This window comes from Anolis carolinensis, chromosome 2, assembly GCF_035594765.1.
Source record: "Anolis carolinensis isolate JA03-04 chromosome 2, rAnoCar3.1.pri, whole genome shotgun sequence".
Classification (NCBI taxonomy): Eukaryota; Metazoa; Chordata; class Lepidosauria; order Squamata; family Dactyloidae; genus Anolis; species Anolis carolinensis.
In genome coordinates, this window is record NC_085842.1 from 170,946,654 (window position 1) to 171,061,669 (window position 115,016).

At 41.4% G+C, this 115,016-nt stretch overlaps 6 protein-coding genes across 9 annotated transcripts; 5 read left to right on the top strand and 1 right to left on the bottom strand.

Moving 5' to 3' along the window:
• Positions 1 to 405: 405 nt before the first annotated feature.
• On the top strand, positions 406 to 5,156 carry LOC100555087 (lysozyme C-1-like). Its single transcript, XM_062969293.1, has 3 exons — positions 406 to 1,426; positions 1,930 to 2,088; positions 3,817 to 5,156. The coding sequence occupies exons 1-3, from the start codon at positions 1,285 to 1,287 to the stop codon at positions 3,900 to 3,902; spliced, it is 387 nt and encodes a 128-aa protein (XP_062825363.1). The 5' UTR covers positions 406 to 1,284; the 3' UTR covers positions 3,903 to 5,156.
• A 4,574-nt stretch (positions 5,157 to 9,730) lies between these two features.
• On the top strand, positions 9,731 to 14,796 carry LOC100558620 (T cell receptor alpha chain MC.7.G5). The gene is made up of 3 exons (XM_003224482.4): positions 9,731 to 9,885; positions 12,537 to 12,899; positions 14,367 to 14,796. The coding sequence occupies exons 1-3, from the start codon at positions 9,834 to 9,836 to the stop codon at positions 14,693 to 14,695; spliced, it is 744 nt and encodes a 247-aa protein (XP_003224530.2). The 5' UTR covers positions 9,731 to 9,833; the 3' UTR covers positions 14,696 to 14,796.
• Positions 14,797 to 16,783: 1,987 nt separating this feature from the next.
• LOC100558421 (lysozyme C) lies at positions 16,784 to 37,691 on the bottom strand. The gene is made up of 5 exons (XM_008116415.3): positions 37,389 to 37,691; positions 33,120 to 33,273; positions 23,153 to 23,317; positions 20,286 to 20,364; positions 16,784 to 17,002 (listed from the first exon to the last, which is right to left on the bottom strand). The coding sequence occupies exons 2-5, from the start codon at positions 33,259 to 33,261 to the stop codon at positions 16,936 to 16,938; spliced, it is 453 nt and encodes a 150-aa protein (XP_008114622.2). The 5' UTR covers positions 33,262 to 33,273; positions 37,389 to 37,691; the 3' UTR covers positions 16,784 to 16,935.
• An 8,506-nt stretch (positions 37,692 to 46,197) lies between these two features.
• On the top strand, positions 46,198 to 57,120 carry LOC107983222 (homeobox protein prophet of Pit-1). Its single transcript, XM_062969385.1, has 3 exons — positions 46,198 to 46,297; positions 50,863 to 51,110; positions 53,620 to 57,120. Exons 1-3 carry the CDS (start codon positions 46,198 to 46,200, stop codon positions 53,962 to 53,964), a joined length of 693 nt encoding a protein of 230 aa, XP_062825455.1. The 3' UTR covers positions 53,965 to 57,120.
• An 8,402-nt stretch (positions 57,121 to 65,522) lies between these two features.
• On the top strand, positions 65,523 to 73,922 carry LOC100554762 (RNA-binding protein 3). Of its 4 annotated transcripts, none has more exons than XR_010003084.1 (9): positions 65,523 to 65,678; positions 67,706 to 67,827; positions 67,926 to 68,032; positions 69,458 to 69,563; positions 69,657 to 69,732; positions 69,879 to 69,946; positions 72,645 to 72,754; positions 73,289 to 73,325; positions 73,489 to 73,922. XR_010003084.1 is itself a non-coding variant. In XM_062971078.1 (7 exons), exons 2-6 carry the CDS (start codon positions 67,725 to 67,727, stop codon positions 69,943 to 69,945), a joined length of 459 nt encoding a protein of 152 aa, XP_062827148.1. In that variant the 5' UTR covers positions 65,523 to 65,678; positions 67,706 to 67,724; the 3' UTR covers position 69,946; positions 70,327 to 70,965. The 4 variants fall into 4 exon arrangements, 2 of the variants coding, with proteins under 2 accessions (XP_062827148.1, XP_062827149.1); XR_010003086.1 differs by having other exon boundaries at positions 69,882 to 69,946; XM_062971078.1 differs by lacking the exons at positions 72,645 to 72,754; positions 73,289 to 73,325; positions 73,489 to 73,922 and adding an exon at positions 70,327 to 70,965.
• Positions 73,923 to 75,990: 2,068 nt separating this feature from the next.
• On the top strand, positions 75,991 to 86,175 carry LOC100554570 (cold-inducible RNA-binding protein). The gene is made up of 7 exons (XM_003224461.4): positions 75,991 to 76,147; positions 79,565 to 79,679; positions 81,027 to 81,133; positions 82,676 to 82,769; positions 82,854 to 82,932; positions 85,458 to 85,521; positions 86,093 to 86,175. The coding sequence occupies exons 2-6, from the start codon at positions 79,577 to 79,579 to the stop codon at positions 85,519 to 85,521; spliced, it is 447 nt and encodes a 148-aa protein (XP_003224509.1). The 5' UTR covers positions 75,991 to 76,147; positions 79,565 to 79,576; the 3' UTR covers positions 86,093 to 86,175.
• Positions 86,176 to 115,016: the final 28,841 nt, after the last annotated feature.

Here is a 115,016-nt window from a genome sequence, read left to right on the forward strand (position 1 = left end):
ATTACTTGGCATTCTCAACCATAGAGCTGCTCTGGTGCCTCTGACCTAGCTTTTGAGGTTTCACAATAATGGTTTTGATTATTCACAAGCTTGTGCCACTGAGCCTATCTCACAAAGTTGGGGCTGCTGTGTGAATATGCACACACACACACACATACACACGCCATCCTTGCATATGGGATGTGTTCCTCATCCTGTGTGTCTATTTCACTCAGTACCTCCTCCGTCCTCTGACCAGGCAAAACAGACATATGTAACACAGCAAAAGAGCAAAGGCGTCAGGATGTGCAGGGTAAATGAAGTGGCCAAGGTGTGCAGGATCTGCTGTTCTTCCTCTTTCTCCTAGGACCCCCCCCCCCCCCCCCAGGGCAGCAGTGCTCACATCCTATTCACTTAAAGAATGGGAGGAAATAACAAAACATATACTAGATGCAATTAAAGCCTCCGTTGCCTTAGGATGGAAGGACTAAAAAAAATGGGATACAAAAATTTGGTATAAATATTTAGCTGACTACCTACTTCAAGACTATATTAGTGAGAGGAAAAGCTACTATAAGTTGGGCCAAACCAAAAAGACCTGAGAGGCAAAATGGAAGGGCCTCATTTCCAGGATAAAGGGGAAAGATAAATATAAGGAATTAAATAAGATTATCCTCATGATTGAACAACAGAAATAAGCGTAGTAAGAGTAATAAACTGTTCCCGGGGGAAGAGGGAGGGAGGGAGAAAGAGGGGGACGTATACATGCTCAATTATACTTGAATATTTATACCTAAGTATAATTGAGCATGTATACGTCCCGCTCTTAGTATTTTTGCACCCTCGTACTACGTAAGGATAAGTTCATAGGTGATAATGGGGAGGTGGCGGGATTGAGGAAAAATACTGGTATTTTGATTGTGGAATATCATGATTGCATGTTTCTATGTGTGTGTGTGTGTGTGTGTGTGTGTGTACCCCACAATAAAAAAACAAAAAAAAACCCTAGAGATATCCATTGTTTTCTCACTCATGGGGGTTAGGGGTGTCTATATAACCCCCAGGAATCCACACAACTGGTCAGATCATTTAGGTCGTAACAAAGGACACTGGTCCCTTCCTTGTGTTTTCAAGGACTATAGGTTTGTTGATACACTAACCAAGGGGAAGGTTTGCCTCCTGAAGGTTATCTCAAAGGTGTGTTGACTGTGGTATGACCTTTCCAGAGGCGTGCAGGGAGCCTGTTATAAAAAGCAGGTGAGCACAGTGCCCTCTTCCTAACAACTTGGCTTTCCAAGACAAGTTATGATGAGGTCTCTCTGGTCACTCGTGCTCCTTGCCTGCCTCCTGGTCACAGGACAAGGAGAGTACCTCTCACGATGTGAGGTGGCCCAGCAGCTCCAGCAATTGGGGATGGATGGCTATGCTGGCTACAGCCTGGCCAATTGTAAGTGGGATGAAATGCCATCGGTTGGCAAGCATTTATGGAAATGCCAGGTATTGCTTGTAAATAGCCAAGACTGAGCATTATGTTTTGGGGGAGTGTTGATCTTCCATATTTATCTGCCAAGGTATCAGGCCAGAGTTATGGAGGAAGGCAGACTCTGTCTTTCTAGAGTGGATTGGCAGCAGGAGCATCATGATTGTGAACCCAGTGACATCGTAATAGTATCTTCTGATTTGCTATATTTATAGTCAACCTTTCCTCCAATCAGGGTACCATTTCCTTCCCCTTCCCACTCCATCTTTATCTTCCTATATCTTCTGATCTTTTTGAAAATCCATATTTGTGTCATGTGCAGATATGGCCGGCTAAAATGGCCTAATAGTGTCTCCATACTTGGGCTAACTGGCCAAGGATTTTGGAATAGTCTCATGCTCTTAAAAGGGTGAGTCCCCAATGATAGCAAATTATGCTTCCTTCCCACCTCACTCTGTTACATTTGCCAGGGGTCTGCACGGCATTCCACGAGAGCAGCTTCAACACTCAGGCCATGCACTATGACAGTGATGGTAGCATTGACTTCGGCATCTTCCAGATCAACAGTCGCTACTGGTGCCAGTATGGCAACGAGAAAAGCTCCAACGCCTGCGGGATTCAATGCTCTGGTGAGAACTGGCTTCCAAGGACAGGACTTGGTCAAAGTCCAAATGGCACTCCAGAGATTCCTGGATGGCATATCCTGCCACCCGTCACTGTTGCTCCCATTGGCCATGGCTAAGCTAGTCTACAGGGCTAGTCACTACCTTAATCCTATCAAGGGGGGCACAAACATGTCTCTTCTCATTGTGGAACACTTTCACCAGTACTTTTGAGCAGCTCAGAGGTTGCATTCCCCAAAAGCTGAATTGTGGGATAGTAATGTGCTGGTAATGATGATGATGATGATGATGATGATAATAATAATAATAATAATAATAATAATAATAATAATAATAATAATAATACACTTGGGAAGTGTTTGACTTGTGATTTTGTGATATGAAATCCAGCATATCTATCTTGTTTGCTGTGTCATAATAAAATAATAATAATAATAATAATAATAATAATAATCTGCGCGCATCATCCGAAAATACATCACACAGTCCTAGACACTTGGGAAGTGTTCGACTTGTGATTTTGTGATATCAAATCCAGCATATCTATCTTGTTTGCTGTTTCATAATAAAATAATAATAATAATAATAATAATAATAATAACAACAACAACAACAACAACAACAACGTTATTCTTATATCCCGCCACCATCTCCCCAAAAGGACTCAGGGCGGCTTACAGGTGGCACAAGGTGCCTAAAAACAACATAAAAGTGGTAGGGCAATATGAAGAAGTTCCTCTTGTCTTCTGTAGATCTGGCCATCAACTGAACAGCTCCCCTCTTTTGAAATTCTCTCAAATCATCTATAGACAAGGAACAGCTACATGGGAATTTGGAGCTCTCCTAAGTATCAGATCATATGTTTTGTTTGAACATTGCATGAGGTTTGGGGGAGAAAGATTTCTCCACTATGAAGAGAAATTGATGTTCCCATATTAAAAGGATTAAAAGGCAATATCTTTCAGTGCATGCCAGCTTGGCAAATAAAGTGACAATTAGTATTACATATTTTCAGTGGCTTCCTTTCTACTGGCCCAATCCTATTCTTTCCAGCCTGAGATGTAATGGTTGGGATTTCTCTCCCTCATGCCCAATGTATATAATGTATATAATTCATACTTTCAAAGTTGTATGAGAGCCATTTCCTCCCCCCCCCTCTCTCTCTCTTTCTCACGCACACACACACTTTCACAATCGCATTTCCTTGGACTCACCATCAACACAAATTTTACAAGATTTCAAAATCCCTAAACTCTTCAAAATGTATTTATCAGAGGCATATTATGTATGGAAGGAGTGTGTGTGTGTGTGTGTATAATGAGCCATTGTCCTTCATTTAAGTTGTCTCAAAGCTCCCTTAAAAACTACTGTTCCATGCTTACTTTTCTGACTCCCAAATCTAGTAAAATCTTAGAAAGTGCATTTATGAGACACGTGATGATCCCTAGTTATACCTTGTACCCATATATACCTTCTGTATACAGAAAGTTCAAGTTGCACATAATATTGAAGAGATCTGGATTTGTCTTTTTTTCCCCTTGGTAGACCAATGATTTTGTTGCATTTCAGCCTGACATGCAGCTTTTAGAATTATAGGAATAATGCCAGGAATAAAAGGATATGAAATATAGTTTGGTCTTCTTGAGTCCTCTTTGTTAGCCTGAAACTATTCCAGTCCTATAACATTTTTATAAGGAACCTTGTCGCTCAGTATTCCACTTTCTTCTCTTGCAGAGCTGCTGACAAACAACCTCGCTGTAGACGCGGCTTGTGCTAAGATTGTGGTCTCAAATTCGTGGAATGGAATGGGTGCCTGGTAAGAGGGCATTGATCACGGGGGGGAGGATGATGGGGTACAAACTTATTTGCCTCATTCCTTTGAAGCATTACAAGCCATATACTGTAAAAATAGAATAACTTTAACATGAGTCATTCCCGGGCTGTGTCCTCAAGTGTCAGCACATCACAAGAAATACTTTGACCATTATTCGAAATAGGGCCAATATAGCTACATAAGCTTGACTCTTATTATAATGACAACTAGAATCAATGTTGGATGATGAATTTTGATATAGATAAATCCCATTTGAATCAATGGGATTTATCTACATGTCACCTCACCTTTCAACAACTAATTATGTTGGCTTAACTATAGTACACCCATCAATATTTCAAACTGGGTTGGCATCAATCTATGGATGAGGAACCTCCAGGAATCCCAGTCATCAGTTACCATGGTCAAACCATATAGGTTCAGGATTGCAGCTTCCCTGATTGAGTCAATTCGGCTATAATGTTGTCTTCTTCTTTTCCTACTCCCCTTAATTTTTTGTTCTTGGTGTTGTGTTTCTTCAAGTCATTTTGGACACATGGCATGTTCTCCCTGATCAGTCATTCAGTAATTCAAGCAGGAGGTGAGGGAAGAGGATTGAATGGGGAGAAGGAGGACATGGCCACTCACTTACTTGGGTAGAAGAAGGGGAAAGGGATTGGAGTAAGTGAGGAGAAAGGTTAAGTGGTGCACAAGTCTCCAAGCCACACAAAAGGAGCAGAACCAAGGGAGGTGACAAATAGACAGCCAATAAAGCCCTTTCCCACTGTCCTAATTCATCTTTTAGCCATTGACCCACACATCACACCATCTGCTTTCTATTCCATGTGAGTTTATGTCTATATGTTTGTCTGTCTGTCACACTCCTCATTCAGCAATGGGTCAAACATTTGGCCAGCTGAACTGCTGACCTGAAGGTTGGGTTGCTGACCTGAAGGTTGCTGGTTCGAATCCGCGAGATAACGGGGTGAGCTCCTGTCTGTCAGCTCTAGCTTGCAGGGACATGAGAGAAGCCTCCCAGCAGGATAGTAACACATCCAAGTGTCCCCTGGGCAATGTCTCTGTAGACGGCCAATACTCTCACACCAAAAGCAACCTGCAGTATGTTTTCAAGTCATTTCCGACACGATAAAAAAAACTTGGCAGGACAGGAAATGAAATTAGATGGGGGAATCATCCAATTGGAGTGCTGGTGGGTGGTAAGATTGACATTTTAAAAAAGGAAAGAATGAATACATACACACACACACACACACACACACACACACATGCATGAATGCCAGGAAGAAGAAAAAACTGCAGCCACTGTGGTCCTATGACCTAAAATAATCTGATCTGGCTTTCAAAACCATTTTTATTTGGGATTTTAAAAGGTTGAGTGTGATCTTAATGGGATCAAACCAGTATGGGGTACTGAAGACCAGAGCTATGATATAGCCTTTGTGAAGATTCATTCCAAATGATAGCAACAATGAGATGTGCTGAAAATAATGCCTTAAATTAAAACGTCAATGTTCATTCAAAAACAAAACCCCCAATTAAGTTGTTTTCACCTGTTCTTTGTTCGCAGGGTGGCATGGAGGTTGCATTGCCAAGGCCAAGACCTTTCTAGTTATGTTGAAGGATGTGGTGTGTAGAGAAACATCATTATCTCAAGATCCTGGAAATGTGGTTGTCTCTCACTTACCATCTGACAAAAAGCTCTAATTAAACTTTAAAATGAATGCTTTAAACACAATGGTTTATCTGACAGTTTTATTTTAGTCCTTACATTTGCATGGAGGCCACGTAGGCAGGAGGATTCTGAAAACAGTAATGTTTTTCTCTAAATTCTGGACAGGAACATATTTGAAAGTATTATAGCAAAGGATTTTGAGCAATAGAACCCTTTGGCCCTGCCATCTTGTACAAAACAGGCATGAAGCCTAGATTTCGGAGCAACCTAGAATTACACCCTCTCTGGCATTTCACAGATGAAAAGTGAGACATGTAGTTAAGCAAGGAACATAAGTGGGTGATGTCACATTGCTTTACTCCATTCTACAGGCATACTTTTTAAATTGCTTTGCCATAATTACACAATTGTGCTATGGAGAGGATGGAAAACAGCATGCTGCAATTATGCAATTACGCAAAACAGAAGTACCCCCATTTGCTGCACAACTGTGCATTTGTGGCTTTAAAAGTAGAAATGAAACAGTGCACATAAGCTATGTAGACTGGGCACAGGATGTCAAATGATGCATTGCAGAAGACTTCAAAGTAGCATCACAGAACTATAGAAAGAAGGCATGGAAGCAATTGCTTCCATAGTGGTATGTTTCCATTTGCTTAAACAACACAATTGCAGTGAGACGTCATGCTGGTGTGATAAAGCCCCTAGACCAATGGCTTCCAGAATTAGATCCTCTAAGTCAGGGGTTCTTGAACTTTTTCAGCTACAGAGCCCTTTTTGAAGCAAAAGTTTCTTGTGGATCTCCAAGAAACGTTTATATATTATATTATATATTTTATATAATGTGTGTGTGTATATATCAGGCATGGGCAATATTTTGGACACATTGTTTTTTTTAAATTTGACAGATGGGCTGGGCCAGTGGCAGATGGATGGAAAGTGTTTGTGTGAACTAATTGAAAAAAAAAAACATGAACAAATTCCTATGCAGGAGAAGGAAAGAAAAAGGGAGAGAAGGAAGAAAGCACGGTACCCCTAAGTATGCCTTGCAAAGCCCCAAGGGCTCCACAGAGCACACGTTAAGAACCACTGCTCTAAGTGTTCAACTGCCAGAAGTCGTGGTCAATTTGGACAATCAGAAATTCTTGGAAGTGAAGTCCAAAATATCTGGTGAATCAATGTTTGGACTTAGGCGATCCCTCGTTGTCCAAGTATGATGGTCTTCCAAGTTCTTCAAAGACACCAGTGTGTGAGTTTTTGTAATGTGTGGTATCTCAATCTGTTGCAGCCTTCTTCCGCCTTCACAGCCGTTGTAACATGTACCATGTTATCTTCCACCTGATCCGCCATTGAGGTCTTTGGATTGTGCATAGTCTGGAACCTCCCCTGCAGGCCTCCCTGGGAGTGCATGACTCTGGTGGTTAAGCCTGCAGGTTCATTGGAATACGCAAGCCCCCTCTCCACAACAAGGTGACAGTCCATCGAGGGGGCTTTCCCTGGGCTTTAAATGTTGTTCACTTCTGTTCTGCTCTAAAATGCCATTGGTCATCTCTCTTTTAAACACAGGCTGCTGTTTCACAGCAATAATAGAATTCAGAAAAAATCACGCAGAGTACATCACCCAGTAGAAAATAAATAGTTTTATTCACTCTTACAATAATACGGTTTTATACTATATTAAACAAGAAGGCACATCTCAGAGACTTCGGGCTCTTCCATATTACACGGTTATGGAACTTAAATTCCCATAGTGGATTTCTGGGATTAGCAGGTTGGTGGGCCACGAGCTGTCTAGTAGAAAGTTCTGAATGCTCCCCCCTAAATGACAAATCCCAGGATTCCATAAAATGGAACCATCACAATTGAATTGCAACAATTGATCTATAATTGTGTAGTGTGCAAAGACCCAAGGATAATTAAAGTGGTATGAATATAACATAGTGTGTATATAACCATAAACAAGGTGTTAATTTTGGGTTTCCAGATTGCAACCTAGAGATTCTCACATTGTATTTAAGCTTATTGCTGAATTGATAAAGAGGGCAGCTATCACTTCTGCATATACCCCTTATTTTTTCTCTCCCATTTTTGATCATGCTCAGGAAACTATGGGCTAAAGTAGACATGAGCTGGACAATTTTTTTCGTGATAGGAGCGACTTGAGAAACTGCAAGTGGCTTCTGGTGTGAGAGAATCAGCTGCCTGCAAGGAAGTTGCCTAGGAAACACCCGGATGTTTTGATGTTTTGGCCATCCTTGTAGGAGGCTTCTCTCATGTTCCCACGTGGAGCTGGAGCTGACAGAGAGGAGCTCATCTGCACTCTCCCCAGGTTGGATTCAAACTGGCAACCTTCAAGTCAGCAACCCAACCTTCAAGTCAGAAGGCCTGCCAGGACAAGGGTTTAACCCACTGTGCCACCGGGGGATCAGTGTGACTTCCAATATACAACAAGGTCAGTTGACCTGGCGCCTACAAATCTCACTGGTAATCTGTAGAAGACATATATTCTTGGCTGAAAGTCCAATTCCAAACTGAAAAGCATTCAGTACATGACCGTTGATCGTCCTACTGTTCCCAGAAGCCTTTTGGACAGTCTCATCAGTGTAGCAGTGGTTTGCGGTTAGATGTTTTTCAGATATTGAGAAAAATAAGTTGAGAAAAACAGTGACCAGGTGTGTCTGAATTAGCCATCCCCAGCCTATAATTAGCTCAGATACCTTCCAAAATGATCTCGATTCATTGGGTTAGAGGAACCGAAAAGCAGCTGAGGTTCCATGATGTGGCCGCATGTCCGTCTATTGGATCCGCTCAGCTGTTATGTTGTTTGCCAGTTGAGAGAGGCAGGCTGAGTGGAGTAGGTGACGTGTCACTAGACCAGTGGTCCTGCCATACTCCATCTTGCCATGAGCCAGACAAGATCTCCATTTCATGAAAGATTTGCTCAGTCAGACTCCATTTTGACACCAGCAACTTAGAGATGGCTCACTCATATTTCAATGCCTTTTTTAATCAGGCATGTACTTTGAAAGCTAATATTTGTTGGGAAACTACCAAAAAAGTTAAAATTCACCCAGTCGTAAGCATTTGAGTTAATCCTGTAGGCAGTAACTTCTAAATTCATTAATTTAGCCCAAATTACTGTTTCTCAAATTGGCACCTCTGGTCAGGACAGTGCTGTTCTTGGAAATGAGGAGATTAGCTGATTTTGTGTTTCTAACATCAAGGAAGTTTTGATTCTGCACAAATAGCAATTTTTCCAAATAGCAAGACTAGAAATGTCTAAGTTAGAGTGAAACCAAGCACAGAACTGGACACACATACGTACCAACCATCCAGAAAAAAATAAATATTTTTAATATATGACAAAGGAACTCAAATCCATGTATATATACTACAAACATACACAAGTGTACAAACATACACAAGCCAGTGTAATAAGCCTAGACTGCTGAAAATGTGACACCGAGCAAACTGAATCTATGTTCACTAAAAAAAATGTAATGGAAAGAAATAGTGAGATTTATCCACTGGAGTTGAGCTCCAGAACCCCCTGTAGAAATCAAAATGTGAGGATGTTCAAGTTTCATTATCTGCAATGTTATAGTTAAATGGAATGCCAAAAGTTCCCCAGTTCTACCCCCAAGAATTTACTGTTATAAAACACATAAGTTGAATAAGGAAAGAACAAGAATGAATCAAGAGGAGTAGTTGAATTTGCTGAAGGTGCATTTGGCAGTAAGTAGAAATAATGACGTGTTCTCTCTCCATCTAAAAAAAAACCTGCTTTGGATTCCCTTCTTCTACCCTTGTTGTAAGGATTCTAATAAAACGTTTCCAAATGAAACGTTCTCTTCATATTTGCAAACTGAATAAGATAAATAATTACATCCATACTCAAAATGATCTGACATAACGGACCTCCATCTCTGTTGTTGATGACGTGGACAAATTAGTGGCAGCATTGTAGCCATAATCCTTTTGGGGAGCTAAATTCTCCTTGCTTCGGATAGCAATTTTTCCTCATCCTTTTTGCATATACCCACCTCTAGCCGACTGCTGAGCCATTTCTGAGAAATTCAGAACACTGATAGACTAGTATGCAAATACTTGCAAAATGGCCATGGTGGCCATAAAGCTAGTTGTGCCGTGTGTGTTTGTGTAAGAAGGGTTGGATGCACATGAAAAGGCCTTTCCTCTGAAGTGTGAAGCTGTTTTGTCACAGATCCCACACTGAAGACAAAAACTATGAGTTCCCCAACGATCTTGCTGTGCCTCTTGCTGGCTCTCTCCATCCGTGGTGAGTATCTGCAGGCCTAGATAACAAGTTGACAAAGGCCACTGAAAATGGCTGGGGAAGGAACAGCTTGTGGTTAAGAACTATAAACTGGGGTGGGCAATCACACCATGTCTGAATGCCAGTTTTCTTCCCCTGGCACCCAAGCCGTCTGCCTGAACTACCAGTAATGCCCACCATGTCACAATAGTTCCGAAAGACTGGAATTTTAGGTTGAATGAAAGGGACGATTTACAGCAGTGGTTCTTAACCTATGGGTCACCAGATGTTTTGGCCTTCAACTCCTAGAAATCCTAACAGCTGGTAAACTGGCTGGGATTTCTGGGAGTTGTAGGCTAAAACACCTAGGGACCCACAGGTTGAGAACCACAGATCTATAATTTGTTGAATTGCTGCTCCTGAAAACCTACAAAAGAGAGAGAGAGAGAGAAAGAGAGAGAGAGAGAGAGAGAGATCAAATTTGAAAATAGCAATTGCAGTAAAAATGTGAATAAAAGTTACTGTTGTTGACTGCCATCAACTTGGGGTCATCTATGCTGTAGAATGAATGCAGTTTGGCATCACTTTAACTTCCATGGCACAATGGGTTAAACCCTTGTTAAACCCTGCTGACCTGAAGGTTGGGTTGCTGACTTGAAGGTTGCCGGTTCAAAACAAACCCAAAGAGAGTGCAGATGAGCTCCCTCTATCAGCTCCAGCTCCATGCAGGAATCTGAGCGAAGCCTCCCACCAGGTTGGTAAAAACATCAAAATATTAGAGCGTCTCCTGGGCAACGTCCTTGTAGACGCCCAATTCTCTCATACCAAAAGAGACACGTTGTTTCTCAAGTTGCTCCTGGCACACAAAAAAAAAACCTTCCATGGCTCAACGCTATGGAATTAATGGGAGCTGTAGTTTCACAAGGTATTTAGCTTTCTCTGCCAAAGAATGCTGATGCTTAACCAAACTATAACTCCCATGATTCCATAACATTGAGCTTGTTCCACAGCCTTGGGGGCAATACAGAAAAGACTCTGCTTGTGCAAGTTGGGGTCGAAGTAAGAACATCCTTTCACAGTGAAGGGGGGGTTTATTAGGAGGAATGTTCTGCTTCACATATAATGTGAATTCATTTGAGATGTCAACTCTAGCTGCAAGGTTACTGTAGTAGAGAATTTTTTAATTAAAAAAACCGCAAATATGGGATATCAATCAGCCTTTATTTCTTAGCACTCTGCAGAATGGAGGAAGAAGCCCTTGGGGAAAAAATATCTAAAGTGCAATTTTTTCTAAAGTATAGCAATATGAACAAGAATGTGTAACCTTGAGTGTTTACATAAAAGCTCTGTTGATTGGTTGTGGGACAACAACCCTATTTTTATACGTATTCATCTAGAAATCAAAATAAAAGTAGGTATATATTCTTCTTTGTAATGAAAACCTTGTACTCATATTTATGTCTTTTTCTAATTAGGCTGTACCAGACTGAATTCATTATGAGTTCTTTCAGGCTCTTTGCTCATACATTTTTGCACTTTCTTTATTGCCTTGACCAATTGAGAAAACCGCTTTCTCTTTGGTTCTTACTTTGCCAAATGGGAACCTCATGGATCACCCAGTTTAGCCTTCTTTTTATCACTGGAGCGGTACCTACTGATCTACTCACATTTGCATGTTTTTGAACTGCTAGGTTGGCAGAGCCTGTGGCTAACAGAGGGAGCTCACCCCGCTTCCCAGATTTGAACCACTGACCTTTCAGTCAGCAAGTTCCGCAGCTCAGCAGTTTAACCTGCTGCGCTGCCGGGGTTCCAGAATACTCTATAAACATGTTTCAAAGTAATCTTCATAAAACAACTCTAAAATACAATTTCAAGAGTTTTAAATGGACCATGTAGTTTTGGCTGCCTGATGAAAACTTTAAAAGAGCCTGACTTTGGGCCCTTCCACACAGCCATATAACCCAAAATATCAAGGCAGATAATCCACAATATCTGCTTTGAACTGTATTATCCATGCTGCCATATAATCCAGTTCAATGTGGATTTTATACAGCTGTGTGGAAGGGGTCTTCCTTGGGTTGGGAGCCCCAGAATGGTGCTGCTGCTACAGATGAGGATCCTGGAGTAAAGAAAGAAAGAAAAATCCAAATTCCTAGGGAAGCTCTCATCAGGTCCCGTCTTTGTTACTTGCTGCTGGGCTCAGCTAACTTTGATAAGTACAGTAGTGTTCAATGTTCTAGAGCCCTTTCACACAGCCACATAATCCAGAATATCAAGGCCGAATAACCCACTATATCTACTTTGAACTGGGTTATGCGAATCCACACTGCCATATATCCCAGTTCAAAGCAGATATTGTGGGATGCTATTCAGCTGTGTGGAAGGGCCCAGAGAGAGTCCTGTTATGTGTACATAGCAATCTAACTTCACAAAGTATTTAAACACTCCTCTACAATCTCAATTTTTGGGCAGGCTCATGTGAGAGGAGGCAGTTCATTGAATATCCTGGCCCGAGCTCAAGGCAAGGTGCTGGTTTCTGAGCAAAACAACTTAATGTTTGCTTTAGTAAATCGAAACTAGCACCTTGTCTTGATATTGGAATGAAATTGGAATCCAACGCAGGTTTTGTAATACCAGTGTTATATGATCTCTAGATGCTTACATTTTTTTCCCAGGTGGCTCTTTCCAACCTGTTCCTGCCCAGCCGTCACAAGCCTCATTTGCTGAGGGGGCAACTGCCATCCTAAATTGCCCACTGGAGAAGGGCAAGATCCAAGACTACCATGTTTTCTGGTTCCAGCAAAAGCCCTCCGCTGCACCAGCTTGGGTGCTGAAACATGCCAATGACAATAGGATAGATCGAGGCTCTCAGTTTGACACTCGCTTTGTGCCCATCCGAGATGCTGGTGCCAATGCCTACGTGCTGCAGATCCAGGGAGTGCGCACAGAAGACAGTGCAATGTACTGGTGCGTAGCTGAAGGGAACTATTTCAGTACTTTCGTCTCAGGGAGTGGGACACAGCTCAGCATCAGAGGAGGTGAGTGACAATTATTACATTATAAATATTGAGATGATGTATTATGACCTGTTAGGATCATAACCTATTGGGGATTATGACCTGTTAGGATCATAACCTATTGGGTAGCAGAATTTCAGAAGTGTTCCTTGAGTTTATTGGGTAATGGAAGATCACTGGGCACATAAGTATTGCTGTTTCTATTCGATGCTCTCAGCAGAAAAAGATTCAATCAGACCTCTTTTAAAATAACATATTTGTTTGACCCATGGGTAATCTTGGGCAGATAAATTCTCTCAGCCTCAGAGAAAAGTAAATGATAAACCTCCTCTGAAGAAATCTTGCCAGGTAAATCACAGGAAATACTTGCCATAAATTAGAGTAAACTTGGGCAGGATCTACACTGTCCTATATCCCAGGATCAGATCCCAGATTATCTGCTTTGAACTGGATTATATGATGGTGTAGATTATATAATTCAGTTCAAAGCAGATAATGTGGATTATCTGCTTTGATAATCTGGATTATATGGCAGTGTAGAAGGGGCCTGAGTCCACACTTCAATATAATCCAGTTCAAAGTAGATAATGTGGAGCAGTGTAGGGCACTGCTCTATATCGCAGATTCTGATCCCAGATTATTTTTTTATCCCTGATTATTTGGAAGTGTAGACTCAGGTAATCCAGTTCAAATCAGATAACCTGGGATCAGATCCTGGGATTTTGGGCAATGTAGATCCAGCCTAGATGGGGTTTTGAAGGCACATAACAAGAGATGTGTGTTTGTGAGTGATTGGGAAGAATCTATGGTAACTGGCAGCCAAGGAGATATAAATATCTCAGAACAAAAACAGTTTGAACCATTTGGCTTGAATAGTTTTAAACGTCAGGCTCTCATTTTGGTCCCTCAGATTTACCAGACCAATTTTGCTGACAGATTTTACACTCAATCCTAATTGTTGCTGCTTAGTGTGAAGGAGGAACAAAAAGTCAAGAGATGGGAAATGGAGATCAGGTCACTTTAGCAAACGGTGGTCCATCCACACTATAGAATCGTAGCACTATGATTCCACTTTAACTGCCATTGCTGCATTTTTTTTAGAAATGCCCATTCTTCCCCTGCCAGTCCAAAGGAGAAAACCATGGTAGTTAAAGTGAAGTAATGCCATAGTACAATAGTAGTGTGAAAAGGCAGAAAACATAAAGAAAGACTATCAATTCCATTTCTGGTTTCCAAAAGCCAGAGTGCTTATGGCTCATATTACAAAAGCCATGCTTCAGTCAGCCACACGTGAATAGTATTGCAGGTAGCCATTTAGGCCAGCCAACTGTTCTCCTGTGTCCCTCCACATTTTGTCACAAAAATCTGGTCCCAGCACTGAATCCTAGGACAAGTAGAGCTCAAGAAGCCATAACATTATGGAGGGAATGGCAAAATTCATGGACCCAAAGTGATCCAATCACACCACCTTGCTTTCATTTTTATCAGGAGCATCGGTAAAGGCACCGGCATCAGTCACCCTCTTGTCCGATGTTTCCCAAACATCCAATGCTCCTACGGTCCATGCCTTGTGCGCAGTTGAGCAATTCTACCCAGGGATCCTGGAGATGAAATGGAGCGTGGCTGGAAAAGAGATCACTGAAGGAGTGACCCCTGGCCAAGTGATCTTGAACAAGGATGGCTCTTACAGCGCCCGCAGTATCCTGAACATCTCCCGAGACCTCCTCAACTCTGGAAAACCTGTCAAGTGCATCATACGCCATGAATCCTCAGGTGCGGAGCATGAACAGAGCCTGGAACAATGCCAGGGAGTGTAACCGGAACATATCTCATACCTTGAATTTTTGTCTATTTGAGACCCGCGCAGAACTGTATACCTTCACACCCTTATTACTTAATAAAGTTGCTTTCACATCACCATGGTGTTTGATTTCCATTATATGACAAATTCTGCACTGCCATGAATGGAAACTAGCTGGTTTTTACTTCTCAGAATGTGCCCTGTCAGTGACTAATTCCAATATTGCACGAGGAGGGTAAAATTTGGCTCTCCAGATGTTGTTGGGTAACTAGTCCTATAATCCCTGTGTCATTGAAAGATTAGGTCCAGGATACCTGTAGGCCAAATTTTCCTATCCTTGTGCTTTAGAGAATAGTAATGGTGCTTACCACGTTTAGTAGCTGAGTAGGGCCCTATCTACACTGCCATATACAATCCAGATTATCTGTTTTGAATTGGATTATATGGCAGTCCAGTTCAAAGCAGATACTGTGGATTATCTGCTTTGATAATCTGAATTATATGGCAGTGTAGAAATGGCCTCTAACCCTAGCGAAAGTGGAAACTCTACTGTAAATGTTAATCTAGATTCTAAAGCTAATTGTGTGCAATGGTTTGGGTGCTGGACCTGAACTCTGAGCATCCAGGAATCAAATCCCCATTCAGCCATGAAAACCGACTGGGGCCCCATCTACACTATAATATAATCTGGTTTCTGAATCCAGATTATCTGCTTTGAACTGGATTGTGTGGCAGTGTAGACTCATATAATTCAGTTCAAAGCAGATAATCTGGATTCAGAAACTGAAATATATGGCAGTGTAGATCCCACCTGGGTGACTTCCAGAATTTATTTATTTATTTATTTACAGTATTTATATTCCACCCTTCTCACCCCGAAGGGGACTCAGAGCGGATCACATTATATACATATAGGGCAAACATTCAATGCCCATATACACAGACAGAGACAGATGCAGAGGCAATTTAATGTCACACTCTTTCAGCCTCAGAGGAAGGCACTGGCAAATCTTCTGTGAAGAAATCTTTCTATGAAAACCCCATGGCAGGTTCACTTTAGGGCTGCCAGAAGTTGGAAACAACTGGAACTGGAATGTGTCCAGAGAAGGGAGACTAAAACGATCAAGGATCTGGACAACAAGTCCTATGAGGAGCGGCTTAAAGAGCTGGGCATATTTAGCCTATAGAAGAGAAGGCTGAGAGGAGACATGATGGCCATGTGAGGGGAAGTCATAGGGAGGAGGGAACAAGCTTGTTTTCTGCTGCCCTGGAGACTAGGACACAATGGAACAATGGCTTTAAACTACAGGAAAGGAAATTCCACATAAACATTAGGAAGAACTTCCTAACTGTGAGAGCTGTTCAGCAGTGGAACTCTCTATCCTGGACTGTGGTGGAGGCTCATTCTTTGGAGGCTTTTAAGCAGAGATTGGATGGCCATCTGTCGGGGGTGCTTTGAATGCAATTTCCTCCTTCTTGGCAGGGGGTTGGACTGGATGGCCCGTGAGGTCTCTTCCAACTCTGTGATTCTATTATTCTAACTGTGGATGGCAAGCATAGGATGCTCTCATACCAGATCCGCATGCCTTGGGACAACCCAAAACAAGATCCCCTTAGCTTAGCTCAATGTTGGCATCATGAAAAATTTGGCAACAATAAGTCTGTTAGCAACAGCATGCAGTATTTATAGTGGATTCTGTAGAAAATGCTTTATCCAAACTATTATTTCACAATCTTCTTGGCCCAGGTGATGACATCTTCAATGTCAACAACAATAGTGTTGATCTCCATGAGGTAAGGAAAGCCACACTTGTTTGGGAAAACAGGCAGGGCAGATTGTTTCTTTCATGAGGTTGACATGGACACTCATCGGACACCTATTCACATTAAGGAGTGCCCCATGACCATGGCCTCCCACTAACTCGGGCTGGATCTACACTGACATATAATCCAGATTGCCAAATCAGATAATCCACTTTGAACTGGATTATATGAGTATATACTGCCATATAATCCAGTTCAAGGCAATCTGGATGTTATATGATAGTGTAGATCCAGACTCAATCTGTCATGTAGAAAGAGGACTAGCAGGCATCACAGAGAATGCACAAGAATGAAAACATTTCACTTTAATCAGCGGAATTGAATGAATCATCAGAAATAACACCGAATACAGAAGGCACTTGACAGTGATATTAAAAATAAAATAATCATTTATCATTTTAGGGAGCAGACAGATTGTGGCCAGATTCCTTTTCACAGCTGACAACCCTTCACCCAGCGGAACAGGTCTTGGTCTTTACAATGCATTTTCCACTGATTCCTGCAGGAAGGAGATCAGAGAGAAAATGACTCAGTACAATTCATACTCCTAAGTAGAAATTCATACATTGTGCAGGAATTTCATTGTCCTGCAAATGACTTACAAGGGGAAAACAGTATTATAGCCATCATCCAACCTTCTCACTGAAATCAATGGGAATAGAAAAGCATTTCTCCCAAAGCACTGGGTTTGAATGGGATTTCCTTCTGAGAAAGCATGCATTAGACCAGGGGTACATCTATACTAGACTTAATGCAGCTTGACACCACTTTCACTGCCATGGGAGTTGCAGCTTAGTGAGGCACCATTGCTTTTTGACAGACGAGGCTAAAGACCTTGTAAAACTGTAGTTCCCATGATTCCAAAGCACTGAGCCATAGCAGTTGAAATGGTGCCAAACGACATTAATTCTACAGTACAGATACATCCTTGGAGCAGGGAATTCAAGTGTTTTCTATATTGGAGCTATATTTGCATTTATACTCAAGCCGCAAGGAGAGGCAGGTAAGAAATAAATGTATTATTATTATCATTATCTTTATCATTATTATTATTATTATTATTATTATTATTATTATTATTATTATTATTTAAAAATCTTGTATTTCTAAGCTCTGGCCTTAGCCTCTTGCTTTTGTAAAAGGTAAAGGTTTTCCCCTTACATTAAGTCCAGTCGTGTCTGACTAATCTCCATTTCTAAGCCGAAGAACCGGCGTTATCCGTAGACACCTCCAAGGTCATGTGGCCAGCATGACTGCATGGAGCACCGTTACCTTCCCACCGGAGCGGTACCTATTGATCTACTCACATTGACATGTTTTTGAACTGCTAGGTTGGCAGAAGCTGGAGCTAACAGCGGGTGCTCATTTTGCTCCCGGGATTTGAACCTGCGACCTTTCGGTCTGCAAGTTCAGCAGCTCAGTGCTTTAACACACTTCACCACCGGGGTTCCTTATGTAGTAAAGGACTATTCTGGCCATGCACAGTGTGATCAAGTGCAGAGTAGAGGAAAGGTCTACTCTATCAGCAGATTCTGTCTCTCTGATCACATTTGTGTCTGTGCTTTCAAATCACCTGTGGATTTATGGTGATGCCATGAACTTCAAATTGTTTTCTTAGGCAAGGAGGACCCAGAGGTGACTTTGCCATTTCCTTCCTCTGAAATATAATCTACAGCACCTGATATTCATGGGCAGTCTCCCATCCAAGTACTCTAGGGCGACCTGAAGCAGGACTGAAAGACATTAAAATGCCAGACTTCTGGTCCCAGCATATCATGGAGCCGTCACCTCCATGAATCCTCTCTAAGATTTTGCAAGATCCTTCACTATGGCTCCATCTACACTGCCATATAATGCACTTTCAGAATGCAGATTAACTGTATTGAACTGTATTGTATAGCAGTGTAGAATCTTTCAGTCTGCATTATATAGGTCTACAACGACCCTATATTGCAGTTCAAACTGCATTATATGGTAGTGTAGACAGGATCTTTGAAAATTTCCATGGGAAGCATATCATCAAATTACCTGGAGTACCTAGCAAATTCCTGGAGAGACTATTTTCCCCAGAGCACAGGTAAGTGAAACTCCTGCTTCTGGATTCCACAGTTACAGGACTCTTACTGTAGAAAAATAAGAAGTCCTGGGTTGTTGTATGTTTTCCGGGCTGTATGGCCATGTTCCAGAAGTATTCTCTCCTGACATTTCACCCACATCTATGGTAGGCATCCTCAGAGGTTGTGAGGTATGAAGAAACTAATATATATGGAGAAAATAATATACCTGGACACAGTATATTGAGAAGACAGAAATGCTTGACCACTCCAACAACTATCATGCCGGACTACACAGAGAAGCCATTGAAATTCACAAGCATGTGGACAACTTCAACAGAAAGGAAGAAACCATGAAAATGAACAAAATCTGGCTACCAGTATTAAAAAAAACTCAAAAATCAGAATAGTAAATAAGAAGCAACACCCTGATAATAGAGAAGTTCCAAACATAGGAACCAAGGGCAGCTAATGACTCTGAACAAAGGATGCCCCCAGGCAGGAAAAGCCAGGAGATGAAGCTTTTCAATGCTAATTAAGGTGATTGACTACAACATTCACACTGGCCTCCAACTGACAAAGAGTTCTTCTCTCACCCTGGACTTTCCACAGATATATCCTTGCTTAGTTTCTGCATACCTCACAACCTCTGGGGATGCCTACCATAGATGTGGGTGAAATGTCAGGAGAGAATACTTCTGGAACATGGCCATACAGCCCGGAAAACATACAACACCCCTGTGATGAAAGCCTTCGACAACACATAAGAAGTCCTGTCTGTCATCTATCACAGTAAAAAAAGGTAAAGGTTTTCCCCTGACATTAAGTCCAGTCATGTCTGACTCTGGGGGTTGGTACTCATCTCCATTTCTAAGCCGAAGAGCCGGCATTGTCCGTAGACACCTCCAAGGTTATGTGGCCGGCATGACTGCATGGAGCGCCGTTACCTTCCTGCCGGAGCAGTACCTATTGATCTACTCACATTGACATGTTTTCGAACTGCTAGGTTGGCAGAAGCGGGAGCAACAGCAGGCACTCACTCAGCTCCCGGGATTTGAACCTGGGACCGTTCGGTCTGCAAGTTCAGCAGCTCAGTGCTTTAACACACTTCGCCACCAGGGCTCCTTTCTATCACAGTGCCCTCCTGTAAATATAGCATGCAGGACTGAGATCCTCCAGATGTTGCTGGACTTCAACTCCCATCATCCCTCTTCATTGACAATGTTGCCTAGGGCCGTAGGAGTCACTAGACCAGCAGCATCCAGAAAGCCACCTGTTCTCCAGACCTGGGGTCCTTTTACATTATACATGGCTCCATTCTTTGAAATCCTAGGATTTGTAGTTTGAACTACATCAGAGAAGCATTCTAGCTGAGGATTCCCAATGCTCCCCTCTTGATTAAAATTCCCAGGAGCCCACAAGATGTTGACATGACAATTAAAGTGGGATCATTGCACTCTAATGTGCAATGCAAAAGGGAAAATATTTCTAAAGTCTGTCCTTGCGTCTGTGTCTTTCACAGCTGCCTGAGCGAGAGGCGAAGAAAGCTTTGGCAAACTAATAGCAGTGTGTTTAGCTGCCACAAAAGGCACAGGACCAGGGCTACAGAGAAACATTTTGATCCTTTTGTGAACATAGAAGAGAGGGAGCCATTGGGATAATGAAAGTTGTGCCAATTAGGGCAAATTGGGATAATTTGTGGGTGGCAAGCATAGGATGCCCTCATACCAAGCCCCCATGCTTTGGGGATCTTGCACGATCCTCTTGGCACAGTTGATGTCATCTGTAATGTCATCATCTAATAAATCTGGAAAGGAAAAGAAAAAAGAAAGGCAAGGCATCGATATTGGGCATAGTTCCTGTTGCATAAGTCGGTACGAACTTTGTTTTAAGACTACCCCGGATTCGAGAAGCTTAATCAGGACATTCCCTACCAAACTGTGACAGTTGGAGGGAATGCTAATCTTTTTTTCCCCCTCTCCAAAAACCAAAGCCCTTTCAAGTTCAAAATGTGTTCTTTCCTTGTCAAAAGTTAGGATCATAAAGCAAGAACTGCAATACAATTTCAATGAAATCCCTTGTACAGTAATAAAAGTTTAATCTGTAGTATCAATGATAACTTCCATTGGGAAGCATATCATCGAATTACCTGGACCACACCTGGAATACTGTGTCCAATTCTGGGCATCACAATTTAAGGGAGATGTTGACAAGCTGTAATGTGTCCAGAGGAGGGCGACCAAAATGATCAAAGGTCTGGACAACATGCCCTATGAAGAGCAGCTTAAAGAGCTGGGCATGTTTAGCCTGCAGAAGAGAAGGCTGAGAGGAGACATGATGGCCATGTATAAATACGTGTGGGGAAGTCATAGGGAGGAGGGAGCAAGCTTGTTTTATACTTCCCTGGAGACTAGGATGCGGAACAATGGCTTCAAACTACAGGAAAGGAGATTCCACCTGGACATTAGGAAGAACTTCCTAATTGTGAGAACTGTTCAGCAGTGGAACTCTCTGGCTGGAGTGTGGTGAAGGCTCCTTCTTTGGAAACTTTCAAACAGAAGCTGGATGGCAATTTCTTGGGGGTGCTTTGAATCTGATTTTTCTGCTTCTTGGCAGGAGTTGGACTGGATGGCCCATGAAGTCTCTTCCAACTCTATGATTATATGATTCTAATGCACCGAAACCATAGATGACAGAGACATTTTGACTAAACGTAGGCTGGAAGCATGCCATAGAGGCTCACAAACACTTCTGGAACAGAATATTTTTCAGACCGTGTGTAAATGAAATCACGGATATTGAGTCCATGGATAAGGGAGTCACATTGTAGATGTATTTCTTTGATTCATTTCCCATTTTTCTCTGAAAACTAGGCCCCCTTCTACACTGCCATATAATCCAGATGATCAAATCAGATAATCTGGATTTTTATATGGAAATTTCAAAGGGGCCTAGGATTCAAAGAATCAGTTGTCCTGCTACAAATGCTCATTTTTTTCCAACATTTCACAGATGAAAACCAGAACATATGTGACTAAGCAAAATCAGAACACTGCCAATATGTTGTTGTGTGCTTTCAAGTCATGTATAATTTTTTCCCCAGCAAGATTTATTCAGAGGAGCTTTGTCTTTGCCTTCTTCTGAGGTTGTGACTTGTGCCATCAAGACAGCAGAGGTTATTAATGAGGAAGAACATACAAATCAAGAAAAGTTGTTTATTTTGCCATCCCTGCTAAATCAGGGCAGTGGGAGAGTTGGAATACTGGATTTTATGGGGTAGATACACCTGTTATAATCATAGGTTTTATTACTTCCTCTTTAATCAAGGAAGAAAAGATTGAATTGAGGTAGCAAAACCTGTGAAAAGCATGTACAGTACTGAAGGCAAAGAGCCAGCAGATGGCGGTGTTGTACCATAATTTCTCTTTCCGTTCATGATGGGTGAAGGAAGGTCCCTAAAAAGTCAAGATGCATATTATATGCAATTAGCAATAAGATCTATCATGAACAAAAAATAAAACAAAAATGAAATGATAGGGGAATTGAAATGTAAGCACAAGAAGCCCAGTACTTTTGAGTCATATAGAACCAGCTTCCAGACCTTTAAATGACTGTCATTTTTATTGTGAACTGAGTTTGGAAAAATCTCTTCCCTCTTTTTCTTTTGCTCCCTTTCTTCCCTCCTTCTTTGGATTACACTTCCAAGAATCCTCTAATCAAAACTTGGGTCAAAACTAGAGAGGATTCACCACTGCATAAAAAATAAATAGTGACCCTTTGAGTTGCTGTGAGCTTTCCAGGCTGTATGACCATGTTCCAGAAGCATTCTCTCCTGATGTTTTGCCCACATCTATGGCAGGCATCCTCAGAGGGTGCCTGCCATAGATGTGGGCAAAACATCAGGAGAGAATGCTTCTGGAACATGGCCATACAGACCAGAAAACTCACATGAATCCAGTAATTTTGGCCATGAAAGCCTTTGATAACATAGTGACCCTTTGTATTCACCAAATTTCCATTCATGGATTCAATGGCCCTTTGAAGACAACCAAAAGACTTATGTGGCCCTTGATGAAAATGAATTTGACAACCCTGCTTTAGACTTTTGTATTTGGTGTAGCTTTTAAAACATGGACTTTATCACATGGAGGTGGAGAACAGCACACTAGCAGAACCATCCCCAGTGTTGATAGTCCCTATCACACAACATCATTGCTGGTCTGCCACCTCCCTGAGATGTAGCCGTCAGGGGCTATTGATGGTCAAAGCCTCTGATCATCCAGTGGTGGTGGACTATACCTTCTGCAATGATGTTCTTCAGGTTTTGTGCAATGCCACTCATCATCAGGACAGTAAGTTGATGCCGTCTCACAGTGAGGTAGTAGCAAGTGTACAATAATATATTATGTCTCTTTTAACTTTGAGTCCCATACCAGGAGAAATATGGGATTTAAATAAAGAAGCAACTATCCCGTGTGCACAACATACACCACTGTCAATGGGATTTGATTACCAAGCAAAATTACATCCCTGCATAAGGTGATGTTTGTGTAATGCCACTAACAGGAGACCGGCCAATGACCAGAGACACTGACCTTTACAATTCATGGAGCAAAGGTTCTCTGATGAACTGTCAAGAGATTCATCTTTGCACCACCAGCCGCTGTTGATGTGGAAGATACCGTAGTCTTTAGTGCCATCATTGTGCCAATCAATGGCCTCAGTGTCAAAGCCAGACTCAAAAAACGCCATACAGATCCCTGTAGAGAATGCAATGGGGGAGGGGGTCATTTTATCAGGTCCAACACCTAATACACTGGGCCCCAGTAACTCCTTGAGTATTAAGTGAGCACAGCACACTATGCAGCTAGCAACTCAGGGTTCATCTACACTGTAGTATTACTCCAGTTTGACACCACTTTAACTGCCATTGTGTAATCCTGGGATTTGTAGTTTGATGAGGCTCCAATATTCTTTGACAGAAAAAACCTTGAAAAACTATGAGTTCACGATTCCAAAGTATTGAGCCATGGCACTTAAAGTAGTGTCAAACTGGATGAATACTATAGTGTAATATTAACTCTCTAATAACAGCAGGGGGGAAATATGTACCATAATCTCACTTTCATCACAGTATGGTTGGTGACATACTGTACAGACTCTGGTTACACTGAGGATATAAAGATGGCCTCTAGGGAAGGATGGAGGAACAAGGGTGAACTTCTGGCACTTATTTGGCCAACCAGTGACTATTGAGATTGAAGGGGATGAACTTGAGTCACAGTGCCATTCTACTGCTGTTATGTGGCCCAGGTAAAGCATTGTGTAAGGAGGCACTGGGCAGCTCCTTGCTCAATGCCATAAAAAGAGTTTGCACAACTCTTGGTTGTGTGAGCATATGTTTCTCCAGGTTGGCGACCCCATGAATTTCATAGTGCTTTCTTAGGTAAGAAATACTCAGAAGTGGTTTTGCCAGTTCCTTGTTATGAAATAGCCTACAGCACCTGATATCCGCTGGTAGTCTCCCATCCAAGTACTAACTAAGGTGACCTTGCTTAGCTTCCAGAACCAATCACGAAGTGGATTCCAGCCCAAGACCCCTTTCATATCTACTTAGGACACTATTATGTGTATGTGAAAGAGGGGGAGGTCTTCCGGTCCATGACCTTGCTCTTCAAAACCACTTGAATCCCTGACTAACTAGCTGTTTTTCCACATGACCAACTGCTGAACATAGGCCCTACCAAGTGCAGCTGGTGGGGACGAGGGGACGAGCCTTCTCGGCAGTGGCCCCCCGGCTCTGGAATGCATTGCCAAAAGAGATCAGGCAATCCCCTACATTATCCAATTTCCGTAAGGAACTGAAGACCTGGTGGTGTCGGCAGGTTTTTCAGTAATTACATTGGAATACCGCCAATTTCTGGGCCTGAATATATTGCACAAGATTTCTCTAACTTAAAATGATATATTTTAATATATTGGGTTTATGGTTCCCGTCCCCTTGATCAGGTCATGTAAGTGTTATTTATTTCTATAATTGTATTTTTACTTTGCTTAATAATGTGTTATTATGTTGTTATGTAATGTTTGTGTTGTTTTTATGACTGGAAACCGCCCTGAGTCCCATCCGGGAGATAGGGTGGTATATAAATAAAGTATTATTATTATTATTATTATTATTATTATTATTATTATTATTATTATTATTATATTAAATATGTTCTGTTTGTACAATTGGATCTTCACATCTGCAGAACTGACTTTGGCAGATTTGTTTATTCATAGATTAGATTCCGCTGGAAGTTGATCGTGGAGTCATGTCTGCAGTCCTAAAGAGAATACATCTGTGAATTTCTAGGTCCTTCGGTGTGGCTCTGTGATTAATTTCTGGTGGAAGGTGAGAGGTGTTCTTGTAGGTTGAAGGGGGAGGGAACTCCAGTGCTGTGAACTCCAGAGATTCCCTGTTCCGTCCCCCAGGACGATGGTTTGCCTTACCTATTGGTCGTTTGTTTGTTTTCCCTCCTTTACATTTTGTTTGAGCCTCTGGCTGCAAAAGCCTAGGAAAAATGGCTTGGAATCTGCAAGAGCTGGCTGCAGTTTTCTTTGCAGTGATTGGTCAAAGAATGCAACATCTTAGGACCGCCCTTTTTACCAGGGTCTAGTCTCCATTTTGGAGCTTCATTCTGGCTATAGTCTTCCAACGTGCTGGAGCTGTGCAAGGCTAACTGGGACAAATCATCCTCAAAACCAGGCCAATCTAAGCCTATCCAAATTAGATAAGTATTGAATTATATTGATCTGGAATAGGAAATCTAGTTAGAGGAGCAAAGTTATTCCATCGCTTCTAGAACTAATCTTTGCTGTAAAGATAGGGAAGGAAAGAGTTTCTCCTTCTAATATAGGCAGCGAGATTAGGGTATAGTGGTTTTATAATCACTTTTGCCTTCTGGAACCAGGGATAATTCTGCAACTAAAACCTATGGAAATTTGTTTCATTTTCTGCAACTTTAAGATCTGTGCCAGGTTTACAACCTTGTATGAATAAACATCCTTTTTTGAAGTTATCCAGACTCAGTCGTTCAATATCTATAGGACAGCTTATAGGGATTTGCAGTTCGCCCGGATAAAGGACAGCACGTTTCAGTTTTATAGTTTTTTATTGTCCGGCGGACGGCACAGTTTTGAGGTAGATCAGCGGTTTTTCCGCTTGAGCTAGCTTGCACGGCTTATAGTTTTTTATAGTTTAGGAAGTTTAGTTTAGGCCGCGGCTTTTCCGCCTGAGCTCAGTCTGCATACCTAAAGACTCTACCAGCGTCTGAGGCAGTGGAGCCCGCTCTCAGACCTGAAGGAGTCAAATAGTGGGGCTCTATTTCCTTGCTATTTGGCTCGCGTGTGCGCACGTGGCCCAGTGGCTTTCTGGGTTTGCACAGGCTGTGCAGTTCCCAGCAACGTCCAGGGCTCCCTCGGCGGTAGACCTCGAGCCGCGGAGCACCAGCGACAGTTCTTTGGCTGGCTCTGAGGCGTGAAGCCCACCAGAACCAGGCTAGAACCTGGACAGGCCTGGCAACGCTGCTGCGAGTTCGGCCGGAGCACTCGGCCGGCTTCGACCTGCCTCATCGTCCTGCGGTGGTGACCTGCCTCATCGCCTGGCGGTGGTGACCTGCCTCATCGTCCTGCGGTGGTGACCTGCCTCATCGTCCTGCGGTGGTGACCTGCCTCATCGTCCTGCGGTGGTGACCTGCTTCATCGTCCTGCGGTGGTGACCTCCCTTCACAGCGGGGAGGAGGCGTCTTTTCTCTCCTCCTTTCCAAAGCCAGCCTCGGTGCTCCTTCGGCGGCAGGCTTCGAGCCGCAGAGCACGAGGTGCTTGAAAATTTGGCGAAGTCGCCATTTTGGCAGTTTACGTCACTCGGGCAAGGGAGGTATCAAGTGGCAAGTCGCTGTCAGTTGGCATTTTGCAGCTTGCCCACTAAAATCTGGCGCCAAAGGTCACAATCTTTGTAAAGTATAGTTACTTAGTGATATATATTGCTATGGTTAAGTGTTGTGCATTGTATTATATATTGCATTTGCTTTTATTGTAAATTTACTTGCTGGTATGTTGTATTTGCTTTTGTTGTAAATTTACTTGCTATTAAGAATACATAATGTCTATGCAATTTCAAGATGATACAGATGGTATACCTCCTTCTGAGGCTGAAAGTAGGAATGAAAGGCCCCAAAGGATAAAGCACCCTTCAGCCAAGATGCTAGCCCATCTAATAGGTGAAAAGGAGCTCCTCCATGTGAGGTTAGGTTCGGCATGGGAGCGAATTGTAACATTGATGGACAGAATTGAGAGCTTGGGTATTACAAGGGTGCCATCCATATTACAGACCGACCTTGAAGAGACCTTCGGTATTTGGAGGGGTTTGGTGTCTAAGATAGTCCAGGTCCTCGAGCGCATTAACGCCAAGGATTCAGAGTTAGAAATAGTGAGTGTCTTAGCTGACACTAATGAGAAAGAAAATAAGGTGAGGGCAATTCTAGATGCCTTGGAATTTAGTTCTCCACCTGTTAATCTAAGGTCTGAGCCAAAAGGAAATCAGTCTTCCTTATGCAGCCATGAGACCAATCTTTTAAAATCACCTGCTGTGGCACTTAGTCTTAAGTCCAACCGCTCTAGCCAGGTATCTAAGCTAAGGGAATGTGCATCATCTAAACATAGCCACTCTAGCAAGTCTTCTGCTGCTGGGAGTGCCATCTCTTCCCTAGCTGCCTTGCACATTAAGGAGGCTGCACGTCTGAAGCTAAAGAGCAAGGTAGCGGGGGCGGAGGCTGATGCTAAGGCAGCTGATCTCACCCTTCCCTTTAAAGAAGAAGAGCAACGACTGCAAATAGAACAGGCCCGTAGACAAAGCGAAATGCAAATAGAACAGGCCCGTAGACAAAGCGAAATGCAAATGGAACAGGCCCAAAGGCAAGGTGAAATAGAAATGCTTAGAATAAGGATGGATGCTACTGCCAAAAAGGTAAGGGCTGAGACTTTGGCCAAGGCCCTAATTGAGCCACTCACAGAAGAAAATGTAAGTCAGTTGCCGAAGCAGGACCCTTCTTCCAAGGTGCTTGTGCATCTTAATAGCTTAAACAGCCAGTTTTCGGATGAGGAACAGGAAGACTTCTCTCCTTACCCAGAGCAGGGCCCCAAAGTCACTTTTGAGTTTCCTGCAGAGCAGAGCGTCATAGCGGGGAGCTCACCCTTGCCCGAGCTACCTGTGCCTCCTGCTAAATCCCTAGGTCAGTCAATCAGGGCCTCAAGGCCAAGTGCTAGTTGGCCCTTACAGACAGCTGCACAGGGAGCCACCGATTCGTCAGTGGTCGATGTCATCCCTCCAAGAGGCCAAAGGTTGACGCAAGGTGCACGGTGGGAGTCCACTCCACAACAGCAAACTCCTCAATTGTTCCCTTCGACGCCAGAGTCCCAGCTTGTCTCCATCATCAGAAGCCCCAGAAGAGATCTTAAGGACAAGGGTGTCGAAAAGTTTTCGGACAAGCCTGAGGAATTTCTTCTCTGGAAGGCCACCTTCCAGAGAGCAATCAGAGACTTAAAGTTATTGCCTGAGGAAGAACTGACTCTTCTGGCTGCATGGTTGGGCCCAGCCTCATCCTCACAAGTTAAGAAGATCTACGCAGCCCACGTAGCCGATCCCGACAAAGCCCTGGAAAAGGCCTGGGCCAGGTTGCAGCAGAGGTATGGGGCCAGCACAGAGATTGAAGCATCTCTTATGGACAAGCTCCAAAGGTTCCCAGCTTTAAAACTCAAAGACTTCAAACTCTTGTGGGACCTTAGCGATCTCCTTATGGAATTAGAGTCGGCCAAGGAGAATCCAGAACTGCCCGGTTTGAAGTGCCTCGATCAGCACCTGTCCCAGAGGCAGATCTTGACCAAGCTGCCCTTCACTTTGCAAGAACGCTGGGGACAGGAGGTCTTCAACTACAAGGAGGCCCACTCCCAGGCATACCCTCCATTTTCTCATTTGGTCCAGTTCATCACCAGGGCAGCCAGAGAAAGGAATGATCCGCAGACGGGCCTCCCCACCTTATACCAAGGGACCCATCCAGGGAAGGCATCTGAAGTGGACAAGAAACCACCTAGAGAGGCCAATAGACCTGTCAGCGTAAAGGCAGTCGAAACTCAACACAAGACTGATGAACCCAGGTCGGAGGTAAAAGAGTTGCTTTGCCCTATCCACCAAAAGCCTCACAGCTTGGCCAACTGCAGGGAGTTTAGTAGAAAGTCATACAAAGAGAGGCAACAGCTAGTTCAAAAGCAGGGAATCTGCTTTAGATGCTGTGGAGCAACTCCACACTTTGCGTCCAACTGCAAAGAAAACGTCAAGTGTGAGAAATGCAACAGCCTCAAGCATTGCACCGCAATGCACAACTCCAGTGTCATCTCCCACCCCAAAGGGAACGTTTCACCAAAAGAAAAGTCAGCAGTCGAAGACACCGACAAGCCAGTTGTACCAGAGATGCAGGTGGAGGTTTCAGCAGTCGCCTGTACAGAGCTGTGTTCTGACTCGCACCAGTACAGAGTTTGTCATCCTATCTGCCTAGCGGATGTATATCCAGCCAAGAGCCCTTGGCTTAGAAAGAGACTCTATGTGGCCCTGGATTCACAGAGCGACGCCTCCCTGGCTACTCCAGAGTTCTTCCGCATGTTTGACCTTAAAACCAAGATGGTTGACTACACTATGACTACGTGTGCAGGAAAAAAGAAGTTGCAGGGTCGCATAGCATCTGGCTTTGTTGTCTCCTCTTGCGACCAGAAGAGGCAGTTCAAGTTGCCAGACCTGATTGAGTGTTCCTCCATCCCTCGGAACAAAAAACAAATTGTAACTAGAGAAGTTGTGGAGGCTCATCCACATTTGCGACGATTAAAGAATGCCATACCTGCTTTCCGTCCAGATGTGGACATTGCCCTTCTGCTTGGTGCGGACTGTCCGAACTTGTTCTATGTGAACGACCAAGTTAAGGGACCTCCAGGGGCGCCCATTGCTCAGCTGCTACCACTAGGCTGGACAGTTACAGGCCCAGTGTGCATAAACAAGATGCACCCACCATCGTCGTTGGACTCCAATCAAGCACAGGTGCTTAAAGGTGGACGTCCTACACTTGTGCGCAGTTGCCTAAGTCACATCTCAGTCTACTGCCAAGCAATAACTCCAGAGTATTCCTCCATCTTCAAAGTCTCTGAGAGAGACGAAGCCACAGCGCTCTCGAAAGATGAGCAAAGGTTTTCGGACATTATGAATGCTCAAGTCTCACGAAGTGCAGAGGTGAAAGCCTGCAAATCAACCACAGAAATCAAGATGGGCCAAAGATCTTGCCTGGAACCACACCGTTTTGAATGTTTTTCGGAGTGGCACAGTCTTCTTAGAGCAGTAGCTAGGCTTATACATCGTTTAGCTTGCAAAGATAGTGAGCCTTTACAGGTCCAGGATATGATAAAGGCTAAGAGCGTCATATTCAAGTCAGTGCAGAGATCTGCTTTCAAGCAGGAAATAGCTAGGCTAGAGCAAGGGCTCAACATCCCTAATCAAAGTCTTCTAAATGAGTTAAACCCATTTCTAGACAAGGAGGGTATTTTGAGAGTTGGAGGAAGGTTAGCCAAAGCTAAACTCAAGGCGTGCATAAAAAACCCCATCATCATACCCCCTAATAGTCACACTGCATTGCTGCTCGTTCGGCATCACCATGAAAGGATCCATCATCAGGGTAGAACTCTAACTGAGGCAGCCCTTAGAAATGAAGGTCTGTGGGTAGTTAATGCCAAAAGGTTGGTCAACAGTTGTATTTTCAAATGTGTTAAATGCAGGCGCCTTAGGCGAAACTGTCAAAGTCAGTTGATGGCAGAACTACCTCAGGATAGGACTTTGACAGACCCACCCTTTTCCCATGTGGGAATCGATGTGTTTGGTCCTTGGGAGGTTGTCACTAGGAAAACCAGGGGTGGTGTTGTAAATAACAAGAGGTGGGCAGTTTTGTTTACTTGTTTAGTAATACGAGCTGTCCATATAGAAGTCATAGAAGGGATGGACACTTCATCATTTTTAAACGCATTAAAAAGGTTCATAGCCCTCAGAGGGCCAATTAAGTCAATTCGGTCGGACTGTGGCACCAATTTTGTAGGTGCGACCAAAGAACTCAATTGTGTGTCTAGGTTTGGGAGAGACCCAAAGGTTCAGAACTTTACGAATACTGAACAAATTATGTGGACTTTCAATGTTCCTCACGCCTCCCACATGGGTGGTGTTTGGGAGAGGATGATTGGTATTAGTCGCAAAATCCTTAATGCCATGTTTTTGAGTCATAGGTCATTGACGCATGATGTTTTGGTGACACTTATGGCGGAAGTTACCGCAATTATCAACAACCGGCCGCTGGTTCCCCTTACCAGTGACCCTGAGAACTTACAACCACTGACTCCTGCACTTATTTTGACACAAAAGGTGCCAGGATGGAAGGACGTCATGTTGCCAGTTCCGGACGGAACTCACCGTGCCCTGTGGAAACAGGTGCAGTCCTTGGCCAACCACTTTTGGAAAAGGTGGAAAGCTGAGTACTTAAGCCAGCTTCAAGCTAGAAGAATCTGGCAAAGCCCACAGGACAACATTGAGGTTAACAACGTTGTGTTGTTAAAGGACAAAGACCTGCCCCGCCATGCGTGGCCCATGGGCATTGTATTAAAGACCTTTCCTTGCCCGGACGGTAAGGTCAGGAAAGTTCAATTAAAGACTTGCAACAGAGACAAAGTGTCCATTTTGGACAGACCAATTAGTGACCTCGTGTTGCTTATTGGAGATGTTTAAAGTTCTAGTGTTTGTATTGTTGTGTATACAAAGGTGTTTGTATGTTTTTGATTGGTAAATTCCCACATCCTGGGAATTTAGCGGGGAGTGTTCCGTCCCCCAGGACGATGGTTTGCCTTACCTATTGGTCGTTTGTTTGTTTTCCCTCCTTTACATTTTGTTTGAGCCTCTGGCTGCAAAAGCCTAGGAAAAATGGTTTGGAATCTGCAAGAGCTGGCTGCAGTTTTCTTTGCAGTGATTGGTCAAAGAATGCAACATCTTAGGACCGCCCTTTTTACCAGGGTCTAGTCTCCATTTTGGAGCTTCATTCTGGCTATAGTCTTCCAACGTGCTGGAGCTGTGCAAGGCTAACTGGGACAAATCATCCTCAAAACCAGGCCAATCTAAGCCTATCCAAATTAGATAAGTATTGAATTATATTGATCTGGAATAGGAAATCTAGTTAGAGGAGCAAAGTTATTCCATCGCTTCTAGAACTAATCTTTGCTGTAAAGATAGGGAAGGAAAGAGTTTCTCCTTCTAATATAGGCAGCGAGATTAGGGTATAGTGGTTTTATAATCACTTTTGCCTTCTGGAACCAGGGATAATTCTGCAACTAAAACCTATGGAAATTTGTTTCATTTTCTGCAACTTTAAGATCTGTGCCAGGTTTACAACCTTGTATGAATAAACATCCTTTTTTGAAGTTATCCAGACTCAGTCGTTCAATATCTATAGGACAGCTTATAGGGATTTGCAGTTCGCCCGGATAAAGGACAGCACGTTTCAGTTTTATAGTTTTTTATTGTCCGGCGGACGGCACATTCCCCCAAACCCTAAAGGAATAATTTGACCATAAAATAGGAATGAGCAACCCACAGGGATTGCGAAGTTATGCTGGTTTCCAAGTGGACCAGGACTGCATGAACCAACTAGCCTCTTTCTCCAATAAATGTCTACTAGACTTATTGCATTTTTAAAAAGGCAATTCCTGGGCTAAAATGGTCTGAAAACATAACAAAATTGTTCCTACACCCTGGAGGAAGGTGGGGTTGATTAGATTCCCTTGGAGACAATACGCTTTTTCCAAATTATATATTTCTAAAAATAGGAATGTTGCCTAGGATCAAAAATGCTATTGGGGCTGAAGATGGTCTATGTATCACTCTTTCCATCCTTCCCTTGAAATAAAATGGGTTGATGGGTTGATAACATTACTACAGGGGTACTTTGATGGTACTTTTCTTGCATGGCAGGGGGTTGGACAAGATGGCCCATGTAGTTTCTTCCAACTCTATTATTTTATGATTCTATGCAGAGACCCAACATAGCCAGTCAGCCCTCCACTTGATTATTCTCAAATTTGATTAAAATGTTCTAAGAAATTCTTAGAAACTCTTTGGCCCTCCAGTGTAAGTCTATGGTCAACTTCCAACAGATATTTGTGCTGAAGGAGCTAGAGATGTATAGAAAGATATTCTGTGTGTATGTATATTATGTTCATATGTTTTTGACTTTATTGTACCCCACCTCGAGCCATCAGCAAAGGTGGGCAATAAATAAAATGTATTATTACTATTATCATTCTCTGAGGTTAAAAACATGTTTTTAATTTGTGTTTTTTCCATTTTTGCATGGGTCCTGTGCCTCTAACCCCAGTGAATATGAGAGGTTGACTCTACCCATACCCTGTGCCCTTCAATTTGGTCCTCTGCCGAGGAGCAGCACTCACAGTCAGCCAGGCTAATCCCCTCGAATGCATCCAACCCGTTGTCCTTCAGCACATGGGCCAGCTGACAGCGATCAAAAATTTTGGCTTGGGTTGCTTCCACAAAGCAGGCGAGGAGGAGGAGGGTCTGGAGCAAAGGAGCCATGGTCTCGGCCACCTGGGAGGAGGGGAAGGAAGTCACATTGACTTCAATGTGAAAACATTTAAATGTGCCCACCCTCACTCCCAACCTTCCCTTCAACATGGATTGAAGATTCCTCATTAGGGTTTACGGCGTAACTTTACATTTAGGTAGTCCAAAAAGAAAGCAAGTTGGAACTTGTAAAATATTTCAGGTTGTGGCCCATGTCCTTCCTGAATACATTGATTGACCATTTCATGAAAAGAATCTCTAACAAACCTGGATATTGTTCTTGGGAATATTATTTAATTTCCTTTGTGGAATAAGGGAGGTACAGGTAGGCTTCTTGTTCGCCCAGGAGTTAAGAAGGACATTGTCATTTTAAAGAGTTGGGAAGAGGGTGAAAGCAGCAATTACAGTAGAGTCTCGCTTATCCAACGTAAACGGGCTGGCAGAACGTTGGATAAGCGAATATGTTGGATAATAAGGAGAGATTAAGGAAAAGCCTATTAAACATCAAATTAGATTATGATTTTGCAAATTAAGCACCAAAACATCATGTTATAAAACAAATTTGACAGAAAAAGTAGTTCAATACACAGTGATGCTATGTAGTAATTACTGTATTTATGAATTTAGCACCAAAATATCACGATGTATTGAAAACATTGACTACAAAAATGTGTTGGATAATCCAGAATGTTGGATAAGCGAGTGTTGGATAAGTGAGACTCTACTGTAGTAAAGTCAGTCCTCCACAATTGCTGGAGTTAGGGGTGTAGGGCCCCCATGAAAGCAAATAATCATGATTTTCTTTTTAAAAATCTAATTTTTATTTTGTTTCTTATCAATTGATATTCTAGAAATCTCAATAAATATATTTTAAATACTTTTTAAATCAAGAGAACACTTCTTTAGGAATTTCTACTTCCTCCAGCATGAGTCTATAATCAGTGACCTCCGGAAGATGACCATGGAATCAGACTGGAGAAACTAGACCAAAGGTCTAACACCTGCTGTCCAGATGTGGCCCTCCAAAGTTATTTACCTGCCCCCTGCCCTAAACTTTAGACTTAGGGTCACCCTAAGTCTGAAATGACTTGAAGGCACACAACAACAACAACAATCCTAATTACAGTAGAGTCTCACTTATCCAACACTCGCTTATCCAACGTTCTGGATTATCCAATGCATTTTTGTAGTCAATGTTTTCAATGCATTGTGATATTTTGGTGCTAAATTCGTAAATACAGTAATTACTACATAGCATTACTGTGTAATGAACTACTTTGTCTGTCAAATTTGTTGTAAAACATGATGTTTTGGTGCTTAATTTGTAAAATCATAACCTAATTTGATGTTTAATAGGTTTTTCCTTAATCTCTCCTTATTATCCAACATATTCACTTATCCAACGTTCTGCCGGCCCGTTTATGTTGGATAAGTGAGACTCTACTGTAACTTGACTATTTCATCAGCCAAAGGCAGGCCTACATTTCCCATTGAAATACTGGTAAATTTGTGTTGGCTAAAAGTGTTATTCATTTTAGATATTGTTTGGCTCTTTCACATTTTTTTCAAACTATAGCCGCGCCTCCCCCCCCCCCCCAAAACAGTCTGGGCCCCTCTACTTAAAAAGATTGAGGATCCCTGATCTAGAGATTTCTCAAAATGACATTTAAATTAAATTGATGAATAGCAACATCCACAAAATTCAAAACCATAAAGTGGAGGACTGAATATACACCACTCTGTCCTTGATCAGTTCTGGAAGACCTTTTCAGCAGGGATCACTGCACACTCTACATAGGGCTGCCTTCAAAGAGTGTTTGGAAACTTTAGTTAGTCCAACTTCAGATGCATCTAGATCAATTGCAGCTGGGTATAGGGACCAGAAACAGTGACTTCATTTCCTTCTTTGGTGCCATTTAAACTGTACAATTCTTAGCCTTGTTTTTTTTTGTTTTTTTGCAGACACCAGTGATTCCAAACTTCATTACCTGGAGATGTTTTCCAATGTTTTTTTAAGCATGGGGGAAGCATGGTTGATTGAGATAGAGGATGCATTTAGCTCCTTATTCTTGATTTGCTATTATGAGCCTTGATTTGCTATTATAAGTCACTTCACTTATGGGGACTCTTTCCTAGAGCTCCCTTGGTCAGATTTTTACAAATGTCATTTGTCATTGCCTTCCTCTGAGCCTGAGAGGACTTGCCCAAAATTACCCATGTTGGGCCCTTCCACACAGCCACGTAACCCAGAATATCAAGGCAGAAAATCCCACAATATCTGCTTTGAGCTGTTATCTGAGTCCACACTGCCAAATATTCCAGTTCAAAACAGATATTGTGGGATTTTTCATCTTTTCTGGGTTATATGACTGTGTGGAAGGGCCCTGGATTCCCATGAATGAACAGGGATTTTAACCCTGGCTTCTAAGAGCCGTAGTCCAACATTCAAACCACTATAGAATTTACTCCAAAAGTAGACAACCCCATCATAAGTAGAAGGATGTCCATTTTCTAATGTTCTACATCATCTATAGGTTCAATAGTAAAATAATCAGAAGGTGGGTTATGGACTTCATCCCAGCTCCTTTCTCTCATGCAATGAGAATGGAACTGTCTTCTATCGAGACATGAGGTGGTTTGAGGGCAAACCTGTCCCCTTGATGTGGGTACAAATAGTATTCAGAACACAACATAGTTTTGATTGGGGGCTATGTTCATACAGCTTCCATACATCCACAGTGTTTGGGTGCAAATAAGAATTTCTTTGGAGACTCTGCTCTCACAGCTGACAGGGCCCCAAACTCATGTTAGCTGGATAGCTGGAACATATAGGAATGAGATGAGTTATTTACAATTTAAAAAGCAGCAAGATGAACAGCAGAAGTGCTGAACCTTTCCTGGGCACTGCTTTTATTTGTTTCTTTTCTCTCCAACCTCATTTAGAGAAGTTAGCAAGAGAGATATAAAGCTAAAAGAAATACACTTGGTGGGTGGAATTGTAAGGAAATGTAGGCATTTAAACAGAGGGTAGTGGACTATCTATCGGGAGTGCTTTGTGTTTTCTTGTATGGCAAGGGGTTAGAATGGATGGCTCTTGTCGTCTCACCCAACTCTTTGACTCTATTATTCTAATATAGAGAAAAATTTAGCATCAACCCTTGTTTAGGGTGCTGGAAGCACAATCTGGAGAGCAACATTTTCCCCAATCCATGGCTAGGAATGGCGTCAAAGCAGAGAAAGAATAATGAATGGGATGGGGATGGTTAATAATTTTATGACCTCCAGTTTCCCCCTGAACCATTCCCCACATCAACTGCTTTTTCCCACACGCCAACAAAGAATGGCAAGTAGGTGCTTCCATGAAATGGTGAAATTTATTTTAAACTTTAAAGGAGCTCTCCGTGGTGCTGGCACCAATTGGGGGTAAGGTTCAGAACCTTGGCTAGTTCTTGCAAAACTCAGGCTAAAATTTGGAGTGGATTTACTGCCCCCACACTGACTCCAGCCATTATTAGTGGCCAAGATGTATAGGGTAATACTTATGAGAGCAATACTGCCGGGAAGATCAGGCTGCATGGGAAAGAAAACTAAGAACCAACTCGCTATCATCTATGCTGGATGTTAGTGGGGCAATGAATGCATGTCAGATTTTCAGCAAGCTTTGAAGGAGCTCTCCAAAATAGATCAGAATCTTGGACAATGCCTTCAAAATGAGCCAAAACCTAGCATGGATTCCCAGTGTCATGGGACCCACTCTCCCCAGGCTGTTTTGCAGATGTTATATGGTGATCCAGAGTCCAACACTTAGCCCAAACATTCATTGCATCCTAAAGGAATAAACCCAAGACTGACTGTGTTTTCCCCTCCTTAACTCCCTATAAAATAAGCGGGTTAGCATGCATTTTCCTGTGTGAAATGAAATCAAAAGCCTGGTGCATTCCAATCATAGATTGCATTTCTATAGCTAACTGTGCTTATCCTGAGTTTTATTATTGATATGGACATGTAAGGCTGTCTTCTTAATGTATTTGTATTGAAATATGGGGTGAAATACTTTTTAATTAGTTTTTTAAAGTTCCCTTTAAATAAATCAGCACAAGTGGCACATGGCAGCCCATGGATGGCTTGACTGAGCTCACCGTCTGTAAGAAAAGGATGAAATCCAGCCAGGCTGGTCACAGGGGGCCGCAGGATGTGTTTCAAAAGTGAAGGCAGTGCTGAAAAGCCTGGGGTCACCGTTGCTTTTGCATGAACCCTGCTGCTGCCATGAGCTTCCAGCATTCTTCTTCTTCCTTGGAGAAATTCCATGAAATTCTAGAACGTGAGTTGAACTGTGACATCATTTTCCCCAAGGATGCTGAAGCAGACCTCTGAGGAATCCTCCTTTGCCTTCACATATAGGAATCCACTCAGAGATCCTGAGTAAACCACGGAAAAACCCCAGGGTGGTCCCATGTGTGCTGTAGACCCCCCTTTGGAGAAATCCTGAGAACTCTGTGGTGACAAGGAAGCCCCAAAAAGAACATTAGTTCTGCACAGAAATCTAAGAAAGAACCAGAGAATACTATTAAAAATACTTTCAGAAAGTTCTTTTCATTCCTAGAACTGATTCAACTGATGGTTTTTAGCCTTTCCTAGCAAGATCCTATAGGCTACATTGACTTTTCCTCACACAGAGAAAAGGCAAAGCGCAGTGCTAACTTGTCAGCTGAAACCTAACTTGAAGCTGAAACCAGTGACAGAAACCCTACTCTCTCTATGACTTATTTTGGACCAATTTAGGGAGAAGGGTGAACTAGGCAGGCACATTAGCCTCCCTGGAGACTTTGGAGGCTGTGGCTTTCTCTCCCCACAAAAAATCCCAATACTCATCTCAATTACATTGGGAACCCTTTGGTTAACTATTTTGGGGGAAGACTTCTACTATACCAGTGGTTCCCAACATTTTTTGACCAGGGCCCACTTTGACCAAGGCCCACATTGACCAGGGCCCACTTGAACAGGGATCGCTCTAACCAGGGACCACTTGACCGGGGATCACTTTGACCAGGGACCACTTTGACCAGGAGCCACTCTCCAGCATTAGTATCAAAAGAGTCATAAATCTTGGTCAACTTTAGATTTGGTTTGGTTATTTGGGGTGCTGACTCAGAAAACTGCATTGGATAGACCATATCAGCTCTAATTTCTGATACAGAACATATGCCATCCAGTAGGCGCCATCTGCTCGCCCATAGAAAACCATATTTAATAATCTAGAGCTGATGTGGTCTAGCCAATGAAATTGTCAGCTCTGTGGAAAGGAATGGAAATAAAATTAATAAAATAAAACAAAATAAATAAAGAGGAAGGAGGTTCGCAGACCAGATTTTTGTTATCGCGGCCCACTGCTGGGCCGTGGCCCAAAGGTTGGGAACCACTATTCTAACCTTAAAATGAACTCAGAGATGCACACAGTGGCAAAAATGCTCCCACAGCCACCGTGATCATTTGGAGATTTAAAAAATGAAATGGGGGGTGGGGCTTGGGACCACCGAAAGTGGCACATGCACCACACTTTGCTCAGCTCTGTTCTGTACCTTAAATATTGGGCAACTGTTTGGATTGCATTTTGTGTTCGTGATGTACCTACTTAAACCTTTTCAGTAAAAAGTGTATACCATGCCCTCAGACTGCCCTGAATTGGCAAGGACAGTCCTGATTGCCCCTCCTGTCATTCAATTTTTAGCAGCTTTAAAAATGTCCTTGTTTCTCCCTTTCCCATTTTTCTCCTTTGTCTTCACCCAATTTCCAATGCTGCAAACTGAGTTCAAAGTACAAAGAGTGCTAGTTGATTCAGCAGAGGGGAAGCAAAAGAAGATGAGAGAATCCTACCCTTCTTTGTACACTCAGGCAAAGTGCTGAAGCCTCTTCTGATTTTCCTCATTCATACCCTTTGCCATCTTGAACACACTCTGATGTGACTTACCTAAACGTGGCTTCGTTTTCGCCTGTTGGAACTGTAATGGCTCATTTCAAAGTTCATTTTAAGCCAGTATCCTAATGAGCCGTGGTGGCGCAATGGGATAAACCCTTGTGCTGGCTGAAATGCTGACCTGAAGGTTGGCGGTTTGAATCCACAAGATGGGTTGAGCTCCCATCTGTCTGCCCTAGTTTCTCATGTGGGGACATGAGAGAAGCCCCCTGCAGGATGGTAGCACATCCGGGCGTCCCCTAGGCAACATCTTTGAAGACAGCCGATTCTCTCACACCAGAAGCAACTTGCCTCAATTTGCTTCTGACACAACAAAAAAAGCCTGTATCCTGCCTTGGGGAAAAGGAAGTATCAAGGAAGAGATCCGTGCACCTATCTATTGGTCATGAGCACAACCATTGTTATACTGCAGGCTTTGCTCGCAAGGATGGCATCCTCTTGAGCAGATATTAAGCCAAAGTAGACCTAGACATGAGTGATATGTTGTCTAGGAAAGCTGGCTTGATTATTTGTTTATTTATGTACACAGTGTTACAGCTTCAGTCTAAGCAGACTATGGATGAGGTTTGAAGACAGCAGGCAAGTCCGGACAAGAATGGAGATAGATTCCATCATTGGAACTATGAACTCAGATGGCAGGTTGCTATCCAGTAAATTGGATTTCAGACATGGTAGTGATTTCTCCAGCCATCTCTAATCAGGGCAACAAAGGAAGAAAAAGAAATATAGCACATACCAAGTTACAGACAGAATTAGGAATTGTCATTAAAACAGAGATAACATCTGCCTCTGTTTCGTTGCTTTCTCTCTCCTGCTATGTAGGTCTACATATCTATCTTGTTTGCTGTGTCATACACTAATAATAATAATAATAATAATAATAATAATAATAATAATAATAATAATTTGGAAGTCCCACAGTATCTTTGCGTGCTTATTTTCCAATACTTTTGCAGGTTTGTGATCCCACCAGTTCTTTACTGCTGGCAGGTGGTACTTGAGGCATAAGTTCCAATGGATCATTTGGGCCACATGGTTGTGCCTCTGTTTGTAGTCTGTCTGTGCAATTTTCTTACAGCAGCTGAGGATATGATCAATGGTTTCGTTGGTTTCCTTGCATAGTCTGCATTTTGGGTCATCAGCTGATTTTTCGATCTTGGCCTTAATTGCATTTGTTCTGATGGCTTGCTCCTGGGCTGCAAGGATCAGGCCTTCTGTCTCCTTCTTCAGGGTCCCATTCGTGAGCCAGAGCCAGGTCTTCTCCTTATCAGCTTTTCCTTCAATTTTGTCAAGGAACTTTCCATGCAATGTTTTGTTGTGCCAGCTGTCAGCTCTAGTTTGTAGTGCGGTTTTCTTGTACTGGTTTTTTGCCTGCTGTGTTTTGAGGAGTTTCTGATTTTTTACTTCAATCAAAGCAAGTTCTTCACTTTGCTTTACATATTCTGCCAGGGCATGTTCTTCTTCTTTGACTGCTTGTTTTACTTGTAAGAGTCCTCTGCCACCAGATCTTCTAAGCAGATATAGCCGGTCAACATCACTGCGAGGGTGCAGTGAATGATGAATGGTTATGAGTTTTCTTGTTTTTCTGTCCAAGTTTTCCAGTTCTGCCTGTGTCCAATTTATAATGCCAGCAGTATATCTTATGACAGGTATGGCCCAGGTGTTTATGGCCTTGATGGTGTTGCCTCCATTGAGCTTGCTTTTGAGAATTTTTCTGACCCTTTGTGTGTATTATTTGCTGACCACAGTTTTCACATGTTCATGCTTGATGTTGTCCAGCTGTAGTATGCCCAGATATTTATAGGCCTCTGGCTGGTGACACTTTATTGTTTGGCCATTACGCATATTTATGCCCTCACTTTCAATGATTTTTCCCTTCTTCAATGCCACTGTTGAACATTTGTCCAAACCAAACTCCATGTTAATATCAGTGCTAAAAATTTGGACAGTGTTGGTCAGAGACTGGATTTCAGTTTCCATTTTCCCATACAGCTTCAGGTCATCCATGTACGTCAGATGTGAAATTTTGTGAGCTTTCTTAGATGTTTGATAGCCGAAATTTGTTTTTTGTGAGATTGTTGACAGAGGGATCATGGCAATAATGAAAAGCAGAGGGGACAATTAATATCCCTGGAAAATTCCTCTTCTGATGTTGACAAGTCCATAGCTTTCATTTCCAACAAACAGTTCAGTTTTCCAGTGCTCCATCATGTTTTCAATGAAGGTGCCAATGTTTTTACAAATCCCGATGGCGTCCAGGCACTTGATGATCCAGCTGTGTGGGAGTGAGTCAAAGGCCTTTTTGTAGTCAATTCACATCATGTGAAGATTAGCTTTTCAGCTCTTATGCTTCTCCAGAATCATTTTGTCAATCAATAACTGGTCTTTTGTGCCCCTGCTTTTCCGTTTGTTTCTTTTCTGTTCATCTGGCAAGATGTTTTTTTCTTCAAGATAATTTGAACTTTGTCAGCTATGATGCCAGTCAGTAGTTTAAACATAGTGGGCAGACACGTTATTGGCCTGTAGTTTCCTGGTGCTGCTCCTTTTGCTGGATCCTTTTGTATCAGGTAAGTTCTTCCAGTTGTTAGCCATTCACTGATACTTCCTTTCTGCAGCATCTCATTGAATTGTTGGGCCATTTTTCCATGTAAACTAATCAGATGTTTGAGCCAAAATCCATGAAGTTGATCACTACCAGGCGATGTCCAGTTCTTGACTTTTTGCACTCGTTTGCTGATCATTTCAGTTGTTATTTCCATCTGTTCCATTTTGTTCTGTGAGAATTTTCCTTCAGACTCCTTTATCCACCCAGTGTTTTTGTTGTAGTTCTTATTATTTTCCCAAAGTTCTTTCCAGAACTTCGTTGTTGCAGTTTTCTCTGGCTTTATGGTTACTGTGTCTGTTGTTTGGTTCAGACTCTGGTAGAACCGTCTTTGGTCTGATTGAAACAGTTAATTTTGTCTGTACTGGATGATTCTGGCTTCATATCTTTCAATTTTCCTGGCTGTTGCTGTAATTTGTTCTTTCACGATTTCCAAAGCTTCTTTAGTTTTTCTGGTGTTCAGCCAGTACGTTCGGATCAGGTATTGCTTGATTTTGTCATTCTTCACTTTCTTCTCTTTCATATTTTTCAGGTTACTTACAGCTGACCTAAGCTTTTTGATTTTCAACTCTAGCCTGACCTTCCACTTTGGTTTTCCAGTCAATTTTCTTTGGGGCTGCCTTGGTTATAGAAGCCCAAGCTCTTCTGTTACTATAACTGCTGCACTGTAGGCATACTGGTTTGTTTGTTCAATTAATGTTATTTGGACAGTGGAGAGTACTGTATTCACATCTTTCATGAGAGGCGCCAGGTGTCTCTTGGGCACTGTTTTTAGAGTTGGGATTTGCTGCAGCATGAGCCATGATCTTATCCTTGAGCTCTTGTTGTCTTGCTGTCAAGGTTCCTGGTAGTTCAAAACGTGTTTCAAGTACTGGTTCTTCAAATTCTTGCAAAAGCTCCACACTTTCTTCTGGTTCAATCTGTTCCATCATTCCAAGTGTTGCTGGAGTCTCTGCTGCTGTCTGTGCTGTGGTCTGATGGTAATTTACTTTGAAAATTTTCTTGATTTCTTCGAGTTCAACTTCACTGAACACTTTATTTCTGATTATGAATCTTTGTTGGTCAGCCAGTCGGGGTTCTGTTATCTGTGAGTCAGGGTACTCTTGTTTCCACAGTTGATGCATCCTTTTTTGGTAGCCACGCCTTTGAGGTTCAGATTTGTAGTAGCATTTCATAATTGTGCGGTTTTCTGGCATTGTATATTTTTGCCGCTCCTGTGACTGTTCATTTGTATTTTGATTCCGTAGCTCACTTGTCGATGGATGTCCAGAATCAGCAGCATCCACCGTGGTCCTTTTTATCCTGGGCGACGACTGAGCCAGTATAGACTTCATTTTGGTTTGATTCTCCATAATGCTAATGGGTTAGGTGCACTTGGTTCCACTCCTCAGCTGAGGCCTCTCTGGCTTGGTTGGACCTGCCAGTAGTTACACTACTGCCAGCACAGCCTTCAGTCATCATTGGAGTGGTTAAGCCCCCCCCCCCCCCATGTCAAGGTGGCACCTGCGGGGGGGGGGGGGGGATGATGATGATGATGATGATGATTATTATTATTATTATTAGTTACCTCTCCCATGGGCTCAAATCAAAATACACAGATAAAAACAAGACTATTAAAACACATACTGTATATTGAAAGACAAATATAAAACACATTAGTTCCCATTTTTAGGAACTTTGCCAAATATCATTAATAGCCAAGCCAAAGTATACACAGAATAGAGCCACAAAAGGTGTCCCCATTTGCTTTTTTGCTTTCAATCTACCTATGAATCTGAAAGTGGGAAAATACTCAAGACATGGGGAACGTGTGGTCCTCCAAATTTTTTTGAACTACAACTCCCATCAGGCCTAACCCACACGGTCTGTGATGAGGAATGCTGAAAGTTGCAATCCAATAATATCCAGAGGGCTGCATACACTTTGGAGTGGGATACATGGCATATAGAATGAGTTTCATTTGTGGTATGTGCCCAGAGCTTGGGGTAATCACTGTGTTGCACTATAGTTTCCAGGTGGCCTCAGATGAGAGATAATTATGGGAATTTTAGTTTCAAAATCATTTTTCTAAGTCCTCTGTGCAATGATGATGTTGCAGAGCCAGGCTCTCTTCTTGGCAGATCCTGTATTCATTACTATTTCTGAAGGGAATCTTCATGATATGAAACCTGCTGCCCTGCCCCAAAAGTTAGGGCATACTCATTGTACCCTATTTAGTGTACTATTTAGTGAAAGCTACAGTGGGAATATTAAATTTTTAGCAGTCTTCATGTGTGCTTTCAAGTTATTTCCAGCTTATGGTGACCATAAAATGATCGTATTACAAGGTTTCCTGGGTCTGAGAGAGTGTAAACTGCAATGGTCGCCCAGTCGGTTCTCATAGCCAAGCAGGAACTCAACACCTGGTCTTCACAGCTGTAGTCTAACACTCAAAAACCACTATACTATGCTAGATATGCCAGCTTACTTCCACAGGGACTCCCAGTTGTGCAACTGACTGCACATTGGGCAAGATGTCTCTTCAATTAGAACATTTCATTCAAATCAGTGAATCACCAATGTGGTCAAAAATTAAATGTGAGTTATAAAAGCTTATTGACAGACAACTCAATTGGAGATCTAGAGATTATTCTTTACTGCCGTCTGCTATCCCACCCTCATAAATAAATGCCATATCCTGAGGGTACAACTTCCTTTCTACACATAATATTCCCAATTAGCAATAATGAGAAAGGTGCCCCCAACCCAAAACCCAAAGGAATTCTTAGCAACCACAGTGTTCTAAATGTATTAACCAGAATCAAAAAGCAATCAACACAAACCCTCCTAGTCAATGTAAAGTTTAAGGGCATTTTGCTCATTCTTCTGTTAGCTTCTCAAAAAACAGGAGCAGCAGGAAGCCACACAGACTGCAAAGATGTTATTGAAAATGAAACCCCAATATTATGAATTATTATCTGTAGCGCCAATGAGATATACAGCCAGCACGCATTGGGTTTTTCCTTGCTTGCCAGTAACCTTTCATGAATCTCCCTTGGAAGGTTTTAGAATGTTTCCCACAGCACCTCAGGATCTTGGTAAGGGCTTTGTAATTATCATCATCCTCTCACAACACCCTAGAAAAATCTGAAGATACATAATGAGTTTTCTCATGAAGAGACACAAAGGTTTCCCAGCTTCATCTGATTTCATCTAAAACTTAATCCAAGGCACGTTGCCTCATCTATAGCACCTATCCAAACCCCCTCTGTGAATCCTCCATTGTATGTAACTGTGCCTCAAACACCCTTTGTGTATCTGGTATGAGGTAATACCTCACAACCTCTGAGGATGCCTGCCATAGATGTGGGTGAAATGTCAGGAGAGAATGCATCTGCAACATAGCCATACAGCCCAGAAAATGCACAACAACCTAGTCATTCTGCCCATGAAAGCCTTTGACAACACATCAGTGTTAGATTCATGTGGAGTAAAGTCTCTGTCTTTTCTCTGTCACATCCCAATTTAGCCAAATGCAAACTATTTTTGCACTTTGAACTCAGTTTGCAGCAAGTAAAGTAAGCTAGGATGAAAAGAAAAGGAGAAAGAAAAGGGGGGGGGGGTGTTGGCTGGAAAATTCTGGGTGTTGTGGTCCTTAAAAGTAACGGTTTCCAAGCTCTTTCTGGATCTGATTGTTGAAGCAATAACTGTTGAGAGAGTAGATAAGGCTTGCAGAGATGAGCTGAGAGGCAGCTGAGGACAGAATGTCCGATGAGTGCCTCCCTCTAGGCCCCTTAGTTTCTGCGATTTGGGGGATTTGCTTTAACAATAGAGGTGTCTGTTGATTGCAGAAACTTTATCCTAGGAGAGCGAGGTCTGGGCCTCCACCACCCACCAAGGGCCTTCAGAGCCCAGTGAAGCAGACAGGCCTTCAACATGCTCACAAAAGCAATTGGCATGCTGAGGAACTCAACGGTCACATACCAGTCCAAGGAAGACTCAAAACCTTAAGGATTCTGACACTTGACCGGGGACCTCACTGACAAAACAATACATCTGCTCAAAGAGCTGCCTATGCACCGCTCTAATTTCCATATATAGTTATGTACCCTCCACTCAATGTAACCTAGTGCATGGATATTGACATACATCAATGGAAGTAGAGGAAAATAGGGAGAGATGTAGACATCTGGCTGCAAATGCACCCAGAGTTGGAATGACCTCTTACCTTGTCTGTCTCCATCCCTCCTTCTTTCCTGCTGGCCATCCCCACCCTCGGGAAGGTGGGCTGTAGACCAGGAGTGGGAGGTGGTGGGTAAAGCCACACCTTCACAAGCTCATGCCCAGGAGAAAATAATGACGTCAGAACTAGCTTAAAAGTGTCTATGCCGGGATGCAGCAGGGATCAAATGAGATGGAGGGTGAACTAGCAAGCAAGAGGAAGAACGCGAAGTTCACCGACACTTTTCCTGAAACGGTCAGCTCCACAGCGGGTGAGTTGGAGAACCCTGATCCACAAACAGATGGAATCCTAGGAGGTCATCGAGAGCACGGAAAGAGTGTGTAGAAATGGAGCAGTGAGAAGGAGGTCACACAGTGTGCCAAAAGCTGTGCATCAGAGGTTTCGAGGCTGGGAACACTAGGGCCAGGGCATTGATGGTCCATTCCTTGCTCTGAGAAGGGCATTGGAGTCTAGTAGTTAGGAGTCCAATGTAACCAAACAAAAGGCAACATGTGACTTTCCTTTGTGAATTGCATTTTAACAGCCAGGTTTAAGTTAGCATACCGCAATGTTTGTTTCTAGGCAGTTTTCTTCTGCTAAATTGGATACACTGACTGTATTATACTTCTCCTGATCTCTCCCTTTAAATTGTTGTTTAATAAGCTTTGAGAAGAATCCAAGTAGAAAGACAAAATAAAAGAATCCAGGGCTTTTCATCTAGCTATTGGGTTTTGAAGCATGAATGGGGCTTGATGGCAGAATAGAGTAACTAAACAATCTACTAATTGTAATAGAACTAGTAAGTAAATGTGAGCCAAAAAAAGTAGTAAAATGTCCATTTAAGTCACCTTTTGGAAACACCATGAATGTCATAGCGTTTTCTTAGGCAACGAATGTCCAATATCAGGCTGTCCAATATCTCTCATTTTTTTTAAACATCTGTCCACATTCACCCTCAGCTTCACAGCACAGTAAACTTAGGGCCTTTCCACACAGCTATACAACCCAGAATATCGAGGCAGAAAATCCCACAATAGCTGCTTTGAACTGGGTTATCTGAGTCCACACTGCCATATATTCCAGTTCAAAGCAGATATTGTGGGATTTTATTCAGTTGTGTGGAAGGGGCCATAGTGACAGACATGGTATTGAAGTTTATGAACTATATTTCAAAGATCCACCAGTAGATGGTGTATTTTCCATTTAAATCGACTCACATCATTCTCCTCAAACAGCAATGGGAGTGGGGAAGAATTTCTATAGGGTCAGGAGTCTTTGCCTCCCCTGGCTTCTGCAAGAACCACTTCCTGGGGAAACAGAGATCCTCAATCAGACCGATAGGATCTCTCTTGGACTTGCTACTCACCTTTTGACCTACTTCTATGTCTGGAGGAGAGGTGGGCTGGCTATGAGGTCTTTTCAGGAGGGGAACAACTGTGCAACATTCTCAACAAAAGCTGAGGACACGTCAGAAGGAAACTCATTTTCCACATGAGAGCTTCTTTAAAAGGTACACGACACTGTTGAGCAGAAGGAGAAGATTGAAATAAGCTAGGGGGGACTTGCAATTCCCGAGGGGCACATTCTCCCCCAGAGACCGGGGATGCACCCACGTTAATGAGAAAGCCATTTGGCTCAGATCCTGGGGGCTCAAGTTCCTCGACAATGGGGTCCCAAATTAATTAGTTTTTCAGATGAGTCCATTATGCTCCCCTCGCTCTCACGAGCTCAGGTTCTCCCAAAGAGAGGGGGCCAGAGCATCATGTTCCCCACAGTTAATCCTAGGGATTGGGAAAAGGAATTGGGGGAGAAAGAAGGAAAGAACGAAAGGGGGAAATGTTGACATAATGGTGCTCCATTATTGGGATGGGAGAAAAGGGTCACCATTCCTGAGGCAGCCAACTGCTGCTTTAAGATGTAGCCTTTCTCTAAAGAAGAATTCAAGGACAGAGCCAAGTTAAGTCTGGATCGGTATGTAAAGAGATATTCTACCACATCTGGGATTAATTGAAATAATATTATTGCACAAATTTTCATAAACTGAGGGTGCACTGGCAGTGTCAAACTAGTATAGCTTGACCACATTTTAACAACCATCGCTCAATGCTATGAAATCCCAGGACTTGTAGTTTGGTGAGGCATGAGCACTCTTTGACAGAGAAGGCTAAAGATGTCTCTCTTAAACTCCATCTACACTGCCATAGAATCCAGTTTCAGAATGCGGATTAACTGCATTGAATTGGATTATATGGCAGTGTAGACTCATATAATCCAGTTCAATGTGGTTCAATCTGCATTATGTGAGTCTACACTGACCATTACAATGCAGTTCAAACTGGATTATATGGCAGAATAGATTAAACCTTCGTTTCCCCACTTGCTGCCTCTTTATCTGCTCTTAGGGCTGAAATGCAAACATGCACCACAAATCTGCTGGAAATGAAAAGCAGCTTTCAGAACAGTTTGAAATGAAGTAGTAGTGGCAGGTTGAAAATGTGGGTTTTAACAGTTTTCATTCACTGACACTTTTTACATTAAAAAGCTGCTTTTCCCTCTCCTCATCAGAGTCCGCAGTGCATTTTTACTTCACAAACAAGCATTTGAAATGCCCTATACAGAAGAGGAACTGCTTCTAGCATACTGAACCAGGGAAATTAATTCAACCAATTATTCACTTTATTTATGTGCTACATTTCCTGCAAGTTTGGGGCCACATTATACTGTTAGAACCATTTGATCCCACTTCAACTGTCCTTTATACTTCCTATGAAACCCTATGTAAAGGAGCATAGAGAGCCAGCATGACATAGTGGTTTGAGCATTAGACTATAGCTTCTTCTACACTGACAGATAATCCAGGTTATCAAAGCAGAAAATCCACATTATCTGATTTGAACTGAATTATCTTTGTCTACCATTATCTTCCATATAATCCAGTTCAAAGCAGATAATGTGGATTTTATACAGCTGTGTAGAAGGGGCCTGTGACTCCAGAGTCCAGGATTTGAATTCACACTTGGCACCTAAAGCTTCGGAGAGCATCTGTTTGACTATTTCAAAGCTCCCTGCTTGAGCAGTAATGGCATTATCATCAGCATAGATGAAACTCTCTGTCCCTTCTGGCAGTGGCTGATCATTTGTGTAAATGGGTTGTTGTGTGTTTTCCAGGCTATATGGCCATGTTCCAGAAGCATTCTCTCCTGACATTTCGCCCACATCTATGGCAGGCATCCTCCAAGGTTTTGAGTTATATGGGACATTTGTGTAAATGTTAAACATTGATGGAGCAAGCACACTCCCCTTAGGCAGGCCATTCTTCTGTTTTTGACACCTGCTTCTCTGACCCTGGAACTCAACAAAAAAGCTCCTGTTTTGTAGATTTCCCATGAAGCGGGTGAGGTAGTAATCCTTTGTGATATTATACATGTTTCTCAGAAGGAGGTGATGATTTACAGTATCATAAGCTGCTGACAGGTCTATGAAGACAGGTCCTGTAATCTGCTGTCTTTTTGGATCATTACGGTCTTTGCCTGGTTTCAAAATGGCTATGACTCTTGCTTTTAGGGATTTTAGGGATCTGACAGGATGCAATGCCATTGTCCATCAGCTTCAGCAGCCAGCACCTTGCTTTTGGACCAAAGTTCTTAATTTGTTCCATCTGTAGATTATCCAGGCCAGCTGCTTTGTTATTTTTACATTTATTGAGAGCCATTTCCAATTCAGCAGATGTAAAAGGTTCATGAAGGTGGTTGTTCTTATTATCCGGTTGCCTGGCTATTGGTTTTCTTCCTAGTTTGGTGACAAGGCTGGGTTTCCTATTCTTCATGCACTATCTGCCTTTACATTGGCTTGGGTATTAGTTTGTGAGGGATCATTGCTCAACTGTTTTAACAGCCTCCTTAGTCCACACCTTTGGACTATTCCTGCCCATATCGACTTCTGTTATGAGCTTTAGCCACTGTTCTTTCTTGGCTTCAGAGATGGAGAAAAAATGCTCTGCGTTGCCTGAAGAATTTGCTCACTAAATGCGTCTTCACCGTGGAGCCTATAATAGTCTTCCAACAAGGCAGCTGTATCAGGAGTAATGCCCTGAAGATAGTGTGTGTCCTGCAGCCTCTTGATATAGAAGCCTGTGAGCAGGTTTTTACTATTTTGATAAAACGCTCGTATTCCTCAGGGATTGGGGTGACCAATATAATCTTGTCATCTAACATATATGAGAATTTAGACCAATCTGCCTTCTGAAGTTGAATCTTCATTTAAATTGAACTTCCTGAACCCTTATTGTTGGAAACAATTGGCATAATATCGGCCAATGCTGTATGTTTGATATTGTGTATTGCTGTATTAGTGCATTGCTACACAATACTGTCATTCACAAATAGAAGGTCTGGGTTATATCCTCAGTGCTATCTCCCACTGTTGTAGGATGGTGGGAGCTTACTATCATAAATAAGCAATAGCTTGTGAAATTCAGCCCAGGAAAGGACAGCCTCTCAATTTTTATCCTCCTGAGCATATGTGGCCATGGCTGTTAAAGTCACCAATTACTACCGCCCTTTGGTGCCTATCAAAGTTCTCAGGAGAGGAGAAACAGAACTCTTCATTTGGGAGCTTGTAGTTGACCATATAGTCCCACTGGAGGAACCAGAGATTCCTAGTGAGAACATTGCAATGAAATCCATGGATAATTAAATCCACAAAAGTCAAAACCACAAATATGCAAATCCAAAGTTCAATGTACTTTTGGTCCCAAGCATTCCAAAACCAAACTTCAACGAGCTTCTGGTCCTAAGCATTGTAGATAAGGGAGACTCCCCCTGAATTTCCTTTCAGATATCGAAGCTTCCTTCTACAAGAAGTTCCCTGATGTATCTGCCTTGGCTGGGGGCTCCTTGCTCTCTCCTTCCACCCCATCCTCCCTCCAGGCTGCTGCCATTCCTGCCCGTCGCCGACACCGGACTACCTTCAGCCAGGAGCAGCTGGACCAACTGGAGGCTGCCTTTGCAAAAAACCACTATCCTGACATCTACTGTCGAGAGGAGCTGGCGAGAACTACCAAGCTCAATGAGGCTCGCATTCAGGTACCTATTCACACACAGATCAGGAAAATCCAATAAAAGTGACTGAATAAAGCCTATGAGAAGAGGGATTACTAAAATAGAGATATGAAGGCACGTTGAGAAGAAGTTGGGGAAATTCAGGATTTTATCCGTTTTTTTTTTAAATGACAACAGATTTTTGCTCTTTAAGAAAGATGAATAAAAAGTTTAAAACCAGGCGGGTCACATGTTTACAGTACTTCTGAGCAAATCTTACCAAGATAAACCACAGTAGATGTAAAGGTGGTAGGGAGGAAAAAATGGAGATGTGGCCTGGGATATAGGGGCAGTGAACTGCATTATATTTACTTCTGTTGTTTGCTGTGTGCATATTTGACTCTAGTTGTAAACCGCTCCGTGACCCCTCGGGGAGATGAGATGGGGTGTAAATAATAATAATAATAATAATAATAATAATAATAATAATAATAATAAATGACAGTGTGGATTCATGTAATCTAGTTCAAAAGCAAATAATGTGGATTATCTGTTTCGATAATCTGGATTACATGAACTCATATAATCCAGTTCAAAGCAAATAATGTGGGGTTATCTGTTTCGGTAATCTGGATTATATGACAGTGTAGAAGGGGCCTCATATAATCCAGTTTAAAAGATAATCTTGGACCCGATCCTGGGATATAGAGCAGTGTAGAAGGAACCTGAGACTTGAAGAATGATCAGAAACAAAATAATTTTCACTCTTTTATTAACATTGATGCTTTCTTCTGCTTTATTGTGAGAATTTTTTTAATGAAGAGAATTTCTGTGTTGTAATTTTACCTGTTCCTCAAACTGGAAAAGACAAAGAAGTTCCTTGTAGTTTAGGTATTCCTTACGTCACTCCATTTTTACAATTTTTTAAAAAGCAAATTAGATTTGCAATTATATTTAAAATAAAATCTACTTTTAATAATCAGATGTATAAATGTTTAGCACACCAAATTTAGTTCCAAGTAACAAAATTACCTCCTCTTTGTCAAAGCTGCAAATAACGTCTTTTGCTTTTTTTTAAAATGTTCTGGTTTTTTTTAAGGAACAAATTGCTTCCCCCCGTGGTTTCAAAAACCTGAAACTTTTCATTTCCAATTCCTAGGAATATATACTTTATTGGTTGTGTTAAATGGCCTACCACTTTGAAGCTGTATATCAATCATTGCTGAACCACATTCAGCCGGTTGCATCACTAGGGTTGGTGTCACACAGTGCCGTAATTCATGGTGTCATACCTATGGTCCGCCTCCTATACCAGACCACACCACAATACTGTAACTAAGGGCCCTTCCAGACAGGCTCTATATCCCAGAACCTGATTCCAGGTTTTCTGCTTTAAACTGGGTTATATGAGTCCTAACTTTTAGATAATCTGGGATAAAAAGAAAACCTGGGATCAGATACCGGGGTATAGGGTCTGAATCTTCAAGTATCCATACCCCCTGCCTTATAAGAGCACCTGAGACCCTGATATTTGCAAATTAAGCTTGTATTTCCCTCACAAATCAAAGCACGTCACACAAAAATATGCATAGTGGGAAAAATTTTGGTATACAGTGGGGAAAACAGAAGTGGCTGTTGTTGGAGTCAAATGTCATTTTAGCTGATGCAGGAATAGTTGAGAATATGGTGGAAAGGAGGAGAAAAGTTGGAAAGTGAAATTGAGAAGAGTTTTAATATATATTTTGTATCAAGAAAAAGGAGTATTGAAGGAGAGGAGGTGAAGAATAGACAGAGCCAGCCCTAGGTATTTTTCAAGTGTAGGCGAACAGAATTTTGCCCCCCCCCCCAAAAAAAACCAATCACTGAAAAATAAAAGCCTTGGATAAGTGAAAATGTTGGATAATAAGGAGGGATTAAGGAAAAGCCTATTAAACATCAAATTACATAAATATTTTCAAATTAAGCACCAAAACATCATGTTTTACAACAAATCAACAGAAAAAGCAGTCTCGACTGCGCCCCCGTATGTTTTGCGCCTGAAGCGACCACTTAATTCGCCTCATTGTTGGACCGGCTCTGAGCATAGAAATACTCCGAAACTACCAACAGAAGTTGAACATAGAGTCACACTGGTAAACTGGCTAGGATTTCTGGGAGTTGTAGTCCAAAACACCTGGGGACCCACAGGTTGAGAACCACTGCGCTATAGAGGATGTAGGGTTTTGTTGAGAGAACGGTGTACAGGAAGATACAGACCCCTTCTACACTGCCCAATATCCCAGGATCTGATCCCAGATTCTCTGCTTATCCCAGATTATATGGCAGCAGAGACTTATATAATCCAGTTCAAAGCAGATAATCTGGGATCAGATCATGGGATATAAGGACAGTGTAGGATGGGCCACAGAGATTCCTAGAGAAGTGCTCTTGTAGGTTAAAAAAATCATTTTAATCTATTTCCAATTTTACAGAAATTCACAAACCCTAACCCCAGCAAACATGTATGTCTGACCGTACTTCACAATATGCATTTGGTCTCCTTTTCTTTTCATAGGTTTGGTTCCAGAATCGGCGAGCAAAGCAGCGAAAGCAGGAAAGAGCATTCCCCAAATCTGCCGCTACGGGTGTCCTCTCTGTCTGTCCCCTGCCCATGCCCCCAACACGGCAGTATCATTACCCACCCACCCTTGGGCCACACCATCAACTGCCTCGTTTTCCTTCCAACTATACTCTCCCTCCTGCAACTCCCTCTGGTACTCCAGCCCAGTTCCCATGCCCCCAAACTGGCCGCACTCATGAAGACTGGTACACCCCTCTGCGCACCATTGGGTCCCCCACAGTTGCTTCCCCACCTTCCATGATCTCGCTGAGCCTCGATCCCAGCACCCTTTGGAACTGAGGGTCTCTTTGTATGCAAAGATACGGATAATGTGCATCCAGGTGGGGATAAGACACATAAACATGGGGAACACAAACCACACCTAAGGAGAAGCCAGAGCGTGATACCCTATCTCAGCCCCTGCCAATTTCGTGACAATCTATCTGCTGAGGAATACTCAGGCCTTTGCCATAAAAGAGCTGTGCTTTATTGACAGTTTAGTGACATTTTTCAGAATGTGTATCAACGCATACACACGTTTTTGGCTACAGTTTTGGTCTTATACTCAACAGTGTAGTGGAGCCACAGGATTTTTTGAATAGCATGGCTCTGGTGTCATTTGCCATCCCCCTTACATTCCTGTTTTCTCTGAGGGCCCTTCCACACAGCCACATAATCCAGAATACCAAGGCAGATAATCCACAATATCAGATATAACTGGATTACAGTAGAGTCTCACTTATCCAACACCCGCTTATCCAACGTTCTGGATTATCCAATGCATTTTTGTAGTCAATGTTTTCAATATATCGTGATATTTTGGTGCTAAATTCATAAATACAGTAATTACTACATAGCATTACTGCATATTGAACTACTTTTTCTGCCAAATTTGTTGTCTAACATGATGTTTTGGTGCTTCATTTGTAAAATTATAACCTAATTTGATGTTTAATAGGCTTTTCCTTAATGCCTCCTTATTATCCAACATATTCGCTTATCCAACATTCTGCCGGCCCGTTTATGTTGGATAAGTGAGACTCTACTGTATCTAAATCCACACTGCCATATAATCCAGTTCAATGTGGATTGTATACAGCTGTGTAGAAGAGGCCTAAGTTTCTCTGCAATTCCCACATTAGTTGAAGGGAAAATGGATTTTCCCCATTAACAATGTATTGATATAAGCTGACTCTATTATAAATAAAAGTATTTGGGTTTGAAAAGCAAGATCCATTGGATATGCAAAAGACCTCCTTCCAGTGGAAACGATTAAAAAAACAGACCAACAGAGCTGTTTTGGGATTCTTCTTGTAAATGCTGCTAAAGGCACTGTCATTATTGTGGTTGGCATTTCAGAATTAATCACTACACCAATTGATTTATTTTAACCCCAAATTAACAATCTGGAAAAGGGCTGTAAATGCATTTTCATCGAGAGTCATATCAGCCTTATAGGAGTTGCCTTCAAAGAGCCATTGAATCAATGGATGGAGAATCTGTGGATACAGAGGGCCAATTCTCTCTCTCTCTCTCTCTCTATATATATATATATACACACACACACACACACACATACATATACATATACAGTAGAGTCTCACTTATCCAACATTCTGGATTATCTAACACATTTTTGTAGTCAATGTTTTCAATGCATTGTGATATTTTGGTGCTAAATTCGTAAATACAGTAATTACTACACAGCATTAATGTGTAATGAACTACTTTTTCTGTCAAATGTGTTGTATAACATGTTTTGTGCTTAATTTGTAAAATCATAACCTATTTTGATGTTTAATAGGCTTTTTCTTAATCTCTCCATATTATCCAACATATTCGCTTATCCAACGTTCTACCGGCCTGTTTATGTTGGATAAGTGGGACTCTACTGTACATACATACACACACACACACACATACACATATATACATACACACACACATAGTGGTCAGTGCTCTATTTTTTACCCAAATTGGGTCCCCAGATATTATTGAACAACAACTGCATCACTTTAGGACCCTTCTACACTGCCATATAATCCAAATAATCAAAGCAGATAATCCACATTATCTGCCTTTATCTGAGTCTACACTGCCATATAATCCAGTTCAAAGCAGATAATCTGGATTTTATACAGCTGTGTAGAAGAGAGCTTAGAATATTGTCATGCAGGTTGGGACAGTGGGAATTGTAACTCAACAGCACTTGTGGCTCTGACGTTGAGAAAAGGGTAAAGGACATTTTAATGTCAGATCCACAAATCTTGTGTCTAAATCCAAGCCCCAGTACCCTGACTAAACAGAATTAAGTGCAGCCTTCCAGATGTGACTGTACCAAAACTCCCATCAGCTCTAGTCATGAATTCTAAATATGGGGAAGACACAAATTGGAGTCCAGCCACATAAAATAGCATGGCGGGATAGATTTAGCCTGCGGACCGTAACACACTCCCATCACACTACAGCATGGATCCAATTTAAATTTGACTTCTGCCTCCTGCAGAATTCTATTGTTTGTAGTTTCTTGAGGCCCAGGACCTCTCTGACTGAGCAGGTTAAAGGCCCCTCCCTCAACTACAAGCCAAAGAATTCTGCAGGAGGCAGAAACTGGATTTAAAGTGAATCCATGTTCTAGTGTGATGAGATCTTTAAACTATCTCAGCATAAGAGTTTCCTAATAAATAACATTCAAAAGAAGTTTACTGTTCTTCTTTCTGCACAGTGCCAACAAGTATTAGCTACCTCAAAGGCCACTTATAAACTGCCATATAAAATATACAGATTATCTGCTTTGAACCGGATTATATGAGTCCGCACTGCCAGATAATCTGGGATAAAAAGAAAACTTGGGATCAGATCCTGGGATATAAGGCCTGCCTGGAAGGGCCCCCAGTTCAAAGCAGATAATCTTGGTTTTATATAGCAGTTTAGACGGGGCTTGAGAGAACTTCTACCTGTGTCGTTATTGTTTCCATTTGTTGTACATTATGCATTGAAGTCATTGTGCTATTTGGAAAAGGTATGAAAGAAGTGAAAGGGGTTTGGTTTTAGAGCTGTAACCCATGTTTAAAGTTGGGGAATGAAGGGTCTGTGTCAAATATGGCCCAGATCCATCATGCCACATGGGAACCTTTGTAGTGCAAATGAACATACACATTTTGATTTTCTTTTATATATGTGGCAAAACCAGAGTTTGCTTTCTGGATTTTTAAAATTTATTTTCCAGCTGTGGATGATGGAATCTATGGAGACTGAGGGGCCTTCCACACAGCCATATAACCCAGAATATCAAGGCAGATAATCCACATTATCTGTTGTGAACTGGGTTATATGGCAGTATGGACTCAGGTAACCCCGTTCAAAGCAGATATTGTGGGATTTTCTGCCTTGATATTCTGCGTTATATGGTTGCGTGAAAGGCCCTGAGTCCACACTGCTATATAACCCACTTCAAATGGGTAACCCACTGCTATATAACCCACTTCAGATGTGGGATTTTATACAGCTGTGTGGAAGGGCCATACTCTGTGGTAAAGGAGGCTCGATAACTCAGTCCAAAGCAGATTCAGTAGAGTCTCACTTATCCAACATAAATGGGCCGGCTGTTATGGTTGAGCCTTATGGCTCCGATACTGGGAGACGAGGTCGTAAGACTTCTCGAGAGTCAGACTCTCTTGAGGAGCGCGAAAGGAAACGGCTCCGAGACTTATTTGCAGAACCAACAGACGAAGACTCCTTTGAGGGTTTTACCGAGAGAATGGAGGAAGAGATGGTTAGCTCAGAGGAGGATGACATGGAATGGACTCGTGTGAGGGAGGATTTGGGTGTCACCGGCAATGATCGCATGGGAGGCGACTGGCGGGTTGCAGGATCGGACCCGTGGACGGGCTGGAGGGATGGAACGGGATCCACAGCTGGGGATGCTGTGGGGCGTAGTCAAAGGTGTTTTAGCTCTGATGAGGATGATGATGATGAGCCACCTGGAATTAGGATAGCAGCTGATAGTGATGAGGAGTTATGAACTGGCATAAAATGGGGTTTAGAATCAATGGCTAATTGCGTTGGGCAAGGTAATCTGGACGAACGCTTGGGCTCTTGTTGGGGAAATTCCTGAAGACGGGTGTGATTCGTTTGCTGAATACGTAAGTTACCAAGGACACTGGGCATAGACGGCGGGAGGAACTGTGTGGGCTTTTGTTGTGCAACCTGTGTTTAATCTTGATAGCTTGGACCTCCGTCGTCTTTTTGACGGACATTAATTGCCTACTCTGGATTGACGCTGGACTGACTGACTGACTTCGACCTCGGACTATCCCTTCTGTGGCTATTGGTGGAACTGGTGAACTAAAGACGGCTGTACCTGGCTTTCGACCTTGGACCGGATTGGGACCCTGCTGACCGCTGTTACCCTGATTGATGTGTTTGGACCCGGAGTTCGCTCGTTGCACGGAGGAGTAACAACTTAGTTACTCAATCGTAGCTTTTGAGTAGCAGAGAGGAATCTGCTGCCAGTTATTTGTGTTTCATTGAATCTTTGTTTATCAACTTTTGTTTGTTTAAAGTGCCAGGCTGAAGTAAGCATTTTTGATTTAACCCGGATTAAACTCCTGTTTAATCCGGTTTATCTTTTGAACCGTTTTTAGTTCCAGCAAAGTCTTTTTGTATCTTTTCACATCGAAGGCAAGTGTTTGCCTAGCCCTTTGTTTCTTACGGGCATTTTGGTTCTGTAACTTTAATAAACTGTGTTGAACCTTATTTGGTGGCGTTCTGTCTGTGACAGATTGCCCAACGCCAGAAAAAGAAAGTTTTTCTAGTTAGGTATTTACGTCAAGACGATGATGGAGGAGCTTAAGGCTCGTTTTGACCAGCTGCAGGCTGCATTTTACGCTGCACAGGCAGCACAGCCAGCTAAAGGACATGTAATGACTCCTGAACGTTTTGATGGGTCTCGAAACAAATTGCCCACTTTTTTGGCGCAAATTGAACTTTATTTTTCTCAGATTAGCGCACAAGCTTTCCCTACGGACACCAGCAAGGTGGCATTTATTTTGAGTTTGTTGACCGGTCCTGCGGGACAATGGGCCACAAATTTGATTTTGGGAAATGACCCAGTCAAGGACAATTTAAATGATTTCAAGAAATTATTATCTGACACTTTTGGGGATCCCCTCCGTATGGAGAATGCTAGCTGGGCTCTTTATCGGTTAAAACAGGGAAAGGGGTCTGTTTTGGACTATTTAAATAAGTTTAATTCTTTTCGTCACCAACTAGACTGGGGGGAGAACGCGTTTATGCTTTTGTTTATTGCTGGCTTGAATGATTATCTCCAGGATGAATTGGCGCGTTTAGAGCTGGCAGAAGACTGGGACGCTTTGGTGGCTAAGGTTTTGTGTTTGGACGCCCGGTTCGAATCTCGCAAACAGTCTAGAGCAATGTATGCGCCATCTGTATCTGCGCCTAGGACACCTGTGGCAAAGGGGGAGGAGCCTATGGAACTCGGGGTGTTTAGAAAATTGTCAACGGCAGAAAAAAAACGTAGAAGGCAATTGGGATTGTGTTTGTATTGCGGGACTGATGGGCATTTCGCTAGGAATTGTAATGTTAAGCCTTCTCAGCTTTCGGGAAAAGGCCAGCCCTAGTGCGACGTGAGTCCAACGCATTAGGGCTTATAAAGCAGTCACTTGAGGGGAAGAAACATGTTTTTGTACCCATTTCTTTATCTGTTGGGGGAAAAGAACTTGCTTCAACTCTGGCACTGCTGGACTCAGGGGCTACGGTCTCGTATGTGGATGTTGGGTTTGCGAGGAAGCATGGGCTTCCTACAGTACGTAAAGCCTGCGATATATGGGTGGAAGGAGCGGATGGGAAACTACTGGAGTCTGGGGTAGTTAATCGTGAAACCTCAGAAATAACGTGGGAGGTACAAGGAGTAACTGGAAAGTTTGTATGGGACATTACACGGTTACCAAGATACAATGTAATCCTGGGAATGGATTGGTTAACTTTAGTAAATCCTCAAGTGGATTGGGTGAAGCGTACTATAGCTTTTAAAAGGCAGGAATGTTTTGCTTTAAATCCTTCTCAGATTGACATGGAGGGAGTGCCTGCTGAATATAAGGAGTTTCAAGATGTGTTTTGTAAGAAAGAAGCGGATAAGTTGCCGCCTCATAGACCATACGATTGCGCGATTAGATTAATAGAGGGCGCTAAGTTACCAGCAGGAAGGTTGTACGCTTTAACAGTACCAGAAAGACAAGCTTTGAGGGAATTTCTTGACGAGAACCTAGCTAAAGGGTTTATTCGCCCATCTAGCTCTCCAACTGCTGCACCTGTGTTCTTTGTAGCTAAAAAGACAGGGGAGCTTAGACTAGTATGTGACTATCGGGTTCTCAACAAGCACACCATTCGTGATAGATATCCGCTACCTTTGATTTCGGAATTATTATCGAGAGTGCAAGGGGCTAAGATCTTTACCAAGCTTGACCTACAGGGGGCGTATAACTTGATTAGAATACGGGAAGGTGACGAATGGAAGACGGCATTTAACATGTGTTTCGGATGTGACGAGTTCCGTGTAATGCCTTTTGGATTATGCAATGCACCTGCTGTCTTTCAAAGATTCATAAATGATGTATTTAGAGATTTAATTGATCAATTTGTAGTGGTTTATTTGGACGATATATTAATTTTCTCTAAGGATGAAAGGGAACACCAGCAGCATGTAAAGCAGGTACTACACCGTCTACGGGGTAATGGGCTTTTTGCTAAGGCTTCCAAATGTGTTTTTCATGTATCTGAAGTTGAGTTCCTGGGACATGTAGTTTCGGGAAAGGAATTAAAGATGGACCCGCACAAAGTTGACGCAGTCAACTCGTGGCAAGAACTCAAGTCTAAAAAAGATGTACAGCGATTCTTGGGATTTGCCAATTACTACCGAGAGTTTATCCCAAACTTTGCCAAACTCACTGTACCTTTAACGCAACTCTTGCGTAAGAAACAACCGTTTGTGTGGGGACGGGAGGCTCACGATGCGTTTCTACAGTTGAAGTCTAGTTTCCAGGCTGATAATATACTAATCCATCCAGACATTGATAGACCGTTCATAGTAGAAGCAGACGCTTCTAGTTATGCGTTGGGGGCTGTATTATCTCAAAGGGATTCATCAGGGACTTTGCGTCCCTGTGGATTTTACTCTAGACAACTAACACCTTTTGAACAAAATTATACCATCTGGGAAAAGGAATTGTTGGCTATTAAGGTGGCTTTTGAGGTGTGGCGGCACTGGTTAGAGGGCGCACGTCATCAAATTGTGGTCAGATCTGACCACAAGAATTTAGAACATTTACAAACTGCCAAGAAATTGAATCAACGTCAGATTCGATGAGCCTTGTTTTTCTCTAGGTTCAACTTTAAGGTTCAGTTTGTGGAAGGGAAGGTAAACTTGCGGGCGGATGCATTATCTCGTAAGCCTGAGTTTAAGACTTGTGAGCAGTCGGTGTGTCAGACAATTTTGCCTACTGCCTCTTTATGCGTGGTAGAAAACGAGGCTGGTTTACACGCTCAAATCCTAGAGGCTCAGAAGGACGATAACTGGACTCAAGAGCAACTCATGTTACTTTCGGTAGGGACTCGTACTGTGCTGCCTCATTTACAAGACCAGGAAGGGGTATTGGTACGTAATGGACAGGTTTATGTACCGGCGGGTGCACTCAGGTTGGAAGTCATTAGGGCACATCATGATGAACCAATGGCTGGGCATTTTGGCAGGTTTAAGACCGTACAACTCATTACCAGAAACTATTGGTGGCCTAAAATGCGACAGGACATTCTCCGTTTTTGTGATAGCTGCGCAGTATGTCAGCAGAGTAAGACGCCCGTCGGACGCCCTAGGGGTCTATTATCTTCCTTGCCTGTTCCTGAGAGACCATGGCAGATTATTTCCATGGATTTCATTTCTGACTTGCCTAGGTCTGGGGGTTATACATGTATTTGGGTGGTGGTGGATCTATTTTCTAAAATGGCTCATTTTATACCATGTTCAACAATTCCAGCGGCTCCTACATTGGCTTTACTATTTACCAAACATATTTTCCGTTTGCATGGGGCTCCTGAGGTTATTATCTCTGACAGAGCTCCTCAATTTGTGTCTCGTTTTTGGAGGCACTTCCATGAGTGTTTGGGGACCAAATTGAATGTCTCCTCTGCTTTTCATCCACAAACGGATGGTCAGTCTGAGAGAGTTAATGGGTTGTTGGAGCAGTATTTACGTTGTTTCTGTCTGGAACAACCGAGTGCTTGGGTAAAATGGCTGTCGGTGGCTGAATTCGCCTATAATAACGCTGTACATACGTCTAGTCAACACACACCATTTGAATTAACTTATGGCTTCCATCCGCGGGGAGGGGTGGCGCCGTCAACCAATGTGGTTTCCTCGGATCCGGTGTACCGTTCCTCTGAAATGGCTGCCTTACATGATGTTGCTCGTCAGTTGTTGTTAGAAGCTAAGGCAGCGCAGAAGACTCAAGCCGACCGCCATAGACAAGCCGGGGAAGAGTTGGAAGAAGGGGATCTGGTTTGGTAATCCTCTAAATATATTAAACATGCTGGGGGAAAGTTTGCGCCACGGTATTTGGGTCCTTTTCCTATTGCTAAAAAGATTTCTTCTGTGGCATTTAGATTGCGCTTGCCATCTTCTTTTAAGATTCACCCTGTTTTTCACCGTTCTTTGTTGAAGTTAGATACTTCTGGGCGCCGTAACACTGTAGCTGAGGAGATCACTGCTGTGTCTCCACCTTTGGAGGAGGAGGCCTTTGTGAGAGGGGATAGTGTTATGGTTGAGCCTTATGGCTCCGATACTGGGAGACGAGGTCGTAAGACTCCTCGAGAGTCAGACTCTCTTGAGGAGCGCGAAAGGAAACGGCTCCGAGACTTATTTGCAGAACCAACAGACGAAGACTCCTTTGAGGGTTTTACCGAGAGAATGGAGGAAGAGATGGTTAGCTCAGAGGAGGATGACATGGAATGGACTTGTGTGAGGGAGGATTTGGGTGTCACCGGCAATGATAGCATGGGAGGCGACTGGCGGGTTGCAGGATCGGACCCGTGGACGGGCTGGAGGGATGGAACGGGATCCACAGTTGGGGATGCTGTGGGGCGTAGTCAAAGGTGTTTTAGCTCTGATGAGGATGATGATGATGAGCCACTTGGAATTAGGATAGCAGCTGATAGTGATGAGGAGTTATGAACTGGCATAAAATGGGGTTTAGAATCAATGGCTAATTGCGTTGGGCAAGGTAATCTGGACGAACGCTTGGGCTCTTGTTGGGGAAATTCCTGAAGACGGGTGTGATTCGTTTGCTGAATACGTAAGTTACCAAGGACACTGGGCATAGACGGCGGGAGGAACTGTGTGGGCTTTTGTTGTGCAACCTGTGTTTAATCTTGATAGCTTGGACCTCCGTCGTCTTTTTGACGGACATTAATTGCCTACTCTGGATTGACTGACTGACTTCGACCTCGGACTATCCCTTCTGTGGCTATCGGTGGAACTGGTGAACTAAAGACGGCTGTACCTGGCTTTCGACCTTGGACCGGATTGGGACCCTGCTGACCGCTGTTACCCTGATTGATGTGTTTGGACCCGGAGTTCGCTCGTTGCACGGAGGAGTAACAACTTAGTTACTCAATCGTAGCTTTTGAGTAGCAGAGAGGAATCTGCTGCCAGTTATTTGTGTTTCATTGAATCTTTGTTTATCAACTTTTGTTTGTTTAAAGTGCCAGGCTGAAGTAAGCATTTTTGATTTAACCCGGATTAAACTCCTGTTTAATCCGGTTTATCTTTTGAACCGTTTTTAGTTCCAGCAAAGTCTTTTTGTATCTTTTCACATCGAAGGCAAGTGTTTGCCTAGCCCTTTGTTTCTTACGGGCATTTTGGTTCTGTAACTTTAATAAACTGTGTTGAACCTTATTTGGTGGCGTTCTGTCTGTGACACCGGCAGAATGCTGGATAAGCAAAAATGTTGGGTAATAAGGAGGGATTAAGGAAAAGCCTATTAAACAACAAATTATGTTATGATTTTACAAATTAAGCACCAAAACATCATGTTTTACAACAAATTGACAGAAAAAGCAGTTCAATACATGGTATCGTTATGTAGTAATTACTGTATTTATGAATTTAGCACCAAAACATTGCAATGTATTGAAAACATTGACTACAAAAACTTTGGCTACTAACAAACTGACTACAAATAAAGATAAAATTGCATAAAATGAACTTACAGTAACAACATTGTCAGGAATTAAATCCATAAAAAGTTCAGTCCTTGCTGCCTAGAGAAACAGCTGTGGATATGGGCAGGAGGCAGACTGTGTTGGATAATCCAGAACATTGGATAAGTGAATGTTGGATAAGTATTGTATTGTAAATTATCTGCCTTGATATTCTGGGTTATATGGCTATGTGAAAGGGGCCCCAGTTAACCATATACATGTCCTTTTTCTTTTCTTTCACTTGCCCAATGGAACCCCCGATGGTGCAATGGGTTAAACCAGGGGTCCCTAAACTAAGGCCCAGGGGCTGGATGCGGTCCTCCAAGGTCATTTACCTGGCCCCCGCCCTCAGTTTTAGACTTAGGCTTGCCCAAATTCTGAAATGACTTGAAGGGACACAACAACAACAATCTTAATTAACTCGGCTATCTCATTAACCAGAAGCAGGCCCACACTTCCCATTGAAATCCTGATAGGTTTATGTAGGTTAAAATTGTTTTTATTTTTAAATATTGTATTGCTCTGTTGTTGTTGTTTTGCACTACAAATAAGACATGTGAGTGTGCATAGGAATTTGCTCGTATTTATTTTCAAATGATAATCTAGCCCTTCAACCACTTAAAACGTTTGAGGACCCCTGGGTTAAACCCTTGTGCTGGCAAGACTGCTGACTTGAAGGCTGAGTTGCTGACCTGAAGGTTACTGGTTCAAATCCAGCCTGGATGAGCTCCCTCGATCAGCTCCAGCTCCATGTGGGAACACGAGAGAAGCCTCCCACAAGAGTGGTAAAACATCAAACGTCTGGGCGTCTCCCTGAGCAACGTCCTTGCAGACGACAAATTCTCTCACACCAGAAGCCACTTGCAGTTTCTCAAGTCGCTCCTGACATAAAAAAAACCTCTTGATCAATAGTTGCAATAGCAATGTTTCGCTTCAACTAAAATGTAAAAACAATTGCCAGCAAAAGGCATCCATTGGATGGGGAAACACGGCCCTTCCAGACAGGTCCTATATCCCATGATCTGATCCCAGGCCTCTTCCACACAACTGAATACCATCCACATTTTCTGCTTTGAACTGGAATATTTGGCAGTGTGGAGTCTCATAACCCAATTCAAAGCAGATATTGTTGAATTTTCTGCCTGAATTCTGGGTTATATGGCTGTGTAGAAGGGCCCACAGGTTTTCTGTTTATCCCAGATTAGCTGGCAGTAGGGACCAATGTAATCCAGTTCAAATCAGAAAACCTGGAATCAGATCCTGACATATAGGGCCTGCCTTACAAGCATCGTGTGGGTAAATGTTCTAAATTCCTCTGGCTAACAAATCATCATCATAATAAAGGCCTTGCCAAATCCCTGCTGTTATTTTATTGGTTTTCCATTCCTTTTCCTTTTAGAAATCTAATCACGGCCGGAAGTAAACGCGACATTTTAAGTCTCTCTATTTCCCTGCGTGACAAAGGCGGAAATATTTCCCTACGCAATTGATTTAAAACGTGCTTTGGAGGGAGAAAGTTGAAGAAATACCCGGATGAACCCCGCACTCTGCGAGTCCTTTCAAGCACAGTGATTGGGTTAGAATCGCGCATAGGCGCAGGCGCAGAAGTCGATGCCCATAAAAGGAACGGGCAGCGGTCACGTGGTCCTCCCCCATGGGCGGACCCCTATATAAGCGTCGAGCGGGCGGCGCCTCGGCCGCATTTTCCGCTGCTCCAGCCCTGATAACACCTTTTTTTGGTAAGGCGGGGTTGAAAATAATGGGTGGAAGAAAGAATATTAATTCTCACGTATTGTTAAAAAGGGCAGCATCCGCCGCCGTTCTTAAATAGCGGGCGAGTGGGATAAAGCAGAAAAGAAGAGCCAGGGCGTCTTCTACGAAGCGCAGGCACGTTTAGAGAAGCCTTGGAAATGCAGGCGGTCTGCGCATGCGGGGAAATTTTCGCTTGGTGGTGGTGGCGGGAGCTCGGTGGGCAGTGCGCATGCGGAGTGGGGTGCCTGTGAGGGCGGGGGAGGAAAAAGCGAAGAAACGAAAGCGTTGGCTGGGCCCCCGAGGTAAAAGCGGCCGTTGGGCGCGAGGCCTCTAAGCAGACCGCGCCGCCGCCATCTTTGACGCTCGAGAGGCCGCTCTTGTTGGAGCTGGGGTTAACAAGATGGCGCTCGGGGCGGGGAAATGGAGGCGGGGAAGAAAGAAGGCAGGCATTTTGTCGTCGTCCTCCAAGGCAGCTGCCGCCCTTTCTATTTATTTACCAAACCCCTCGCGGTATCTGCAGGCGCCTTTATCTTTAAAAATAAACCCCGAACTGGAACTTTTAGGGAGCTTCAGGAAATGAGTCCGTGGATTTACCATTTGAAAGTGACTATTCCCGGATCTTTCCAGAAGCACATGAGGTATCAATTATAAGACGAGAATTTAGTGCCCCCTGAGATCAGGTCAAAGATTCAAACCTATTCCACTAGAATAGTGGTTCTTAACCTGTGAGTTCTCAGATGTGTTGTCCTTCGACTCCCAGAAATCCTAACAGCTGGTAAACTGGCTGGCATTTCTGGGAGTTGTAAGCCAAAATACCCAGGGACCCACAAGTTGAGAACCACTACACTAGAGCGTTATTATGAAATTTTGTAAATATAGTAGAAACAAATTGATCAAACATGATCATGAACATGTTGTTGTCCCTTCAAAGATGGTGCTCTGCAGCTGGGTCTTGTGTGTAGCATTGTATATTACATGTACAATTGGTTTACATGGAGAAAGCAAGCACTTTCAATCAATAATAATGAATTATTTATCTACCTTATTTATATCTCACCTTTCTCTACCCCAAGGGGGACTCAAGGTGGCTCACAAACTGCACTTGTACAGTGCCTTGAACATAAAACAAAAGCTTGAGATAAAATTAGAATAGATACATACATAAAAGCATAATTAAAATACATTCCAATGATAATGTATTACCTGCCTCTTCATAAAGCTGTACTTCTATCCCAGCCCCCTCTCCCCAAAGGGACTTGATGCAGCTTACAACAAGGGAGTCAATGTGCATAATATCAATCACACAACTAAATCAAAAAAGACAATCACAATATATAGAAGAAAAATAAATCCAATAATCAAATTGATTATGGCTCATAAACATCACCCATATAAATATAAAACTTTCAACAGTCTTAACACAGGACTACATGTATGCACCTAACACACACCCACATCTGTACTGGAAAGTAGATAAGAATTATCACCATGTAAGACTTTGCAAAAACATCTGTATTTGAAAGATCCTGTTTTTTAAACACAACCTCTCATTTGTTTAGGAACTCAAAAAGCTCTTAGTATTCATAAACTTAAAGGAGATATTGTTCTGAATCACAAAATACCATTAACAGATAAAACACTATTAAAAGACATACAACAAGACAACAGTTCAAATACCAGTTAAAATCCACTGATAAAATGCAAATTGAAAATCACAATTTAAAGTTAAGGCCCCATCTACACTGGCCTAGATGTAGTTTGAAACCGGCTTTAAACTGATGGCCACCCAACGAGCTCTCACAAAAGAAAGTCCCTAAAGTGCATCAGTGCTTTGTGGTTGTATGATCACCACGTGGGCCACAGACTGATTGCAGGATTTCTTGTGTGATCATCTGCGCAGTGAAACTGTTTTCTTCCATACCAGTTTGAAACTGCCTTAAGTGGTTAGGATAGATGGGGACCTATATCCAGTCCTGATCTATATTCTTATTCCTTGTGCATGTTTTTTCTTTAGAATCCTCCTCATCACCATCATGTCTTCTGAAGAAGGAAAGCTGTTCGTTGGGGGGCTGAACTTTGATACTGATGAACAAGGCCTGGAGCAGCATTTCAGCTCCTTTGGTCCCATTTCAGAAGGTAAGCAAGTTGCAGGTATTTCTGGTGGAGGAAATTGACCTTTTTACATAATCATGAAAGAGCTAAGTAAATCTCCCTCTTTTGCATTGTTTTCCTAGTTGTTGTGATCAAGGACAAAGAGACCCAGAGATCAAGGGGCTTTGGCTTCATCACCTTTGCCAATCCTGAGCATGCATCTGATGCCATGAGAGCCATGAATGGAGAGGTAGGAATTTGAAAATTCTGTTGATTTTGTTAACTTTTTTTAAGCTATCCTAACTATTTTAAATATGCAAGATAAAACAATAGTTTGCCTTCAGCTATGAGACTTGTTCTGCTGTAGTTGGCTTTTATTTCATTTCCTGTTTACAGTCAGACTATATTTACTTAACAGTTTTCAGATAAAGAGTGTGCATAGAATTATTACGTCATTTATCACAACTTGTGCCTTTCTCGGCTTCATTTCTAGTCTTAAGAAGAGCTATCTATGTTCTGGCACCGAACAGCCATGTCAGTTTATTACTAAAATGCAAAACTGGTATGGAGCTCAGTCTGCTCCCATCTAATCTGATCCTCTCAAAACTACATTTAATTCATGTTGGTGGCCTATGCCTGACTTCTACCTACATCTCTGGAACTTTTTATTTTTAACTTAAGGCTTCTTGTAGTTAGTGTACACTGATGGAGTACTTCGGCTATGTTTCCATCCAGCTTTTCACAGTTCAGACAAGTTTTTGTTTCAAGTTGTCTCTTCAGGATTAAGTTCTTCCCCCACTGGTCTGCAGTTAGTTCATGTATTAAGTTTTTGTATAGTGTTTGCACAGTTGCTGACACCTTGAGAAGAAAGTGGAGCATGGGGGTGTCTGCTGTAAAACATACTAGATATATTTTGCATATGCATCTCAAAACTTAGGCCTGCCAAGGGCAATACAGAGAATGCAAGTACAGTAGAGTCTCACTTATCCAACATAAACGGGCTGGCAGAATGTTGGATAAGCGAATATGTTGGATAATAAGGAGGCATTAAGGAAAAGCCTATTAATCATCAAATGAGGTTATGATTTTACAAATTAAGCACCAGAACATCATGTTAGACAATAAATTCAGCAGAAAAAGTAGTTCAATATGCAGTTATGCTATGTAGTAATTACTGTATTTACGAATTTAGCACCAAAATATCACGATATATTGAAAACATTGACTACAAAAATGCGTTGGATAATCCAGAACGTTGGATAAGCGAGTGTTGGATAAGTGAGACTCTACTGTAAAGGCAGTTTGCCAGACCTGTATTGTGTTGAAGTGATTGTTTGCCTTCAGGCAGTTTCTGACATATTGTAACTAAGGCGAACCTATCAAATAATTTTCTTGGCAACATTTGTTCAGAAGGGCTTTGCTTTTTCCTTCTTTTGAACCTGAGGGAGCAAGATATTCCTCAAAGTCACCCACTGGATTTCCACGTCTGAGCATGAATTCAAACCCTGGTTTCCAAATATTCCACCATGCTGGGTCTCAATAAAGAAATATCTTTAAATAAATTGGGTAACATTTAGTTTTTCTTTCAGTTGGAGGAGAACATGTTGATATCAACTAACTGTTCCATTGGTGTGTTATCCTATTACATGCTGTTAACATACTTGTTCATTATCAGTCTGTAGATGGACGCCAGATCAGAGTTGACCATGCTGGAAAATCATCTCGTGGATCCAGAGGTGGATACTTCGGAGGCAGGGGGCGAGGCCGTGGATATTCCCGAGGTGAGTGCCTGGAGGTGGCTGTGTTTGACTCCTGGTGAAAGAGTTGGGCTGCTACTGGTTCAGCTCTCACTGAAATATCTTGCTCCATTGCAGGTGGGGGAGACAGAAGCTACGGTGGACGCTATGACAACCGAAGTGGAGGTTATGGTGGTTCCCGAGACTATGGCAGGTAATTGTGAAATGGTCACACTGAATGGTGAAATTCAGTGTGACCATTTTTTTGTTTTTGATGTACTAATCCACAGTCAGCACAGCACTTGTGAAATTCAAGGAATTATAACCCTGAGAGTAAAATAAAAAATGCTTTGCTTTTAGAAGTCAGGGAGGCTATAATGACCGCTACTCTTCAGGAGGCTCTTACAGAGACAACTATGACAACTGAGGTAAGCGCATATTGGGAAGGGTTTGAAATGTTTACCTTGTCAAAATGCCCTTAAATTTTCAGTGTTCCGACTTACACTGGCTAGCGGCAGAAACTACAGCTCCCTTATTGAGTTGTTAATATCAAAGATGGTTTTCCATATCTGCCATTGAGTGAAGTCAAACGTTACAGGCCTTCATTCTTGTTACTGTTAAATAATTTTAAGTGCATGTTGGACCTTAAAGAGATCTTTTAACTTCAAATTGCAAAATTGTCAGGAGTGCTAACTGGGGGAGGGCCAGAGATTCCTAGCAACACTAATCTAAAGTCTAGGAGTGGTGAATTGCTGCAACGTGTCCATATGCTTGTGCCTTTATGATTGTACCTGCTTCTTGTCCTCAGCTCACACCGAGTAAAAATCCTTCCTGAATCAAGATCGTCCTTCCAATGGCCGTATTTATAAAGATTTTTGGAGCTTCGCTGAATCTTGTTTAGTTACCTACTTGTATCTTCCCCTTATATAGCTTTTGTCACATGCAGCCTGAAAGCTTCCTCTGCAAGATGGTCTGTTTAGATTTTGCTCAAGAATTGGTTTTTTTTTTCAAGAGTGGTTTTTAAGCATTTTTGAAACCCAGTTTTATTTGTCTTCCTTTCTCAATCCAAGGTTCTCTTTTAACTTGACACATGGGGTCTTACAACTTAAAAGTGATGGAAGCTCAGCAATTTTTTTTAAATAGTGCGATGCACTAAATTTCAACTTTTTAGTATTGCAAGGGAAGGTGACAAAAGTTGAACCACCTTGGTATTACTAAAGCGTTAAATGATTTCACGTTGGTCACGTAAAAGCTGTTTTACTGTAAAGTAAACCCAGAACTCAAATTTGAACTTTGAGCGGTTCTTGAAAATGTTTGTTTATATTGTCCTTTTTTTACTGGAAGAAACGTGCATAAATCGTTTGAACATTGTATTTGAAGTGGATAAGGAAGTTCCTGTACTGAGTGTTTGGCTTTACGAAGCCCATTAAAATCCCATCTGAAACAATTCTCTGCTCTTGACGTTTAACATCATATTGCACTGCACAACTTGAATAGTTTAGGGGCACATAAATAAATTCAGGCTGATCCTTTCTTTGGGAAAAGTCCAGGATTAATGCCCAGGTAATCAGTTTGATATAAACCAATGCTTAACAAATGTTGATATGAAATGAAAAATAGAAAGCTAGGTAATTTAATTATTCACTTGGCAACATTATCTGCACTTAAGTAAATAGAGCATTGTCTGAACATGGATTAGCACCATAATCTGTAGAAGCATTTTGCTAGCTAGATTATAGCTAAGTAATTTCGTATCAAAAGGCTCAGATTTTATCAAAGGAAACCTGTATCAACCAATGCTTCTAATTCTTCCGAATGCTTGATGTGCCAGTATCAACATTGTTGTCCTGGGGAAATGAATATTGTAAATGGGTGGCAGCCGGTGGTGATCAATTAGCCCTGGGAGTCTTCTGACAAGAATCTCAGTGGAGTCTCTCAAGATACTGGGCTTTCTATTTGACCTACAAAATGATGGCTAATGTAATGAAGCCTTTATTCTAGGCAAAATAGCCTCTCTGGCTTGGGAATCATGGAGGGAACAAGACATGGGATGTCAAACATAAATGTAGTAAAACATCTTACTGTAATAGATTTTGGTAACCTCAAAATATGTAAACCTTCAAATAAGTGTAACCGACGACTTAAGGGTTAGTAGCAGCACTTGCAATACACTTTAGTACTGCTGTTGGTATGGAAGAAGACCTGGGAAGGGGCCTCACTTGTACAAATGTTCCCTAAAATAGGATATGCCATATTTGGCTGGAAACAAATTGGTTTTGTTAGAAGAGGTGGTGGAGATGGAAGCCGTTGGAACTGGGGGACCTGAGGCTTAGTCCATGGTTAAGGCTGAACTGATGTTGGTATTTAGATGGGCCTACCTGTAGTTAGCTCTGTCGTATTCTTACACTGTGAGAATTCTCTGCTAGCGTGTGGAAACCAGTGTCCTTGGAGACCCCGAAGTGTGTTGTGCCTCCTTCAGTGCGATCCATGTGAGACGAAAGCTGCTCTTGGCTAGTTCAATTGTGGAAATAGTCCTGTATTTCGAGGTAACTCTTTTGCTCATGTCTGCATCTTCTCTTCCAGAGAGCTCATACTTGTGGCTACAGCAATCCATTGATTCTTACCTACTTTTAACAAACCTTGGGCAGGTCTGGGGTCTCCTTGGGACCCCAGGAGAACTTGGATGGAATCTGCTATAATTTTTTTTTGTCCTGGGTGGGAGGGCCTCCTTGGCTCCTGGGACTTGAGATTCTGCCAGAATAGAAGGCAGTCCGCTAAACTAAGGTTCGTCCAGTTGGCTCTGATACCACTAGTGTCCAATACCTTGTAATCATGCCTTGTGTGGACCTTGGACTGTTACTTGGAAAGGCCTTTCCCAGTGCAGCATGGTTTGGGTGAGGGAGGTTTTTGTTCCCACTTCATAAAACAAGTTTTTAAAATACGTGGTGGATTTGGTCAAGTAGCTAAATATGGGATAAAAATCTTAATAAATACAAGTTTGAGGAATCTCCTGAGGGCTAGGTGAACACCATCACCTAGACCTGGAGTATTCCATTAGGATGTATTCTGCTGCAATTGAGGATTTAAATGATCTTGTGTTAAGTGATGCTGACTTGTTTTTGGCAGGTAGGAAATGAGATGGTGGCTGTGTCCTGAAAAGCTATGCTTCATCCAGCAATGGAATACAAGAATGAAGTGGGACTGTTCCACTCAGGATTTCGCACCCATGCTACAAAGTAAGCAAGGTGTTGTCTTTCCTTAAGACTAGTATAAAGTCTTTCATTGCCTTGCACTGAATTTTACCATGGTTGAAGCATGTTGACCATTACTGATAGATTTCAGCAGAGGGATACTACTGAATTGGAACTGCTTCAAAGATTGCAGACAGCATAATTAAAATGCTTATTATTGCTGTCTTAGTGATCATAAAAATGGTAGGAGTCTCGTCTGATTTAGTTTGTTGGGAGATAAAATACACCACTTGAAGTGCATGCAGCCCATACTATATTGCAATGTTTGTAATAGTATTCATGTAATGGTATTAATTTGTAGACATATGGACACAGGTTTTTAAAACAATTTTGTAAAATTTTGAATAAGTATTTTGTAAATAAAGGTATGTTTCCCTATGTGTGGTGACTTGTGGAACACCCTGTATTTTAAGTGTAAGCTGATAAAAGCAAAAGTTGTTAAAGACCTAGACTTCCATCAGGTATTGTTTGGTATATGAGCAGCCAGTGTAATGACCCAGAATTGTTTGTTTTTTCTAGGTCTCGTGGAGGAAAGGGGTTCATTTGTGAAAGACAGGTTTGTTTTAAATTGTATAGAGACATAATTAGAGGGTGGGGAGAATCACATATGCTTGAATTAAGGGACGGATGTTGTACAGAATCCTTGAGCAAACTTGTTATGCACTTAACTAATGCTTTAGTTCACTGTGCTTAACTCAGTTTCTTCTATTTTCTATCAGGTTGCTGACATCACTACACCTGATCTGTGTGTTTAGGCTGATAGAACACATGGCAGCTCAGCAAAGCAAGAGAACTGATTTCATTGTGCGTGCATTGTTATTACAATATTATTACTTAATAGAGGGACATTTGAACAGCATGATGTTTGCAGTTTAAGTTCAGGTTGAAGTATCCAACGAATTGCTGAACTTTCATAATTGCAGATGCTCATTCTTGTGTCTGCCACTTTTAGGAACTTAAAAAAGAAATAGTTTGTGTCTTTAGTAGTTTAGGTAAGTTTGTACTAGCATTTAGGTAAAACAACATGAAGACTTTGGTAGTATAAAAGTTTTCAATGCATCAAATTACTGGCAAAGTTCTGAAAAACTGCTATGGCATTTGATTTTAAAACTGGTTACATTGTGAATTTTTAATAAAGTGTTTTGATTGAATAGTCACTGGCTCTGTGTCATTCTGCTTGTGATATGCTGCCAAAAGGAATCATTTCCATCTTTGAAGGAAACCATGCATATTGTTAAGATAATAGGAATAATATTCCTGTAGGGATAAAAAAGTAGAATTTATACTTGAAAATAGTATCTGCAGTGAAACTAAACTTTTCACTGCAGATATTCATAAAGGTATAATTTTAGCTAAACTAGTTTGTTAATCAGCTATTTGTCTATGTGAGACCTATTGGAGTCTTCATTCAGAACCGATCTTTCACGGAACAGGAAGATGAGTATTCCCATTGCTAGTTTTCCAAAAAGTAGTTTAAAGAATCTGAATGCACAGCACACTTCAGGAACAGCCCCTTAACCTTTTCTTGTCATTTTTATACAGTGTAATCTAGTGTCCTTAAAATGAACGGCATACATTTAATGATAAATGCCATTTTTTTCAAAGTTCATGTTCTTTAGTAAGCTTAAATTGGATTTAACATACTTTTTCATTATTTTAGTAGCCACATCAGCTAGGCCCATGAATTTTAAATTTAAAAAATCTTTATTCGCTAGTGAAAAACATAGTTGTCAACTGAAATAAGCTTGGCTTTGCATGTTCGGTTTAAATTCCTGTTCCTAAAGTGAAGTCTGGGCCTTGCATTGCTTACATTCCCAGCAGATGATTTTTTTTTTTAGTCCAAATGCTTGGAAAGAAAGTGGCTGTACTGAAAATCTAGCTGGAAAAGTGCCTGGTTTTGTATATTAACATCAATTATATGGAGTTTTTGGGCTATTGAATACCAGATTTGCTGCAGGAGTTTGAATGTTTGAAGATATTCTGTGTATGTCTAATTTATGGAATATATACACGGAACATTTCATAATTTAATGTGAGAAACATTGTCTTGTTTTTAAAAAAGCTTGTAAAGTCATTTAGTGAAAGGAAGTCCATGGCAAATAAATGTACAATGTAAAAACAGCATTGGGCTATAATTTTGTATTGAGCGTTTGATATACGGAGAGGTGTATTAGCTGCTTCCTAATCATTGTGTATCTGAATTGTGAACATTGGTTACACAAAGCCCTCCTTATTGAAGCTACATCCTCATGGAGGTAATAAAATGATCCACTTTTACTGCTAAACAATGGAAGAGAAGTCAAACAGGTCTTCCCTGTGATGCTGCACAACACTGCAAAGAAGGTAAAGGCGACCCATGAGGCTTGAAAGTATGAATAAAGACTAGCAATGTAGATTCTTGGGTGCAGGGTGCCCCAAAAGGAACTGCCTACAGATGGAAGGAATGCTGGAACCAACCATAACGTGAGACATTGGATTGCTGTGAGTTTTATCTGAGCTGTATGGCCATGTTCCAGAAGCATTCTCCTAACATTTCACCCACATCAATGTCAGGCATCCTCAGAGGTGAGGTTTGTTTGAATCCAAGCAAGTGAGATTCATATCAGGAAGGTCCAGGGTGGAAAAAAAAACTTGTCTTGGAGGCAAGTGTGAATGTTGCAATTAATCAACTTGATTAACATTGAAAAGCCTTGCAGCTCCAAAACCTGGCTGATTCCAGCCTGGGGAATCCTTTGTTGGGAGGTATTAGCTGGCCCTGATTGTTTCATGTCTGGGATTCCTCTGTTTTCAGAGTGTTGTTCTTTATTTAGTGTTACGATTTTAGAGTTTTTTAAATACTGGTAGCCAGATTTTGTTCATTTTCATGGTTTTCTCCTTTCTGTTGAAATAGTCCACATGCTTGTGGATTTCAATGTGAGGTATTTTGCGGATCACTTTGTCCACAATCTACATCTGCTCGGCAGTAGGTTCTGAAATGGTCCTGTGGGATGGGAAGAAGTCGCTTTTAAGTTTGCTCAGCCATACGCACGGATTGCTCTCCAGTCCAGATGGGGCTCAAGCCTAAATACCGGCAATAGTTGGGGGAGGTGCTTGGAAGAAAGAAGGCGAACCCAGAGAAGAGGAGCGGCGCCCCCTCCCCTCGCTGGTCCTCCTTTTGATGGGGGGAGAGAGCGCGAAGTGGGTGTGGTCACTATTGTTAATAAGCACCGCCCTCTGCGCCTCCAGCCAATTATTGCTCCGGAATCCCGCGAAGGGCGTGGCTTCGACGCAGCCTCGCTCTCGCTCTCCCTTGTCTCTCCCTCTTTCTTGCCGCCATCGCGCTCCTTTCTCCTGCCTCAGTGGCTAACGGCTCTTTGCGCATCACCTGCTCCAAGACCGGTGAGTGTTTTTTTTAAAAAAAAAACGTCAAGACTGTTGTAATAAGCTTAGATAAGGAGCCTGAGTCCAGTTGAGGAGACGAAATTGCGCAGAGAAAAGGGGTTTTTTTAACCCCTGGAATATTTGGACTGCGGGAGGGGGGGGGTGGCGGGGAAGAGAGGCGCTGCACAAAATGGCGTAGAAAGAACAAGTAGGGCCTGTGGGCGCATGCGCGAGGAAAACTCAAACACACCCCCGCGCGCTTTTTTTTTCTCTCCTCGCGGCTTGCTTGGCATTGAGGGCGGAAAAGCGAACAAGGCCGAGGCCTGTTTTTGGGGGAAAGGCGTCGTCTCGGAAGCCGAGGCGTGGGCCTGTTATTGCGTGCGCGCGCGCGCGCACACACAAAAGGCCGTTGGCCGAGGGGGAGGGGCCGGGGCCTTTCTCTGCGCATGCTCCACGGCGTTCGCGCGCCTACCGTTGGGACGTGAAAAGATGTTGCGCGCGCCTTCCCGCATTCTGTGGAGACCACGTGCTCGCGGCCATTTTTTTCCAGGGGGGAGTTCATTGAGGGTGGTAACGCAAACTCTTCCTGAGCCCTGGGAGGTAGAAACTCCTTTCCCTTCCGGATACGTACAAGCACACGACACTCTTTGTGCGTGGACCATACATTGTTGCCTTTCTTTTAATCAAAATCCGTGCGTATTTTAATAGCACATGTGCCGGGCGTCATTATGGGTTTGATCAGCGGATTAAATCAGCCCCAGCTTCCGCTATGAAGCTTTTTCTAAACGTTAGAATCTAAAGCACAATGGCATGGATGCATTAATTCAGTACGGGGTGTGTTTTACTCGGAAGTAAGTCAGACGTGAGGAGTGTTCCCAGGCACTGCCATTTTATGTGTTGTCGAAGGCTTTCATGGCCGGGATCACAGGGTTGTTGTATGCCTTTCGGGCTGTGTGGCCATGTTCCAGAATCTTTCTCTCCTGACGTTTCGCCCACATCTATGGCAGGCAACCTCTGAGGATGCCTGCCATAGATGTGGGCGAAACGTCAGGAGAGAATGCTTCTGGAACATGGCCACACAGACCGAAAGACATACAACAACACTGCCATTTTAGTTTTTCATTTGGCTGTTATGATTGGACCCGCAGAGATAACAGCATACTACAAAGCTAAATAGACAACCCCCAGCACATAGGACGAATGCGAGGTTTAACCGTGGTGCAGGACCACCACAACTACAAAGTGGTGTGCTGCTGTTTGCCAATGTATGAAAGCTATTATTTAAAACATTTATATTCAGCCCTTCTCACCCCAAAGGGGAATCAGGAAGGGGCACAACATATATATGGCAAACATTCATTGCCGGAACATAAAATAAACTGTAAATATACATTAACACTAAAATCAGTTATTTCACATTAAAACCATTATTTAAAACCATCACAAGGATCGCACATAACACTGACCTTTTAATGTAGTTTCCAAACGAAACTATATTATATATTGCATACAGTATTACTAATAATACTGCAGTATAGTGATATAGCACAAAACATGTAATACTAATATTGTGCTATGCTAATATATAAACATGATAATCTAATGTAATACAATGCAATACTAATAATTGCACAATATATCTAATGTAATTTTAACTATAATACTACTGATAATAAACAGTATATTATATATTCTATATTTGAGTGTTTTAAGTTGTAATGTTTTTGATGGTGAGCTGCTTTAAGTCTCCATATGGAGAGATAAAGGGGCATACACACACAATCCTGGGACCGGTTTGAGGCCTGGATGATAATGGCACAAGCCATAGAGCCCTGTGGCAACATTAAGGGCTTCCTTTTGCACACTTTTGTAGTTGCTCATTGTCTAGTTTAAAGCTAGCTTAATGCTGCATTAAATGGTTAGTGTAGATGGGGCCCTAGTTAATGCTTTATCTTTTGAGAATAGTGAAGAATGCCATATATGCGTATACTATCTTGGATAAGCCCTTTGCATTTTCTGAAGCAAAATTGAAAATAGATGCTTGTCAGGACCAGTTTTTGGATGCAAATGTGTTATAGTCATGCTGTACTTAAGGATCCTGCAGTATGAAAAATGTAAACATTTACGTCCTTGTCCAATGAAGTTAATAAGTACGCAATTCTGTAAATTCACATGTGCCCAACTATATCCACTGCTTTGGGCATGCATATGTGGCCTTCCCCTACCCCCAGTCCACAGTACATAGTTATTCCTACAGTCGTGTGGGTACCCTTATGTGCATTAAATATAGAAATGCCACCAAAGGTGTGCACCATTGGAGTATGGTCCAATACAACAAGAAGGAAATTTATTGATGACCCTGAAAATGTCCATATTCCCATTTCTGCACCTTTTAGATTTGAATGCATTATTTTATCTACAGATTTCTTGAACAATGGCATCAGCTTGAAGGAAAGCTCATCATTGGAGAGCTATGTTTTGCAAACACAGATACTAGAAACATTTTGTTCAATGTGAAACTATGTGTAATAGTAGTGGAGAATAAAGTTGTGCTCTAGGTTTACAATTTAAATAATGGAATCACCACAAGAAGGAATGGTGTTTTAGGTAACTTTAAAAAAAAAACTCCAAGGAGGCCACAAAATATCACTCCCTGTGCTACCCAAATGGATTTATGTACCGCCATAGTCATGCATTTTTAATCACATAGGTCACACTGGTTTCATTTATACTTTCTTTTGTATAGATTTGCACTGGATTACAGGTACAGTTCTGTGTATGTGTACCTAGGAACAAAATCCTCTTAAAATGACTTCTAGGTTTAGATCAATAAGAGTGCATTTCTATATGTTGAAAAAAAATCATAAAATTGATGGTTTTTCCGTCTAATCAAGAATGAGAGCAGGAATGTGTTACATAAACAGAACATCCTCCTCCAAAAATGAAAGAACCAACAGCGATCCTCCAGATTCCACATGACTCTGCCGAAGGGCACATAGGAGAAAGTAAACACAGTAACCTTGCAGGACTCAACTAGTACAGATAATGGTTAGTCTCAATTGGGTCTTTAAAGAAGGCTTCCAGCATAAATTGAAGCTATACTTGGACCCTCAAGTCTACAGAACACATGAGAAAGTTTAGCCATACATACCTGGGGCAGTCTGTAGCCATAAAGCATGTTCATATGATTGCTTTATGACAATACTTGCTTTCACCAGATTAATAAGTGATTAAGCTGGCAAGAGGAAAGAAACTGCCATTGTAAACAATCTCTTGGTAGTAATAACAATTGGCAATCTTTTAGTTTGCTGTCTAAGCAGTGCAGTGGATAATAGGTTGTTAATCTGTCTCTATGCTTCAGTGTGTAGTTTGTGGTACTTGTCCATATTCCCACCTCTGCACCTTTTAGATTTGAATGCATTATTTTATCTACAGATCACTTGAACAATGGCATCAGATGAAGGAAAGCTCTTCATTGGAGGACTCAGTTTTGATACTAATGAGCAGAACCTGGAGCAGTTGTTCTCCCCCTATGGAGACATTGCAGAAGGTGAGGAAAGATGTCAGACATGTTAACATTACAACATGGGGAAGCCACGTGGTTGGAGTTAGGAGGTTTGTGTTTGAAAACATTTAACTGCACATAGCACTAGAGAACCATGCTAATATGTGACATGCTAGCTTGTCAGTCAAGGGATCCTAGAATCTTTTGATTCATGTGCAAGTGATAAGCCATAGCAATTTCTGGTTTGCATGGTCATTCATTTTAAAGCTTCTTTCTGGCACACAATGGTTTGTTTCGCTAATATGGGTAAACATATGGCACCATTCTGAAGTATTGTACTTGGTGCTGCCACAGTGGATATTACACATTTTGTTTTCTTTAAATTATACATATTTTAATGCAGGCCTCTTCAGCCTGTGATCCTCCGGGTGTTTTGGACTTCAACTCCCAGAATTCCTGACTAAGCTGGCTAGAGCTTCTGGAAGCTGGAGGCACAAACACCTGGAGGGATGCAGATTGAAGAGGCCTGCTTTAGTGTATTGTCATGTATAGCCATGCAGGGAATAGTCAGGACACAATGATTTGATCATCTTTGTTTTGATATGAACCCAGTTAACGAAATAGGCAAACAATGCTATTTCTGTCCCATGGCTCTTGTCCTTACTGTTCCTCCCTACCTTCATACCCCAAGGAAACATCTCTTCTTTGTTCCTATTTTAGTTTTATAGTTGCATCAATGTTTGGACTCACTGCCTGTTTGCTTGCCACTTTCTTATAACAACACTTGCCCATTTAGAATTATATGAAAAATGTCATAAAACCATTCCCTACCCCAGAGGGGTTATCTATCTGTATTTTCAAAGTGGTTATATTTGAAAACATTAACAATCAAACACAGCAATGTTCTTAACTGATATTCTGTATTATTGCAGTTTGTCCTTGGAGTTCTGCAGGCGGGTTATACCTTGAATGTTGCTTAATAAACTACGTTTCTCTTTATTAATACTATTTTATTTAATCTCAGCAGTCTACATAGCCCTCCAGGTTTTTTTAAACTTCAACTCTCTGAACTCAACTATTGGCATATTATAGCCAGTGAATGAATTCAGGTTGATAGAGCTCTGTGACTGGTACAGCTTCAGTCCAAAATATCTGGAGAGGTAACGTGTTGGGGAAAGCTGTTTCAAATGGCAGGATTCTTAAACCTTAACACAGTACATTAATTTTTGTATCATGTTTCGAGAGTGTACTTAAGCTGTTGTGGTTGACCACCATAGGGTCTGTCTGATAGATTAAGCAGAGAGCTAGAGAAAAAGACTAATGACTAACTTCTGTAGGTAATGTATGAAGGGTTGAAGTGATCTAAAGGTGGTGTTTTGTTGTCATTTCCAGTTGTGGTGGTAAAAGACAGAGAGACTCAGCGGTCCAGGGGGTTTGGCTTTATTACCTATTGCCGCCCAGAGGATGCTAAGGATGCCATGAGAGCCATGAATGGAGAGGTGAGCACTTCAGTAAAGTCCACAGATATTTTCTTTATTAATTGTTTTTATTTCACTGGATCCATCTCTTTCAACATTATCCTAGCATATTTAGAGTTACTAGATCGAATCTTCTGTTTTACACACATACTACTTTTGTGGGTATTGCTCTACCACCTAATGTTCACAGTGAGCACTATGTTGCCGAAGAATACATTTATCAACTAATCTCACTGAATCATTGGCTTTTACACAAATAGTTAATTCACTAGGTATACTCTGAAGGTGTGTGCTTGCCCCTGATGATTGAGATTCTTATCTGCTCTTAACAAATCTGGTTGTGGAATGCTTAAAGGATTATTTGCCATCAATGTATAGTTCACTTCAATGCCAAGTTGAAAGGTAGTTTTTTTGTCAGTGCCCTTGGTACATTAGAGATTTTGGTTGAAACTATGAATATATGGTTTTACATTAATTTGTTTTATATTAATTTAGTCTTATCGCTGCATTGCATTGAGATCTGCTAACACAAAGCAAAACATACTTTATATATTTATTATTTTACTCAGAGTAGATGTATACTGGATGTTATGTTTATATAGTCTGTTTTGATAAGACCAATAAAATCGTTTCTACTTTAATTTGGGTAAGTTTTGAATAACCCATAATCGTGAGTAATTGTGTTTGCTGAAATGATCCTGGACTGAAATGGTCCTAGATAAAAGGGTTTCTTGATGTTTCTGCATTCTGAGGCAGGAAGGAAAAGAGCAAGATATATATCTGTCGAACCTCTTTTACCTAAACCCTTCAATTCAAGCTAATAGAAGTGTAGGACCTAAATACTCCAGAGACACCAGATCTAAACAGCCAACCCTAGGTAATACTTGTATGAAAGGCCACCAATGAAATTCATGAGGGTGCCATAAGTTGACAAGTTATATGAAGTCACATAAACATGAAGAAAAACCAATGGCTCTTTTTACCAAAATTCACAAGACATTTTTAAATGAAATTGATATTGGCTAAAGAGTGAGAAATTGTCTCTAAAACTAATTGATATCTTAGTTTTATGTTTTCTTTTGTTGGGAAATATCACCTCTTGCTGATATTTACTGCACACTAAAAAATATAAAAAACAAAAACAAACAATGTTTTTTATGCCTAAGAAATTCTAGCCATGTCCACTCACAAATACATCCTGTTTGAGTTCATGGTGTTTGTTTTCAGTTAGCTACATAATACTACAGTTTAAAAGGCCCAGCCTGTAGTATTGAAGTTTATTTGGGCTGTAATGTTGGCCTGGTAACATTATTTCAAAAGCACAAGCTTGCACATGAACCAGGAGTTGGAATATCCTGGGTGCATTTTTCTCTGTGGTTAGGCAGCATTCAATATTAAATGAATTTGCCCTTCTCTTCTAAGCAGAGAGAATATAAAGAGCTCAGAGCAGATGTGTCCTCCATGCTTTGATTGGTGTCCCAGAGGCATATCTTGCAATCTCTGCTCCTGCCATTATCATTTTAATATGAATATTGTCTGACTTTCTTGTGCTCTTCCTTGAAGTCTGTGGATGGCCGTCAGATCAGAGTTGACCAGGCTGGCAAATCTTCCCGTGGCTCTTCAGGAGGCAGGGGCCGTGGCCGTGGATTCTCTAGAGGTGAGCTTAGTTGTGGCCTTTGCTCTGCAATGCTGTTTGTCTGCTTAAGGATAATGAGCATTAATCCTTCCATTTTTGCCTCAGGAGGTGGAGGATATGGAGGTGGCCGTTATGACAACAGAAGCGGTGGCTATGGAGGATCCAGAGACTACTATGGCAGCAGGTAAGTCTAGCAGAAGGAAACTGCTCTTATAATTTTTCCAAAATACGGCACTGTATTTCTTCAATTCTAAGACACATTTTTCCCCTATAAAGATGTATGTTTGGGTGGGGGTGGTGGTACTGAAATTAGGGTGCGTCTTATAATCAAAGAAATGCAATAATTGACTAGAGCACAAATAATAGCACTCTGATTCCTGTCTATTAAAAAAACTGTCTAAACTTGGTATTCCCATCTCTGACATGTTGGCAGAAATCTAGCTAGATTAGAGACACTAAATCGGCTGTTGAATATGAAGCCAACAGGTAGTTAAATCGTGTTGATTTACTTTGGTAGTTCTACTTTAGAATAATAAAACTTTGGATATTATTTCAAATTTTGAAGAAATCCCTTCTCCTTATGTGTTAATTTCTGATGAATTTAATTTGATGGGTAGCAAATGGGCTGTTGGAGTCAGTTGTGTTGAACTGCATGTTTCCATGCTCCTAGTTTTGACAGATTGTTATAGAAAGAAGGACACATAACACTCTTTGCCACTTGCTATATTCAGTACAGTATGAGCTGCCAAGGTATGGTTCTTCCACCTACAGATGGATTTACCCAAGGTGAATTTCTAGTTACAAAGTCGACTACAAATTGTAGATTCTTTAAATATTTTGATTGGTTTAGTCTCGGTTGAGGGATAGTGACAATGCTTAGAATTTTTTCCACCCTGCTGTCTCCCTTGAGGTTTACAAAAAATTAGTAATTGCTGCCTAGGTTCATAATGTGATTGTGTTCTTTAATGTTGTGTAGTTGAATGTGCATACTACTTGGCACTGTAAGTATTAAGAATAGTTACATAGGACTCGAGAACAGATTTTATATGTCCCTATTGGGTCCTCTGGTGGCACAGTGTGTTAAAGCGCTGAACTGTTTAACTTGCGGACCAAAAGATGCCAGGTTCAAATCCCGGGAGTGGAATGAGCGCCCGCTGTTCGCCTCAGCTCCTGCCAACCTAGCAGTTCGAAAACATGCCAATGTAAGTAGATCAATAGGTACCACTCCGGCGGGAAGGTAACGGCGCTCCATGCAGTCATGCTGGCCACATGACCTTGGTCTACGGACAATGGCGGCTCTTCGGCTTAGAAATGGAGATGAGCACCAACCAGCCCCCAGAGTCGGTCACGACTGGACTTAACGTCAGGGGGAAACCTTTACCTTTACCTATTCCAAGAAGCTTACTGTCTAAAAATAATTCAAGGGAACCTAATGTAAACAAGAAAAGGTTATGGGATTGTTTCAGTTATATGTTTGGCATAGTCACAATAGAGTGACTTATGATTGCTATATTCTCTGTACAAATAGTAACAGTTACTAGCATGTATGTCATAAAATACATACACTTCTTAGGAGCCCTTGAATTTAGTGGATAGTTTCCTTATTCCAGCTAAGACAGTGGTTCTCAACCTGTGGGTCCCCAGGAGTTTTGGCTTGCAACTCCCAGAAATCCCAGGCAGTTTACCAGCTCTTAGGATTTCTGGGAGTTTAAGGCCAAATCATCTGGGGACCCACAAGTTGAGAACCACTGAGCTAAGAGAACACTGCTCTGACTCTATATAGCCAACTTGACATTGAATGCCATCCAGAAGTAGGGAAGTAATAGCAGTTTTGCCTTCATATAACTGTTAATATTAGTTGCGCAGCAATGAAATATGTCCATAGTTGGAAACAGGTCCTAGCTTGTATATATAGTAGAGTCCCAGTTAACCGAGTTCCTGTTCACCGAGAGTTGTGTTATCTGAGGCACCGCCGGGGGCACTCCTCTCTCTCCCTCTCCTTCTCTTGAGTGAAGGGAGCTCAAGAGAGGGAGGAGGAAGCGCCCCGCGATCACTCGTGGTGTGCTTCCCAAGGGGCAAGGGCTCGCCGAGGGACGTCTCCCCGCATCTCCGCCGGCCAGGCCCTTGCTGGAGGAAAAAGTTTCCTCCAGGAAGGGCCTGGCCAAGAAAAACCCGCAACTCGTTTGGGACGTTCTTCGTTTCTCACCTGGAGCAAGGGCCTGTCCCTCTGAGAAACGAGCGTGCTGCAGGTTTTCCTTGGCCAGGCCATTGCTGGAGGAAACTTTTTCCTGGCCAAAGGAGATCCAGGGAGACGCCCCTCGGCAAGCCCTTGCCCCTTGGGAAGCGCTTGTGAGCATTGCTAGGCAGCAGCGCTCAGGGGCGCTTCCCTAAACCAGATTGCCGGGAGGGATAATAAGGCCTCCCGGCAATTCGAGCAGTTCCGGTTATCCGAGATTGGGCCCGCCCCTTTATCTCGGATAACCGGGACTCTACTGTACTATCAAACAGCCTATCAACATGATTGTCTTTCTTAAGTTTCAAATAACATTTTTTCCTAATAAAGTTCATAGAAGATAAGCAGAGCAATCCTATCTCGTTTAAAAATAATTTATTTTTACTTTTGGTTTCATAGATGTAGTCTTAACTCTGTCCCAGCAGTGATCTTTACATGAGTTGTGCTTTTTTCTTTTTCTTTCTTTTTTGCTACAGGAATCAAGGAGGCTATGGAGATCGTTACTCTGGGAGCTCCTACAGAGATAACTACGATAACTAGGTAAGGATATGTGTTTGAAAGGCCCCAGTGGGTTGAAATGCCTTCGGTTCCTGTCCTGCCGTAGTTACAGAAGCATAGTGCTCAGTCCTCTAACCACCTAGTCTAACTTTGCCAGCAGAACTCTTGTCCTCATCAACGATCTAGCATAAATGTGGAGAACTGGCCAGCTGGCTGAATAGCACAAAACGGGACAGTTAAATCCATCCACACAAACCTTTTTTTAAAAGGGAGACTGTTGGGCCAGCCCATTAAAAATCTTGACTCTACAGCTTTTACGCACGGGAACTTCCTCCGAACCGTAAGTTTGTGGGAACTAAACCGCCGCATTCCGAATAGGGTCAAACTTCTAAAAACAAATTGCCTGCAGATCCCCCCCCTCATTGATAGATCAGTGTCTTAAAAGATGTAGAAAAACAGGAAACTGTGCCCTGTCATCCCTTCATCATTCTCAGGTTATATGTCCCCTGGTTGTGACTAGTGCCCGTGAGCTGGGTGGAGTGGGTCTTCTTTAGGTGAATGTCCATATGTTCTTCGTTGTGCTTTACGATTTGTACCTGCTTCTTGTCCTCAGCTTACACCGAGCATAAATCCTTCCTGAATCAAGATCGTCCTTCCAATGGTCGTATTTATAAAGATTTTTGGAGCTTCGCTGAATCTTGTTTAGTTCTCTACCTGTATTTTCCCTTTTTTGTAGTCTTTATCATGAGCAGCCCACCAGCTTCTGCGACAGGATTGCCTGTTAGAGCTTTCTGGAGGAAAACATTTAATTTGCCTTTTTTTACAGGTGTGTTTAAGCATTTTGAATACATACTTGCTTCCCCTGCCCTCACATTCTTTTAACAAGCTAGGATGGGGGCTCTGACCTTTATTTGACATACAGTTTCCCAGAATCTGAACAAGGTGTAAAGATCCTCCTTGTTTTTATAAATGCATTAATACCTTGTAGTTTTGTAAAAGTCCTATGGTGTAGCGAGGAAGGGGTATGGTGGAAGGCAAACCCCTTCATTATAAAGGGAGTCTCATTTGTTTGATCTTCAGAAATCAGAATTTATACTGTATGATGTACCTAGAACTGAAGCTTGCAGAACCTGCAAGTTGTTCTTGAAAAATGTTTGTTTATATTTTTTTTTAAACTGGAAGACTCACATGTAACTCGATATTGTACTAAAAGTGGTTAAGGAATTCCTGTATTCAGTTCTTTGGCTTCACGAAGCCTATTAAATGCCCTTCTGAAAAATTAATTCTGTTCACGAGCTTTTAACACTATAAACTATTCGCAGCCAGTCTAAAGCTACATTAACTGGCACACAATTTAAACAGCTGTGTGGGTATTTGACAAAAATAAATGGAGATTACATGAAGGATTGCCAAGAGGTGTACCAGAATGTTGGTACCTAAAAGCAGACGCTCTGATCTTTGAATGCTTTCATACTGTTAATATGTCCACAGTCTGCTTAGAGGAAATCCTTTTCATAGTTTTCTACTATAAAGCTGTAAATATTCATGGTGTGTACACAAAACATCAGCCTGACCTTTAGGCTGTCAATCTGTGGGAAATAAGTACATTTCTTAATAAAACCAGCAATTTCCTACAACTACACATTGCAAAGAAAAACCAACAGTGGTTGAGATGTCTTGGATAATCTCAAGCCCACTGAGCTTCCAAAACACTTAATGTGAATTGACAATAAATCACAGATAAAGTGTGTGTGTATGTGTGTGGTAAGAAGACTTGCACCTTAAGCGCATACAGTACCTTCCTAAAAATAGAGTTCCGCTTTCCAAAATGGTGGCAATAAGGGTTTGGGGTTTGTGAGCTTTTGTTAAAAAGTTTTGTTTTAAAGTTGGGAAAATCCACATGAATGCATGGTTTCTGGAAATAGTGGAAATATCCCATTTTAGGACTTTACACAATTCCTTGTTCTTTAAGCTGAATGAATGCAGTCTGGGTAAAAACTTCAGAATTAAGAATAAAAACATGTTACCTTAGGCGATACCTCATAGTTCGAGGATGATAGTCTTCCAGTAATTTTTTTTGGAAGATGCCTGTGCGTGATTTTTTTTTTTAATGTGTGGAGGTCGGTGTGGTCAACACACAGTCTTCACAGAGTGAGGTCCCAACAGTGGTGTGATGAACACAAGAGTGGCTTCTCAGTCTGTTGCAGCCTTCTTCCGCCTTCACAGCCGTTGTAACATGTACCATGTTATCCTCCGCCGTTGAGATCTTAGGGTCTTCGGATTGTTCTTGGTCTGGATCCTCCCCTGTGGCCACTCCTGGGAGTGCATGACTCCCGTGGTTGTGCCCTCAGGTTCATTGGAACACGCAGCCCCCCTCACCACGGCAAGGTGACAATCCATGTCAAACATGGATTTAAAATGTTTAAAAACATGTTCAATTGATAAAAACCTTTAAGCTTCAGCACTTGCTATAACTAACATCGACTACAATTAAACTGTTTTCCCCTGGTACTTCAGGAGCACATCATGCAGGCACAAGTTTATGACCAAATGGTCATAGGCTCATTTTATTTAAAATATCACAGAAAATGCTCACATGATTTACATAAGGAGGAAATGGATCAGAGCAGTGGCAACATTTCCTCCTTTTTGCTCTGGCTCCATGTGCCCTGTCTGCCAACAGAAAAATTGAAGGCTATTTGAGCCCTTACTAATGTGATTGTGTTCAAAATAATAACATCCTGTAAGTGACAGTCCTCTTCTGATCCCCCCAAGTTCTGTGGATGGTAGATGCATTGAAAGTGATTCAATAGAGGTAGTTAGAACTCATTGTGTAAGATTTGTGTATATTATTTTTATAAATGTTATAAATACGTAGATTCCTATAGAATTTTAAAGAGCTAAAATAACATTAAACATGAACTATATTTGAGACACAATTAAAACTTGCTTTAGTGGGAATATGTTTCAGACTCTAAAGAGATCAAGAAGGTTAACTCCCATGAAATAACCCAAGATTTGAAGAATTGAATATAATGTACATTTCTAATGAAGTACTGTATTTATAGGCAAGAGTAAAAACTATTCCCAAAAGTAATGAAAAGGCTTATTCGGGGCAGGAGTTGTATGTGTGATATCTATAGGTCCTGGAATAGGATGGATTATGCCATTGGGTTGTTAGACATTCAAAAATCTACTCTGCTGATTTAGATGGACACTGTTATTTCAGCAAAGTGACCAGCTGATATACAAGAAGCCAGATTTTTTTTGTAAAGTGCTCTGGGCATCAATTGAAATGCCTGCAGTTTCATTCACCCATCCAGTTTTCAAATTTCCAGTTTGCTTTATTGACCTCTGTAGCAGTGGTTCTCAACCTGTGGGTCCCCAGGTGTTTTGGCCTACAACTCCCAGAAATCCCAGCCAGTTTACCAGCTCTTAGGATTTCTGGGAGTTGAAGGCCAAAACATCTGGGGACTCACAGGTTAAGAACCACTACTTTATTGGTTTAGTAAGTCACCAGTTTCATATACTTGCCTCCACTCTTTCCAAAACCAAGCTCCTACCAGCCTTTGTCTTTGATCATGTTTTCAGGGCAGAAGTTTCAGATACCCTTTGTTTATAATTATTAAGAATTAAACCCAAAACATACAGCCATTCTCAAGTCAAGCTTTCACCATCAATAAAAATAAAACACTGTCCAACTAATAGATCATTCTGCATGACTAGTAATTTATCCCTTAAGAATGAGCCCTCTTTTATTCCCCCTATTTCTGAGAAGATGTGCTTGGGGGTGCCCTGCAGAATCTTGGTGGGGTGTATGTGTATGTATTTATAGATCTATCTACCTATATATCTTTGTACCAGAAGATATCTTGCACATCCGTATGCAATGCCTTTTCTCCCAAGTACACAAGGCTAGCCAGAGGTATCTAGGTGTAGTGATTATCATGGGACACTATCCACCTGTCCTTACCACTTGTCATGAAAGTGTATTTCCTTTCTTCTCCGGATGAAGCAGGTGGCTATTCTACAAATAGGCCAGACAGCTGAAAAAGCTAGCTAGACCCTTGAGCAAAACAGCAGCCAACAGCAGTAGAGCTCTATTAAGGAAACTCCCACAGGCCTTGGACATACAAGGAAGGAGAAGTAGCCATTCTGCTCCAAGCATTGAAATAGATTGGTGGTTTAGCATATTTCTATTGTATCTTGGTCATTGTGGTCAATGGCCCACTCAGCATAATATGTGAAGGATTCCTGTAGGAGGCAGTAATAGGGAAATCAAACTTGAAGGAGGAGGAACAACCCGCTTTCAGTTTGGTTGCTGCCTCTGTTGTAATTTTTAAGTTCTGTTTCTGACAAGGTTTTTGTTTTGGGAGGGGGGCATCTTTCTGTTCCTTTGCTGTCAGCTTTCTCTTTACTTCACCTTGGTTTCCGAGCCTTTGCCTCTTTAAGTCATCTGGATGCAAGTGGCTCCAAAAGGAGCAGAATGGGCCTTGCAACAGAGATGGTGCATGGCCCAATATAAGTATTAGAAAGAGCTCTCCTATAGATGTGGTGAAAAATGGGATTGAAGCAGAAATGCTTGCTGACCACTTCTGGCATTGGAGGTAATGTACAGGGATTTCGTTTCTCAGGGCAACTACAGAGAGAACTTGCTGTTTAGCTCTTGACCCCTGTCAGTAGCCCAGGCCTCACCCTGAATTTTTCAATGGATTCCACTTTATACATTCACATACACATGTGTCCTCAGGCCCTTAATGCATGTAGAAGCAAATCAATACTGGCAGAAGGAAATGGCTTTTAACTCCGAATGAGGCACATCAGTTGTTTTCAGCCAGTGTTTAAGAAGTCAATTTGTGATGGAATCTGACATGAGCATATTAAGCGCTCTCTTACTAAAGATATTAAGAGAACCAAGTCCTTACAGAGGCGTGATGAACAGGTATTTCCAGCAGGGAGCAGTCTTGGATAGGCAACAAGCACTTCCACTTTCCTGAGAAGAAAGATTGTGATTTTTTTAAATGGGAGCTTTCCTCTTGCTGGCGAAAGTTCCCTAGAGGGTCAATTGCCTAAGAAGTAAAAATTTAAAGGCTTCTTGTCTCTACCAAAGGATTTGGCAAATCACCAAGTGAGAGGCTCACAGCTCTGACATTGCTGTGTTGATTATGGCCAGATCCTAATTCTTAGGTTAAGAGAAAACTGACAAAGACAACAGAGGTAAGGAGTGGCTTCATAAGGATGGGAACTTTCATGGTTCTTATAAAAGGGAATGCACTTTATTTTGTGTCCTTTGTTCTTAGTTACAGTATTCCAGTACTGTGAAGGCTGTGAGGCTTTATGTCAGAAGCAAAGGGCTTGACTGGAAATGTGGAAAAGTCTAAGTTCCATTAGCTTCTCAATAGCTACAGCATTAAAGCAAATGAAAGTAGCACCCTGCCTCCAAGAGCTTGTGAAGTTTCTTCACTGTGGAAGTGTTAGAGATACAGGGGATCATGGCACTGATCTCAGGACATGAGGGTTTTCGTCAAACTTAATATTAGGGCACGCAGGAAGGTTACTCTTTCAGTCTTGATATGATTTGAGTTTACCTTCACAAGGCAAAATTTGGAAAATCGCAACCTTTCTGGAAATTCGCATAACACAGATACTAGGTACTTCGATGATGCTAGAGATAAAAGCAGACATTACATTCAGAACATTAGTAGAATAGCATCCACATAGCTCCCTTGACTGGGAAAACCATCATAGAAACAATCTTCTTCAGCTCCAGAAAATCTGCAGATGGTTTAGAGCAGTGTTTTCCAAACTGGTCCTCCAGATGTTTTGAACTTCAGCTTCCAGAACCCCCACCCAGCTTGCCAGGCGTTAGGAATGGTGGGAGCTGAAAAGTCTACAACCCCTGGAGGAGCACAGGTTGCGACAAAACTGGTTTAAATGTACCTATGGAAACAATTTCTGTGAACAGAAATTAGTATTTCCATGCTTCCCTGCTGAGTCATTGGTGTTTACAACCACTACATGTTGGCATAGATTTTACCTAATTTTCATATTTTTTCCTACAGGTATGCAGATGATATAATCATCAATCATGCTAAAGTATTTATTAGACTTCACACATTGACATGAGGTGGACAGGATCTATGTTGCTATCAAGAGTGAATATTACACAGTTAATATGGTTACTTGATTATATGTGAGCTAGAACATATGAGGGTTGAATGAGAAGTAATGCCTCCACCTTTTAAACTCCGCAACAGATGGCAGTACTGGTATGCGGCAGGTACTGGCTTGTTCAGTAGACTCTCCTCTACAGTTCCATTTGGCGGGAAGCCTTAGCATTGAACAGTTGTGTTGTTAAAGTGCAAAGTATGGAACCCTGCGCAGATGGTCGGTCAATGTGACTTAAGCAATGTGCAGTCATTGAATTCTTGACAGCAGAAGGTCCCAAAGGACCCCCCAAAGGAGATTCATCAGAATGCAAGCTCTTTATGGTGATTGTGTTGATGAGAGTACTATGCATCATTGGCCGAGTAAGTTTAAAGATGTTGAGGTGGCAACATCTGACTTGTGTGACAAAGAGTTGGACATCCTGTGACAGCAACCACCGAGTTTCACAAGCAAAAGGTTGACATTGATTCAGCACAGTCATATCACTCGGGGAGACATTTCAAACATAATCAGCATTTCACAAGAACATGTGTGTCCAGGCCTGTAGCGAGGGGGTGGTTTTAGGGGTTCAACCCCCCCCCCCCGAAATTTTTCAGGTTATAAAAAAAATCTGGTTTACTCATGACTTTTAACTGGTTAACCAAATCCCCATGCTAAGTCTATGAGATGCAAAACATTAAGAGTCCCTCCAGGCACTATCTCAAGCAGATATTGACAGGTTTGTAGCGGGGAGGGGTGCGTGCTAGGGGTTCAGCCCCCCCCCCCCCGAAATTTTCAAAACCCCTCCCGAATTTTTTTTCTGGCTACGGCCCTGTGTGGGTCACATTGCTTTGCTTGGCTATTGGAAGATCTGTGCACGATGGGTACTCAGGATGCTGAAGCCTGAAATGAAAGCACACAGACTTGAAATTTGGCAGGAGCCCCTCTCGCGTTACGAGAATGAAGGGGTGACACCTGCTGTCAAGAAATCAATGACTGCATGTTGCTTAAGTCGCATTGACGGACCGTCTGCACAGGGTTCCATACTTCGCATTTTAGGAACTCAACTGTTCAATGCTAAGGCTTCCCGCCAAATGGAACTGTAGAGGAGAGACTACTGAATAAGCCAGTACCTGCCGCATATCAGTACTGCCATCTGTTGAGTTACGAAGGTGGAGGCATTACTTTTCATTTAACCCTCGTATTTGACTAGATAGCTTTACATTCTTGTGAATTGTTAAATCTGCCAAGGTAAACTTACAGACAGCCATCACAGTTTAGTGGTTTCAGTATTGTACTATAACTCTGGAAACCAGGGTCTGAATCTCCCTGGGCCATGGAAACCCACTGAGAGACCTTGGACAAGTTACAATGTTTTAGTCTCAGAGGACGGCAAAGGCAAGCCTCTAAACAAGTATTGCCAATAAAATCCTTGACTGGGTTAAGCCTAGGGCTTTCATAAATTGAAAATTGATTTGAAGGCATGCAACAACAGGTTAGGAGTTCCAGAAATATTTCTTTATCTGTTTCAGTCCAGACCTCAAACCTTTGGCAACCTCATTATAGGAGCCGATTGCTATTCATAATGGGTTGCTACATGTCTAGGTACCGTTCACAGGACCAGGAGGCATGGTTATGCTGTTATCCTTGGCTGTGAATCTGATGTGTGTCTCTAACTTCAGTTTGAACAGCAACAATGCTTAACAAGGTTTGAGTAGAGAAAACACAAGTATTCGTGCCAATTTAAAAACAAGTCAAGAAAGTCTTGGTACTGAGATCAGAAAACTAGTAGAGTCCAATCCCATTCAGTAACCCATTCAGATTACTCTCTTCTGCTAGAAAGTAATCATACCTAGATCAAGATTGGCTTTTGTATCAGAACCCACAGTTGAACTGTGCACATTAGGCTCTAGGAAGTACATATTTGGTTTTAATGTGCATTGTAAGAAGCTTTAGGTCCCATATGGGGAACAAAATGGGATATTAAATCAATTAGTAAAATTGTTAACATATTGCCAAGTTTGTATTCATAGAGCAGCTTTCTACTACACTATATGCCTGGATGTTAACTGGCTTCCTCTGTCAACATAATGGTGGCCTTGAAATGATTAACTTTCGAAATCACTTGCCATTCAAATTCATTTTGAACTTTAACCGTTCTAAGAGTTGAGACATTGCTTTATGTTTGCCAATGCTTTGTAGTGGCCAGCACTTCTGTGCAGAGTTGTACACCTAGCACTGTACCTTACTTTGGAGAAGTATGTGTGTGTGTGTGTGCATATTTATGTGTCTATGTGTATTTATGTGTTTGCATGTATATGAATACCTATCAATTCAGCAAGGATTAGTATGTTAATCTGACCTGCATTTTGCAATCAGTTGTGTGTTTCGTAGAATGCTGGAGCTAAAGCTACTAAAGCTCTTAAAAAGAAATGCAGTCATATGTTTACATATTTTTCTTTCAATTTAGCATCATAATGTTAGTGGGTCTTCCAGAGGATGCACCTTGCTGGCTTATGCCTTTATTTCAACTATGCATGGAAAATATGGAGGTATATTCATTGCTTAAAGAGTCTGATCATATCTGCCTCTTTTGGCACTGGTGCCTCTCTAGTAGTCATCAGTATGACTAACATGTAAAAATTAGTACAGCAATTTACATAATTCTGCATATTGGAGCTAGTGGGAGGAACAAGCCATCCAAGGATATAGTCTCTATCCTCATTAGAAAATGCAGATACTGTGGTAAGTACCAACCTTTCTTTTACTTATTACAGCCTTTTAAGTGTTGAATTCTCTGCCCTTCCTTTAAGTTCCAGTAGTGAAATAATGTTCTTCATCTTTAGCCAAACTACATTTCCCAGTCTGTTTTCCTTTAGCTTTGACAGGAAGGTAGAAAGTATAATACCAGTTCTCCCTGCACCTTCCTTGACCAGAAAATGAGAAATGCTTGCTTTCTTTAAATGCCAATTGCTGAGTACATAATTCAAAGCTGAGTTGGGATGAATGAAGCAACAAGCTTTCATGCACAGAAGGCTAAGTTTGGTCGTTTAGAAACAACTGAACTTGGTTATCCTCCCCACATCCCATCCTGGTCTATAGCTTTGAGTAATGTTAGGTAAGAATCAGTGGTGCTTCATGGACCAATCTGGAATCTACTTGCCTGCTAACAAAAACATGAAGGCAGGTGGATCCTGCCTTGATTCATGAATTGCTTGTGTTAAAAACAGACTGTATTACTCCTTTATCCTTGTGGATACCATTCCATTTAAAATCTTTACATTTTCATCTATAGAGGAGCCAAACTATGTATGAGGTTAATGTGCTATCTCATTGGGCATGCAAACAAATGCCAATTGCATTAGGATGGAATGGTGAAAATGAGTGGGGATCATTAAATTGTATCCTTGCATGCTATAGTCCTGAGAAAAAGTCCTCTTCTACAAATGGTATAGGCTTTAATGGAAATCCCCCATTGATGTTAGTGAGATAATATCACCCAGTATAAACAGGATCTTTGAAGGAGCAATTTTACTCATTGTTGAATCCAAAACAAAAGTGTTTCTCTGCTCCTCAACATCTTATCAGTTACTGCTCCAGCCAATCCAACTTGCATTTTAAGTCAAAATCCAGTAAGATATGTCTCGTAGCCACAAAACTAGCTTGTGGATTTTTAAAATCTCTGGATGTTGATACGCCTTCTGTGGATTCTTTTCAACTTGCTTAGAGCAAGGTGCAGTGTAGCTTAGGAAAAGGATGTATATCATCAGAAGAACAAAAAGAAAAGCTTTTGGACATTTAGTATGCCTCTTTCCTGAAGAATAGTTCTTGAATCTTGCTACTAACTCAACAGAATCCGCTTCCTCAATTCAAATTAGTTTTGAAAAATACCATCAGGTTCAAATAAGGAACTGGTAAAATCTTGAGCATTGGGTGGCAGAAAAAACAGTGGAATTGGTATTTTTCTGTTCATGGGAGTGGGACAGTAAGGTAGGTCATTTTCTGTGATTTGCACAAAACAGCAGCTTGTTCTGAAGATGGTAAATGTATGGTATGTGAACACCAAAATACAATTTTATTCCTATATCAATGAGAAATACGTTCATGAGCTTTGCTTGGAAACATGAAACTACAGATAACAACGACCTCTATTGAAATGAAGGACTTCTGGGCCAAGAATAGTATAGAATCACACCTAAGGACCTAGAAAATGTCTAGAGATAACACGTTTTGTCAGACTTGGGTAAATTAAGCCACAGGTATACCATCGATATGGAGGCTGTACTGTATTGCACAACCTTTCTTTGTCTTTAAGAATGAGCCATTGAGTCATCTTATGTCCTTATGAAGTAGTCTTAGCAGAAGACAGTTTTTTGCAGGGGAGGGAAGTTAGACTAGATTACTTCTAATGGTCGGCATTAGGGATCTCTGTGGGGGTGGATGCTCTTGACATTCATTGCCAAATGTAACTCCTTTTTTTGTCCCTTCTCCCAGGAACAATCTGACTAGATGGATTCGATCACTGGATGGAAGTGGGATGGCTTGACTTCGATCCTTTTTGAGGCAGTGATTTTTGATATTGGACTGTGGGAAGCAAAGCCCCATAGAAAATCATGTACAGGCCTTACCATTGATACAAAAACAAAGTTGAGATCTAAAAGTGTTTTGCCAGAAACAAATTGTTTTTAAATAAATGCCTTCCACAAATCATTGTGTTATCTTTTGTTTTGAATAATCTCACAGTAAGGTAAAGGTTTTCCCTGACATTAAGTCCAGTCGTGACCGACTCTGGGGGTTGGTGCTCATCTCCATTTCTAAGCCGAAGAGCCGGTGTTGTCCATAGACATCTCCAAGGTCATGTGGCCGGCATGACTGCATGGAGCGCCGTTAACCTTCCCGCCTGAGCGGTACCTATTGATCTACTCACATTGACATGTTTTCGAACTTCTAGGTTGGCAGGAGCTGGAGCTAACAGCAGCCGCTCCCGCCGCTCCCAGGGTTTGAACCTGGGACCTTTCGGTCTCCAACTCAGTGCTTTAACGCACTTCGCCTTCGGGGCTCCTCAATCTCATATATTGCTCAAATAATTTGGGGTCTAGGATAGCCTTGGCCACCCAGTTAGACAGTCTGCAAGAATATGGTCAGATGGGTGTGTCTTTCTGAAGTCTGCTGAACCTCTTGATGGGAATCATTACCATCAGCCTAAATCAAACTGCTAGTCTCAATTAAAGTAGGCCTGTTATGTCTATGAGAATTACATAATTGTTTACCTTCAAGTAGTTGATTTAATGGGTCTTCTCTAACTGAGGTTAGTAGTTGGATGTTAGTCATAGCATCCAGCCTGTTCAAGAAGTAGGACTATCAGCTCATTAGCCATCTACCACTTTTCCATTATGGTATTCCAGGCAGGAAAAGGCGCGCAATGAGAGCACATGACAACTCTGCTCTCTTAGAAACGTCAGAAAAATCAAGGTGTTTCCAAAAATGAGTTCCCTTTCCCAGTCTCTGGAAGCTGGGCTATCCATAAAAAAAGGTAAGGTTTCCAGTTTTAAGCAATCACTATAGGAGGGTGCCTACAAGTCTACCTTCCACACAGAATGCCCCATGGGATAGAACCAAATCGGTGTCCATTTTAGGAGCAGCCTGTCAGCCTTCATAACCTCTAGCCATTTCCAAGTACAGTAGAGTCTCACTTATCCAACATAAACGGGCCAGCAGAACGTTGGATAAGCGAATATGTTGGATAATAAGGACTACTAACTTACTACTAACATTACTGTGTATTGAACTGCCTTTTTCTGTCAATTTCTTGTAAAACATGTTTTGGTGCTTAATTTGTAAAATCATAATATAATTTTATGTTTAATAGGCTTTTTTCTTAATCCCTAATTATCCAAGATTTTCGCTTATCCAAGGTTCTGCAGGCCCGTTTATCTTGGATAAGTGAGACTCTACTGTATATGGCCAGTAGGAGGGGCTAAAGCCTCAGTTCCTTTTTTCCACCTCAATAGCAGCTGCTTGGGAATCTCTCTTAGCTTGCTTTTCAGCCTATTAGTTTTTGGCAATTTTTAGTTATTAAGCTTCCTGATTCAGATTCCTGAATATTCCTTGTCTGTGGCCTGCCCCACCTCGACAGGTCAGTAAATTATCTACCTCCCCCCTTCCCCCCTCGCAAGTAATGGCTTCCAAATGCGGGGCAACCTGCCACACATAGATGGCTTTGCCAGGTTTTTCAGGGTGCCTCATAGAAGAAAGACCATGTGGCCCAGCCTTGCTTCCCTCAAGTGCTCTTGAGCAGGTCCTAATGGTGCCATCCAACCCAAGAGATATTCTCCTGTTGAACAGCCTGCCACCTCTGTCAGGCTAGAGCCTCTACCAGCCCCCGCAGCATGCGTTTATGGGTCAGAGCCCGGGAGATACCCCAGACCCAGCAGGGCCCTGAGGGAAAACTCTGTGCCAGTCTGATCACCACAAGGGAGCCAATGGTAAAAGGAAAGCTGCTCAAAAGTGGAAACAGTGCATTGGCATTAACACCCTCACCCCTCATTTCTGCAAAGACTGCAATGCCTGCTGCACCATGGGAGCAGACTGATACCAGAAAGCCGTTGAGAAGGCTAAAAAAAAGGAAATTAGTGTGTTGGCAATATGCCCTTGCCTCCCACTGGCTATATACCTCCATGGGGAGTGTGGGCAGGGCTACCGCCAAAATGTATCTTTAGAATTAGAAGATTCCGAATTGCACAGGCGCAAGAAATTCCATATGTGCGAAATTTCACAGATGACCACTTGAAGAAACATGGTTATGGATAAGAAACCCTTCCTATCTCTCCTTACCAAATGATGATTGCTGGACAAATTTGGAGTTCCCCATGTGAATTTACAAATAATTACCCTTAATACAACTTGGGGTGATAGGTATGTCTCCTGGTTCTGGGAAGGTATTTGACTCATCTTTCTCAGGAAATTTCTGCCTTCTACCTGTGGTAAGGAAAGGGGCATGTAAAAGTTGCTCTGTGTCCCATTAAATTTCTGTCTCACTCTGGCTTCTAGAGAGTCCTTAAGAGTAGGAGGCCTTAAGAGTGTCATTCTGGTCAGCAATCAAAGGGCCACTTAATAGAAGAAAACACAGGAGGTGGTGCCTTGATCTGGAAATTCCTATTTTGCCCAGCTGGAGACTTTGGTTGCTACAATGGAGTACCCATCACTGCTATTTTGCTTCTAGATAGACATCCAGGGCAAGTTATAATAAATCCATGGTTTTAATTGCTGTGTTTGGTTCCTTCACTAAAGTGCCATGAACACTGCAAGTTCATGCTACTGAGAGAGAGAATTGCTGTGTACATAGCTGATATTGCCATTGCATCAAGTTGCGTTAAAGGGAATTGATAATCCGATCTGCTCTGATCAGGTCTGCTGAAGGACCTGTTCCCTAAGTTTGCCTCTCCAGTTGTCAAAAGACAGTTGTCAAAAGACAGCAGCCATTCAACAAAATGTTAGCAAAAGGAAGAAGCTGCCACCAAAGGAAAGATATGAAAAAGTGACAGCTACCAAGGAAAACGCACTAAGGGGTTAACTGAGTTACAAATCCTTAAAAGAGCCCTGAAGAGTCATCTAGCCTGACACCCACAAAGGGAACGAATCTGCAAACTAAAGCGCTCCAAGCGGTGGACAGCTTCTATTGAAAGACCTGCATTGAAGGCCAGCCTGCTCCTTCACAGGGCAGTCCATTCCACTGTCGAACAGCTCTCACCAACAGGAAAATTTTCCTAATCTTCAAGTGAAATTTATCTTCTAATTGAATTTTCTGACCAGCGGTGTTTGGAAAAACTCAAATTTTCCAGAAAAAGTGACCTCTTCCAATTCTGAAAAACTTGCCAAATTTTCATTTTTCTGACCCGCCGGGTTTGGAAAATCCTCAAATTTTCCAGAAAAAGTGACCTCTGCCAAATCTGAAAAACTTGCCAAATTTTCATTTTTCTGACCCGCCGGGTTTGGAAAATGATGAAATTTTCCAGAAAAAGTAACCTCTACCAAATCTGAAAAACTTGCCAAATTTTCATTTTTCTGACCCGCCGGGTTTGGAAAATCCTCAAATTTTCCAGAAAAAGTGACCTCTGCCAAATCTGAAAAACTTGCCAAATTTTCATTTTTCTGACCCGCCGGGTTTGGAAAATCATCAAATTTTCCAGAAAAAATGACCTCTGCCAAATCTGAAAAACTTGCCAAATTTTCATTTTTCTGACCTGCCGGGTTTGGAAAATGATGAAATTTTCCAGAAAAAGTGACCTCTGCCAAATCTGAAAAACTTGCCAAATTTTCATTTTTCTGACCCGCCGGGTTTGGAAAATCCTCAAATTTTCCAGAAAAAGTGACCTCTGCCAAATCTGAAAAACTTGCCAAATTTTCATTTTTCTGACCCGCCGGGTTTGGAAAATCCTCAAATTTTCCAGAAAAAGTGACTTCTGCCAAATCTGAAAAACTTGCCAAATTTTCATTTTTCTGACCCGCCGGGTTTCGAAAATGATGAAATTTTCCAGAAAAAGTGACCTCTGCCAAATCTGAAAAACTTGCCAAATTTTCATTTTTCTGACCCGCCGGGTTTGGAAAATCCTCAAATTTTCCAGAAAAAGTGACCTCTGCCAAATCTGAAAAACTTGCCAAATTTTCATTTTTCTGACCCGCCGGGTTTGGAAAATGATGAAATTTTCCAGAAAAAGTGACCTCTGCCAAATCTGAAAAACTTGCCAAATTTTCATTTTTCTGACCTGCCGGGTTTGGAAAATCAACAAATTTTCCAGAAAAAGTGACCTCTGCCAAATCTGAAAAACTTGCCAAATTTTCATTTTTCTGACCCGTCGGGTTTGGAAAATGATGAAATTTTCCAGAAAAAGTGACCTCTGACAAATCTGAAAAAATTGCCAAATTTTCATTTTTCTGACCCGCCGGGTTTGGAAAATGATGAAATTTTCCAGAAAAAGTGACCTCTGCCAAATCTGAAAAACTTGCCAAATTTTCATTTTTCTGACCCGCCGGGTTTGGAAAATGATGAAATTTTCCAGAAAAAGTGACCTCTGCCAAATCTGAAAAACTTGCCAAATTTTCATTTTTCTGACCCGCCGGGTTTGGAAAATCATCAAATTTTCCAGAAAAAGTGACCTCTGCCAAATCTGAAAAACTTGCCAAATTTTCATTTTTCTGACCTGCCGGGTTTGGAAAATCCTCAAATTTTCCAGAAAAAGTGACCTCTGCCAAATCTGAAAAACTTGCCAAATTTTCATTTTTCTGACCCGCCGGGTTTGGAAAATCCTCAAATTTTCCAGAAAAAGTGACCTCTGCCAAATCTGAAAAACTTGCCAAATTTTCATTTTTCTGACCCGCCGGGTTTGGAAAATGATGAAATTTTCCAGAAAAAGTGAGCTCTGCCAAATCTGAAAAACTTGCCAAATTTTCATTTTTCTGACCCGCCGGGTTTGGAAAATCCTCAAATTTTCCAGAAAAAGTGACCTCTGCCAAATCTGAAAAACTTGCCAAATTTTCATTTTTCTGACCCGCCGGGTTTGGAAAATGATGAAATTTTCCAGAAAAAGTGACCTCTGCCAAATCTGAAAAACTTGCCAAATTATCATTTTTCTGACCCGCCGGGTTTGGAAAATGATGAAATTTTCCAGAAAAAGTGACCTCTGCCAAATCTGAAAAACTTGGCAAATTTTCATTTTTCTGACCCGCCGGGTTTGGAAAATCCTCAAATTTTCCAGAAAAAGTGACCTCTGCCAAATCTGAAAAACTTGCCAAATTTTCATTTTTCTGACCCGCCGGGTTTGGAAAATGATGAAATTTTCCAGAAAAAGTGACCTCTTCCAAATCTGAAAAACTTGCCAAATTTTCATTTTTCTGACCCGCCGGGTTTGAAAAATGATGAAATTTTCCAGAAAAAGTGACCTCTGCCAAATCTGAAAAACTTGCCAAATTTTCATTTTTCTGACCCGCCGGGTTTGGAAAATGATGAAATTTTCCAGAAAAAGTGACCTCTGCCAAATCTGAAAAACTTGCCAAATTTTCATTTTTCTGACCCGCCGGGTTTGGAAAATGATGAAATTTTCCAGAAAAAGTGACCTCTGCCAAATCTGAAAAACTTGCCAAATTTTCATTTTTCTGACCCGCCGGGTTTGGAAAATCATCAAATTTTCCAGAAAAAGTGACCTCTGCCAAATCTGAAAAACTTGCCAAATTTTCATTTTTCTGACCCGCCGGGTTTGGAAAATCCTCAAATTTTCCAGAAAAAGTGACCTCTGCCAAATCTGAAAAACTTGCCAAATTTTCATTTTTCTGACCCGCCGGGTTTGGAAAATGATGAAATTTTCCAGAAAAAGTGACCTCTGCCAAATCTGAAAAACTTGCCAAATTTTCATTTTTCTGACCTGCCGGGTTTGGAAAATCAACAAATTTTCCAGAAAAAGTGACCTCTGCCAAATCTGAAAAACTTGCCAAATTTTCATTTTTCTGACCCGCCGGGTTTGGAAAATGATGAAATTTTCCAGAAAAAGTGACCTCTGCCAAATCTGAAACACTTGCCAAATTTTCATTTTTCTGACCCGCCGGGTTTGGAAAATCATCAAATTTTCCAGAAAAAGTGACCTCTGCCAAATCTGAAAAACTTGCCAAATTTTCATTTTTCTGACCCGCCGGGTTTGGAAAATCCTCAAATTTTCCAGAAAAAGTGACCTCTGCCAAATCTGAAAAACTTGCCAAATTTTCATTTTTCTGACCCGCCGGGTTTGGAAAATCCTCAAATTTTCCAGAAAAAGTGACCTCTGCCAAATCTGAAAAACTTGCCAAATTTTCATTTTTCTGACCCGCCGGGTTTGGAAAATCATCAAATTTTCCAGAAAAAGTGACCTCTGCCAAATCTGAAAAACTTGCCAAATTTTCATTTTTCTGACCCGCCGGGTTTGGAAAATCATCAAATTTTCCAGAAAAAATGACCTCTGCCAAATCTGAAAAACTTGCCAAATTTTCATTTTTCTGACCTGCCGGGTTTGGAAAATGATGAAATTTTCCAGAAAAAGTGTCCTCTGCCAAATCTGAAAAACTTGCCAAATTTTCATTTTTCTGACCCGCCGGGTTTGGAAAATCCTCAAATTTTCCAGAAAAAGTGACCTCTGCCAAATCTGAAAAACTTGCCAAATTTTCATTTTTCTGACCCGCCGGGTTTGGAAAATGATGAAATTTTCCAGAAAAAGTGACCTCTGCCAAATCTGAAAAACTTGCCAAATTTTCATTTTTCTGACCTGCCGGGTTTGGAAAATCAACAAATTTTCCAGAAAAAGTGACCTCTGCCAAATCTGAAAAACTTGCCAAATTTTCATTTTTCTGACCCGTCGGGTTTGGAAAATGATGAAATTTTCCAGAAAAAGTGACCTCTGACAAATCTGAAAAAATTGCCAAATTTTCATTTTTCTGACCTGCCGGGTTTGGAAAATGATGAAATTTTCCAGAAAAAGTGACCTCTGCCAAATCTGAAAAACTTGCCAAATTTTCATTTTTCTGACCCGCCGGGTTTGGAAAATGATGAAATTTTCCAGAAAAAGTGACCTCTGCCAAATCTGAAAAACTTGCCAAATTTTCATTTTTCTGACCCACCGGGTTTGGAAAATGATGAAATTTTCCAGAAAAAGTGACCTCTGCCAAATCTGAAAAACTTGCCAAATTTTCATTTTTCTGACCTGCCGGGTTTGGAAAATGATGAAATTTTCCAGAAAAAGTGACCTCTGCCAAATCTGAAAAACTTGCCAAATTTTCATTTTTCTGACCCGCCGGGTTTGGAAAATCCTCAAATTTTCCAGAAAAAGTGACCTCTGCCAAATCTGAAAAACTTGCCAAATTTTCATTTTTCTGACCCGCCGGGTTTGGAAAATGATGAAATTTTCCAGAAAAAGTGACCTCTGCCAAATCTGAAAAACTTGCCAAATTTTCATTTTTCTGACCCGCCGGGTTTGGAAAATGATGAAATTTTCCAGAAAAAGTGACCTCTGCCAAATCTGAAAAACTTGCCAAATTTTCATTTTTCTGACCCGCCGGGTTTGGAAAATGATGAAATTTTCCAGAAAAAGTGACCTCTGCCAAATCTGAAAAACTTGGCAAATTTTCATTTTTCTGACCCGCCGGGTTTGGAAAATCCTCAAATTTTCCAGAAAAAGTGACCTCTGCCAAATCTGAAAAACTTGCCAAATTTTCATTCTTCTGACCCGCCGGGTTTGGAAAATGATGAAATTTTCCAGAAAAAGTGACCTCTGCCAAATCTGAAAAACTTGCCAAATTTTCATTTTTCTGACCCGCCGGGTTTCGAAAATGATGAAATTTTCCAGAAAAAGTGACCTCTGCCAAATCTGAAAAACTTGCCAAATTTTCATTTTTCTGACCCGCCGGGTTTGGAAAATGATGAAATTTTCCAGAAAAAGTGACCTCTGCCAAATCTGAAAAACTTGCCAAATTTTCATTTTTCTGACCTGCCGGGTTTGGAAAATGATGAAATTTTCCAGAAAAAGTGACCAATGCCAAATCTGAAAAACTTGCCAAATTTTCATTTTTCTGACCCGCCGGGTTTGGAAAATCATCAAATTTTCCAGAAAAAGTGACCTCTGCCAAATCTGAAAAACTTGCCAAATTTTCATTTTTCTGACCCGCCGGGTTTGGAAAATCATCAAATTTTCCAGAAAAAGTGACCTCTGCCAAATCTGAAAAACTTGCCAAATTTTCATTTTTCTGACCCGCCGGGTTTGGAAAATGATGAAATTTTCCAGAAAAAGTGACCTCTGCCAAATCTGAAAAACTTGCCAAATTTTCATTTTTCTGACCCGCCGGGTTTGGAAAATCCTCAAATTTTCCAGAAAAAGTGACCTCTGCCAAATCTGAAAAACTTGCCAAATTTTCATTTTTCTGACCCGCCGGGTTTGGAAAATCATCAAATTTTCCAGAAAAAGTGACCTCTGCCAAATCTGAAAAACTTGCCAAATTTTCATTTTTCTGACCCGCCGGGTTTGGAAAATGATGAAATTTTCCAGAAAAAGTGACCAATGCCAAATCTGAAAAACTTGCCAAATTTTCATTTTTCTGACCCGCCGGGTTTGGAAAATCATCAAATTTTCCAGAAAAAGTGACCTCTGCCAAATCTGAAAAACTTGCCAAATTTTCATTTTTCTGACCCGCCGGGTTTGGAAAATCCTCAAATTTTCCAGAAAAAGTGACTTCTGCCAAATCTGAAAAACTTGCCAAATTTTCATTTTTCTGACCCGCCGGGTTTGGAAAATGATGAAATTTTCCAGAAAAAGTGACCTCTGCCAAATCTGAAAAACTTGCCAAATTTTCATTTTTCTGACCCGCCGGGTTTGGAAAATCCTCAAATTTTCCAGAAAAAGTGACCTCTGCCAAATCTGAAAAACTTGCCAAATTTTCATTTTTCTGACCCGCCGGGTTTGGAAAATGATGAAATTTTCCAGAAAAAGTGACCTCTGCCAAATCTGAAAAACTTGTCAAATTTTCATTTTTCTGACCCGCCGGGTTTGGAAAATCCTCAAATTTTCCAGAAAAAGTGACCTCTGCCAAATCTGAAAAACTTGCCAAATTTTCATTTTTCTGACCCGCCGGGTTTGGAAAATCATCAAATTTTCCAGAAAAAGTGACCTCTGCCAAATCTGAAAAACTTGCCAAATTTTCATTTTTCTGACCCGCCGGGTTTGGAAAATCCTCAAATTTTCCAGAAAAAGTGACCTCTGCCAAATCTGAAAAACTTGCCAAATTTTCATTTTTCTGACCCGCCGGGTTTGGAAAATGATGAAATTTTCCAGAAAAATTGACCTCTGCCAAATCTGAAAAACTTGCCAAATTTTCATTTTTCTGACCCGCCGGGTTTGGAAAATCCTCAAATTTTCCAGAAAAAGTGACCTCTGCCAAATCTGAAAAACTTGCCAAATTTTCATTTTTCTGACCCGCCGGGTTTGGAAAATGATGAAATTTTCCAGAAAAAGTGACCTCTGCCAAATCTGAAAAACTTGCCAAATTTTCATTTTTCTGACCCGCCGGGTTTGGAAAATGATGAAATTTTCCAGAAAAAGTGACCTCTGCCAAATCTGAAAAACTTGCCAAATTTTCATTTTTCTGACCCGCCGGGTTTGGAAAATCATCAAATTTTCCAGAAAAAGTGACCTCTGCCAAATCTGAAAAACTTGCCAAATTTTCATTTTTCTGACCCGCCGGGTTTGGAAAATCCTCAAATTTTCCAGAAAAAGTGACCTCTGCCAAATCTGAAAAACTTGCCAAATTTTCATTTTTCTGACCCGCCGGGTTTGGAAAATCATCAAATTTTCCAGAAAAAGTGACCTCTGCCAAATCTGAAAAACTTGCCAAATTTTCATTTTTCTGACCCGCCGGGTTTGGAAAATGATGAAATTTTCCAGAAAAAGTGACCTCTGCCAAATCTGAAAAACTTGCCAAATTTTCATTTTTCTGACCCGCCGGGTTTGGAAAATCCTCAAATTTTCCAGAAAAAGTGACCTCTGCCAAATCTGAAAAACTTGCCAAATTTTCATTTTTCTGACCCGCCGGGTTTGGAAAATCATCAAATTTTCCAGAAAAAGTGACCTCTGCCAAATCTGAAAAACTTGCCAAATTTTCATTTTTCTGACCCGCCGGGTTTGGAAAATGATGAAATTTTCCAGAAAAAGTGACCAATGCCAAATCTGAAAAACTTGCCAAATTTTCATTTTTCTGACCCGCCGGGTTTGGAAAATCATCAAATTTTCCAGAAAAAGTGACCTCTGCCAAATCTGAAAAACTTGCCAAATTTTCATTTTTCTGACCCGCCGGGTTTGGAAAATCATCAAATTTTCCAGAAAAAGTGACTTCTGCCAAATCTGAAAAACTTGCCAAATTTTCATTTTTCTGACCCGCCGGGTTTGGAAAATCCTCAAATTTTCCAGAAAAAGTGACCTCTGCCAAATCTGAAAAACTTGCCAAATTTTCATTTTTCTGACCCGCCGGGTTTGGAAAATCCTCAAATTTTCCAGAAAAAGTGACCTCTGCCAAATCTGAAAAACTTGCCAAATTTTCATTTTTCTGACCCGCCGGGTTTGGAAAATGATGAAATTTTCCAGAAAAAGTGACCTCTGCCAAATCTGAAAAACTTGTCAAATTTTCATTTTTCTGACCCGCCGGGTTTGGAAAATCCTCAAATTTTCCAGAAAAAGTGACCTCTGCCAAATCTGAAAAACTTGCCAAATTTTCATTTTTCTGACCCGCCGGGTTTGGAAAATCATCAAATTTTCCAGAAAAAGTGACCTCTGCCAAATCTGAAAAACTTGCCAAATTTTCATTTTTCTGACCCGCCGGGTTTGGAAAATCCTCAAATTTTCCAGAAAAAGTGACCTCTGCCAAATCTGAAAAACTTGCCAAATTTTCATTTTTCTGACCCGCCGGGTTTGGAAAATGATGAAATTTTCCAGAAAAATTGACCTCTGCCAAATCTGAAAAACTTGCCAAATTTTCATTTTTCTGACCCGCCGGGTTTGGAAAATCCTGAAATTTTCCAGAAAAAGTGACCTCTGCCAAATCTGAAAAACTTGCCAAATTTTCATTTTTCTGACCCGCCGGGTTTGGAAAATGATGAAATTTTCCAGAAAAAGTGACCTCTGCCAAATCTGAAAAACTTGCCAAATTTTCATTTTTCTGACCCGCCGGGTTTGGAAAATGATGAAATTTTCCAGAAAAAGTGACCTCTGCCAAATCTGAAAAACTTGCCAAATTTTCATTTTTCTGACCCGCCGGGTTTGGAAAATCATCAAATTTTCCAGAAAAAGTGACCTCTGCCAAATCTGAAAAACTTGCCAAATTTTCATTTTTCTGACCCGCCGGGTTTGGAAAATCCTCAAATTTTCCAGAAAAAGTGACCTCTGCCAAATCTGAAAAACTTGCCAAATTTTCATTTTTCTGACCCGCCGGGTTTGGAAAATGATGAAATTTTCCAGAAAAAGTGACCTCTGCCAAATCTGAAAAACTTGCCAAATTTTCATTTTTCTGACCCGCCGGGTTTGGAAAATCCTCAAATTTTCCAGAAAAAGTGACTTCTGCCAAATCTGAAAAACTTGCCAAATTTTCATTTTTCTGACCCGCCGGGTTTCGAAAATGATGAAATTTTCCAGAAAAAGTGACCTCTGCCAAATCTGAAAAACTTGCCAAATTTTCATTTTTCTGACCCGCCGGGTTTGGAAAATGATGAAATTTTCCAGAAAAAGTGACCTCTGCCAAATCTGAAAAACTTGCCAAATTTTCATTTTTCTGACCCGCTGGGTTTGGAAAATGATGAAATTTTCCAGAAAAAGTGACCTCTGCCAAATCTGAAAAACTTGCCAAATTTTCATTTTTCTGACCCGCCGGGTTTGGAAAATAATCAAATTTTCCAGAAAAAGTGACCTCTGCCAAATCTGAAAAACTTGCCAAATTTTCATTTTTCTGACCCGCCGGGTTTGGAAAATGATGAAATTTTCCAGAAAAAGTGACCTCTGCCAAATCTGAAAAACTTGCCAAATTTTCATTTTTCTGACCCGCCGGGTTTGGAAAATCATCAAATTTTCCAGAAAAAGTGACCTCTGCCAAATCTGAAAAACTTGCCAAATTTTCATTTTTCTGACCCGCCGGGTTTGGAAAATGATGAAATTTTCCAGAAAAAGTGACCTCTGCCAAATCTGAAAAACTTGCCAAATTTTCATTTTTCTGACCCGCCGGGTTTGGAAAATGATGAAATTTTCCAGAAAAAGTGACCTCTGCCAAATCTGAAAAACTTGCCAAATTTTCATTTTTCTGACCCGCCGGGTTTGGAAAATCATCAAATTTTCCAGAAAAAGTGACCTCTGCCAAATCTGAAAAACTTGCCAAATTTTCATTTTTCTGACCCGCCGGGTTTGGAAAATCCTCAAATTTTCCAGAAAAAGTGACTTCTGCCAAATCTGAAAAACTTGCCAAATTTTCATTTTTCTGACCCGCCGGGTTTGGAAAATGATGAAATTTTCCAGAAAAAGTGACCTCTGCCAAATCTGAAAAACTTGCCAAATTTTCATTTTTCTGACCCGCCGGGTTTGGAAAATCCTCAAATTTTCCAGAAAAAGTGACCTCTGCCAAATCTGAAAAACTTGCCAAATTTTCATTTTTCTGACCCGCCGGGTTTGGAAAATGATGAAATTTTCCAGAAAAAGTGACCTCTGCCAAATCTGAAAAACTTGTCAAATTTTCATTTTTCTGACCCGCCGGGTTTGGAAAATCCTCAAATTTTCCAGAAAAAGTGACCTCTGCCAAATCTGAAAAACTTGCCAAATTTTCATTTTTCTGACCCGCCGGGTTTGGAAAATCATCAAATTTTCCAGAAAAAGTGACCTCTGCCAAATCTGAAAAACTTGCCAAATTTTCATTTTTCTGACCCGCCGGGTTTGGAAAATCCTCAAATTTTCCAGAAAAAGTGACCTCTGCCAAATCTGAAAAACTTGCCAAATTTTCATTTTTCTGACCCGCCGGGTTTGGAAAATGATGAAATTTTCCAGAAAAATTGACCTCTGCCAAATCTGAAAAACTTGCCAAATTTTCATTTTTCTGACCCGCCGGGTTTGGAAAATCCTGAAATTTTCCAGAAAAAGTGACCTCTGCCAAATCTGAAAAACTTGCCAAATTTTCATTTTTCTGACCCGCCGGGTTTGGAAAATGATGAAATTTTCCAGAAAAAGTGACCTCTGCCAAATCTGAAAAACTTGCCAAATTTTCATTTTTCTGACCCGCCGGGTTTGGAAAATGATGAAATTTTCCAGAAAAAGTGACCTCTGCCAAATCTGAAAAACTTGCCAAATTTTCATTTTTCTGACCCGCCGGGTTTGGAAAATCATCAAATTTTCCAGAAAAAGTGACCTCTGCCAAATCTGAAAAACTTGCCAAATTTTCATTTTTCTGACCCGCCGGGTTTGGAAAATCCTCAAATTTTCCAGAAAAAGTGACCTCTGCCAAATCTGAAAAACTTGCCAAATTTTCATTTTTCTGACCCGCCGGGTTTGGAAAATGATGAAATTTTCCAGAAAAAGTGACCTCTGCCAAATCTGAAAAACTTGCCAAATTTTCATTTTTCTGACCCGCCGGGTTTGGAAAATCCTCAAATTTTCCAGAAAAAGTGACTTCTGCCAAATCTGAAAAACTTGCCAAATTTTCATTTTTCTGACCCGCCGGGTTTCGAAAATGATGAAATTTTCCAGAAAAAGTGACCTCTGCCAAATCTGAAAAACTTGCCAAATTTTCATTTTTCTGACCCGCCGGGTTTGGAAAATGATGAAATTTTCCAGAAAAAGTGACCTCTGCCAAATCTGAAAAACTTGCCAAATTTTCATTTTTCTGACCCGCTGGGTTTGGAAAATGATGAAATTTTCCAGAAAAAGTGACCTCTGCCAAATCTGAAAAACTTGCCAAATTTTCATTTTTCTGACCCGCCGGGTTTGGAAAATAATCAAATTTTCCAGAAAAAGTGACCTCTGCCAAATCTGAAAAACTTGCCAAATTTTCATTTTTCTGACCCGCCGGGTTTGGAAAATCATCAAATTTTCCAGAAAAAGTGACCTCTGCCAAATCTGAAAAACTTGCCAAATTTTCATTTTTCTGACCCGCCGGGTTTGGAAAATGATGAAATTTTCCAGAAAAAGTGACCTCTGCCAAATCTGAAAAACTTGCCAAATTTTCATTTTTCTGACCCGCCGGGTTTGGAAAATGATGAAATTTTCCAGAAAAAGTGACCTCTGCCAAATCTGAAAAACTTGCCAAATTTTCATTTTTCTGACCCGCCGGGTTTGGAAAATCCTCAAATTTTCCAGAAAAAGTGACCTCTGCCAAATCTGAAAAACTTGCCAAATTTTCATTTTTCTGACCCGCCGGGTTTGGAAAATCATCAAATTTTCCAGAAAAAGTGACCTCTGCCAAATCTGAAAAACTTGCCAAATTTTCATTTTTCTGACCCGCCGGGTTTGGAAAATGATGAAATTTTCCAGAAAAAGTGACCAATGCCAAATCTGAAAAACTTGCCAAATTTTCATTTTTCTGACCCGCCGGGTTTGGAAAATCATCAAATTTTCCAGAAAAAGTGACCTCTGCCAAATCTGAAAAACTTGCCAAATTTTCATTTTTCTGACCCGCCGGGTTTGGAAAATCCTCAAATTTTCCAGAAAAAGTGACTTCTGCCAAATCTGAAAAACTTGCCAAATTTTCATTTTTCTGACCCGCCGGGTTTGGAAAATGATGAAATTTTCCAGAAAAAGTGACCTCTGCCAAATCTGAAAAACTTGCCAAATTTTCATTTTTCTGACCCGCCGGGTTTGGAAAATCCTCAAATTTTCCAGAAAAAGTGACCTCTGCCAAATCTGAAAAACTTGCCAAATTTTCATTTTTCTGACCCGCCGGGTTTGGAAAATCCTCAAATTTTCCAGAAAAAGTGACCTCTGCCAAATCTGAAAAACTTGCCAAATTTTCATTTTTCTGACCCGCCGGGTTTGGAAAATGATGAAATTTTCCAGAAAAATTGACCTCTGCCAAATCTGAAAAACTTGCCAAATTTTCATTTTTCTGACCCGCCGGGTTTGGAAAATCCTGAAATTTTCCAGAAAAAGTGACCTCTGCCAAATCTGAAAAACTTGCCAAATTTTCATTTTTCTGACCCGCCGGGTTTGGAAAATGATGAAATTTTCCAGAAAAAGTGACCTCTGCCAAATCTGAAAAACTTGCCAAATTTTCATTTTTCTGACCCGCCGGGTTTGGAAAATGATGAAATTTTCCAGAAAAAGTGACCTCTGCCAAATCTGAAAAACTTGCCAAATTTTCATTTTTCTGACCCGCCGGGTTTGGAAAATCATCAAATTTTCCAGAAAAAGTGACCTCTGCCAAATCTGAAAAACTTGCCAAATTTTCATTTTTCTGACCCGCCGGGTTTGGAAAATCCTCAAATTTTCCAGAAAAAGTGACCTCTGCCAAATCTGAAAAACTTGCCAAATTTTCATTTTTCTGACCCGCCGGGTTTGGAAAATGATGAAATTTTCCAGAAAAAGTGACCTCTGCCAAATCTGAAAAACTTGCCAAATTTTCATTTTTCTGACCCGCCGGGTTTGGAAAATCCTCAAATTTTCCAGAAAAAGTGACTTCTGCCAAATCTGAAAAACTTGCCAAATTTTCATTTTTCTGACCCGCCGGGTTTCGAAAATGATGAAATTTTCCAGAAAAAGTGACCTCTGCCAAATCTGAAAAACTTGCCAAATTTTCATTTTTCTGACCCGCCGGGTTTGGAAAATGATGAAATTTTCCAGAAAAAGTGACCTCTGCCAAATCTGAAAAACTTGCCAAATTTTCATTTTTCTGACCCGCTGGGTTTGGAAAATGATGAAATTTTCCAGAAAAAGTGACCTCTGCCAAATCTGAAAAACTTGCCAAATTTTCATTTTTCTGACCCGCCGGGTTTGGAAAATAATCAAATTTTCCAGAAAAAGTGACGTCTGCCAAATCTGAAAAACTTGCCAAATTTTCATTTTTCTGACCCGCCGGGTTTGGAAAATGATGAAATTTTCCAGAAAAAGTGACCTCTGCCAAATCTGAAAAACTTGCCAAATTTTCATTTTTCTGACCCGCCGGGTTTGGAAAATGATGAAATTTTCCAGAAAAAGTGACCTCTGCCAAATCTGAAAAACTTGCCAAATTTTCATTTTTCTGACCCGCCGGGTTTGGAAAATGATGAAATTTTCCAGAAAAAGTGACCTCTGCCAAATCTGAAAAACTTGCCAAATTTTCATTTTTCTGACCCGCCGGGTTTGGAAAATGATGAAATTTTCCAGAAAAAGTGACCTCTGCCAAATCTGAAAAACTTGCCAAATTTTCATTTTTCTGACCCGCCGGGTTTGGAAAATCCTCAAATTTTCCAGAAAAAGTGACCTCTGCCAAATCTGAAAAACTTGCCAAATTTTCATTTTTCTGACCCGCCGGGTTTGGAAAATCATCAAATTTTCCAGAAAAAGTGACCTCTGCCAAATCTGAAAAACTTGCCAAATTTTCATTTTTCTGACCCGCCGGGTTTGGAAAATGATGAAATTTTCCAGAAAAAGTGACCAATGCCAAATCTGAAAAACTTGCCAAATTTTCATTTTTCTGACCCGCCGGGTTTGGAAAATCATCAAATTTTCCAGAAAAAGTGACCTCTGCCAAATCTGAAAAACTTGCCAAATTTTCATTTTTCTGACCCGCCGGGTTTGGAAAATGATGAAATTTTCCAGAAAAAGTGACTTCTGCCAAATCTGAAAAACTTGCCAAATTTTCATTTTTCTGACCCGCCGGGTTTGGAAAATGATGAAATTTTCCAGAAAAAGTGACCTCTGCCAAATCTGAAAAACTTGCCAAATTTTCATTTTTCTGACCCGCCGGGTTTGGAAAATCCTCAAATTTTCCAGAAAAAGTGACCTCTGCCAAATCTGAAAAACTTGCCAAATTTTCATTTTTCTGACCCGCCGGGTTTGGAAAATGATGAAATTTTCCAGAAAAAGTGACCTCTGCCAAATCTGAAAAACTTGTCAAATTTTCATTTTTCTGACCCGCCGGGTTTGGAAAATCCTCAAATTTTCCAGAAAAAGTGACCTCTGCCAAATCTGAAAAACTTGCCAAATTTTCATTTTTCTGACCCGCCGGGTTTGGAAAATGATGAAATTTTCCAGAAAAAGTGACCTCTGCCAAATCTGAAAAACTTGCCAAATTTTCATTTTTCTGACCCGCCGGGTTTGGAAAATCCTCAAATTTTCCAGAAAAAGTGACCTCTGCCAAATCTGAAAAACTTGCCAAATTTTCATTTTTCTGACCCGCCGGGTTTGGAAAATGATGAAATTTTCCAGAAAAATTGACCTCTGCCAAATCTGAAAAACTTGCCAAATTTTCATTTTTCTGACCCGCCGGGTTTGGAAAATCCTGAAATTTTCCAGAAAAAGTGACCTCTGCCAAATCTGAAAAACTTGCCAAATTTTCATTTTTCTGACCCGCCGGGTTTGGAAAATGATGAAATTTTCCAGAAAAAGTGACCTCTGCCAAATCTGAAAAACTTGCCAAATTTTCATTTTTCTGACCCGCCGGGTTTGGAAAATGATGAAATTTTCCAGAAAAAGTGACCTCTGCCAAATCTGAAAAACTTGCCAAATTTTCATTTTTCTGACCCGCCGGGTTTGGAAAATCATCAAATTTTCCAGAAAAAGTGACCTCTGCCAAATCTGAAAAACTTGCCAAATTTTCATTTTTCTGACCCGCCGGGTTTGGAAAATCCTCAAATTTTCCAGAAAAAGTGACCTCTGCCAAATCTGAAAAACTTGCCAAATTTTCATTTTTCTGACCCGCCGGGTTTGGAAAATGATGAAATTTTCCAGAAAAAGTGACCTCTGCCAAATCTGAAAAACTTGCCAAATTTTCATTTTTCTGACCCGCCGGGTTTGGAAAATCCTCAAATTTTCCAGAAAAAGTGACTTCTGCCAAATCTGAAAAACTTGCCAAATTTTCATTTTTCTGACCCGCCGGGTTTCGAAAATGATGAAATTTTCCAGAAAAAGTGACCTCTGCCAAATCTGAAAAACTTGCCAAATTTTCATTTTTCTGACCCGCCGGGTTTGGAAAATGATGAAATTTTCCAGAAAAAGTGACCTCTGCCAAATCTGAAAAACTTGCCAAATTTTCATTTTTCTGACCCGCTGGGTTTGGAAAATGATGAAATTTTCCAGAAAAAGTGACCTCTGCCAAATCTGAAAAACTTGCCAAATTTTCATTTTTCTGACCCGCCGGGTTTGGAAAATAATCAAATTTTCCAGAAAAAGTGACCTCTGCCAAATCTGAAAAACTTGCCAAATTTTCATTTTTCTGACCCGCCGGGTTTGGAAAATGATGAAATTTTCCAGAAAAAGTGACCTCTGCCAAATCTGAAAAACTTGCCAAATTTTCATTTTTCTGACCCGCCGGGTTTGGAAAATCATCAAATTTTCCAGAAAAAGTGACCTCTGCCAAATCTGAAAAACTTGCCAAATTTTCATTTTTCTGACCCGCCGGGTTTGGAAAATGATGAAATTTTCCAGAAAAAGTGACCTCTGCCAAATCTGAAAAACTTGCCAAATTTTCATTTTTCTGACCCGCCGGGTTTGGAAAATGATGAAATTTTCCAGAAAAAGTGACCTCTGCCAAATCTGAAAAACTTGCCAAATTTTCATTTTTCTGACCCGCCGGGTTTGGAAAATGATGAAATTTTCCAGAAAAAGTGACCTCTGCCAAATCTGAAAAACTTGCCAAATTTTCATTTTTCTGACCCGCCGGGT

Bases quoted from the DNA above. Each gene is read 5' to 3' on its own strand.
- LOC100554762 (XM_062971078.1), top strand. From the start codon at position 67,725: ATGTCTTCTGAAGAAGGAAAGCTGTTCGTTGGGGGGCTGAACTTTGAT. The intron at 68,033-69,457 runs GTAGGAATTTGA...GTTCATTATCAG, and splicing joins TGAGAGCCATGAATGGAGAG to TCTGTAGATGGACGCCAGAT. The intron at 69,733-69,878 runs GTAATTGTGAAA...CTTTGCTTTTAG, and splicing joins GGTTCCCGAGACTATGGCAG to AAGTCAGGGAGGCTATAATG.
- LOC100555087 (XM_062969293.1), top strand. From the start codon at position 1,285: ATGATGAGGTCTCTCTGGTCACTCGTGCTCCTTGCCTGCCTCCTGGTC. The intron at 1,427-1,929 runs GTAAGTGGGATG...TACATTTGCCAG, and splicing joins TGGCTACAGCCTGGCCAATT to GGGTCTGCACGGCATTCCAC. The intron at 2,089-3,816 runs GTGAGAACTGGC...CTTCTCTTGCAG, and splicing joins CTGCGGGATTCAATGCTCTG to AGCTGCTGACAAACAACCTC.
- LOC100554570 (XM_003224461.4), top strand. From the start codon at position 79,577: ATGGCATCAGATGAAGGAAAGCTCTTCATTGGAGGACTCAGTTTTGAT. The intron at 81,134-82,675 runs GTGAGCACTTCA...TCTTCCTTGAAG, and splicing joins TGAGAGCCATGAATGGAGAG to TCTGTGGATGGCCGTCAGAT. The intron at 82,770-82,853 runs GTGAGCTTAGTT...TTTTTGCCTCAG, and splicing joins TGGCCGTGGATTCTCTAGAG to GAGGTGGAGGATATGGAGGT.
- LOC107983222 (XM_062969385.1), top strand. From the start codon at position 46,198: ATGCAGCAGGGATCAAATGAGATGGAGGGTGAACTAGCAAGCAAGAGG. The intron at 46,298-50,862 runs GTGAGTTGGAGA...ATTTCCTTTCAG, and splicing joins AACGGTCAGCTCCACAGCGG to ATATCGAAGCTTCCTTCTAC. The intron at 51,111-53,619 runs GTACCTATTCAC...TTCTTTTCATAG, and splicing joins TCAATGAGGCTCGCATTCAG to GTTTGGTTCCAGAATCGGCG.
- LOC100558620 (XM_003224482.4), top strand. From the start codon at position 9,834: ATGAGTTCCCCAACGATCTTGCTGTGCCTCTTGCTGGCTCTCTCCATC. The intron at 9,886-12,536 runs GTGAGTATCTGC...TTTTTTTCCCAG, and splicing joins GCTGGCTCTCTCCATCCGTG to GTGGCTCTTTCCAACCTGTT. The intron at 12,900-14,366 runs GTGAGTGACAAT...CATTTTTATCAG, and splicing joins ACAGCTCAGCATCAGAGGAG to GAGCATCGGTAAAGGCACCG.
- LOC100558421 (XM_008116415.3), bottom strand. From the start codon at position 33,261: ATGGCTCCTTTGCTCCAGACCCTCCTCCTCCTCGCCTGCTTTGTGGAA. The intron at 23,318-33,119 runs GTGAGTGCTGCT...CATTCTCTACAG, and splicing joins GGGGATTAGCCTGGCTGACT to GGATCTGTATGGCGTTTTTT. The intron at 20,365-23,152 runs GTCAGTGTCTCT...TTTCCTTTCCAG, and splicing joins TTGCTCCATGAATTGTAAAG to ATTTATTAGATGATGACATT.